The following is a 141,527-nucleotide window of genomic DNA, read 5'->3' as shown; positions in this document are numbered from 1 at the left end:
ATGTTACCTATTTTAAAAAACAGAGTCTCATCCTGTCACCCGGGTTGGAATGCAGTGGTGCGATCACAGCTCATCATAACCTCTAAGTCGTGTGCTCAAGCGATCCTCCCATCTCAACTTCCTGAACAGCTGGGGCCATAGGCATGCACCACCATGCCTGGCAAATTTTTTAGTGTTTTGTACAGATGGGGTCTAACTGTGTTGTCCAGGCTGGTCTCAAACTCCTGGCCTCAAGCAATGCTTCCCCCTCAGCCTCCCAAGGAGCCGCAGGTCAGGCCAGGCCCCACCCATGTGCAGGGCTCGTGGGGGGCCTCAGTTTCCCTCTTGGGCATCCCAGATTTGCAGATCCAGAAGGCCTGGGCTAGGCCACTGCAGGGCAGTGCGGGGGCGGGGATCTCTCCTGGCCTCCTGTCCCAGCTCCCTCTCCTCTCGAAACCCGGTGAAGTCCGTGCTCCTGCTTGTGTCTGTTGTTCACATTTCTCCCATGGATGTATTTGCCCTCATTTGCATAAGAAATGCCACACGCCCATTCTAATGAGCTCGCCCATCTGGCAGTGCAGGCCTCCTCTCCGCCGGGAGCTGTTATAATCGGGCTGGTCCCTTCCAGGATCAGGAAGGACTGTCCTGAGCAGGCTTGTGGCTCACCACCTGGCCCTGGGCTCCATGGCAGGCTGGAGTGGGCTCCCTGAGCTGTGAGTGTCGTGCCTGTGTGTCCATCAGCATGGGGCATCTGAGCCTGCCCTGCCACTCCCAGACTGTCCTTGGCAGGGCCAGGGCTTGGCCACCACCAAGGCAGGTACTTCATTGTATATTTCAAAATCAAATTGGGGCAGCCTCATTGCACCCCGTGGAACTTGTCCCAGGCTTCAAGGATTTGAATCCTGGAATATGGTGACACAGAAGGTGTGCCTGGCTGGGCTGTCAGACAATGTGTCTCAGCCTCTCAGTGTCACTGTGATGACCCCACACCAAGCGCTCTCCCACCTGATGCTTCCATCCATGACATTTACCGCCCCCTCCCCTGGGCCAAGCAGGCTCAATCCTGGCCTCGGGAGACCGGGCTAAAGGGCTCAAGCCTGTGGCATGGGAACCTCAGGACACAGCCGCCCCAATGCAGTGGATGTAGGGGATGGAGGTGTCCGGGGAACCTGGCGGAAGAGGGTCCTGTGCAGTTCAGCATCAGGCTGCATCCTCTACGTCTCCATGCCTGTGTGGGGAGCCCCAGGCAACCTCTGACTGCTCTTCCTGGCAGTTTCCACAAAATGGTGAAGGAGCCCCCAAAGCATGCCAGGAGAGTGGGTACATGCTGGGGGATGTGGAAAAGCCTAAGAGTGGCTTGAAAACATGGCAGCAGGGCAGTAACAGTGGCTCACGTATGTAATCTCAACACTTTAGGAGGCTGAGGCAGCTGGATGACTTGAGGTCAGGAGTTCCACACCAGCCTGGCCAACATGGTGAAACCCTGTCTCTCCTCAAAATACAAAAATTAGCCGGGTGTAGTGGTGCGTGCCTGTAATCCCAGCTACTCAGGAGGCTGAGGCAGGAGAATCGCTTGAAACTGGGAGGCGGAGGTTGCAGTGAGCCAGGATCACGGCACTTCACTCCAGGCTGGGCAACAACGTAAGACTCTGTCACACACAAAGAAAAACAGTGGCAGCCGGCGGCACCTGGGATGCATTTTCCCTCCTTTTTGCTTTGCTACAAGAAAGTGAAGGAGAAACAGAAACTCAGAGGGACAGTCTGTTAAATTCTCAGCTCACAGCTGCATGACTGTAGTTACAGAGACTAAAACTGGCATGGATGTGACCAGTGCCTTGAGGCCACAGGGATGGACCGTGCCTGGAGCTCAGGGTCTGGAGTCTGGGAGGGAGGAGGAGGAGGATGCTGATACCAGAAAGACAGCGCAGCCGGGCGCAGTGGCTCACGCCTGTAATTCCAGCACTTTGGGAGGCTAAGACTTGTGGATCACAAAGTCAGGAGACAGAGACCATCCTGGCTAACACAGTGAAACCCCATCTCTACTAAAAATACAAAAAATTAGCCAGGCGTGGTGGTGGGCGCCTGTAGTCCCAGCTACTAGGGAGACTGAGGCCAGGGAAAGGCGTGAACCCAGGAGGCAGAGCTTGTAGAGAGTCGAGATCGCAGCACTGCACTCCAGCCTGGGCAACAGAGCGAGACTCCATCTCAAAACAAACAAACAAACAACAACAAAAAAAAAAAAACAAGAAAGACAGCGAGGAGCAGAGGGGTGGCTGATGAGTGCTAAGGAGTTCCTCTGTGGCTGGGCACGGTGGCTCACGCCTGTAATCCCAGCACTTTGAGAGGCTGAGGCAGGCAGATCACAAGGTCAGGAGTTTGAAACTAGCCTGGCCAAAATGGTGAAACCCCGTCTCTACTAAAAATACAAAAATTAGCCAGGTGTGGCAGCACGCACCTGTAGTCCCAGCTACTCAGGAGGCTGAGGCAGCAGAATCGCTTGAACCCAGAAGACGGAGGTTGCAATGAGCCAAGATTGTGCCACTGCACTCGAGCCTAAGCAACAGAGCGAGACTCTGTCTCAAACAAACAAACAACAGCAACAAAAAAGAGTTCCTTTGCATTAGTTCTTCAGATTGAATTCTCTATTTGCATTTTTAAAAGAGGAGGTAGACTATGGCAGAGTGCAGAAAGGACACAGATATGTAAAGCATCAGGCCTGGATTAACGCCGCTTTCCGGTTTCTGTGTTCTATGGTGCTTTGGCATCGCAGGAGGCTTTGGTGGCAGGGAAGGGACTGCCTCTCCCAGGGCTGGCTAGTTCTAGAGACAGCACACAGCTCCCTATGCAGACCAGCAGTCGGAAGCGTCTGCCCCCACCACACCCTTTAACTCTCACACACCCAGTGAATATTCTGCCTGCCCCATCTCACTCCGGAGCGTGGTCCTGGATGACTAGGGACCACCCTGTAGCCCTGGGCCTGCCAACATTAGGCAAACGGGCCCACCCGAAGCTTGCTCAAACTCGCCTCCGCTCTCATCCTTTCCTTCCCACAGAGATCCCAGTGAAGGCCTGGCCAGGGCTCTCCCCTTGCTCCTTCTGCCTCAGGACTGACCTGGTGCTTCCCCATGCTGGGAGCTGAAAGTCGTCAACTCTTCATTCAAAGGCAGTGTCTCCCAGGCTGTCATCTGACCAGAGCTGAGGAAAACAAAACCCCAGGTGCAGTTCAGGACAGCCCCTCCTCTGCCTTCCTGGTCTGTTCACTCCTCTGCCTTAGGAGGTAGCCATTGTTCCATTTCCACATAGCAACTTTGCCTACTCTTGTCCTTTATGTAAAAGGAATCATTCAGTGTGTTCCCTTTTGTGTCTGGCCTCTTTTACCCAGCGTGAGAGTCACCACGTTGTTGAGACTGTCATCTGCTGTGTGTGTGTAGTGCTCCTTCATATGCACAGGCCACAGTTCACTGACTCATTTACTGGTAAGTGTTTGGGGTTTTGACTATTATGAAAAAAGTTATTATGAACATTCTTGAGTGTGTTCTTTATTGGAGAGAAGTGAAACCGGCCCAATTATCCCATAGAACTGATGTTTACGGTTTCTTTGAATAAACATAGAAATGATCCTCCCAGTCTTACAAGTTGAGAAAGTTACATTTGTCTTATCTGAGTTCCTTTCCCAAAAAACCACCCACCAGGCCTCCTAGATAGAATCAAAAAAACTCACAAGACCACCGTGCCCTCCCCACCTCCCAGATAGAATCAAGGAAACTTAGGAGACCACCGCACTCTCCCCGTCAAAACTGCCTAACCCACCACCTGCTTCCTGGTGACCGATTCCTCTTCCTCACCCCTCCCTGATTCCTGTTTTCACACATGGTTACATTTCTTCTCTGCTAGATAAACACCTATTTTAGTGGGTCAGGGGATGGCCTGAGACTGATCTCCCATGTCCTGGGCTGCAGCAGGGGATTAAAGCTTCTTCTCTGGCAATGCTGCTTGTCTCAGTGACTGGCTTTTTGTGTGACGAGCAGCAGCACCTAGACAGACCCCTGGTGTTTCTGTAACATACACACTCATTTCTCTTGGGTATAGAACAAGAGAGAAAATGTGGGTCAAAGGATCAGCATATGTTAGGGAAGAGGAGGGATTTCCAGACATTTCTGTGCAGTGTTGATACCCATTTATATGCCCACCAACCGCACACAAGGGTCCTAATTGCCCCACATCTACACCCACACGGGGTACAGCCAGTCATTAATTTTAGCCATTCTGCTGGAGTACTGCGGTATCTCAGCGTGGTTTTCATTTGAATGTCTCTGATGAATAGAGAGGTTGAGCCCCTTTTCATACATGTATCTGCCACTTGCCATCTTCTTTTGGGAAGGCTCCCATAAGGCTTTTAGTTATTTTTGAAAATTGGGTTATCAGTCGATTTCCTATTGTGAGTCTGTCAGTACTGTTTGTGCATGAAGAATTGAGTAGGTAACGTGCTTCCGGGCCGGCCGAGGTGAGCTCTCCTTGGGTGGCTGTGCGTGCGGGAAAGACCCCCGAGGGGGGGTTCTGGAGCCCAAGCACCACATCCCCCCAGAGGGGCCTATCCCGATCTCACACTCAGCTCACCTCTCCCTCCCTGTGCTGATTTCTCATAGCGTTTTACATTTCGTTGTCATTAGACTCTTTTGAAATAAATTGCAAGGGTCTGATGAGTCATGACTGTGTGTGCCTCGTGTTCCTGTGTCTTGAGCCCGGCGGCAGCAGTTCTCCCTCCATCCAAGAGGCACAGTTAGGGAGCACTCAAGGGGCCCAGCGCGGTCCTAGGTGCCAGGTGACCTCCCGCAGGGAGTGGCATTCCAGTGGGGGTGGCACCAGCGGGGACCGAAGATAGAAAATAAGCCGGAACAGAAATCAAGTAATTTCCGGAAATAATACACAGAAGGAAATAAAGCAGGGTGAGGGTGTTCTGTGTGTGTGTGTGTGTGTGTGTGTGTGTAGTTATCATGGGACAGGGAGTTAGGGAAGGGCTCTCTGAGAAGGTGGATTTCAGTAGATGCCTGAATGCAGCAGAGGAGGAAGCCCTTCTGGGGGAAGAACCATCCAGACAAAAGGAGACAGCATATGCCAAGGCCCTGAGGCAGAAGCCTGCTTGCTGTGAGTGCAGCAAGAAACCCAGAGGGACAGAGAGGTGGAAGTGAGGGGAGAGCTGTAGGAAGTGAGGAGAGAGCTGCAGGAAGTGAGGGGAGAGTTGCAGGAAGTGAGGGGAGAGCTGTGGCTTGGCCAGTTATATATGCACCTTAAGTCTCAGTTTCCTCATCTATAAAATAGTGGGTCATAATGGTTCCTACCGCGTGAGATTGCCGAGTGGATTACGTGAACCATGGTGTGTAGATCCCCTGGCACCTGCAAGTTCTTAGGAAAGAGAAGCTGTGATTATCAGACCCTTCTTTCTCTCTGCTCCCAGAGCACCTTGTAGCCCCACATCAGCTCATGTTGCAATGATTTATGTGTCTGGCTCTCCCTGGAGACCAGAGGCTGCACACTGGCACCCACAGCCTGAACCCAGCCTGGGGGTCTTCTGTTTAGCCTCACAGTTTATTTTGTGAAGATAATTAGTTGCCAACTTTCAACATTTTGGAAATTTTATATAAAAATCTGGGTTTTGGCTTTCTTGGAAATTACAACATCTGGCTGCTCTGGGTCCGAATGTCCACATGGCCACAGCTGGCTGGAGGGAGCAGCGGCTGCCCACAAATTCACACCTGTGTCCTCCACTCTGCCCGGGCCCCACCCAGATGCTCCTCCCATCTCTCTGCCTCTTGGTCGCTGAAGTCACCTGTGGTTTTGAACATGCTAAAGAACCTGAAGTCCTTGAAGACAAACAAATATTTTGTTCTCTTGTTGTTTGTATCCCTGGAACATCCTTCCCTGGAGTTCACAGGGCCTGGGGCAAGGGTGCAAACAGAAACCCGAGTGTCCAGTGTGAAAATCAATAGTTCTTCCCTTGTGGTCTGCAGGACCCTAGGGCTCCCATGACTTATTCAGAGGGTCTGTGAAGTAAAACTATTTTCATGTGACTGTTAAGACATTATTTGCCCTTTTCATCATGGTGACATTTGGTGTAAAGGTACAAAATGATACTGAGTAAAACTAATTCAAATCAAGGCAGTTGATCCCAAATGTGCCAGCACCATGTTCCTTACTGCTGTACACTCCCAATGTCAAGAAAAGTCGCCTTTGGGAGGCCGAGGCAGGTGGATCAGCTGAGGTCAGGAGTTCAAGCCAAGCCTAGCCAGTATGGTGAAACTCCATCTCTACTAAAAATACAAAAATTAGCCAGGTGTGGTGGCACATGCCTATCATCCCAGCTACTCAGGAGGCTGAGGCAGGAGAATCACTTGAACCCGGGAGGCGGAAGTTGCAGTGAGTGGAGATCACACCACTGTACTCCAGCCTGGGTGACAGAATGAGACTCTGTCTCAAAAAAAAGTAAATAAAAAATTAATTAATTAATTAATTAATTAATTAATTAAAATGTGTTTTTTTGATGTTGTGCAAATAAATGTGTCAACATTTGGAGGATCTACATAGCTCAGTGAACCAATATTTTCCAGATGATCAGTGCTTCATGTTTCCATTAGGAGAAGACGATCATCCTCTGTGGATCTCTTACACTCCTACAGGTCTTGCTGGGTGTGCCAATAATGCAAAGCTTGGGCATTCTTTTTATCCAAACTATTTCTAAGATTTATATTTGTGGTGAGCAGCCTTGAGGAATGAGCTACTGTCTCCCTCCAGGACAAACAGCAGGCTTGCTTACTGCACGCTACAAAAGCAATGGGTCCCCAGGCTCAGGGTTCCTCAGCTGCAGCGCAAACCCAATGTGTGTGTAGCATCTATCTCAGCTCCTCTGCATCACCTCTGCAGGACCTGGGGGACAGAGGGAACAAGTGCAAAACAGGCTGATGCCCGCTTTGTTTGCTGTGTGAGCAGCGATAATAAAGTCCTTTTTCTCTGACACAGGAATCTCATCTCTTTTGCCAGCATCCATGCAACAGTAACAAGTTAATGGATTAGTTTGTAGTAGAGTAAAATGAAATCTCAGTCCTGATGGTTCCATGCCTGTTGTGAGAAGTCAGGGACCCTGAACAGAGGGATCAACTGAAGCCATGGCAGAATAACATAAACTGTGAAGATTTCATGGACATTTATCACTTCCCCAATCAATATCCTTGTGATTTCCTATGCCTGTCTTTACTTTAATCTCTTAATCCCGTCATCTTCATAAACTGAGGATGTATGTCACCTCAGAACCCTGTGATGATTCTGTTAGCTGCACAAATTGTTTGTAAAACATGTGTGTTTGAACAATATGAAATCTGGGCATCCTAAAAGAATAGGATAACAGTGATTTTCAGGGAACAAGGGAGATAACCATAAGGTCTGACTGCCTGTGGGGCCAGGCAGAGCAGAGTCATATTTCTCTTCTTTCAGAAAGCAAATAGGAGAAATATCGCTGAATTATTTTCTCAGCAAGGAAAAACCCTGGGAAAACGAATTCATTCCCAGGGGAGGTCTCTAAAATGGCCGCTCTGGGAGTGTCTGTCTTATGCAGTTGTAGATAAGGGATGAAATACGCCCTGGTCTCCTGCAGCGCCACCAGGCTTGCTAGAATTAGGAAATTCCAGCCTGGCAAATTCTAGTCAGACCGGTTGTCTGCTGTCAGCCTTGTTTCCTATTAAGATGTTTATCAATGACAATGTGTGCCCAGCAGCACATGGACCTTCATCAGTAATTCTAGTTTTGCCCTGGCCTTGTAATCTCACTCTGCCTCTCTGCCCTCATGATATTTTATTGTCTTTGAAGCAGGTGATCTCTGTGACCCACTCCCTATTTGTACACCCCTCCCCTTTTGAAATCCCTAATAAAAACTTGCTGGTTTTGTGGTTCAAGGGGCATCACGGAACCTGCCAACATGTGATGTCACCCCCAGAGACCCAGCTGTACCATTTATTTCTTTTGTACTCTTTCTCTTTATTTCTCAGACCAGCCAACACTTAGGGAAAATAGAAAAGAACCTACGTTGAAATACTGGGGGCTGGTTCGCCCAATACACACCCACGCAAACATGCATGGGCAAAACATCCATTCAAAGTCCAAGAAACATGAATGAATTTTGATGGAGCAGAGAACAAAAGTTGATCACTCTGGATTCAGACTTCACATTGCATCTAGCAGGGTGGATATTGGGTTGAAGGGAACGAGGTACAGGGTCAGCACCTGTACACCCCTGAGAACCAGCGCCTCCCTGAGTTTGCACCCTGGGCCTCACTCTGCTCCCCCTAGTCGGCCCCGGCAGCTAACCCTTAGGAAACTGCTACTCGTTGAGTTCTGGAGTAGCATCAAGAACACCCACAGCTCTCTGAAAATGCTCTGAAAACACGGCTCCCTTGTCTAGTTTCCTCTCTGCAGGAGTCTGGAATTTCTTCATATGCTTCAACCTGAGAACACATCGCACCACAGACTGAAGGCAGAGCAGAGATGAGAACTCAGCTGTCTGCTCTTCATCCAGGCAGTGAAGAGATTTGCAAAGCTCTCCAACAGTACTACTCTTCTCACTACAGTTTTTAGGTTGTCTTTGTAAATAGTTTTTTTAAAAACAAAACAAAACAAAAAGTGTGTTACTTGTATAACTGTATAATGGGTTTATTGCTATTTTTCTAAAACTTAATGAATAAAAATTTTTAAATGCCTCAGTTTAAAATTACAATATGGTAAACATTGATAGATGTAACCCAAATGAACAAAAATTCTTTGGGGTTCTCAATGATTTTTTAGAATGCAAAGGGATCCTGAGAACAAAACGTTTGAGAACTGCTTGTCTAAATATTTATAAATCAAGTTATGAATTAATGAACAAAGTGGTAAATAAAATATGTTCTAGCTCCACCCTCGAGAAATCTGCTGTTAAAGTGACTTTATTCCTATTGAGAATTCTCGGCCGCCTCCAGGTTCTATGCTGGACTGCGATGGGGAGGGCCCAGCACCCCGACCTCTGGTCAGCCCCAGCTCCAAGCAGCCCTGCAAACAGCTGTTTTATGACCACCTCTCAGGCCTACTAGCTATCTGGTCCACCCTCCAGGAGCGATCCATGCAAGAGGCCTGCGCTAGGCCCTGAAAGGGGCTCGGGACTTTTGGGCGGGGAACCGTGGGGCCTGGGGTAGCCAGAGCATGGACCAGGGGATGTGGGAGTGGGCTCCAGGTAGGCACCTCCCCTTGGCCCTGAAGACACTGGATCCCATGAAGAGGGCCCTGCTGGAAGAAGGCCTGAGAAGAAGACACAGGAGGACTGCTCCTCTGGTGAGGCACCACCCTGTGTGAACAGACAAGAGAAAGACTTGCTGACTGAACAGAGAATTCCAGGACAGCACTGCAGCCACTGCTCCTAACGCCTTCGTGGCCCTGGGCTGGCCGCGCCTCTTCCTGGTCTCCCCATGCTTCAGTGCAGGATGAGGGCTCAGCCTGAGGGCTCCCAGCACTGTCTTAAGGCTCATGTTCCTTCTAGGAGCGTGGGGTTTCTGGGCTGCTTCGGAGACCCTGACACCCTTTTCACTGTGTGGATTTCACTGGCTGGTTCGAGAGAAAGGCAATTTTTCTATTTCTTGGAAAAGTGGACAGAAATATTTATGAAAATTTCTTTGTTAAATGATGTTGCTATTTATTCAGCATAGGACAAAGGAAATAGGCTCATACTGAATAGGAAAAAGAAGGGATTTCTCTCCTGCTTAAATCCCTCTCATATGCCTCAAGTTAAGATATATACATATATATAGGCCGGGTGCAGTGGCTCACGCCTGTAATCCCCGTACCTTGGGAGGCTGAGGCAGGTGGATCATGAGGTCAGGAGTTTGAGACCAGCCTGGCCAACATGGTGAAACCTCATCTCTACTAAAAATTAAAAAAAATTAGCCAGGCATGCTGGCGGGTGCCTGTAATCCCAGCTACTTGAGAGGCTGAGGCAGAGAATTGCTTGAACCTGGGAAGTGGAGGTTGCAGTGAGCTGAGATCTTGCCACTGCACTCCAGCCTGTGTGACAGAGTGAGACTCCATTTCAAAAAAAAAAAGATATATACATATATACATAGACATATATAATACATATATAAATATACACATATTATATATACATATATATTAATCAGTAACATTTCAAAGTACATTTTAAAGGGTACAAACAACAGTACTTTTTTTCTTTTTTTTTTTTTTTTGAGACGGAGTCTCGCTCTGTCGCCCAGGCTGGAGTGCAGTGGCGCGATCTCAGCTCACTGCAAGCTCCGCCTCCCGGGTTCACACCATTCTCCTGCCTCAGCCTCCCTAGTAGCTGGGACTACAGGCGACTGCCACCATGTCTGGCTAATTTTTTTGTATTTTTCTAGTGGAGACAGGATTTCAACATGTTAGCCAGGATGGTCTCGATCTCCTGACCTCATGATCCGCCCGCCTCAGCCTCCCAAAGTGCTGAGATTATAGGCGTGAGCCACCATGCCTGGCCAAACAACAGTACTTTTTATAAAATAATCCCTAAGTGCAGTTTTTTGGGGGAGGGCGACCATCACTGTCACTGATTTTACCAGGTTTTCCTAAGAATCTTACCTGGTCTATGTGGGATCTGAAGGCAATAATCCTGTCAGTGTGAAAAGTCTGTTACAGTTAAGAAATATTTTGCTAAGCCTGTTATGTAGAAATCACTGTAGGTGGCCCGGCATGGTGGCTCATGCCTGCAATCCCAGCACTTTGGGAGGCAGAGGCAGGTGGATCACCTGAGGTCAGTAGTTCAAGACCAGCCTGGCCAACATGGTGAAAGCTCATCCCTACTAAAAATACCAAAACTAGCTGGGCATGGTGGCAGGTGCCTGTAATCTCAGCTACTCAGGGGGCTGAGGCAGGAGAATCACTTGAACCTGGGAGGCGGAGGTTGCAGTGAGCTGAGATTGTGCCATCACACTCCAGCCTGGGGGACAAGAGCGAGACTTCAACTCAAAAAAACAAAAACAACAACAAAAACAAACAAAAACAAGGAAGTGAAATGCACAGTTCCACCTTAAAAGGCTTACTTTCTCCTAAGAGAAATCCATCTACTTTTTTATCCATTTATTGCTCATCCACCTACCTAGCCAGCCCTCCATCTATTTATCAGTCATTTCATCTGTCCAACTGTGTGTCCATCTTTCATTCATCTGTCCATCTAGCCACCCTCTACCCACTCACTACTCAAACATCCATTCAGCCATCCATCCATCCAACCCAACCATCCTACCGCCCATCCCTTCATCCATTCTTCACCCACACATCCATCCATCCATTTCTTAATCCTTTCATCTGTCTACCCACGTGTCCAACTTTCATTCATCTGTCCATCTAGCTACCCACAATCCACTCAGTACTCAAACATCCATCCACCCACCCCAACCATCCTACCACCCATTCGTTCACCCACACATCTATCCATTTTCTGGTCCCATTTGTCCATCCATCTTTATCTATCCTGCAGGTATTTTGATGGTGGCCCTGAGAGGGGCCCAGCCTAGTAGCCTAGTAGTAATTCATGTGGAGACAAAGATGGCAGGATGATTAGAAATTCAGGAGGTTGGCTGGGCACGGTGGCTCACACCTGTAATCCCAGCACTTTGGGAGGCCGAGGCTGGCAGATCACCTGAGGTCAGGAATTCGAGACCAGCCTGGCCAACATGGCAAAACTCCGTCTCTAGTGAAAATAGAAAAATTAGCCGGGTGTGGTGGCGCCTGTAATCCCAGCTACTCGGGAGGCTGAGGCAGGAGAATGGCGTGAACCTGGGAGGTAGAGGTTGCAGTGAGCCAAGATCGTGCCAGTGCACTCCAGCCCTGGTGACAAAAAGAGACTCCATCTCAAAAACAAAATTTTTTAATAAAAAATTTTAAAAAGTGTGCAGAAGCACTTGTCCAGGGCTTCATTTGGTGCTTCATATTCAAACTACTCAAGGATCAAAGCATTAACTAGAGTTCAACTATGTGACTTCAAGTCTTTCTAGCAAATGTTTCTGTGTTTATTTCTTAACGATAATGGGATTTTTACATGGTGATATCTAGATGGAATTAAAAACAATAAGAAGCAATGAAGGGCAAATGCCTGTATAACTATGAATTATATCTTTGCTGAACTCAATATATTTAAAAATACAATTGGATGAATTAATTGGATGAAATTTTGCTTTGGTGTGAGAGTTAAAACTTGTATCCTCTGAAAGAACCACATGAAAATAGACTGTAAAACTACATTACTTGATAAGTAAGTAGGAAAGACTTCCTATGTCAATAGTAAATCATCCGCATTTATTTTGGTGTAGTAAAGAACCCTAAAAGACAAGATAAAGTTCTCATAAAGCTACAATGTTCTTGATAGGAGAAAGAAAGAAAGAACCCAATGTAGACATAAAACTACTATACTCATTGGGAAATATGAAAAAAAAAATAAAGCGATCAGAACAGCAACTTTCACAAAGAGAGTTTTACAACTCCATATTAACATAAATCATTCTTCAAAAACAAGTTGCTCCAATTTCTTGTAGATTTCCAAATGTCCTAATGCATGGTCTCTGGCGTTCTAAATTGCTTATTAAACACTTCAAAATATACTTCTGGAAATAGCTATAATGAAAGGGTAAGTGCAACAGTTATTTCAGTACCTCGAATCTACTTTATCACATGCACACACTCTAGACACACGTGTTTCAGAATATGATCATTGCATTTACTTTTCAGAAGTCCACTAGTATAATTTTCTCTGTAACATTTATTTCTGACACGTAAAAATCTGAGATCCTGGCTGGGCGCGGTGGCTCAAGCCTGTAATCCCAGCACCTTGGGAGGCCGAGATGGGCGGATCACGAGGTCAGGAGATCAAGACCATCCTGGCTAACACGGTGAAACCCCGTCTCTACTAAAAAAATACAAAAAACTAGCCGGGCGAGGTGGCGGGCGCCTGTAGTCCCAGCTACTCGAGAGGCTGAGGCAGGAGAATGGTGTGAACCTGGGAGGCGGAGCTTGCAGTGAGCCGAGATCGGCCACTGCACTCCAGCCTGGGCGACAGAGCGAGACTCCGTCTCAAAAAAAAAGAAAAAAAAAAAAAAAAAAAAAATCTGAGATCCCAAGAGGCAGATTCCCAGAATAAATAAGGCTTAGCCAGTGATGCCCCCCACTGTGACAATGTCAGCCCATTCTGACACAATGTTAGAATTACAAACACAAACGCACGCGATGTGCAGGGCATCACAGTGCTGGGTGGGCTGACATCCAAGTCTCCAGGTATTGCAGTTTAGCAAAGACAATGTTTTTACCTAAGATCCAGGTGTTCAAAATAATTTCTCCAATCTGCTCTACCCTGTTATTATGTATGTATTCTGTTGTAAATGAGAAACAAGACTTACTTTCTCCAGAATAATAGAACCGTAGTGACACTGAAAGTAAGCCCAGATTCTTTCTTCTTTTTTCTTTCTTTCTTTCTTTCTTTTCTTTCTTCCTTTTCTTTTCTTCTCCCCCTCCTTCATCTTCGTCTTCTCCTTCTTCCTCTTCCTCCTCCTCCTTCTTCTTTCTTCCTCTTCCTCTTCTCTCCTCCTTCTTCTTCTCCTGCTCCTTCTTCCTCTTCCTCCTCCTCCTCCTTCTGCTGCTTCTTTCTTCCTCTTCTTCTTCTCTCTTCTTCTTCCTCTTCCCCCTCTCCTCCTCCTCTTTCTTTCTTCCCCTTCCTCTTCTCTCTTCCTCTCTTTCTCCTCCTTCTTCTTCTATTTTTTTGAGACAACCTCCCACTCTGTCACCCAGGCTGAACTGCAGTAGCAGATCAGCGCTCACTGCAGCCTCCACCTCTTGGACTCAAGTGATCCTTCTGCCTCATCCTCCTGAGTAGCTGAGACTATAGGCATGCACCACCATGCCCAGCTAAATTATTTTGTATATTTTGTAGAGATGGGGTTTCCCTATGTTGCCCAAGCTGGTCTTGAACTCTTGGGCTCAAGTAATCCGCCCACCTTGGCCTCCTAAAGTACTGGAACTACAGGCATGAGCCACCATGCCCAGCCTATCATTATTATTAGTGATTATTTAAAAGACTAAGTTTTCCGCCGGACACGGTGGCTCACGCCTGTAATCCCAGCACTTTGGGAGGCCGAGGCGGGCGGATCATGAGGTCAGGAGATGGAGACCATCCTGGCTAACACGGTGAAACCCCGTCTCTACTAAAAATACAAAAAACTAGCTGGGCAAGGTGGCGGGCGCCTGTTGTCCCAGCTACTGGGAGGCTGAGGCAGGAGAATGGCGTGAACCTGGGAGGCGGAGCTTGCAGTGAGCCAAGATCCAGCCACTGCACTCCAGCCTGGGCGACAGAGCGAGACTCCATCTCAAAACAAAAAACAAAAAAAAAAACAAGTTTTCCTTTCAGGGTCCGCTTTTTCTTTGTATTTTAAACTTAGGATAGCATTTCTAGTATCATCTTTTAAACCACCAAAGCTAGTTTTCGGAATCTCCTATATCATTTCTAATCATTTATTCATTATTTCACAGTGTAATTTGCGAGTTTCTTGGGCTGAGAATATGGCTCTAAAGGACTGATGATATCAATAATTCGGGAGTACAGAATGTTACCATTTTCGATTCAGTTATCCTCTTCACACTCTAATTTCCACATGGATATTAATAGCACTATTTGAAGTAGAGGAAAAATGAATTTAGTGAGTAGCATTCCTTCAGAATTCTGTGGCAAGCCTAAAAAAATCACATTTACAAAAACAGAGTTAACCATTACCCTCTTAATTTATGTCAATACCTTCTTGTAATGGTCTGAATTCACATGCTTTGCAAAGTGATCAATTTACCAAAACAGTTATGATTTTCCTGGCCGGGCGCGATGGCCACACCTGTGATCCCAGCACTTTGGGAGGCGGAGGCAGACAGAACACAAGGTCAGGAGGTCGAGACCATCCTAGCTAACATGGTGAAACCCCGTCTCTACCAAAAATACAAAAAATTAGCTGGGCATGGTGGCGGGCACCTGTGGTCCCAGCTACTCGGGAGGCTGAGGCAGGAGAATGGCGTGAACCTGGGAGGCAGAGCTTGCAGTGAGCCGAAATCGGGCCACTGCACTCCAGCCTGGGCCACAGAGCGAGGCTGTGTCTCAAAAATATACATATATACACATATGATTTTCCTGCATTCATATGAAATATTTTAACACACCATTTTATGTGTGTGTGCGCTCATATATGTATATATACACACTAAGCAACAAGCCAGTTTTTTTTTTTTTTTTTTTTTTGAGACGGAGTCTAGCTCTGTCACCCAGGCTGGAGTGCAGTGGCCGGATCTCAGCTCACTGCAAGCTCTGCCTCTCGGGTTCACGCCATTCTCCCGCCTCAGCCTCCCGAGTAGCTGGGACTACAGGCGCCTGCCATCTCGCCCGGCTAGTTTTTTTGTATTTTTTTAGTAGAGACAGGGTTTCACCGGGTTAGCCAGGATGGTCTCGATCTCCTGACCTCGTGATCCGCCCGTCTCGGCCTCCCAAAGTGCTGGGATTACAGGCTTGAGCCACCGCGCCCGGCCTTTATTTTTTTTTTGAGACAGAGTCTCACTCCATCACCCAGTCTGGAGCGCAGTTGCATGAATCTCTGCTCACGGCAAACTCTGTTGCCCAGGTTCAAGCAATTTTCCTGCCTCAGCCTCCTGAGTAGCTGGGATTACAGGCACGTGGCCCCACACCTGGTTAATTTTTTTGCTTTTTTCTGTTGAGATGGAGTCTCACTTTTGTCGCCTAGGCTGGAGTGCAATGGCGTAATCTGAGCTCACTGCAACCTCCACCTTCCAGGTTCATCAGGTTCAAATGCTTTTCCTGCCTCAGCCTCCCAAGAAGCTTGGATTACAGATCCCCACCACCACGCCCAGCTAGTTTTTTTATATTTTTAGTGTAGCAGGAGGAGCCACAGACAAAACTCCTCAGACACCGGATTAAAGAAGGAAGAGGTTTTTTATTCGGCTGGGAGCGTCGGCAGACTCGCATCTTAAGAGCCGAGCTCCCCGAGAAAGAAATATTTGGCCTTTTTAAAGGCTTACAACTTTAAGGGGTCCACGTGAAAGGGTCGTGATAAATCGAGCAAGCGTGGGAAACGTGACTGGGGGCTTACATGCATCAGCTAACAGAACAGAAAGTTTTGCGATGCTTTTTCATACAGTGTCTGGCATTTACAGATAACACAAGTAGTTTAGGTCAGGGTTTGATGTTATTATTATTACTTTGTTTAACTCCTAGGGCTGGGTGGTGGTGCCAAGGTTGTCTGGCTATTTATCTTTTGTTTCTTTCTCTCTTTCCTCCTGTCTTGTGAACTAGGCAAGGTGGGGGGCGGAGGGCAGCATGAGTAGTACTGGTCTCTTTCCTTATTCCCCCCTTTGAGAATTTTTACTAATTAGTGGGAGTTCTCACTTTTATTTTTATTTTTGAGTCTCTTTGCAAGACAGAGCAATAGTGTTTTATGTAATACACTTGTGCTGAAGTTTTCTGAGGAACCCATGGTAGCTACAAAACCTTTTCTCATTTGAAGGAAAAAGTGTAATACACAGGGGAGCAGCAAGCAACTTTCTATTACTAGTAATATACTTATAATGAGGGTTTTAAATTTTTATAGCTGCAAAGTATTTTCTAAATGAAGACCTAGGATCAAACCTGTGTTAAACCTGTACAGTCACGTGTATCATCTTTGTCATGTTCTAAGCAGGTTAGTTTTGTCACTGGGTCTGAAAAGCTTTTTCTTAGCGAGTAACACAGTTATTTTTTAATAACAGAAGTTTTTAAGAGCCAGATGCTTGAACTTGGGGCATCTGTTTGGGGAAAAAGTTAAAATAAAGTTATCTTGAGGCATTAACTCTTTTGCTTTTCAAGGCCATTGGTCTCTTATGTTAGCCTTTTTATAAACATAACATGAAGAAATATCTAGGCTGCCAGCAATGTTTTCAGCCAACTGACTAAATAGGCTTTTTCTGTTTTTGCTAAAGGAAGAGGTTCTGGTAACTTCTGATTTATATGTTTAAAGAATGGCTGTAAGACTCGGAATTGTTGCTGGGCTGGACGGGTCTGGGTTTCCTAAGTAGTATGTGTACAGTGGGGACACCTTATATAGGTGTTTTCTTCTAGCATGGTTATGGGGGTAACAACAACAAAACAACGTACAGCAAGGACAAAAGAGGTCCTTACCTGGGAAAAAGGTTGAATATAGCAGCAGAACAATAGGGAAACAGTTAGTATTGCAGGAAAACTATTAAGATTTTTAACTACATTTACTTGCTTGATGAGTCCTCAAGCTTCAGCCGTGCACAGACTAGTCAGCTGCCGGTGTGTGACTAGAGCAGGACTAGAGCTTCAGCCGTGTGCAGACTGGTCAGCCTCCAGAGTGACCAGAGCAAGGCTGTTGTCCTCAGCAGCAGCTTGGTCTCATCTCAGGATCAGCTGGGTTGGATGATCTGTGTCCTGCTGGCTGGTCCACTTGTCCTGAGCTGCTGGTGTTAGCTGACTGTGGTGGATCCAAGACACAACACCTGCAACTTTAACAGCAGTGGGAGTGGACAAGGTTACAGTATAGAGCCCATCCTATATGGGTCCTAGAAAAATTAGATTTTACTTTAAACAGAGTCACTAGATTTAAAGGGGTGTCAGGCTTATAGGCATTTTTATTTATTTAATTATGAACACTTTGTATGGCTATTTTTAAAACCTGCATTTACTTTTTCAAGGTTAATTTCTTTAGTTTCTGGAGGTCACCTTTAATTTGACCTATGATTTGGGGGTGGCCGACTGAACAAAATCTTACAGGGCAAATACCTAGTTTGTTTGGTGGGGGTACACCTGACTTGGAGGAGGACCATAGGCAAAAACCTGATTTTATCGTAAACGAGCAAACAAGCACTAGCACGTACCGATAGTCTCCAGCACAGGGCACTTCTGTAAAGTCTATAGGCAAGTTTTCACAAGGTATGGCTCTTTTTACTAAGTTTCTTAGGGGAGGAGTTCTTCTCCCCCCGCCCCCCACCCTTTGTAACTCTATTTAGTGGCTTAGCCTTCGGTGAGAAATTGGAATCCAGATATGGCAGAATCTTGCTGCTTTTAACTTCTAATGTGACCATGGGCTCCTGGGAGCCTAATGAGAAGGTGCCGGGTCTGCCCTAGTCTTTACATTCTTCAGCTCCTGTCAGCCTGAACTGATCAGTATTTGGTTCCTCCAAGGTGTGGCAGCCCGTGGCCGATGGCCTCTTTGTCTTGCGGTCTTGGCCATTTCCTTTATTGCCTTTTGAACATTTACCCTTCTAGTGTCCTTTTTTTTTTTTTGCATCTCGCACATTAATTTTTCTCTAGCCTTGTCCGGCTCGTGAATCCTTGCCTAACCTGACTTCTCTTATATTTACATTCACGTCCATGTCCTCTTACATTGCTAATTTTTTTTTTTTACAATTACTTTTAGTCTTTCTTTTTCTTTTGTTCTTTTCCAGTTTTGTTTCTTGGTCACAGTTAACATACACCGTCGTGGCCACTTTTCTAGACTAGGTGGTATTCATGCCTGCAGCTTCTGCTTGATGTTACCCTGGGCTTGCTTTACAAATGAAGTATTCACTATATACTGATTTTCAGCAGTCTCAGGGTTAAATGGGGTGTAAAGCCAGAATGCTTTATAGAGTCTCTTATAAAACTGACTTAGGCTTTTGTCAGCTCCTTGAAGCATTTTTGAAATCTTTTTTTATATTACTTGCTTTTTTTCTACCAACTCTTAGCCTCTGCAGAAGTGCTTCTCAGTACCTCTGCAAACGCTGAAACTGAGTTGCATTCTCTGGGTGGTTTTTTTTCCCTTTTTTCTAGAGTTTAACAGGCTCTTTTCTTTATATAATTCTTTATACACTTGGAGGGTTAAACAGGCATACCGAGAGTCAGTGTAAATGTTTAGTCTTACCTTCACTGAGTTCTAAGTCCCGAATTAAAGCAATAAGCTCAGCTTAACAACAGTGTCCAGGGTTACCACCGCATATTCTGCACATCTCTCCTTGTGGGTTGATGAAGCTGTTCCCATCCACGTATAGCTCCTAGTCTACTGATGCCCAAGGCTGGTCCCGGAGGTCAGGTCTGCTGGAGTAAACTTGAGTCCAGCACCTCTACACAGTCATGCTAGACAGGGCTCTAGCTGCCGGGAGCAAGGCGGTGGGTTCAGGGTATTTCCAGTTTAGCAGATCAATGGTTGAAAAGGGCTGGAAGATGAAAGTCTGTTGCCCCCCACTCCCCGGTTGTGGGCCTGGTCATTCTAACAGACAGGTCCTCGCGTCTCCCTGAGAGGCATTTGCATAGCTCGAGCAAGACCAGATCTGAGACAGCCACTTGACTATCTTGACTTCCTTCCTTGGCCTATCGAGACCTGGGGCGTGTTAGCTCCTGAATCCCGTTTCTGAGGGGGCTGTTGGCCTCGGTAAAGTGGGGTAGGCTGGGACATGTGGAGAAAGAATTTCTATGATCTCTGGTGACTCCCGCAAAACTGACTTCTGCTGTTTCTGGGACTCCCTTTTTAACTCTGTGTCTGCTGGCGAAGCTGCTCTTACTTTTACTTTTGGCTTCTTTACAATAAGCTGTTAAACAGGGCTAAATTTATGCTGGTTTTGTCTATATTATATTTAACCATGAGTCAATATAAAGGAATTTGATCTAGGTACACTGGCTGTCCTCTGACCCCTGTCACCACCTTAAATACATGGCCAATTGTTCCCTGTCTATAGTGCCTTCGGTGGGCCATCCAACACCAACAGAGGGCAATTCTAATTTACACAGAGATCTTAACCTCTAGGGGGTTAACTTAACTCTATAATCTCCTGCAAAACCTTTTTTAAGGTTCTGTAACATGCATTTTAATAGAGTAAGTTTTGATGATTTGATGACTTTTATTTTTTTGAAATGTTTTAACACAGTTCCTAGCAGAGTAGGCTTACTTTGTGTCTGACCTATTTTTTTCTCGAGACAAAACAACATTTACACTACAAGAAGGAAAGGGTAAAAGGTCACTCACTCATCTAAGTTACACTAAATTAAAATCAAAACTAAAACCAAAGTGTTGTTAAAGGCACACCTGTTCGTCAAGCAATTTAAGCCAAGTCAAAATCAGAACCAAAACCAAAGTGCCAATAAAGGCACGCCTGTTTATCAAGCAATTCAAGTCAAGTCAAAATTAAAACCAAAGTATCAAGCAGTTAATTCAAGTCAAGTCAAAAACAAAAACCAAAGTGCCGGTACAGGCACGCCATGGGTGATCAGGCCACGCTTCCACTCAAATGGAGTGGGCGAGTTCCAAAGACCAGTCTTAGAAAATTTCAGATGTCCAGACTTAAAGTGCCAGCTCCTTCCCGGTGTTCAGCCACTGCCTTGAATCTCCACGGGGGCCTGCTGTGCACTGCTCTGAGGAGGCGTTCCACCGGAGCAAATGCCTACCCGGGAGCTCTCTCAGGATCCGCATCGCTCAAGCTGGTCAGAGTCCCCCGCAGGGATGCTCTACAGGGCAGGCATAAGCTGCCTAAGGGGCTGCCTCGACCATCCGTTAATCACCTCGCTTCCCGGTCAGGGAATCAAGAAATGTAGCAGGACGAGCTGCAGACAAAACTCCTCAGACACCGGATTAAAGAAGGAAGAGGTTTTTTATTCGGCTGGGAGCGTCGGCAGACTCGCATCTTAAGAGCCGAGCTCCCCGAGAAAGAAATACTTGGTCTTTTTAAAGGCTTACAACTTTAAGGGGTCCACGTGAAAGGGTCGTGGTAAATCGAGCAAGCGTGGGAAACGTGACTGGGGGCTTACATGCATCAGCTAACAGAACAGAAAGTTTTACAATGCTTTTTCATACAGTGTCTGGAATTTACAGATAACACAAGTAGTTTAGGCCAGGGGTTGATGTTATTATTTTGTTTAACTCCTAGGGCCGGGTGGTGGTGCCAAGGTTGTCTGGCTATTTATCTTTCTTTTGTTTCTTTCTCTCCTTCCTCCTGTCTTGTGAACTAGGCAAGGTGCGGGGGAGGAGAGCAGCAGGAGTAGTAGTGGTCCCCTTCCTTATTAGTAAAGACAGGGTTTCACCATGCTGGCCAGGCGGGTCTCAAACTCCTGACCTCAGGTGATCTGCCCGTCTTGGCCCCCCCAAAGTGTTGTGATTACAGGCATGAGCCACTGCGCCTGGACATTTTTTTGTATTTTTAGTAGAGACAGGGTTTCACCATGTTGGTCAGACTGGTCTCAAACTCCTGACCTCGTGATCTGCTCACCTCAGCCTCCCAAAGTGCTGGGATTACAGGTGTGAGCCATCACGCCTGGCCGAGCTGCTCCCACCTTTTATCTATTGTGAACAACACCGCTATCAACAGGGGTGGGCGAGTGTCTCTTTATTTCCTTGCTTTCAATTTTGGGGGGCTATATACCCAGAAGTGGAATTGCCAGAGCAGTATAATTTCTCGAGGAACTGCCATACTGTTTCCTAGATGGGTGGCACTGTTTTACATTCCACCAGCAGTGCACAACGGTTCCAGTTTCTCCACATCCTCACCGACATTTGCTATTTTCTGGGTTTTCTTTGATACCAGTCAATGTAGCAGGAGTGAAATGGTATCTTGTCATTTCCATCTCCCTAATGATTAGTGATGCTGAGTATGGAGAAATGTCTATTCAAATCCTTTGCTCATTTTTTTTTTTTTTTTAAGACAGTCTTGCTCTGTCACCCAGGATGGAGTGCAATGGCGTGATCTCGGCTCACTGCAACCTCCAGCTCCTAGGTTCAAGTGTTTCTCCTGCTTTAGCCTTCCAAGTAGCTGGGACTACACGCACATGCCACCACACCCGGCTAATTTTTATATTTTTAGTAGAGACGGGGTTTCACCATGTTGGCTGGACTGGTCTCGAACTCCTGACCTTAGGTGATCTGCCTGCCTCAGCCTCCCAAAGTGCTGGGATTACAGGTGTGAGCCACCATGCCTGGCCTTGCTCATTTCTTAATTTCATTGTTAGGTTTTTCTTGTTGACTTTTTTTTTTTTTTTGAGACAGAGTCTCGCTCTGTCGCCCAGGCTGGAGTGCAGTGGCGCGATCTCAGCTCACTGCAAGCTCCGCCTCCCGGGTTTATGCCATTCTCCTGCCTCAGCCTCCTGAGTAGCTGGGACTACAGGCGCCCGCCACCTCACCTGGCTAGTTTTTTGTATTTTTAGTAGAGACGGGGTTTCACCATGTTAGCCAGGATGGTCTCCATCTCCTGACCTCGTGATCCGCCCGCCTCGGCCTCCCAAAGTGCTGGGGACTATTTTTTTTAATTGAAGTATAATATTCATACAGAGAAACCACCAATCCCCAGAGGGCAGCTTGGTAAATTATCGTAGAGTGAATACGTCTGGACACCAGCCCTCAGATCAAGAAATAGAATATTACCTCCCCCAGAGCACTAAGATAATTGCTATCCTGACTTCTCACCAGATGTTTCTTTGGCTTGTTTTAGAGCGTCACAGAAACAGAATCGTGCAGTACGCATTCATTTGTGTCTGGCTGCTTCTGCTCAGCATTATGTTGCTGAGATTCACCAACTGTGCATGGCGGCTGTTAATCCATTTTCAGTGCTGTAAGAATTTTACTCTATAAATATACTGAGAGGTACTTACCCATTCTCCTGTTGGAAGTTGGGGCTACTGTGAATTGCGCTGATATAAACATTCTAGTGCACATCATTTGGTGAACACATGTACAGTGCACAGTTCTTTTGGGTCTATGCATAGGAGTGGAATGTGGGAATCACAGATGTGGTCTCCTTTAGTAGGTATTACCCAAGGGTTTTCCAAAGTAGTTGTGCTATTTTACATTCCCAAAAGCAGTATATGAAGTTTCAGTTACTTCATATTCTTGCCCAAACTTGGTATCAACAGTGTTTTTAATTTTAGCCATTCTGGTAGGTGTAATATTGGTTTCTCACTGTGGTTTAAATTTGATGGCTTATGAGGTTGAGCATGTTTTATATGCTTTTTGGCCATTTGGCTGTTCATTTGTTCTTTCCTCTCCCTTTCTCCCTCCTCCTTCCCTTTTTTGTCCCTCTTCATTTCTTTCACCCATTGTCCTATTGGTCTGCCAGCTTTTTTAATTTTTAAAAAAATTTTACTTTAAGTTCTGGGACACATGTACAGAACGTGCAGGTTTGTTGCACAGGTAAACATGTGCCATGGTGGTTTGCTGCACTTGTCAACCCGTCACCTAGGTGTTAAGCCCTGCATGAATTTTTCTTATTAATGTACAGGAATTCTCTTTATACTCTACCTGTGATTCACCCTCCTCTTTTAAGAGACAGAGTCTCACCCTGTCACCCTGGCTGGAGTGCAGTGGCACAATCATGGCTCACTGCAGCCTCAACCTCCCAGGCTCAAGTGATCCTCCTGCCTCCCAGGTATCTGGGACCACAGGCATGCACCACCACGCCCAGCTAATTTTTCATTTTTTGTAGAGACAAGGTCTTGCTAAGTTGCTCAGGCTGTTCTCTAACTCCTGACCTCAAGTGATCCTCCCACCTTGGCCTCCCAAAGTGCTGGGATTACAGTATGAGCCACCACACCTGGCCCCATCTTTTTACTCTCTTAATGATGAAAAAATTCTTAATTTTACTATCACCCAATGTATCAATCATTTTCTTTTGGGATAGTGTTCTGTTTGTCTTATTGAGGAAATTTTTACCTGCCTCCTAAGAAGCCTTAAAAATCTCCATATGTCTACAAAGTCCCACTGTTCTAATGCCTATTTTGTGCTAGAAAATAAACAAGGCACTGTCCCAGAGGCTACGTCTATCTTGAGGGAAAACTGTCTTTATCATCATTTGCCAAGCCAGATGATCGGGATGAGGACAATTTCCATGGCTCCCGGCATCTGAAACGCTTCCTGCATTAGAGGGAGTGGGCCTGATGCCACTGTGGGCCAGGCGGGTGCCCCATCCCAGCCCCACCTGCACCCCACAGGGACAGGGCATGAGGAATGGAGAAGGTGTGGTGTCCTTGGGCAGAGCCAGGCCAGACACGTGGTTCTGCAAACAGAATGAGGGTACAGATGAGTCTGCCTGCATTGCCATGGGGCTCCAGGCAGGCGCTGCAGGAGGTGGGAGAGAAGCAGGTAGAGGAGGGATCCAGCAGGAAGAAGAGCAGAGCATTCTCCACGGGAAGGGAGAAAGGACGCACCTTCCATTTAACAGCTCAGTGTTCTGCGGACCGGAGGTGAGGTCGCACCTGCTGGTTCCACAGCGCCTGTCTCTGGCATGAGTTTAGATGTCAGAATTGGTGAAAAGTTTGAGATTGTACCAGCTGGTCCAGGAAAGGTAATGGGGGAGCTACAAAGCTTGTAGAAGGGCAGTCAGGGCTGTCCTGTGCACAGGGGCTCCAGGGCACGTGAGCCACACTGTGATTAGGGCCAGGCCTCCCAGGAGTGACCCAGACCAGCCTTTTCTTTCTCATTCTCTCACCCTCTGAATTCAAAAGCTTAAATATGCCATGAAAGGTCCACCCAATAAGAAGAAAGTATTTGCCTCCTGGGCTCAGAAATGGTATTAAGGAAATTGCAAATCTACTGACTGTGACAGAAAGCAAATCAGTGGCTGATAGGATGGGGTGGGGTGGGGTGGGAGGGGCTGTAGGGAGGGATTCCAAAGAAGCACGAGGAAGCTTTGGGAGTCGTGCTGCTCCTGGTCTTCACTATGCTCATGGTTTTGCAGGTGCATACGTATGTCAAAATTGATCCAAAAAAAAATTTTTTTTTGAGACGGAGTTTCACTCCTGTTGCCCAGGCTGGAGTGCAGTGGCACAATCTCGGCAGGCACCCACCACCACGCCTGGCTAATTTTTTGTAGTTTTAGTAGAGACGGGGTTTCACCATGTTGGTCAGGCTGGTCTCAAACTCCTGACCTCAGGTGATCCGCCCACCTCGGCCTCCCAAAGTGCTGGAATTACAGGCGTGAGCCACCGCGCCCAGCCTTGTTCTCTTGTATGTCGGTTACCCCTCCATGAGGCTGCTAAACATCCCCCCAGCACACACACACACCTGCACATCCTCACGTAGTTTGCAAGGCAGTGGTTCAAGTTACCCTCTAATCCCTCAGGCGTGCTCATCTCACTCTCCAAACCTGCCCTCTTGCAGGATCTATGGTTCTTCTAAGTGTCCTGGTCACAAGGCAGCTGGATCAAGACTCAGAGGTACAGAGCAGGGCAGAGTGTGGTCCCTGCATCTGTCTCACCCCCAAGATCTTGACACACAGAGACTTTCCCAGGAGCTGTGACTTGAACTTCACAATCTGCCCACCAGGAGCCGTGTCCTCCTCACAGGCAATGGGATCCCCTTCTCTCTCCACCTGTGTGGGAAGATGGGAAACAAAACATAGAGAACGTGGGAGGAAAAACACTGAAGGGATGGGTGGGCCACACCTGAGGGTCCCCAGGACAGAGGGAAACACTGAGGGGATGGGTGGGCCACACCTGAGCGGCCCCAGGACAGAGGGAAACACTGAAGGGATGGATGGGCCACACCTGAGCGGCCCCAGGACAGAGGGGAAACAATGAGGGGGTGGATGGGCCACACCTGAGGGTCCCCAGGACAGAGGAAAACACTGAGGGGATGGGCCACACCTGAGGGTCCCCCAGGACAGAGGGAAAACACTGAGGGGGTGGATGGGCCACACCTGAGCAGCCCCAGGACAAAGGGAAATGCTGAGGGGGTGGATGGGCCACACCTGAGGGTCCTCAGGACAGAGGGAAACACTGAGGGGATGTATGGGCCACACCTGAGCGGCCCCAGGACAGAGGGAAACACTGAGGGGATAGATGGGCCACACCTGAGCGGCCCCAGGACAGAGGGAAACAGAGGGGATGGGCCACACCTGAGTGGCCCCAGGACAGAGGGAAACAATGAGGGGATGGATGGGCCACACCTGAGCGGCCCCAGGACCGAGGGAAACACTGAGGGGGTGGATGGGCCACACCTGAGCGGCCCCAGGACCGAGGGAAACGCTGAGGGGGTGGATGGGCCACACCTGAGCGTACCAAGGATGGAGGGAAACACTGAAGGGATGGATGGGCCACACCTGAGGGTCCTCAGGACAGAGCGAGAGATGGCTGTTGTTGGGATGATAATTCCACATCTTTGGAGAACAAGAATTCCAGGTAGTTCTCTTCTCTCCAAACAGCGTGGTTATGAACTAGCTCTCACTCCAGGAGGCTTTAAAGCTCCAGATAACATCTGTAGTATAAAGAAAAACAGGCCAGCTGCCATGGCTCACACCTGTAGTCCCAGCACTTTGGGAGGCCAAGGTGGGAGGACCACTGAGGCCAGGAGTCTGAGACCAGCCTGGCAATGTAGCAAGAGCCCATCTCTATAAATAATTTCAAAAATGTAAAAAAAAGAAAAATAGTGGTAACTGTCACAACTAACATATTGTTACAAACAAAAATTTATACCAAGGTGAAAACAATCAACTTTTTTTTTTTTTTTTTTTTTTTTTTTTTTTTTTTTTTTTTTTTTTTTTTTTTACCAAACGATGCCTCAGTCTAGGGAGCGGTGTTTCCTCTCCGGAAGCAGATGAAGCCCTGAGCTGCTGTCCACAGGCGGACGGACTCTCCAGGAGCCCCCAGTGGGCCTCGGCTCCTCCATGTCAGCTCCTCTCTTGTCTCTCTGCTGGTCCACGGGGGCCGCTGTAGCTGGCCAGGTCTCCTGGGAGTCAGAGGCAACCGTGGGTTCCACCCCAGGGCCCACCTCATCAGCACTGTGCTCTCACCATCTGAGCACCAGCCTAGAGGAAAAGGAGAAAGAAAGGAGGCTGATCCCCCAAGCAAAATGGAAACGCCTCCACCTCCCACCCTCAAAAGCACCCAACAATGGACCCTGGGCACCGGGGGCCTCATCGGGAGTTATTTGCATCACAGTAAAATCTACAAAGTTCCCATGGCACGTGAGTGGGTGCTTCCTCAACACAGGAATGTCCGGCTGCCCCAAGGAATCTCCGGTAATGTCGAGATCTTTGAATAGGAGCAAGGGATCAAGGACGATGGCATCTCTGAGGGCCTCAGTTTCCATCCATAATTTAATTTATTAGCACAAAAGCTAGTGTTAAAAATATGTGTTAAAAATTGAGTCCAGGCGGGGCACGGTGGCTCATGCCTGTAATCCCAGCCCTTTGGGAGGCCGAGGCGGGCAGATCACTTGACATCAGGAGTTTGAGACCAGCCTGGCCAACATGGTGAAACCGATTCTACTAAAAATACAAACAATAGCCGGGTGTGGTGGCTCGTGCCTGTAGTCCCAGCTACTCAGGAGGCTGAGACAGGAAAATTGCTTGAACTGGGAGGCAGAGGTTGCAGTGAGCCAAGATGGCGCCACTGCACTCCAGCCTGGGCGACAGAGTGAGACTCTCAGAAAAAAAAAAAAAAAAAAGTCCCATCTGAGAAAATAAACTGAATATTTAAGTAAATTTCAAATCTTTTTTGCCACGTGGTATTTAGGGGTTTCTACTAACTGACTTGGATGTTAAAGGGCTGTTTTTGTGATCTCAAAGCCATTGCCACTTACTTTGAACCAGCTGGACGTCTGGGGTACTTCAGAGCCAACTGTTTTCTCCATGCAGCCTGCTCCTTGCTGCTGGTTCCGAGTCCCTGAATGAAATCTGGGATCTTCATGGCTTACCTACTTACGTTCAGGAAAAAAAAAGAAAAAAGAAAAAAAAATCCTCCAGTTATCTCCAACAATAAGAGGTCTGATTTCAGTCATTAAACTGTGCAGTGTGACATCATAGCCAAATGGCCACATTGCATTGGAGAGCCAAGCATCCTCTTCCAGAACAGCCTGCCTGGGCGCGGGCCACTATGCCTGGCTAATTTTTGTATTTGTAGTAGAGACGGGGTTTCACCATGCTGGCCAGGCTGGTCTCGAACTCCTGACCTCGTGATCCGCCTGCCTCGGCCTCCCAAAGTGCTGGGATTGATTACAGGCATGAGCCATCGTGCCGGGCTGCTTTTCTTCTTCAGAGAAGGTTTTCTTTATTTTTGCGATATCATTACTTGCGCTATTGACAAGTACCAAATGCACAGTGTATAACTACATCAAACCCATCCACCTAACAGCCCAATTCAACGTAGTCGACTGTTCAGAGCCCTGAATGACATCTTGATAAAGCACCAAAAGTTGTTTCCATAAAGATCTTCAAGGTGTTTGAGCGCATCTTGTCAGACGCCCATCAAGGAAGCTGACTCTCACTGGGTTCCAGGAATTACGTGGTTACATCCAGAACAGCCCATCTGACAAGTGGCAAATACCTGTGGAAAACCAATTAACTATGCTCCTCAGTTTACCCTGGAGGATGGTGGGGGATGACGCAAAAGTTTGCTTGGAGCCTGCTTCAAGTTCCAACTTCCTTGGAGTTAGTCTTATTACAATTTAAAACGCGCTAAAATCCACGCTTGTGCATGAAATTGGTGTTTCTTCAGAACACGAGGCTAAGATAACATGGATACGATGGGATGATGGGCTGTTCACAGAGAAATCCCCGTCCAGGGCACACTCAGGCCTGGCGCCTGGCCTGGCCTCCCCTGACAGGAGGAAGGTTTCTCTGGGGGGTCCAAGGCGGCACAGGGGACCCACGGCGAGGAGCCTCTGGGGGGCTCAGCGAACCCAGCGTCCACTCAAGCTCGTCCCGCGCCTGCAATCCACGCGGTGCCGGGTGGGTGCGCGGGAGCCACATCAAACTACCCGGCCCCCCGCCCCGAAGTGCCTGGGGCTCCCCCCGCTGTCAGGTCTACAGAGCGGGTTTCCTGCAAATCGCATCCTTCAGCTGGAGGACCCCAGAAAGGCAGCGCCCCCGTCCAGAGTGTGCTGGTCCCGGACGCAGACCCGCTCCCGAATGCCCTGGGGTCGGGGCTTAAGGCCTGGGGATGGCAGGAGCCTGGTTTCCTCACCGCGGTGCTCACAGCCGCTGCCTCTTCCCCGGGCGCCCGGTCTGAGGCCGCCGGGTCTGTAGACGCGGATCCGAAGCGGAGCTTCCCCAGAGTGGTCTCCGCTCCCAAGTCGCTCCTGAGGAGTCTTCTGCGTCCCGCCCTTTGTCCGCGCTGGTCTCATTTCACCTGCCGCGGCCTTCAGGAGGGACGGCTCTCTCCGGCTGCGGGCTGCCCGGCGCTCGCCCCCCTCGCCCCCCTCGGCCCCGCCTCGCCCCGCCTCGCCTCGCCCCCACCTCGCCCCGCCTCGCCTCGCCCCCACCGCCCCCCTCGGCCCCGAGTCCCCGCTCGCCCCTCTCGCCCCGCCTCGCCCCGCCTCGCCCCGCCTCGCCCCGCCTCGCCCCGCCTCGCCCCCATCGCCCCCATCGCCCCCCTCGGCCCCGAGTCCCAGCTCGCCCCCCTCGGCCCCGCCTCGCCCCGCCTCGCCCCCATCGCCGTCCTCGCCCCTCTCGCCCCCCTCGCCCCGCCTCGCCCCCCCTCGCCGTCCTCGGCCCCCTCGCCCTCCTCCGGCTTCCCGCCCCTCCCTGGGGCTCTGCGCTTGCGTCCGAGGCGCCCTCTCCGGGGACACCGGGCGGGCGCTCCGCAGGCTGCAGTCAGGGCTGACTTCACCGGGCGAGGCCGGGCGAGGCGCTGGGCCCAGAGGTATGTTTGAAACGATTCGCGTATGTGAATCTACTTTTTGAATTGTAAATTGTATGAAACCTAAATACAAATCATGTATTTCTTATGAAAATTTCGTGTCTGGCCGGGCGCGGTGGCTCAAGCCTGTAATCCCAGCACTTTGGGAGGCCGAGGCGGGCGGATCACAAGGTCAGGAGATCGAGACCATCCTGGCTAACACGGTGAAACCCCGTCTCTACTAAAAAATACAAAAAACTAGCTGGGCGAGGTGGCGGGCGCCTGTAGTCCCAGCTACTCGGGAGGCTGAGGCAGGAGAATGACGGGAACCCGGGAGGCGGAGCTTGCAGTGAGCTGAGATCCGGCCACTGCACTCCAGCCTGGGCGACAGAACGAGACTCCGTCTCAAAAAAAAAAAAAAAAAAAAGAAAATTTCGTGTCTGAATTAGGAAGTGCTATCAATACAAAATATCAGATTTCAAAAACGTAGTGCAAAAATAGAAGGTGAAATATTTCATTCATGTTTATGTTGATAACATGTTGAAATGACACTACTTAGGACATATTGAATTAAATATATTATTAAAATTCGTTGCACATATTTCTTTTTTTTAAGTGGCTACTACAAACATTAATCACGTGTGTTCTTGCATTATATTTCTACTGAACCGTGTGCTGTACAAGAAGACAGAAAAAGTATAAAAATTATCCAGTTCAGGCCAGGCGCAGTGGCTCACACCTGTAATCCCAGTATTCTGGGAGGCTGAGGTGGGTGGATCACGAGGTCAGGAGATCCAGACCATCGCCCCCCATCGCCTCCACGCCTTGCTAGTTTTTGTTTTTTGTAGAGACAGGGTTTCACCATGTTGCCCAGGCTGGTCTCTACTCCTGACTCAAAGCAATCTGTCCACCACGACCTCCCAAAGCCCCCGGGCGAGGTGGCGGGCGCCTGTAGTCCCAGCCCGGGTGACAGAGCAAGACTCCGTCTAAAAAAAAAAAAAAAAAAATACAAAAAACTAGCCGGGCGCGGTGGCTCAAGCCTGTAATCCCAGCACTTTGGGAGGCCGAGACTGGCGGATCACGAGGTCAGGAGATCGAGACCATCCTGGCTAACCCGGTTAAACCCCGTCTCTACTAAAAAATACAAAAAACTTGGCCGGGCGCGGTGGCTCAAGCCTGTAATCCCAGCACTTTGGGAGGCCGAGACGGGCGGATCATGAGGTCAGGAGATCGAGACCATCCTGGGTAATACGGTGAAACCCCGTCTCTACTAAAAAACACAAAAAACTAGCCGGGCGAGGTGGCGGGCGCCTGTAGTCCCAGCTACTCGGGAGGCTGAGGCAGGAGAATGGCGTAAACCCGGGAGGCGGAGCTTGCAGTGAGCTGAGATCCGGCCACTGCACTCCAGCCTGGGTGACAGAGCGAGACTCCGTCTCAAAAAAAAAAAAAAAAAAAAAAAAAAAAAAAAAACTAGCCGGGCGAGGTGGCAGGCGCCTGTAGTCCCAGCTACTCGGGAGGCTGAGGCAGGAGAATGGCGTAAACCCGGGAGGCGGAGCTTGTAGTGAGCTGAGATCCGGCCACTGCACTCCAGCCTGGGCGACAGAGCAAGACTCCGTCTCAAAAAAAAAAGAAAAAGGGCATTTTTCTACGTAAGCATAATCCATTATCACATTTAACAGAATTTACAGTAATTCCATAATGTTATCTAGAATATCTAGTCCATATTCAAAGTTCCCCAACTAAAAAAATGTCTTTCCCAGCAGATTGCTCTGATCTCATCAGGGTTGTTCTTGGGGTTTACAACAGGTGCTGTTTTAACTTCCTCCTTTCTCCTCTACATTTTCTGCAAACTAAAAGCTAGATCTCAAGCTGTGCTGGCCAGTACGGTAGTCACTAGCCACATATAAATTTAAATTAACTGAAGTAAAATTCAGCTCCTCAGTCAGGCAAACCACATTTCAAGTGCTCAGTAACTGCTATTTCAAGTGCTCAGTAGCTGCTTGTGGCCACTGGCTATCATATTGGACAGTGCAGAGGGAGAACATTCCCATCACCTCAGAGGGTTCTGTTGGACAGTGCTGCTCCACATACCTGATGTGTTTTTAAGCAAACTTTTTTTTTTTTTTCTCCCTGAGACAGAGTCTCGCTCTGTAACCCAGGCAGGAGTGCAGTGGCATGATCTTGGCTCACTTCAACCTCCACTTCCCGGACTCAAGCAATCCTCTAGCCTCAGCCTCCCAAGTAGCTGGGATCACAGGTGCCAGCCACCACGCCTGGCTAGTTTTTGTTTTTTGTAGAGACAGGATTTCACCATGTTGCCCAGGCTGGTCTCTACTCCTGACTCAAAGCAATCTGTCCACCACGACCTCCCAAAGTCCTGAGACTACAGGTGTGAGCCACCATGCCCAGCCTAGGCAAACATTTTTGGCAAGAAAACGTCATATCGCATCATTCAGAAAATGATTTCACTGGCCGGGCATGGTGGCTGACACCTGCAATCCTAGCACTTTGGGAGGTTGAGGTGGGCGGATCACTTGAGGCTAGGAGTTTGAGACCAGCCTGGTCAACATGGCGAAACCCTGTCTCTACTAAAAATACAAAAATTCCGAGTGTGGCGGTAGATGCCTGTAGTCCCAGCTTACGGGCTGAGGCTGGAGAATCGCTTGAACTGGGAGGCAGAAGTTGCAGTGAGCTGAGATTGTGCCATTCCACAAATTCCCAAAACACTCCTAGATGAAGTGGTATCCCTTCACTGAGAACCGGTCTTTCAGGGAACAGACATACCATGCAACCTAGTGAACTGGGCTGGACCAAGACAGGTCCAGGGAGCAGGTGGGCTTCTAAAGGGGCAGCACAGTTCATTCTCAAATTTGTTGCCATCAGGGAATATACCATGACTTACCAAACCTTCCAGTGATTCCAGAGAAAGCTAAAATCCAGATTCTTATGTGAAATCTTTTGATTTCTACATATCGGCAACAACTTTTAAGATTTTTAAACATTCTGGGAATCAAAACAGTTCTGCTGGTTTGGTGTGGCTCATGTTGCCTCACTTTGCAAAGTGTTAAGTGCTAGTGACATTTTAGTGTTTTTTTTTTTTGACACAGGGTCTCACTTTGTCGCCCAGCCTGGAGTGTAGCGGCCAGGATCTCCACTCACTATGGGCTCGACCTCCTGGGCTCAAGCGATCCTCCCATTCTCAGCCCCCCAAGGAGCTAGGAGTGCAGCTGCCCCGCCACAACGTCCGGCCTTTTTTTTTTTGGTATTTTAGTAGAGATGGGGTTTCCTCCTGTTGGCCAAGCTGGTCAAAATTTTCCTTTGTATTTAGTGAAATCCCCTTCTTTTCCAAGTGAGGAAACAGACTGAGTGTATAGTGACTTAGCCAGGCCACATAGTTGGACACTAGAGATAGTAGTCACAATCGCTAACATCTGCCATGTGGTCCTTACTGCAAATCTTAGTTAATAATGAGGTCAGCTTTTTGTTATCCCACTTAACTAATTAATAGGAGAAGCCAGCTCTGATTTCCGGTCCACTATCGTGCACTCTTTCTTGCCAAGCCGTCATAGCCATTTAAAAAATAAAAATTCCCGCTTTCCTGCCTCGCCTGTGCGTTTCCTTAGTTGCCCTTTCGGGGCTTGTTCTGATGAGTGCTGCAGAAAAATGACGAAGTGGAAAACATAGAACATGAAATGAAAATTTAAAAGAGGAAATGGTGTCACAAAGAAAACGACGGCCACGGGACCCCGCGAAGCGCCGCAGGGGGCACAACGGTCCTGGGAGAAAGTTCAAGAGGAACTTCCCCGCGAACACGTCCTGCCGGCGGCAGGGAATACGCACAGTTTTTATGTTATTGGACCTTCCCGAACCTTTCGAAGCTGAAGGAAGGCGAGGCGGGCGGTGAAGAGTAAGAAAAACCTCGCCTACATAAGGGAAAGGCGGTGCCCGGCCGTGCCCACCCCGCTGGGTCACGTGACACGGTCAAGATGGCCGACGGGGAAGGCGGCTGCACTGCTGGGCGGGAGCTGGAGCCGGGGCTGGGGCTGGGGCCGGGGCCTGGGTCAGAGCTGGAGCCAGGAGAAGAGTTTGAGATCGTGGACCGAAGCCAGCTGCCCGGCCCGGGCGACCTGCGGAGCGCAACGAGGCCGCGGGCGGCGGAGGGCTGGTCGGCGCCCATCCTGACCCTGGCACGCAGGGCCACCGGGAACCTGTCGGCGAGCTGCGGGAGCGCGCTGCGCGCGGCCGCGGGGCTGGGCGGCGGGGACAGCGGGGACGGCACGGCGCGCGCAGGTAGGCTCGGGCCGGGTCTGTCCCGCGGTGGACCCGCGTGTCCCCGCTGGCCGCTGGCGCGGGCGCGGTGGGGGCCGGGCTGGGAGGGCGCCGGCTGGTCGGGGAGGTTACGCGAGCTGTTGGCCGGCGGACGGCGCCTGGCTGCGCTTGGGTCTTTACTCCGGCGGCCCAGCCGAGACCGCCCCCCGCAGCCCCGCGTGCCTGAGCGCGCTCCCGCGCCTCTGTGCTCTCCCAGTAACTAGGTGAAGGACGTGTGCGCGTCCGGGCTTCGAAACTCTGTAGTCAAACTCCACACACGGCACGGAGCCAGCACGGTTCTGCTTTTCAGCCGCACAGTGCGGGAGTGGAGCGCTGGCGGGTGTCGGGAGGGCGTGGGCCCTGCGCGCAGCGGACCAGCAACGCCTCCGCTCTCCTCTGCCTGTGAGATGGGGATTTTAAAGTCACCCAATGATCTCTGAAAGACTTTTCAGCCCTTGTAATGAATAGAGTGCCAGCATATCAGTGATAGTAAGATTTTAACTTAGCCCTCCAACGCCAGACATCCAGAGCTGTGCTATCCAATACAGCAGCACGCGTATGTTTTTGTGTGTATTTTGTTTTTTGTTTTTATTTTTATTTTTTGAGACCGAGTCTTGCTCTGTCGCCCAGGCTGGAGTGCAGTGGTGTGATCTCGGCTCACTGCAACCCCTGCCTCCTGGGTTCAAGCTATCCTCCCGCCTCAGCCTCCCGAGTAGCTGGGACTACAGGCGCCCACCACCATGCTCGGCGTGAGCCACCCCTCGGCCCCGTATTTTTGGTAGAAACAGGGTTTCACCATCTTGGCAAGGCTGGTCTTGAACTCCTGACTTCGTGATACACCTGCCTCGGCCTCCCAAAATGCTGGGACTACAGGCTTGAGCCACCGCCCGCAGCCGAATTCCTCAATTTCTAACTTAATCAAATTGAAATTGAGTACTTTTAAATTGAATTAAAAATTGAGTTCCTCGGCCAGGAGCGGTGGTTCACGCCTGTAATTCCAGCACTTTGGGAGGCCGAGGCGGGCGGATCACGAGGTGAAGAGATGGAGACTATCTTGGCCAACACGGTGAAACCCCATCTCTACTAAAAATACAAAAAATTGGCTGGGCGTGGCGGCATGCACCTGTAGTCCCAGCTAGTCAGGAGGCTGAGGCAGGAGAATCGCTTGAACCCGGGAGGCGGAGGTTGCAGTGAGCCGAGATCGCGCCACTGCACTCCAGCCTGCGTGACAGAGCGAGACTCCATCTCAAAAAAAACAAAAACAAAAGTGAGTTCCTTGATTACAGCGGCCACGTTTTAAGTGCTCAGTAGCCTGTGTGTGGCCAGTGGCTACTGTATGAGATAGCACAGCATAGAACATTGCCAACTTCATAGAAAATGCTGAGACAGAGCTGAGGAAAGGTGGTGGTGCCCTCCAAGGAGCATCATAGCACACCCTTGAGGCCTCCTGATTCCTCCCTATCCACTGGTACCTTTGCTGTAGATGCACTGACCCCAGGTAGTGACTTGTGAGATTTCCAGTGGCCAAGAATGATTAATGAGTAAAGTTGAAAGGCTGACTGGTTTTGAGATCCTGGCAGTGGAAGGTAGTATTAGAGGGTGATGCGAGCCTGTGCAGCCCGGGAATCTACTTCCCTCTAGCTTGACACCTTTTCCGGAGATTTCCACACATCAGTGGATGCTGAATTGCATACTCATTGACAGTCAATACTGAAAGTCAAGGCATGGCATCCCCTGGAGGCCTCTTAGATATTTCGTGGCAGGAGTAAGCAAATAATAAATGTTAGTTCTTCCCTGATAGAATTTCTTTCCTTTTTTTTTTGAGAGGGAGTCTCGCTCTGTGGCCCAGGCTGGAGTGCAGTGGCGCGATCTCGGCTCACTGTAAGCTCCACCTCCCGGGTTCACGCCATTCTCCTGCCTCAGCCTCCCGAGTAGCTGGGACTACAGGCGCCCACCACTGCGCCCAGCTAATTTTTTTTGTATTTTTTAGTAGAGACGGGGTTTCACCGTGTTAGCCAGGATGGTCTCAATCTCCTGACCTCGTGATCCGCCCGTCTCGGCCTCCCAAAGTGCTGGGATTACAGGCATAAGCCACCGCGCCCGGCCAGAATTTCTTTCCTTTAATGCAGAATCAAGGAAACAAAAAGATAAATGTGTCAGTACCTGGTACAGAATAGTAAGTGTTTGCTGAACAAATGCATATTTGAAAAATACCTGTTTTCCATCTATGGAAGTGATATAAACAATAGCCAACACTTACATTGTCCTTCAAAGGTGCCAGGCATTAGTCTTAAATCTGTACAAGTATTCATTTATTCCTCACAACAACCCTGTGTGATAGCAGGACTAGCTTCATGGGTGTACGGTCAATGCAGGCTTTGATCACTCTGGTGGAAAGGGCCAGGCACTCAGAAGTATCCCATGCGTGAAATTCTTAATTTTATCTTTGAATTTGTGTTTTTTAAGTGAAGGCCAATGGGACAGGTTCTCAGCTGCCCTGGCCCCCTAGAGCTGCCCTGGGGCTTCTCCCTAGCCTCCCCGATCCCACTCTTGCCCAGGTAGCGTTGGGATTGCACCCTCTGAATCTCAGGGCAGGGTGGCGGGTACCACAGCATATTAGGCAGGAAGTGGGCAGGGCCTTTCACCCGTCCCATCCCTGCAGGGAAGTTGCAATCCATTAGGGCTGTAGTAAGGGGGAGTCTGACTTCCGCGCTCTGCTCCAGGCCAGAATTTTGCCCTGAGCCTTGTAAATTATGCAGATGGCACAGGGTGATGAGTACCATTATTATCCTTGTTTTATAAAGAGGTAAACTGAATTAAAGAGAAGTAACTTCACCAACTGCAAAATGTCAATATATATACCCCATGTGGATTTTAAAAAACTAGGCCAGGCATGGTGGCACACGCCTGTAATCCTAGCATTTTGGGAGGCCAAGGCAGGTGGATCACCTGAGGTCAGGAGTTTGAGACCAACCTGGCCAACATGGTGAAACCCCATCTCTACTAAAAAAAAAAATACAAAAATTAGCCAGGCGTGGTGGTGCGCACCTGTAATCCCAGTTACTCAGGAGGCTGAGGCAGGAGAATTGCTTGAACCTGGGAGGCGGAGTTTGCAGTGAGCCGAGACCATTCCACTGCAAGACTGTCTCAAAAAATAATAATAATTAACTCAATTTAAGGAAAGTATTAATAACTGCCACTCACTCCAGCAAAAATGGTGACCATGGCTTAAAAAGAGATGAAATCTGGGGAACTGCTGGGTAGAGCCATGTGGCTGGTCCCGAAGGTTACCAGGATTTGAAGCCATCAGGTAGGACAGGAGCAGAGGTAGGGAAAGGAAATGGGCCAAGGGTGGTATGCTCTGCAGCGACACAAGAAAAACAGGTTGGGAGAAAGACAGTGACACCACTTCAGCCAGGCCCAGGCCCAAGGCTGACTCATGGTCTCTTTCCCCACTGATCTGCCTACACAAGCACTGTGGACAGGCAGGACTTTCAGAGGGAGCAGTTTAGGAGCAGAGATCGAATGTGAGCAGCACTGTTGCTGGCTAATATTTTTTCAATGGTAGAAGCTAAAGGAAATGTTGCCGAATGTTTTGAATACTTGTTTTAAAATGTCCCGGTCAGGCACAGTAGCTCACGCCTATAATCCCAGCACTTTGGGAGGCCGAGGTGGGTGGATCACCTGAGGTTGGGAGTTTGAGACCAGCCTGGCCAACATGGAGAAACCCCACGTCTACTAAAAATACAAAATGAGCCAGGTGTGGTGGTGCACGCCTGTAATCCCAGCTACTCAGGAGGCTGAGGCAGGAGAATCTCCTGAACGCGGGAGGTGGAGGTTGCAGTGAGCCAAGATCGCGCCATTGCACTCCAGCCTAAGCAACAAGAGTGAAACTCCGTCTCAAAAGAAAAAAAAAAAAGGTTGTCCCATGTGGGGTCTGGTATGTAATTGCATTGTCCATAGGTGTCCTGTTTGGTTCTGGGGGATTTTTTTTTTAAGGTAATAAGTGAACATAATTTTTAAAAATCAAACCATACAAAAGCACATTCAGACAGGCATGGTAGCTCATGCCTGTAATCCCGGCACTTTGGGAGGCCGAGGCGGGTGGATCACTTGAGGTCAGGAGTTCGAGACCAGCCTGGCTAACATGGTGAAACCCCGTCTCTACTAAAAATACAAAAATTAGATGGGCATGGTGGCACACACCTGTAATCCTAGCTACTCGAGAGACTGAGGCAGGAAAATTGCTTGAAACCCGGAGGCAGAAGTTGCAGTGAGCCAAGATTGCGCCACTGCACTCCAGCCTGGGCAACAAGAGTGAAACTCTGTCTCAAAAAAAAAAAAAAAGGGCAAATACTAAATCCTCCTTCCCAGAAATTTTCCCCAGTACTATTGTATCTTTGAGCTTTTCTGCACATCACACATATGCTTTCCTCTCTCAACACTGGCTGCTTCCACACAAACAATAGGATGTACCCACAAGGAATACATCTTGCTTTTCAGAGAAATGCTTCCTAAAGGATGAGTAACAAACATGCGTGTTTTAAGAATTAACATGCTGGCGGCGTGCAGGTGGCTCACGCCTGTAATCCCAGTACTTTGAAAGGCCAACGAGAGAGGATTGCTTGAGCCCAGGCAAGCAATGGGCTTGTCACTTATTGCCAGTCAAGAGACTGGCCTGGCAATTTATTTAGCAATTCAGTAGGTGTAGAACTTCGTGATATTCTGTGTGTCATGTTGAACTATTATTAATGAAACTTAGAAATGTGAATGGTTTGACCAAGGTCATAAAGCCAGTACAACTGAGAGATGGAACCGCTAAAAGATTGTTCCAGGTTTAATTTTCCATGCCTCTAACTTGAGTACTAATGGGAACAGGTCACCCACAGTAGAGGATGCATGAGATGGCAAAACACTGCCAACAGCACTTCCAGAGACAGCACCACTCAGCGCTGACTGCCTGGAACACTGGTCTTAACATTTTTTGCTCATGTAACCCCCTAAGAAAACTGCCTTTTCTTTTTTTTCTTTTTTTTTTTTTTGTGAGCCAGAGTTTCGCTCTTGTCAGCCAGGCTGGAGTGCAGTGGCGCGATCTCGGTTCACTGCAACCTCTGCCTCCCCGGTTCAAGCGATTCTTCTGCCTCAGCCTCCCAAGTAGGTGGGACTACAAGCATGCACCACCATGCCCAGATAATTTTTTGTATTTTTAGTAGAGACGGGGTTTCACCACATTGGCCAGGCTGGTCTCGAACTCCTGACCTCAAGTGACCTGCCTGCCTCAAGTGATATGCCCGCCTTGGCCTCCCAAAGTGCTGGGATTACAGGCATGAGACACTGCTCTCAGCTGAAAACTCCAACTTTTAAAGTTAACGTATAAGATTCTTCATCATATTTCAAAGTTGCTCAGAATTCATTTTCTGGCATAGTGTAAATATTGACTTTTTAAAATAAAACTGTTACATTGTGTTTTGAAATGTATCAAGTGGTATGTAAATACCTTAATGAATTGATAATTACCACCATCCATCTTTAAAATAGGAAGTTATTTAATATTTGAAAATTTTACATTTTCCTTTTATTCATTGAACTTGAATTTCCATTCCACTTCTGCCATAGAATTAATGTAATAGATTTGTATGTTTTTAAAAGTGTTATTGGTCATCCTATAAGTCTCAGCAAAAAGTATGTAAATAAGTTAAAGTTTAATAAATTTTTATTATGACTAAAGCTCTAAGTGTATAAAAATTTTTTTTCTGGAGTGAATTATCATTAAGTTTATTAGTAATGCTACATTGGTAACAGGAACATAAATATAATTTTTATAAAGAATTATACGTAAATTTTTCTTGAATTGCATTTTTTTTTGAGACAGGGTCTCATTCTGTTGCCCAGCCTGGAGTGCAGTAGTGCAGTCTCGGCTCACTGCAAGCTACGCCTCCTGGGTTCAAGCGATTCTCCCACCTCAGCCTCCCCAGTAGCTGGGACTACAGGTGTGTGCCAGCACGCCCAGCTAATTTTTGTATTTTTAGTAGAGACGGGGTTTTACCGTGTTGGCCAGGCTGATCTCGAACTCCTGACCTTGTGATCCACCTGCCTCAGCCTCCCAAAATGCTAGGATTACAGACGTGAGCCACCACGCCCAGCCAATGAATTGCATCTCTTAATGAGATGAGTGGTGTTGGTTTTTGTTATTAGCATATATCTGTAGACAAATACATATGATTTACTGCTAAAGTGTGATAGAATTCAGCATCAATTTTAGTCCTGTTTTTTGTTTGTTTGTTTTAGTAATGTTGGTCATCTCTGAACTCTTTCCAAGTTATATGCCCCAAATCACACTGATCGAATGCCAGAAATTATTTTTTGTTCCCTTATTTTCATTCAAAGCAAATAACTGAAAATTACCTGACCTGCAGCCTAATAATATTAAGGAAATTTCTCAACTTTTGGGAGTTACCAAAAAAAATTTTTTACCAAGACTTATCAAGTGTGAGTCAGGCATGGTGGCTCACGCCTGTAATCCCAGCACTTTGGGAGGCTGAGGTGGTTGGATCGCCTGAGGTCAGGAGTTCAAGACCACCCTGGCCAACACAGTGAAACCCTGTCTCTACTAAAAATACAAAAAAATTAGCCGGGCATGGTGGCGGGTGCCTGTAATCCTAGCTACTGGGGAGGCTGAGGCAGAAGAATCTCTTGAACCCAGGAGGCGGAGGTTGCAGTGAGCCAAGATCGCACCATTGCACTCCATCCTGGGCAACAAAAGCAAAAGTCCGTCTCAAGAAAAAAAAAAAGACTTATCAAGGGATCATTTCACTTCTTATTCTTTCACTTAGGCACTTTGTTTAACCCAGAATACTCAGAATGGTTGCAGACATCTGAATATTGCTTATTTCATTCACCTTTGCCAATACAATACTTTTTGACAAAAATACTTTTAGTTTATCATGTATTTCAAATCCATTTTCATCAAAAACTTAGCTGCAGTTTGGGCTCGTTTAATTTATGGAAAATGGCCATCAAGCTAATGGCACATCTTAGGGTTGTGGATAGCGACTGGTTGAACATAATTACATAGATTTGTGGGGAGAAAAATTTAACTTTCTAAATTCAGGATACCCAAGCAGAGGGTTAGAGACCACCCCTCTGCCCCAAGCCCAAGCTTAACTAAATACCATAAAGCAGTAAAAGATCAGTCTTCACGTTTTCGGTTACTTAATCATCAAGGGCGACTCCCCCTCCATTCGGTATGTGGAACCTAGTGCACCCCAGGTCACTGTATCAAGAGGAAGACAGGTTATGGAGTGAGTTGGCCTTCTTTAGAGGGAGGAGAAAGAGTGCCTGTGAAACTTGAAAATCTGGAAATTGAGTTCCTTAAAACATCTGGGCATACCTAGCTTTGGCAAGACTGCTGTATATGTATTCCAATTTCAAGGCCACTAGATTATAGAACTGGGCTTGGTGTCTTTAAGGATAGATCTTTACAAATTGCTTTTATGGTTATTGCTCTCTTCAGAGTTTCTCCCTTCTCTTGATGAAGTTTTACAACTTTTATTTCCTTTGCCAATCATCCATTAAAGTTTTAAAATTTATAAATGTAATACATAGGCTTCTCTCGAAGTAAAAAAATAATTATACTGGCCTGACGCGGTGGCTCGCGCCTGTAATCTTAGCACTTTGGAACACCGAGGCGGGCGGATCACCTGAGGTTGGGAGTTCAAGACCAGCCTGACCGACATGAAGAAACCCCGTCTCTACTAAAAATACATAGCCGGGTGTGGTGGCACACACCTGTAATCCCAGCTACTCGGGAGGCTGAAGCAAGAGAATCGCTTGAGTTTAGGAGGCGAAGGTTGCAGTGAGCCGAGATCGCGCCATTGCACTCCGGCTTGGGCAACAAGAGTGAAACTCCATCTCAAAAAAAAAAAAAAAAAATTATACCACGCCCAACCAAATGCTTTACTTAACCCACTTTTAACCCTCTCCATAACCAAGGTGAAATGCTTAGGCTGTTTCTTCTTGCCCGTGAGCTCTCCCCCTACCTTCTTGGGTTTTGCTGAGATAATTTTGAATTTTTAGTCCTAGGATGTCTCAATATTTATTTAAGACCTTTACTACAAGTTCACGGCCATAATATTACCGTTCTTTTAGATTTAACTGCAGTTAACTATAAAAATATAGTACGTATAAATATGCTCTTTAATTGTCCATATTAATCAATGCTGGTGAAATAAAACAGGTAAAGGATTAATATCCAAAATATGCAGGTCAGTAACACAAAGGCAAGCAATTCACAGAAGAAATAGTAGGAGACAATAAAGAGACGTTATTTAACCTCAGTAGTAATTGGACGGCTGCAAACCAAAAACAATACGATCCCCCGCCCCCAATCCAATTGGTAAATATTTCTAACACAATGTAACGGTTTGCACCGGGGGGTTTTCCTGCCAGGACTCTTACTTTGGGATCTAAACTTTTCGTTTCTAGGATACCAGCTTACTGGGTTTAAGAGAACGTTTGGCCAGCACATATAAATATCTGATGATAATTGCAGACAGTCTTTATTATACCCTCAAAACAGTGCGACAAGATAATGGGAGTTGAAATGGAATTCTCTGAATTCATTTGACTCCAACGGAAGTGTGCGTAAAACCTAAAATTGTCCACTAGTAGCGGACGAAAGATTGGCAACAATAATTTGAGCGTGGAACTGGGGGGAAGATGCTTCCCTGCAGGCACCGGGCAGGCACTATCCTGCAAGAGAGAAGGCTGGAAAAGCCTTCCGGGCGGGGTGTGCATCCGCCCCCGTGCGGGCCAGAGGATGCAAAATGGCGCCCACTAGCTCCGTAGGCGTGGCCTTGAGCTGGACTCGCCCAATAGGAATGTCTGGGGGCGGGACGCTTTCCCAGCACGCCCTCTAAGAGCTTGGGGCAGGGCTTCCTGTAGGTAGCGCCCTTCCATTGGTCGAAAACGGAACCGAGGTTGCGAGAGCAGCCAAACGCGGCGAGTCTTGCTAGAGCCGTCGCCGTAGCAACGCCCGGAGCCGCCTGGGAGAGGCCTCTGGAGCAGGAGGCCGAGTGGCTCTTCTGACCCGAGGGCCCGCTGTCCAGCTGGCGGGCTGTGGCCTCTAGGGATCAGGGACTACTTACCTGTGAAGCCCGGTTATCCGCCCGCCAGCACGTCCGTTCCCTAAGCAGACCGCCTGGCTTCTTGCCTGACCCGTCTTCTCACCGTGGCCCTGAGTCCGACTTCCCCACACTCAGTCCACTAACGAAGCTATCCCTGCGCCTGCCCCGCAGCGTCTAAGTGCCAGATGATGGAGGAGCGTGCCAACCTGATGCACATGATGAAACTCAGCATCAAGGTCTTGCTGCAGTCGGCTCTGAGTCTGGGCCGCAGCCTGGATGCGGAGCATGCGCCCTTGCAGCAGTTCTTTGTGGTGATGGAGCACTGCCTCAAACACGGGCTGAAAGGTGAGCCTGAGGGGGCGTTGGGGAGCGTGGAAGTTCGGGCTGGGTGTTTGCTCGGCATTTTTTCATCAGTGCCAGACATCCTTCTAGGTGCTGAAATGCCAGCAGTGGACAGAACAGACGAGGCTCTTGTCCTCAGAAGCGACGTTCTAGAGCAGCGCTGGACAATAGAAATATCATGCAAGCTACATAGGCAATTTTAAATTTTCTAGTAGCCAGGTTTCTTTAATAGTGTTAGATGAGGCCGGGCGCGGTGGCTCACGCCTGTAATCCCAGCACTTTGGGAGGCCGAGGCGGGCGGATCACGAGGTCAGGAGATGGAGACCAGCCTGGCCAACATGGTGAAACCCCGTCTCTACTAAAAATACAAAAATTAGCCTGGTGTTGTGGTGGGCACCTGTAAGGCTGAGGCAGAGAATTGCTTGAACCCGGGAGGCAGAGGCTGTAGTGAGCTGGGATCGCCCACTGCACTCTAGCCTGGGCGATAGAGCGAGACTCCATCTCAAAAAAAAAAAAAAAGGGGATTAAGCAGTGAAGTTTAGCAGCTTTCACTTTCACTTGGCTTTTGGGGGAGAGGCTGTGGGTCCCTGAAGAAATTTTGCAACCCGTTCTTATGAATAACACTTTTGTTTTTCCTTTTAGTTAAGAAGAGTTTTATTGGCCAAAATAAATCTTTCTTTGGTCCTTTGGAGCTGGTGGAGAAACTTTGTCCAGAAGCGTCAGATATAGCGACTAGTGTCAGAAATCTTCCAGAATTAAAGTGAGTGAGAAGTAGTTATGCCGATTTGATGATTTTAAAAACTCCCTCGTATTTACTCATTTCTCAATTCCTTGCTGATGAAGCTCTTTCTAATTGGAAAGAGCTCTGCTGCTCATTATCCACATGATCTCGAGCAGGATTTGACTCTCTCTGAGCCTCAGTTTCCTTTTCTTTAAAATGAGGACAGTGATTCCTGCTTGCCACACAAGCCAAATAGGTTGAAAAGGTGTTGTCAACCAAAGGGCACTCACAGGAGGAAAAGGAACTACTGATACACTCCTGGAATCACTGCTTCAGATACAGGTGGGCCATTCAGTCTTCTGAATAATACATTTTGGGCCAGATTGTAGATTCCAGGCCAAGGGACATTTGTAATTTGTTAGAGTGGGACTAACAAATTACTTGCCGTGTCTGGATTTGTCCTTGCTTAGGCTCAAAATCAAAAACAGGCCAGAACACAAATAAGTCATCTTCATGGAATTTGGCATCTAGAAAGGGTCTTAGGGATCCTTGAGCCAATGCAAAAGAGCCCTCTGCAGTTTCCCAGACGGGACTGGGCTGTTCAGCGTTTATTTGACCCTTCTCCTAGGGAGCCAGCCTATTCCATTTTCAGAGAATAGTAACAGTCACTGCCCTCAGGGCCTGCTCTGTGACAGGCATGTGCTGAGAACATTCCTTTTCATTATCTCATTTAATCCTCCACAGCTGTCCTCTAGGATAGCTGTTAGTGTCCTCATCTACAAGTGTGGGAACTGATTAGAGTGGTTAAGTAACTTGCCCAAGGTGCCTCAGCAGGTGAGTGATGGAGCGGGAAGAAGACAGGGGTCTCTTAGGCCCTGAAACCCTCGAAATCCCATGAAACTCCATTGCTGCCAAGTCCTGTGCATTTTTCTCAAGATTGGATTTAAGCCTTCTATGCAAATTCTGCCTGCCCGGCCTATGTCGCATATATTTAAAGCCTTTTGCAGCTGCCAACCTTTCAAATGTTTATTTGATGACCTTTTTTTTTTTTTTTTTTTTTTTTTTTGAGAAGGAGTCTCACTCTTGCCCCGGCTGGAGTTGCAGTGGCGCAATCTCAGCTCACTGCAACCTCCGCTTCCTAGGTTCAAGCGATTCTCATGCCTCAGCCTCCTGAGTAGCTGGGACTACAGGTGCGTGCCACCACACCCGGCTAATTTTTGTACTTTTTGTAGAGACGGGGTTTCTCCATGTTAGCCAGGCTAGTCTCAAACTCCTGACCACAGGTAATCTACCTACCTTGGTCTCCCAAAGTGCTGGGATTACAGGTGTGAGCTATCACGCTTGGCCTTAATGACCTTTTTCATGAGCCTCTCAAGTCTACTGCCATGCTTCTTCAGTTGTTCTTCATATGGTACAATTTCTCATACCCTTCCTGCCCAGCTCGCTCACTCTCTCAAGAGTAAAGCACCTACACAGACTGTCCTGATGGTTTCTTTTTTTTTTTTTTTTTTTTGAGATAGAGTTTCGCTCTTGTTGCACAGGCTGGAGTGCAGTGGTGCAATCTCAGCTCACTGCTACCTCCGCCCCCTGGGTTCAAGCGATTCTACTACCTCTGCCTCCCAAGTAGCTTAGGTTACAGGTTCCTGCCACCAGGCCGAGCTAATTTTTGTATTTTTAGTAGAGATGGGGTTTCACCATGTTGGCCAGGCTAGTCTCCAGCACCTGACCTCAGGTGATCCATCTGCCTCAGCCTCCCAAAGTGCTGGGATTACAGGCATGAATCACTGTGCCCGGCTTTTTTTTTTTTTTTTTTTTTTTTTTTTAGACAGAGTCTCTCTGTCACACAGGCTGGAGCGCAGTGGTGGTGCAGTCTCTTAGCTCACTGCAACCTTCACCTCCCAGGTGATCCTGCCACCTTGGCCTCCCAAATAGCTGGAACTATAGGCTGAGGCAGGAGAATGGCCTGAACCCAGGAGGTGGAGGTTGCAGTGAGCAGAGATCACGCCACTGCACTCTTGCCTGGATGACAGAGTGAGACTCTATCTCAAAAAAAAAAATCATCTGCACTTTGACCCAGCAATTCCACTTATGTGCATTTTATCCTACGCATGTAACACATGAAAATGACACATGTACAGAATGATCTATTGCAGTCGTTATTTCTAACAGGAGATTAGAACCACCCTAGTTTTTTTTAACCCAGCTAAATAAATTATGGTGCTGTCCAACAATGACACACTAAAGCTGTAAAAAAAAGTGAAGTCCTCTGTGTACTGATATGGAAAGATTTTCAAGATGACAGATAGTCAGCAAAATAAGCAGGTTAAGAACTGCATGTAAAACGTTAAATTTTTTTGTAAAAAGAGAGAATATATTTGGTACTAGTTTTCATGTGTAGAGACATGTTTTGGAAATGAACTTAAACAAAAGACACTATATTAATGTATAAGGAAGGCGGGTGGGGAGGTGGAGGACAAGGAGACAAGTATATGCCTTTTAATACTTTCTAGGTTTCTTTCTTTTTTTTTTTTTTTTTTTTTTGAGACAGAGTCTCACTCTATCTGCCAGGCTGGAGTGCAGTGGCTCAGTCTCGGCCCACTGCAGCCTCTACCTCCCGGGTTCAAGTGATTCTCGTGCCTCAGCTTCCTGAGTAGCTGGGATTACAGGCGTGAGCCACCACACCCAGTTGTGTTTTGCATTTTTCGTTGAGATGGAGTTTTACCATATTGGCCAGGCTAGTCTCAAACTCTTGACCTCAGGTGATCCACCCCCCTCGGCCTCCCAAAGTGCTGGGATTACAGGCATGAGCCACCGCGCCTGGCCTACAATATCATTTTTTAAATGACCAAGTTGTATTCTGTTGTATATCTAATTTTGTTTAACCCCCCTTGTGGCTGTCTTCAAATTCTTGTTACCACAAACCATGATAATGATGTGGTGACTGCCCCGAAACATACATCTTTGTGTCCATCTTCAGTTATTTCTCTAGGATGTATTACTAAATGTAGAATTTTGGTAACCTGTTGTCATCAAATTGCCACTAGAAAGTTGCACAGTTGACCAGGCACAGTGACTCACGCCTGTAATCCCAACACTTTGAGAGGCTGAGGCGGGAAGAATGCTTGAGCCCAGGAGTTTGAAACCAGCCTGGACAACGTGGCAAAACCCCATCTCTACCAAAAAAAAAAAAAAAAACAAACATTAGTTGGGTGTGGTAGCGCGTGTCTCAGCTACTCCAGAGGCTTAACACAGGATTATCACTTGAGCCTGGGAGTTCCAGGCTGCAGGGAGCCATGATCATGCCATTGCTCAGCAGCATGGACGACTGAGCAAGACCCTATCTCAAAAAAAAAAAAGGAAGTTGTAAAGTTTACAGTCTCACCAAGCAGCACTTGAGAAGCCTTTATTCTTTTAATGTTTAATGCAGGCCTGTTCTTTGTTTCTTTTCTTTTTTTTTTCCTCTTCTTTCTTTTCTGCTTCTCTGGAGATAATGCTAGAATACAGAAAAATCACACCTTTAAGACTGGGGCTGGGCGCAGTGCCTCACGCCTGTAATCCCAACACTTTGGGAGGCCAAGGTGGGTGGATCACTTGAGGTCAGGCGTTCAAGACTAGCCTGGCCAACATGGTAGATGGTAGAAACCCCATCTCTACTAAAAATACAAGAATTAGCTGGGTGTGGTGGCAGGTGCCTGTAATCCTAGCTACTCGGGAGGCTAAGGCAGGAGAATTGCGTGATCCCTTGAGGCAGAGGATGCAATGAGCTGAGATCACAATGGTGAGCCAGGATTGTGCCACTGCACTCCAACCTGGGTGACAGAGTGAGACTCCATCTCAAAAAAAAAAAAAAAAAAAATTGGTTCCACAACATTGTGAATGTACTTAACACTACTTAACTGTAAGATTAAAAATGGTTAAGATGGTAAATTTTATGTTCTGTGTATTTTACCACAATAATAAAACATAAAATTGTACCTTTAAGGCCAGGTGCAGTGGCTCATGCCTGTAATCCCAGCACTTTGGGAGGCCAAGGCAGTCTGATCACTTGAGGCCAGGAATTTGAGACCAGCCTGGCTAACATGGCAAAGCCCTGTCTCTACTGAAAACACAAAAATTAGCCAGATGTGGTGACATGTGCCTTAATCCCAGCTGCTCGGGAGGCTGAGCCACGAGAATTGCTTGAACCCAAGAGGTGGAGGTTGCAGTGAGCTGAGATTGCACCACTGCACTCCAGCCTGGGCGACAGAGCAAGACTATCTCGGAAAAAAAAAATTGTACCTTTGAGCTAACCCCTTGGAGATTTTATAAGCTTTAGCACTTTAGCAAACCCTAAGTTCTCTATTAGTCTTTTGAAAGAACGTTTATCTATTACACAAATCTAACCTGATACTTTCCTGTGATATTTTATGACTATAAGCAAAGCATTATCTAACTGTATTTGTAATAGTACTCCAAGGTGTGTGGTGAGCCATTTTCGATGCCTGCCCAGGCCACGTGCCTCCCTCCCCAACCCCAAACAGCCATTCGTAGAGTGTCCTCTGCATTTACAAGGGTGTGTTTCCTGTGTATCTCCCTGGCTAAATCAGGTTTCTTTTCTGTGTGTGTTGTTGTGATGTCACAATAGTTTGATGCTCTGTTTGAATTCTAGGACAGCTGTGGGAAGAGGCCGAGCTTGGCTTTATCTTGCACTCATGCAAAAGAAACTGGCAGATTATCTGAAAGTGCTTATAGACAATAAACATCTCTTAAGGTATTTCATCAACTAGGTTTGCTTATCTTTTGCTTGGTAAATAATTAGAACATAGGCCGGGTGTGGTGGCTCATGCCTGTAATCCCAGCACTTTGGGAGGCCAAGGCAGGTGGATTGCTTGAGTTCCGGAGTTTAAGACCACCATGGCCAACATGGTGAAATCCCGTCTCTACTAAAAATACAAAAATTAGCCAGACATGGTGGTGGGTGCCTGTAATCCCAGCTACTCAGAAGGCTGAGGCAAGAGAATCGCTTGAACCCAGGAGGCGGAGGTTGCAGACAGCCAACATCACGCCACTGCACTCCAGCCTGGATGACAGAGGAAGACTCCATCTAAAAATAAATAGTAATAGGCCGAGCGCAGTGGATCACGCCTGTAAACCCAGCACTTTGGGAAGCCGAGGTGGGCAGATCACAAGGTCAGGAGTTCAAGACCAGCCTGGCCAACATGGTGAAACTGTGTCTCTACTAAAAACACAAAAATTAGCTGGGCGTAGTGATGCAATGCCTATAATCCCAGCTACTCGGGAGGCTGAGGCAGGAGAATCACGTGAACCTGGGAGGCGGAATTTGCAATGAGCCAAGATTGCGCCATTGCACTCCAGCCTGGGTGACAGTGAGATTCCTCCTCAAAAAAATAATAATTAGAACATAGTTCTGTAGATCATTTTGAATTAAAATAAGTGTATCAGCCAAGTGTGGTGGCTCATGCCTGTAATCCCAGCACTTTGGGAGGCCAAGGCAGGCTGATCACTTGAGGTCAGAAGTTCAAAAACAACCTGGATAACATGGTAAAGCCCCATCTCTGCTAAAAATCCAAAATTAGCTGGGCATGGTGGCATATGCCTGTAATCCCAGCTACTCGGGAGGCTGAGGCAGGAGGATTGCTTGAACCCAGGAAGCAGAGGTTGCAGTGAGCCAGTATCACACCACTGTACCTCCAGCCTGGGCAACAGAGCGAGACTCTGTCTCAAAATAAAAAAATAAAATAAGTATATAATATTTATGGAAATTTACGACTGGCTCATTTTTGATATTTATAACTAAGCAAACATCATTATAAAAGGAATTTTCTCTAGACTATGGTGACTTACGAGGGAGGACTCTTTCCAGAGTTAAAGCTCTCTGTAATTGAGAAACATATTTTACAGCATAGCCTAAAACCCAAGCTTTTCAGTGTTTTCAAGGCATGGCTCATTATTGAACTTAGCTTTACACGACAAATACTGATTTACAATATTTCACGTACTCTGAGTACAGTTACACTGAGTAAGTTTGAGTTACAGATTTTGTTCTAATGAACTAATTGTTTTTCAATTAATTTTTTATTTATAATCAATACAAAATTATACGTATTTGTGGGATACTGTGTGCATGTATACACTACATAATGATCAAATCAGGCTGATTACCACATTCCTCACTTTACTAATGAACTAATTCTTAAGACAAAGTTTCCTACGCGCACACACAGTGGCCTGGATGCCACTGGATTTGGCACCTGAGCAAGTCATTGCTGACCAGAGCAGTATCAGGCAGGGGCTGGACCCCCCCTCGCAAATGGTCACGATGACTGGTCAACAAGGAAGTAAAGCAGCAGATGTTCCTCCGTGGGACACAAGAAGGAGGAGTGTTATGCTTGGATGTGGGATCCCATTTCCTGTTTATATGGGCATAAGTGGAGATGTAGTTCATACCAACACAGACAAGGAGCCAGTGGAGACACAGGAGGGGAGAGTGACAGGAGTCAAGAGGAGATGAGGAGAACCGGGGTCCAGGGTCTGCATGGAGGAGTTCACTTTAGACAGGAGGAAGGGCGAGCCCATTCTAAGCCACAGGAAGAGAAGAGAGGACGGGAGAAAAAGCAGCTGTTGAAGCAGTGAAGGGAAATGAAAGGGAGGGAGGAAATCCACAGCAGTATCTTCTGGCTCCAGGGCACAGTTGAAAAGGCAATTCAGGCTGGGGAAGGAGTGGGGATGGTGAAGCTGTTTCTGAGCATCCTGCTGTCCTGTCCATCTCTTGTAGCGAGTTCTATGAGCCTGAGGCTTTAATGATGGAGGAAGAAGGGATGGTGATTGTCGGTCTGCTGGTGGGACTCAATGTTCTCGATGCCAATCTCTGCTTAAAAGGAGAAGACTTGGATTCTCAGGTAAAATGGAATTTTGGCTCTAGACGGAACACTTTCATTAGCCCAGGGACTTTATGTAGGATCTGCAGGCAGGTACTGAACCCAAAGAAGGGCAGATGGCAAAGAGCCCGCTGGTAGAGGACCAGCCAGGGGCAGGTGGGGAAGCAGCGGGGAAGGTCTCAGAAGGGTGAAGAAGTTGCATAGCCAGAAGAACACTTGGAAAGCTTGGCAGGTGTGGCAACAGGCAGACAGCTCTCCGTGGCTGAAGCAGAGGATGCTCCATGGCTGAGGTGAAAGTGGAGGCTAGGCCTGGTTGTGAGGTCATGGGTGCTGTGCTGAAGGGTGTAGCTGGAGTGCAGTGGTGCGATCTCAGCTCACTGCAAGCTCTGCCTCCCGGGTTGGCGCCATTCTCCTGCTTCAGCCTCACAAGTAGCTGGGACTACAGGCACCCGCCACCACGCCTGACTAATTTATTTTGTTTTTTTGTTGTTGTTGTTTTTTGTTTGGTTTGGTTTTTTTTAGTAGAGATGGCATTTCACCGTGTTAGCCAGAATGGTCTCAATCTCCTGACCTTGTGATCCGCCCACCTCGGCCTCCCAAAGTGCTGGGATTACAGGTGTGAGCCACGCGCCCAGCCTGAAGGGTGTAGCTTTTATCCCTCTTTATCCTGAGCTTTGGGAAGCTGTTGGAGGTTTTTAAGAAGTACACTGAAATGATCATGCCTGGCTTTGAGAAAGCTCAATCTAGCAGCCACTCAGGTTATGAGTTAGAAGTGGCCAGGAATAGATACAGCAAAAGACTTGAGGTCGGGCGCGGTGGCTCACACCTGTAATCCCAGCACTTTTGGGAGGCCAAGGCGGTTGGATGACGAGGTCAGGAGATCGAGACTATCCTGGCTAACACGGTGAAACCCCGTCTCTACTAAAAATACAAAAAACTAGCCGGGCGTGGTGGTGGGCACCTGTATTCCTGGCTACTCAGGAGGCTGAGGCAGGAGAATGGCATGAACCCAGGAGGCGGAGCTTGCAGTGAGCCGAGATCACACCACTGCACTCCAGCCTGGGCGACAGAGCGAGACGCTGTCTCAAAACAAAAGCCTTGAGTCTGGTCTAGAAGTCCTGCAAGGCGGATGGGGAGCAGGAAGATAGAGCCAGGAGAGATTTGGGAAGTCAGGTTGATAAAATGGCACTAATGAGAGTAACCAGTGAGGTGTAGAGTGCTCGGTGGGAAGGACAGCCCTCTTGGGATGGGCTTTCTTCCTGCATGGGAGCTGGTAACCAGAGCCAGGGCCTAAACTCCTGGTGGCAGGGACCGTAAATGTGTGAGGGGGAATAGGCACCCTAACCCATTCCTCACTTCCACCCCCTCTTCAGGGCATCTGCAGCTGTGGCTGGGCCACTGCCAATAAAAAAGATTATTTTACACTGTCTGGCAAAATTGCTAGCCTCTTTCCTGTGTTGTGTTTGATGAACCTAAAGATTCCCTGATCCCTCCATGTGCAGGTCAATGTTTTTTTGTAACCTCTCCTCCCTTTAAAAAAAAAAAAAAGTTTGATTGTCTTTGCATGTTGAAAAATATCTTTTTTTGAATTCAGAGAAGTATTTTTGAAAAGACACTAAACATCACACATGTTCTCATTACTCAGACAGGTAATTCAGGGTTACGTTGTGGTGTACATCCTTCCAGCACATGAATAAAGGTGTGTGCATGCGTGTGTGTGTGTATGTTTGTGTATTTTAGAGTGAGATGTTTGGAGGGTTTCTTTTTTTGTGAAACCAAACGATGATTATTTTAAGCACATCATTTTGTAATTTTAAAAAATGTAACAATATATTCTACACAGTTCTCAATAACAAGAGATATAAACCATTTTAGATGACTACGTAGTGTTTCATTTTTTAATGTACCATTATGTAACCAGTACCTTATTAATTTAGATCGTTTCCATATTGTGACAGTATTATTGCTGGGCACATGGCTCACGCCTGTAATTCCAACGCTTCGGGAGGCCAAGGTAGGAGGATCACTGGAGCCCAGGAATTTGAGACAAGCCCAGACAACATAGTGAGACCTTGTCTCTACTAAAAATAAAAAAAATTAGCCAGGAATGGTGGTGTGCTGCCTGTCATCCCAGCTACTCTGGGGACGAGGCAGGAGGATTGCTTGAGCCTGGGAGATCAAGGCTGCAGTGAGCTATAATCGTGCCACTACAATGCACTCCAGTCTGGGCAACAGAGCCAGACTCAGTCTGGAAAAAAAAAAAAAAACCACCGATATTATAGACATCCTTAAAGTTCTCTGTAGTCTTGTCCATATATTTCCTTAGCATAAATTTGGGGTGGTTGTGTCACAGTATACAGCCTACATTTTGCTAGATAATGTAAAACCAGCCTCCAGAAAGGTCTTCATTATATACACCCACCAGCAGCGTGGGAGAACCCATTTCCTCCTGACACTGGATGTGGTGAGCGTTCTTGGTCTTTTTCAGTCTCATGGACAAAACAACTCATCATCTCGAATTTACAAGTATTTTTGTGTTTTATTTGCCATTGGGGGTTTAGCATTTGTGATCATCTTTTCATACTTGGTCCATTTTTGAGTTTTCTTTCTCTGCTTCTTTATTAATGACTAAGCACATTGACCTTTCTTCAGAATTATTTGTTATAATTTTTTTTTTCTGGTTTCTCAGGGATGGTGTGCCCTGTACATTTTTTATTTTTAATTTTTGGCAACCAGATTTAGCAGGTGTTTCCTTTATACCTTCTAAGGTATTGTGCTGTGAAGGTCCTTCCCTATCTAAACATTACCCTAACTTTTAAAATCAAATGTGGGGCGCCGGAACGCGGGCCCACGCGTGTGTTTGTCCGTCTGTCCAGCCTTTACCCCCACAGCTTTCAGTCATGGCCTCCGGTCAGTCGCAGCTCGGAGAGCCAGCCCCTGACTTCAAGGCCACTGCCCTGGTGGATGGCGCCTTCCAGGAGGTGAGCTGTGGGCTATGAAGGGAAGTACGTCGTCCTCTTTTTGTACCCTCTGGACTTCACTTTTCTATGGCCCACAGAGAACATCACTTTCAGTGACCTTGCTGAGGATTTCCGCAAGCTGGGCTGCGAAGTGCTGGGTGTCTCGGTGGACTGAGTTCACCCACCTGAGTTGGATCAACAGCCCCCAGAAGTAGGGAGCCCTGGGCCCCCACGCATCTCCCACCTGCTGACATGATGGGAAGCTTGTCTGAGGATTACGGTGTGCTGAAAACCCATGAGGGTGTTCCTACCCTGCCTCTTCATCATCGATGGCAAGGGTGACCTTTGCCAGATAGCTGCTACTGATTTGCCTGTGGGGTGCTCCATGGATGAGGCTCTGCGGCGGGTCCAGGCCTTCCAATATGTGATCGAACATGGGGAAGTTTGTCCCACTGGCTGGAAGCCTGGTGGCAACAGTTAAGCCCAATGTGGATGACAGGGAATACTTCCTCAGTATTCCTTGAATGCTGGAACTAGGCTGGCCAATGGATAGTGAGCTTGTACTCCTACCTGGGTACCCTGTGCTGACCCAGAAAAGGCCAGACCTGCCCCTCCAGTCTCCACAGTCTGGGACCCTGGAGGGCTAGGCCAAGGCCTTCTGCTTCCACCTGGGTAATTTTTTACACACTTTGTGTGTAAAAAATGTGTAAATTTTACACACTTTTGCCATTTGTTTTGGCATAGTGTGAAGTAGGAATCTAAATTTCTTTTATAAATAGTTAACCAGTTTTCGCAATATCATCATGTAATGTATTTTTTCTACTAATTTGAAATTCCACTTTTATCATATGTGAAATACCCATAATATGCATTCGTTTATTTCTGGACTCTTCTGTTGGAAATCTGAATCTCTGTTCCTATGCCAGTGGCACGTTATTTTAATGACTGGAGCCACATAGTATATTCTAGACTCTGGTAGTTAAGTACCTGCCTACTCTACTGTAGTTTTGTTTCAAATATTTCTGGGCCATCCATTCTGCCAGATGAACTTGAACATTTTGTCAAATTCCAGAATAAAAACTCCATTGAGATTTTAATTAATTAATAGACACGGTGAGCATCCTGGTGTAGTGCTATCTTGAATGACAGTGCCTATAGTGTGTTACCATAACGTATACATGTTTGCTGCCGATGCTGAGGGATGCTATGTCTCACGTTTAGAGAGTGGTATTCCACTCCAGTTTACTTTGTGTTTTGTTGTGTTGTTTTGTTTTGTTTTTTCTTTTCTTTGAGATGGAGTCTCACTATGTTGCCCAGGTTGGAGTGCAATGGCGCAATCTCCACTCACTGCAACCTCTGCCTCCCGCGTTCAAGTGATTCTCCTGCCTCAGCCTCCCCAGTAGCTGGGATTACAGGTGCCTGTCAACACGCCCAGCTAATTTTTCATATTTTTAGTAGAGATGGAGTTTCACTGTGTTGGCCAGGCTGGTTTTGAACTCCTGACCTCATGATCTGCCCACTTCAGCCTCCCAAAGTGCTGGGATTACAGGTATGAGCCACCGTGCCCGGCCTACTTTGTGTTTTTGTTGGAGATGAATGTTGAATGTGGTCAAATACTTTTTTTGGATCTATCAACATGTCATACCTGTTTTTAACCCATAAGTATAATTGAATTAATCCATAGGTTTCTTATTGAATACTATCCCTGAATTTCTAAAATAATCCCTACTTGATCATTGTAAACCCCTGAATTTCATATGTTTACTGTTTTGAATTTTTGTATCTCTGCTTGTAAGTGAAACTTCTGAATTTTCTATACTGCCTTTGCCACCTTTCGGTGTCAGAATTATATTAGTCTCATAAACTAGAAGGCTGGGTGCAGTGGCTCACACCTATAATCCCAGCACTTTGGGAAGCTGAAGTGGGCAGATCACAAGGTCAGGAGGTCGAGACTACCCTGACCAACATGGTGAAACCCCATCTCTACCAAAGATACAAAAATTAGCTGGGCATGGTGGTGTGTGCCTGTAATCCCGGCTACCCAGGAGGCTGAGGCAGAAGAATCGCTGGAACCTGGGAGGCAGAGGCTGCAGTGAGCTGAGATCGCGCCATTGCGTTCCACTCTGGGCAACAGAGCAAAACTCCGTCTCAAAAAAAAAAAAAAAAAAAACCATAAAACTAAAATAAACTTGAAAATAGCCTTCCTTTTCTTGTTTTCTACCACAGTTGATTAGATCAGGAATTATTTTTTCTGTGCAGGCTTGCTAGAATTTACTGGTGTGAGCACTTCACCCTTATGCCTTTTTTGGTCTTTGTTCTTTGATCACTTTAACTTTTAGCATAGTTTTGATCAATTTATGGGTTTCCTAAGTCTTCAATTTTTAAAGTCATTTATAATTTTTTTAGAAACCATTTCATTCAGATCTATTAAGCTAGAGTTGTATGAAAGTATTCTTTTACAGCTTTTGAAAAATCTCACTGTTCTCATTTATAATGTGTATTCTAAATATTGATCACACTTAGTAGAAATTTGTCTACTTGGTTGAACTTTGACAAACCAGCTCTCTTATTTATCAATTCTACTTTGGGAGTAGGGCTTTATTTGCTTTCTAATCTATTAATTTTTGCTTTGGGTATTAATTCTCATCTTTCTGTTGGTTTTTTTCCGGCTGCATTTTTTTATGATTTTTTTAAATTATTATTATAAAAGAAATACTTGCTTGTTGAAAAAAGTTAGGCAATGCCAAAGTACATAATGTGAAAAGAGATGTTGAACCTCCTCATCCAATCCCCCGTCCCAGCCCCAGTTCTTCTCCCTTTCCCACAGGTAATGGTAAAGATTCTGGGGGAAATTTTTCTAGAAGCTTTTATACTTTTCCTATACATTTATGTTCACATAGGTTTTGTTTTACATTAAATCTTTTCTGATCTTCTATTACTGTGTAACAAGTCAGCAACAGCACTTCAGCCGTAACAATCACTGTGTCTTTCACAGCTGGGGGCGAACTGGGTTCAGCTGTTTCGTTCTTGTTCGAGAGCGCATGTGATTACAGTCAGGGGTGGCTGGGGCTGGAATCACCTGAAGGAAGGCTCGCTCGCTCCCGCGTCTGTCTGCTGTGCTGAGACCAAGGAGCTGGGGGCTGGAATGGCAGGGGTTTCTTGGACATCTCTCTGTGTACATGGTCTCCAGCATTGTGGCTTCAGGGAAGTCAAGACTTTTTACATGAAAGCTCAGAACTTCAAACGCGTATGCCTTGAGAAAGAGCTGGGTGGAAGCTGTATTGCCCTTTTTAACCTACCTGCAGAAGTCACACAGCATCATTTCTACTGCATTTTACTCATCAAGACAGGCACTAAGACCTCCCAGAGTTGAAGGTTGGAAATATAGATTCCTTTTGGTAGGTGTGTCAGAGGTTGCAGACATGTGTTAGAACCATTACATATAGCCTTGGTTGCAACATAAGTAGGATTGTTATAATGAGATTGTATATATTATTCTTTGACTTGAAATTGTATCCTGTAGTTTTGTTGGGGTTTTTTCGTTTGTTGGTTGGTTGGTTGGTTTTTTAAGACACTCTCTCTCTCTGTCACCCAGGCTAGAGTGCAGTGGCATGATCTCAGCTCACTGTAGCCTCAACCTCCTGGGCTCAAGCAATCCTCTCACCTCAGCCTCCCAAGTAGCTGGGACTACAGGCATGTACCACTGCACCCGGCTAATTTTTGTATTTTTGTGGACACAGGGTCTCACTGTGTTGCCCAGGCTGGTCTTGAACTGCTTAGTCCAAGCCATCCACCCGCCTTAGACTCCCAAAGTGCTGGGATTACAGGCATGAGCCACTGGGCCCAGCTTTTCTATATTACTGCAAATGTATCGACTACATTCTTTGTTACAGTTGCATAGGTTCTGTGATATGGCTGTAACATGATTGATTTCAACTTTATTGATGAACATTTAGGGTGCACCCAGTTTTCCTGTATTTCACATAAGAATGACCTCACTTATTCATTTTCAAGTGCTTTATTTATTGGCAAAGCCATTGATGTTTAGATGTGTAAGGGGTCTTGGTTCTCCCTTGTACCTAAGGGGTGGAGAATTTTCCTGAAATACTGATTAGACCATTTTACCAAGATCTGGGGGAAGACTCAGAAATGTCAGTTAAGGTCACCAGTTTAGAGATCCACATCTTTTTTAATTATAATTACTTTGTACACAAATAATTTTGTTGATCTTTGTAAACAATGTGATTATTGAATAAACAGAAAACTAAACTAGGTCGTGAAATTTCAGAATAGTCTCTGAAATCTGATACTTAGTCAGTTTTTCTTCTAGAAGGTGGTAGGGTTAGGTTTTTTTGGTTTGTTCAATTGATTGCCACTTCATAGAGCTGGTTGACCTAACTAAATGTTCCTAGGAAAGAGGTAAGAATGCAAATACCCTGAATTTCAAAGGTTGTAAGGTTTATGAAAAATAGGACATTTTATTTAAACTTGTGCATTTTATTTTGTTTAGGTTGGAGTAATAGATTTTTCCCTCTACCTTAAGGATGTGCAGGATCTTGATGGTGGGAAGGAGTAAGTACTGCATTGTACGTCACTTTTTTTTTTTTTTTTTTTTTTTTTTTTTTTTGAGACGGAGTCTGGCCCTGTCTAGAGTCCAGTGGCACAATCTCGGCTCAGCGCAACCTCCGCCTCCGGGGTTCAAGCGATTCTCCTGCCTCAGCCTCCTGAGTAGCTGGGACTACAGGTGCCCACCACCACGCCCGGCTAATTTTTGTATTTTTAGTAGAGACGGGGTTTCACCGTATTGGCCAGGCTGGTCTCGAACTCCTGACCTCGTGATCTGCCCACCTCGGCCTCCCAAAGTGCTGGGATTACAGGTGTGAGCCACCGCGCCCAGCTACATCACATTTTTAATAAAATTCTGGCAAAGGCGGGTCTTCCGGCCTAGGCGAGCGCCAGGTCTCCAGACGGAAATTGCCGAAGACTAGCGGAGGCCCCGAAACCAGGAGTGGTGGGGCAGGAGGGGAGGGTGGGGGTGGGGAACTTCGGCCGAAGAATGTGGGTCAGACTGCGTGGTTGGACCCGGTGGGGGTGGGCTGGGCAGGTTAGGTGTGGCCTCTCTCCACACTGGCAGTGGGGCCGGCCGAGGCGGTAGGAGCGCTGGGGTTGGAGGTGCGCACCCTGGGTGGTGTTCCCCGCCTGCAGAACGGGTAATGAGGCTCTTCTCTGCAGCAAAAAAAAAAAAAAATTGGCAAAGAACACTTTTCTTGTTTTTGCTTTGAGATTTTAGATTTTGTTTAGTTATTTTTAAGTACAGAAGCAATGCATTATTCTCATTGTTTAAGGAATTTGGCTCTGCAGAAGAATAGAGTGTACAGGTGAAATTTCCCCATTCACGTTGTCCCCTTGCCTCCATGTCAATCCCATTCTTCCCCTTAGAGGAAGACTGTTTAATGCCTTGCAGGTATTTGTTTGTTGGTCGTGTATTTTGCTTTACCATTTGTTCAGATATAAATGGGATAGTATTATATAAGTTGCCCTTGGACTTGTTCTTTAATCATAGTGTTTTAGATTTTTGTTCTGTTTTGTTTTGTTTTGTTTTGTTTTGTTTGAAATGGAGTCTCGCTCTGTCACCCAGGCTGGAGTGCAGTGGTGCAATCTCGGCTCACTATAACCTCCGCCTCCCCGGTTCAAGCTATTCTTCTGCCTCGGCCTCCCGAGTAGCTGGGATTATAGGCATTCACCATCACAGCCTGGCTAATTTTTTTTGTATTTTTAGTAGAGACGGGGTTTCACCATGTTGGCCAGGCTGATCTCGAACTCCTGACCTCAGGTGGTCCGCCTGCCTTGGCCTCCCAAAGTGCTGGGATTACAGGTGTGAGCCACCGCGCCGGGCCTAGATGTCTTTTCATGCCATTATGAAGCTCTCCCTCACCCTTGTTAACAAGGGTATTCTTTTAAAATAAGTTACCCAGGAGAAAAAATAATAATAATAACAACTATGCATAACATACTGCCATTTATATATATATATATATATATATATATATTTTTTTTTTTTTTTTTTTGAGACTGAGTTTCGCTCTTGTTGACCAGGCTAGAGTGTGGTGGCACAATCTTGGCTCACCGCGACCTCCACCTCCCGTGTTCAAGCGATTCTCCTGCCTCAACTTTCCTGAGTAGCTGGGATTACAGGCATGTGCCACCATGCAAGGCTAATTTTGTATTTTTAGTAGATATGGGGTTTCTCCATGTTGGTCAGGCTGGTCTCAAACTTCCAACCTCAGATGATCCGCCCGCCTCAGCCTCCCAAAGTGCTGGGATTACAGGCATGAGCCACTGCGCCTGGCCCCATTTACGTTGTATTAAAAAAGGATGTACGTACATATGTTTTACTTCCATATATATTCATGGAACATTTCTAGAGTGGCATATCAACCTTATAGTAGTGGTTGCCTGTGGAGGCAGGCATGGGAGGGGTTTTTCACTGTAAACCCTGCGATTGCGTTTGAATATTTCACCTCGTACGTATGTTACCTGCCCTTCCATGTCTTCCCGAGGACCCTCGCGGTCTCAGTGCCTGGCAGTGCACCTTACCAAAGAATGGACCAGCAGGAACCACACTAAAGCTTCATGCATCCTAAGTACAAGGGCTCACCCACTTGAAATTTAAACAAAATATATTCTTTTATTTCATATTAGGCCAAATACTTCAGAGGAACAAAATATATTCCTTTTTTTTTTTTTTTTTTTTTTTTTTTTTTTGAGACAGAGTTTCGTTCTTGTTGCCCAGGCTGGAGGGCAGTGGTGCGATCTCGGCTCACTGCAACCTCCACCTCCCGGGTTCAAGCAGTTCTCCTGCCTCAGCCTCCCGAGTAGCTGGGACTACAGGCGCTTGCCACCACGCTGGCTAATTTTTTGTATTTTTAGTAGAGATGGGGTTTCACTGTGTTAGCCAGGATGGTCTCGATCTCCTGACTTCATGATCTACCCCCCTCGGCCTCCCAGCCACCGTGCCTGGACAGTTTTTTTGTTTGTAAGTCCCACGGGCTCCTTTCCTTCAGTGTAACAAGGGTTGTGTCAAAGCCATTTGCATGTGGCAGGTTGGTATTTTCACCTTGCTTGCTGATCCTGAAACCTTGGTCGGCAGGGAGCCCACTCCCCTGGCAGCCTGGCCTTGGAGACGCTGGCTACTGTGCCCCAGGCCGGCTTTGCTCTCTGTACTCTGGGACTGGATGTTACTAAGCTTTGGCTGTCTCTTGGTTTCTTGAAGACATTGGTACTTCCACAAGGTGACTGGAAGGTTGGGGAACAGTTACAAAGTATTAATCATTAATAAAAAAAGTTCTCCCTTTTTATGCTCCTTTTAAAAGGCATGAAAGAATTACTGATGTCCTTGATCAAAAAAATTATGTGGAAGAACTTAACCGGCACTTGAGGTAAGACTCCTTTTTTTTCAGTGTGACAGTTACATGCGTGGTAAACTGTCATTGTTTCAGGGAACTTCTTTGAGTTGCCACATACTTATAAATAGCTTGTTTCCAAACCAAGACAAAAGGGTCATCATTCAGGCAACATTTATTTGTACAAACTGGAGAAGTGTGATTTCTTCTTGATAAACTCTTGGGAAATCTTTATTCTCTGCTTTCTGCAGTTATATAATACAGAGAGGTAGCTACATTAAACCTTGACTCTCCACTCCTCGCCCCACAGCCACGTGGCTGGAAATCCCTTCATGGCAAGCACTGTTGCTGCTGGAATCAGCACACAGCACCCAGTGCATTAGGCCGGGAAAGAGAGTTGAAAACCACTGGGCTAGGCCCTCCAGAGCAATGTACTAGTGATCACCAGCATCTTTATCTTGATTTTTTTTTTTTTTTTTTTTTTTTTTGCTGGAGCTCTGTGGATGTGTTTCATGAAACACTAATCCTTGGAGGTATTCGTGGGGAATGTGGAGAGACTTGTTAGAGGGTACATTGCACATTACAGGTCTCCACAGGGGCAGCCTCTCTGGCCCCAAAAGCCAAGTGAAGAAGCTGGCATGTTCCTCCCAGTGTAGTCAGGGACATACCGCTCTGGGGCTTTTTTCACTTTCCTTTTTTTTTTTTTGACAGGGTCTCACTCTGTTGCCCAGGCTGAAGTGTAGCGGCGTGATCTCGGCTCACTGGAGCCTCAAATTCCCAGGCTCGGGCAGTTGATTCTCCCACCTCAGCCTCCTAAGTAGCTGGGACTATAAGCGCATGCCACCCCTCCTGGCTAGTTTCTGTGTTTTTTTATAGAGACAGCGCTTTGCCATGTTGCCCAGACTGGTCTCAACTGGACTCAAGCAATCCTCCCACCTCAGCCACCCAAAGTGCTAGAATTACAGGCGTGAGCCACCACACCCAGCCTGCGGCTCTTCTTAACTGTGATGTTGGCTATTTTTTGAAAGTTTTTTGATCAATTCTTAGTTTATTGAGAGTATTTATAAGAAATAGATATTGAATTTTATCAAATGCCTTTTAGTGTCCATTAAAATAATCATGGTTTTTATCCCTTAGTCTACTGATGTGGTGTATTTTATTCATAGACTTCTTCATACTGGACCATTCCTGTGTCACAGGGATAAACACCACTTGATCATATGTATTTTTTTTGAGGCAGAGTCTCGCTTTGTTGCCCAGGCTGGAGTGTGCTGGCGCGATCTCAGCTCACTGCAAGCTCTGCCTCCCGGGTTCACGCCATTCTCCTGCCTCAGCCTCCCAGTAGCTGGGACTACAGGAGCCGCCACCATGCCCAGCTAATTTTTTGTATTTTTAGTAGAGACGGGGTTTCACCGTGTTAGCCAGGATGGTCTCGATCTCCTGACCTCATAATCCGCCCGCCTCAGCCTCCCAAAATGCTGGGATTGATCATATTTTTATTAGGATTTTTTGAGACAAGATCTTACTCTGTCACCCAGGCTGGAGTGCAGTAGTATAATCATGGCTTGCTGCAGCCTCCACCTCCCGGGCTCAGGTGATCTGCCCACCTCAACCTCCCAAGTAGCAGGAACCATAGGCATGCACCACTGCACCTGGCTGATTTTTTGTGTTTTTTGTAGAGACAGGGTCTCACTTTGTTGCCCAAGGTGGTCTCAAACTCTTGGCCTCAAGCGATCCTCCCTGGTTAGCCTCCCAACTGCTGGGTGATAGGCATGGGCCACCTTGCCCAGCCAGGATATAGTTTTAATAATTCAATTATCCTTTTCATATGTAACCTGGCTGGGTGCGGTGGCTCACACCTGTAATCCCAACACTTTGGGAGGCCAAGACCAACATGGAGAAACCCCATCTCTACTAAAAATACAAAATTAGGCAGGCGTGGTAGCACACGCCTGTAATCCCAGTTACTCAGGAGGCTGAGGCAGGAGAATCACTTGAACCCAGGAGACGGAGGTTGCGGTGAGCTGAGACTGCACCATTGCATTCAGCCTAGGCAACAAGAGCGAAACTCCATCTCAAAAAAAAAAATGTAACCTGACTTGCTGGGAATTTCATAGTTTTCTTTCTCTGCCCTCATGTCAGGGTTATATAGTGTTGCAAAATGAATTAGTGAGCTTTTCCTCATGCCTGTGAACAGCTGGCTTCTAGATCATGGGCATTATTTGTCCCTTGCAAATATGAAGCAGCCAGGCGATTGTAATCCCAGCACTTTGGGAGGCCAAGGCAGGCGAATCACCTGAGGTCAGGAGTTCAAGATCAACCTGGCCAACATGGTGGCCATCTCTACTAAAAATACAAAAATTAGCCAGGCATGGTGGTGGGCACCAGTAGTCCCAGCTACTCGAGGCAGGAGAATCACTTGAACCTGGGAGGCAGAGGTTGTAGTGAGCCAAGATTGCACCACTGCACTCCATCCTGGGTGACAGAGTGAGACTCCATCTCAAAAAAAAAAAATTTATGAAGCTCGAAGTGTTTTTGAGGCAATACGTTGCTAGCTTTTCAGTTTTTACTTAGTTGTTAGTTCATCAAAAAAATATATAAATATATAAAATATATTTTTAAAAAAATTTTATATATATATATATAAAATTTTTTTTTTAGACGGAGTCTCGCTCTGTCACCCAGGCTGGAGTGCAGTGGCACGATCTCGGCTCACTGCAAGCTCCGCCCCCCGGGTTTACACCATTCTCCTGCCTCAGCCTCCTGAGTAGCTGGGACTCAGGCACCTGATACCACACTCAGCTAATTTTTTGTATTTTTAGTAGAGATGGGCTTTCACCATGTTTGCCAGGATGGTCTAGATCTCCTGACCTCGTGATCTGCCCACCTCGGCTTCCCAAAGTGCTGGGATTACAGGCGTGAGCCACCGTGCCCGGCCGGTCATTTATATTTTTAAGAAAAATATAAAATTTGGGGGTATTTTCTGAATTATCAAGTTGGCACAGAATTGACAATTGTATACTCTTAAAACTTTTCACTCCCTCTGTATCTTTTGGTTTTTTTCCCTTTTTCATTTTGTGTCTTTGTATTTTTATATTTGCCCCCTGGTTCCTAAGCCTTGGTTCATCAGCCTTGCCAAGTTTATTTCCTTGTGCCCCACTCACTGGCAACAGGGACTGGTGTTTGGCAGCATGGCCTGTTGCCCAGAAGTGCAGGCTCTAGAGCCAGATTCCCTGGGTTCAGAAGCCAGCACCCCTTTGTAGATATGTGAACTTGAGTGAATTCTTTTCTATAAAATTATGGCTGCCTTGTCTGTAAAATAGGCTGACAATAGGATCTACCTCATTGAATTGTGGGGAAGATTAAATGAGTTGATGCATTTAAAGTGCTCAGAGGCCAGGTGTGGAAGCTCACACCTGTAATCTCTGCAGGTTGGGACGCTGGGGCGGGAGGAGGATCACCTGAGCCCAGGAGTTCAAGATCAGCCTGGGCAACATAGTGAAACCCCACCTCTACAAAAAAAAAAAAAATACAAATATTAGCTGGGCCTGGTGGCAAGGTGAGAGGCCAAGGTGGGAGGATCATGAGCCTTGGAGGTCGAGGCTGCAGTGAGCCACAATCACACCACTGCACTCCAGCCTGGGCAACAGAGCAAGACCCTGTTTCAAAAACAAAAGAACAAAAAAAGTACATATTATTAAAGAGTATTTTTTAAATGGGGAAGCTGTGAAAGGGATTTAAAAACACGTTGGGGCCGGGTGCGGTGGCTCACGCCTGTGATCCCTGCACTTTGGGAGGCAAAGGCGGGTGGATCACGAGGTCAGGAGATCGAGACCATCCTGCCTAACACGGTGAAACCCCGTCTCTAGTGAAAACACAAAAAATTAGCCGGGCGTGGTGGCGGGTGCCTGTAGTCCCAAGTACTCAGGAGGCTGAGGAAGGAGAATGGCATGAACCCGGGAGGCAGAGCTTACAGTGAGCAGAGATCGCGCCACTGCACTCCAGCCTAGGCGACAGAGCGAGACTCTCTCAAAAAAAACAACAAAACAAACAAACAAAAATAGCATCTTGGATCCTTCTACCCAAAAACACCAATACCATGTTAATGAATTTTACTTTAGGTATATGAATGCCAACATATTTTGGTTTCTATCACCTTTTGTGTTGGGAGAAAGAAATTCTCTTTCCAGATGACTAAAAGAAGAAATAGGCTGGTCACAGTGGTTCATGCCTGTAATCCCAGCACTTTCGAAGGCCAAGGTGTGCAGCCTCACCTGAGGTTAGGAGTTCGAGACTAGCCTGGCCAACATGGTGAAACCTCGTTTCTACTAAAAATACAAAAAAATTAGCCGGGTGCCATGGCACACACCTGTAGTCTAGGCTACTCGGGAGGCTGAGGCTGGAGAATTGCTTGAACCCGGGAGGCAGAGGTTGCAGTGAGCCGAGATCATTCCACTGCACCCTATCCTGGGTGACAGAGTGAGACTTCGCCTCAAAAAAAAAAGATTAAATTTTTCTTTTTTCTTTTTTCTTTTTTTTTTTTTTTGAGACAGTCTCGCTCTGTCACCCAGGCTGGGGTGCAGTGGTGCAATCTCAGCTCACTGCAAGCTCCGCCTCCTGGGTTCTTGCCATTCTCCTGCCTCACCCTCCCGAGTAGCTGGGACTACAGGTGCCCACCACCACGCCCGGCTAATTTTTTTGTATTTTTAGTAGAGACGAGGTTTCACCTTGTTAGCCAAGATGGTCTCGATCTCCTGACCTCGTGATCCACCCGTCTTGGCCTCCCAAAGTGCTGGGATTACAGGCGTGAGTCACCGCGCCTGGCCAAGAAAGATTAAATTTTAGGGATAAAACTTATTGAAAAGTATGTCGCAAATGTATATTTAGAATTCTCATCTTCTCTGAGTTAATTGGAGACCCTTTGCTTTTCCATTTCATACAGGAAATCTAGGAATCTCTCTTAACTGTTTCCAGTTTGAGAAAACAGTCAGCTTTTATAAGTTTATGTTTACCTAATATTGTTATTTTCTACAGCTGCACAGTTGGGGATCTTCAAACCAAGATAGATGGCTTGGAAAAGACTAATTCAAAGCTTCAAGAAGAGGTTTGTAAGTTTTACTGAAATTTTTACACAAAACAGAATGACCCAAGGTTAGAGAAATGGTGTAGTCGGTCTGTGGAAGCAGAGCTTCTTGCTGGTAGGAAGGGGGCTTGCTAACCTCCAGTTGCCCCACGTAGGACAGGGGAATGTCTGTGTTCTGCCCTGTCCGAGGCTCCCGGTGAGACACTGCAGCTGATCACAAGCCAGTTCTAAGTGACTTAGATTTTATCACCTCAAAGTCATCCCATAGAAGGAAATTGCTCTTTGGAAAAGCCCAGCTTCTGTGGTGGAAGAGCCGTGTCTTCCTCTTTTTCTTCCCTTCCTATGATGCCGTGTGCCTCCCTGCTGCCCCAGAAAGCACAGACTCTGTCATAAGGAATAAGTGTCCTCGCCCACCCCTTCTGCTTTGGCCTCAGGAGCATGCAACCAGCCTCCCCACAGTGCGGTCTTTCTCTGCTTTCTCACTAGGAAGAGAGAATGAAAGGACAGGACAAAGGAGGGCTGAGCCGAGGAAGAGAGCTTGCTGCCAGCTGCCCGGCAGTCTGCTTGGTGGACACATCTTGTCTCCTGTTAGCAGGAGGGGGGTGCTCAGCCCTTCTGAGGCTCTCCACAGGTAGCAGTCCCCGGCTGCCCAGGCCTCCCAGCTAGAAGGACGAGGGCTCTGAGAGGGGCTTGAGAAGGAACACCTCCACGGCATGGAGGTGGGTTACGGCAGAAAGGAGAGCCTCAGAGCCCACCTCTGTAACGAGGGACCCCGTGTAAGGCTCCCTAAAGCCGACTGCTCCCTCCTGAGTCGCCAGCCCTGAAAGGCTTTCAGGAAAGGAGCTCAGATTGGTGTGAGGAGAAGGAAATTCAAGACAGCGTCTTAGATGGGGGTGTCATGGGGGAAACTTCATGGAACATAGGATTGGAGGCTTCACAGTCACCTTGGTAGGCAGACCTTCGAGCCTCAGGCTAGGTAGGTCGGTTGTTGAGCTCATTTTTCTCATCCCAAGTTAGGTAATAATACGTACTTTACAGTACTGTTGCAAAGATTAAGACTAATATCTTGTAATGTGCTTAGGGCAACACTTGCCACGTGGGAACTCGAGTTGTTTGATTTTAGAACAAGCAGATTCGCTACTTCTCAGTCAAGGCGGCGTGCTTTGGTGAAGGTCCGATTCAGCTTTTGAAACCAAACAGAGTTATATGGGGTTTTCTGCTTTTCAGACAGGGTCTCACCCTGTCACCCAGGCCGGAGTGCAGTGGTGCAGTCATCGCTTACTGTAACCTCAGACTCCTGGGCTCAAGAGACCCTCCTGCCTCAACCTCCCAGTAGCTGGCACTACAGGTACACACCACCAACACCCGGCTCATTTTTTAACTTTTTGTAGAGACAGGATCTCACTTTGTTGCCGAGGCTGGTCTCAAACTCCTAGGCTAAAGTGACCCCCCACCTTGGTCTCCCAAAGTGCTGGGATTACAGACGTGAGTCGCTGAGCCCAGCTTCGGTTATGTTTTCTTTTTTTTCTTTTTTTTTTTTTTCCTTTTTTGAGACAGAGTCTTGCTCTGTTGCCCAGGCTGGAGTACAGTAGTGACGTGATCTCGGCTCACTGCAAGCTCTGCCTCCCGGGTTCACATTATTCTGCCTCAGCCTCCTGAGTAGCTGGGATTACAGACGCCCGCCACCACATTCAGCTAATTTTTTTTTTTTTTTTTTTTTTTTTTTGTATTTTTATTAGAGATGGTGTTTCACCGTGTTAGCCAGGATGGTCTCGATCTCCTGACCTTGTGATCTGCCTGCCTCGGCCTCCCAAAGTGCTGGGATTACAGGCGTGAGCCACTGCGCCCGGCCAGGTTATGTTTTCTTTAAAGGCAAATGATTGTAATAGAAAATGTGCTTCAGCCAGGTGTGTTGGCTCATGCCCGTAAATCCCAGCTCTTTGGGAGGCCAAGGTAGAAGGCTTGCTTGAGCCCAGGAGTTTGGGATCAGCCTGGGCAACGTGGCAACACTCTGTCTCTACAAAAAATTTAAAAATTAGCTGTGGTGACACACACCTGTACTCCCAGCTACTCGGGAGGCTGAGGTGAGAGGATCACTTGAGCCTAGGAGTTAGAGGCTGCAGTGAGACAGAGTAACACCCTGTCTCAATTACCAAACAAAGAAATGTGCTCAGTGAAAAGCACCGCCCTCTTCAGGGTGTGCTCTCTGCATCTCCAGAGAGTAGAATGGGAATTAGCTTATGGTTTTTGCCTGCTTCTTCCCTTTAAGCAACTAACACGCCCTTTGAAGCCTTGATGTTTGTTTTTTTGGGCACAGCAGTTATGTGTAGAAACCCCAGGCCGGGTTCTGAGTCTAAGTGGAGAGTAATTCTCAGGAGTTGTAGACACTGTTGACAGAGAAGGTGAGGAGTTAGTGCTTCGAGTCCCTCCACTAGCGAATGATGCCGAAAGCCAGCCAAGCACCAAGGACGGAGATCTTGCTTCTTTCTCCCCAGCTGCACCTTCCTCTCTGCAAGCTGTGTGATGAGGCTGGAATGAGGAGGGGCTGGTTTCTGTGTTTACTCATCTGCCTTGCCTCTTGAGACTACCTCTCCTTAGGCAGGTCCCTAACAGCATCCTGCTTCTCTATGCTTTTCCCTCAGCCGTGAGAAGTCCTTCCAGGGGAGGAAGAGGTCCTCTCGGGCATATCTCCAATGATTTGTTTTTTATTCCTCCCTGCAAATTCTTTAATCCTCCCTCTAGTGATTGAAATACACTTTTACTGATCATTAGCCTGAAAAACTGGAAAGAAAGAAGAGTCAGGACAAAAGCCCGTAACCCCTTCACTAAGTGACAGCTATTCTTACCATTTTATTATTTGATATGTGTTGTTCCCATCTTTTCTTTTTACTTTTTGAGACAGGCTCTGGCTCTGTCACCCAGGCTGGAGTGCAGTGGCACGATCTCAGCTCACTGCAACCTCTGCCTCCTGGGCTCAAGCCATCCTCCCACCTCAGCCTCCTATGTAGCTGGGACTACAGGCATGAGACATCACGCCTGGCTGATTTTTGTGTCTTTTGTAGAGATGGGGTTTCACCATGTTGCCCAGGCTGGTCTCGAACTCCTGGGTTCAAGCCTCAGCCTCCCAAAGTGCTGGAATTATAGGTGTGAGCTACTGTACCCGGCCACTCCATCTTTTCTTAAGCATTTTTAACCTAGTTGATTTTTTTTTAAATACAGGTGAGAGCATACCATATGACCTTTTTTCCCATTAGTATTATATCTTTTTTTTTTTTTTTTTTTTTTTGAGACGGAGTCTTGCTCTGTAGCCCGGGCTGGACTGCAGTGGCCGGATCTCAGCTCACTGCAAGCTCCGCCTCCCGGGTTTACGCCATTCTCCTGCCTCAGCCTCCGGAGTAGCTGGGACTACAGGCGCCTGCCACCTCGCCCGGCTAGTTTTTTGTATTTTTAGTAGAGACGGGGTTTCACCGTGTTAGCCAGGATGGTCTCGATCTCCTGACCTCGTGATCCGCCCGTCTCGGCCTCCCAAAGTGCTGGGATTACAGGCTTGAGCCACCGCGCCTGGCCAGTATTATATCTTAAGTATGTTCTCAAGTGATTAAAAGTTTTTGTAAACATTTTATTGACTACATATTTGTTTTTTGTTTTTGTTTTTGTTTTTGTTTTTTTTTTGGAGACGGAGTCTCGCTGTGTCACCCAGGTTGGAGTGCAGTGGCGCGATCTCGGCTCACTGCCCAGCCTCCCGAGTAGCTGGGACTACAGGTGCCGCCACCTCGCCCGGCTAGTTTTTTGTATTTTTTAGTAGAGACAGGGTTTCACCGTGTTAGCCAGGATGGTCTCGATCTCCTGACCTTGTGATCCGCCCGTCTCGGCCTCCCAAAGTGCTGGGATTACAGGCTTGCGCCACCGCGCCCGGCCAACTACATATTTGTTTTATGCTTCTGCTATGATTTAACTATTTCCCTAATAGTGAACATTCAGGCTGTTTCTAATTTTTTGTGTCTGTAAATCTTTGTCCACATTAAGCAGTATGCTGTCATTTTTGTAGAGGGAGAAAATCTGGAGAGGGCAGAGAAGGCTAGGGGCAAGGGCGGAGGAGAGATTTTACTACATACGTTTTCATGTCTTTGGAATTTGGAACCATGTATTATTACCTGTTGAAAACAAGGAAATAAAATATCAAACCTGTGAACATTGTCAACTGTGAAGATGCCAAATTAATGTTTTTAATTTGAACAATAAGATGAATTTTGATGTTAAGAACTGTAAAAATTTTCCTTAATCAGCTTTCAGCTGCAACAGACCGAATTTGTTCACTTCAAGAAGAACAGCAGCAGTTAAGAGAACAAAATGAATTAATTCGAGAGAGAAGTGAAAAGAGTGTAGAGGTGAGAAATTGACCTTACAGCTGGGCAGCGTGTTCCTTCCTCAGACACACCCGTTGTCAATCTCAAGCTCATAGCTTAAGAACAAGCCCGTCTTCAGAATGCAAAGGTGCCTTGCTTGATGTCAGAAAGTGCCTCTCACCACCTTCCCTGCCCACATCACTCTAAGACCACCTGGATCACTTGGATGGGGACTCCCTGCCTGGCCTGTGGGCCTTTGCATGCCACAGTTCCTACTCGTTCTTCAGCATCCACTCACCTGCCATGTCCTTCATGATGTCGTCCCGGGGGCCGTGGGCGGGCATGGGCCATTCTCCCTCATTCCCGTTGCTCTTTGTGCCCTTCCGTGGTAGAGTCCATTTGACGTTTTGTAGGATTGTTGGCTTGCAGCTGTGTCACATGATGACTTAAGGGTAGAAACCACACCTGGGCCGGGCGCGGTGGCTCACGCCTGTAATCCCAGCACTTTGGGAGGCCGAGGCGGGCAGATCACGAGGTCAGGAGATCGAGACCATCCTGGCTAACATGGTGAAACCCTGTCTCTACTAAAAATACAAAAAGTAGCCGAGTGGCGGGCGCCTGTAGTCCCAGCTACCCGGGAGGCTGAGGCAGGAGAATGGTGTGAACCCGGGAGGCGGAGCTTGCAGTGAGCCGAGATCGCGCCTCTGCACTCCAGCCCGGGCAACAGAGCAAGACTCCGTCTCAAAAAAAAAAAAAAAAAGACCATATCTGATTCACTTACAGATTCACTCAGTGCTAAAAACATGTTCATAAGTACTGGATGATGGGCTGAATGAGGGCTTTTCCTGCTGATGAAGTCTTGTTCCACTTTTTGTTGTTGTTGCTGCTGTTTTCTTGAGACAGAGTCTTGCTCTGTTGCCCAGGCTGGAGTGAGTGGCGCAATCTCGGCTCACTGCAAGCTCCGCCTCCCGGGTTCATGCCGTTCTCCTGCCTCAGCCTCCCAAGTAGCTGGAACTAAAGGCGCCGCCACCACGCCCAGCTAATTTTTTTGGTATTTTTAGTGGAGACGGGGTTTCACCGTGTTAGCCAGGATAGTCTCAATCTCGTGACCTCATGATCCACCCACTTCGGCCTCCCAAAGTGCTGGGATTACAGGCATGAGCCACTGTACCTGGCCAAGTCTTGTTCTGTTTTAAAGAAAACTGAATTTAAATTGCTTTATGAAAGTCACTTTTTTTTTTTTGGAAACAGAGTCTTGCTCTCTGTCACCCAGGCTGGAATGCAGTGGTGCAATCTCAGCTCACTGCAACCTCCACCTCCCGGATTCAAGCGATTTTCCTGCCTCAGCCTCCCAAGTAGCTGGAATTATAGGTGCATGTCACCATGCCCAGCTAATTTTTATATTTTTAGTAGAGATGGGGTTTCACCATGTTGGCCAGGCTTGTGTCAAACTCCTGACCTCAAATGATCCTCCCGCCTCAGCCTCCCAAAGTGCTGGGATTACAGGCATGAGCCACCACACCCAGCCTATGAACTTTTCAAATATCTATGGACTTAACTCTCATTCTTTTTTTTTTTTTGAGAAGGAGTCTCGCTCTGTCACCCAGTCTGGAATGCAGTGGCACAATCTCAGCTCACTGCAAGCTCTGCCTCCCGGGTTCACGCCATTCTCCTGCCTCAGCCTCCCAAGTAGCTGAGACTGCAGGCACCCACTACCATGCCAGGCTAATTTTTTGTAGTTTTAGTAGAGACGGGGTTTCACTGTGTTAGCCAGGATGGTCTCGATCTCCTGAGCTCGTGACCTGCCCACCTCAGCCTCCCACAGTGCTGGGATTACAGGCGTGAGCCACTGTGCCGGGCCAAATTTTTACCTTGTTCTATCTTGCTTAAAAAATAAAAATTACTTCACATTTTTTACAATTGTGGTATATTTTTAAGTACTTCATAATTAGCTTGCTTTCCACAAGCAAACAATTCCTCTTGGTGTCCTTGTTTGATACAGATAACAAAACAGGATACCAAAGTTGAGCTGGACACTTACAAGCAAACTCGACAAGGTCTGGATGAAATGTATAGTGATGTGTGGAAGCAGCTAAAAGAGGAGAAGAAAGTCCGGTTGGTGAGTGTGCAAGACTGAGTGTCTTTAGAGTTTCCCAGTAGCCCTCTAAGTTAATTCTGTCAACACTTCTCACAGGCATGCTTAACCGTCCTGATGCTCATGGAAAGTCAGAAGCTGTTCATTTAAAAAAAAGTTATTTTAAGTCTATGGTTACAACTCAGTTGTGCATTGTCACTTATATATTTTCCCATTTTATAAATCTTTATTTTTTTTTGTTTATTTGTTTTTTTGTTTTTTTTCAAGACGGAGTCTCACTGTGTCTCCCAGGCTGGAGTGCAGTGGCGCAATCTCGGCCCACTGCAACCTCTGCCTCCTGGGTTCACGCAGTTCTCTGCCTCAGCCTCCCGAGTAGCTGGGATTGCAGGCGCCTACCACCACGCCCAACTAATTTTTTGGTGTTTGGTTTTTTTTTTTGAGACAGAATTTCACTCTTTTCGCCCAGGTTAGAGTGCAGTGGCGCGATCTCGGCTCACTGCAACCTCCGCCTCCCAGGTTCAAGCAGTTCTCCTGCCTCAGCCTCCAGAGTAGCTGGGACTACAGGCACATGCTACCACGCCCGGCTAATATTTGTATTTTTAGTAGAGACGGGGTTTCACCATGTTGGCCAAGATGTTCTCCATCTCCTGGCTTTGTGATCCTCCTGCCTCAGCCTCCCAAAGTGCTGCGATTACGGGCCTGAGCCACCATGCCCGGCCAGTTTTTTGTATTTTTAGTAGAAGCGGGGTTTCACCATCTTGGTCAGGCTGGTCTTGAACTCCTGCCTCGGCCTCCCAAAGTGCTGGAATTACAGGTGTGAGCCACTGTACCCAGCCATTTTATGAATCTTTTACAGGGATTGCTATGAGACCAGATTGATGGTTTATTTGACAATACAATTCTCTCAGTCATAACCTCTGACCTATTTATTTCCACTCAGCCTGTGCATCAGTGACCAGGTTACTTGTAAACACTGTTCTTGTGCCTGCTTTATTTCTTTGCTTTTTTGCATGAATGCAAAGAGACATGTCCTGGGTCAGGACGGAACCATTTCAAAATGGTTGCACTTTCGTTGCTATAAACTAGCAAATCATTCTAGAAATTCTAACACTGCACTATCAGATCCCTTCCAGCACTCAGACGAGACAGATATTCTTTGAGAACATGCATTCTGATCTGTGGGTATGGAAAACATGGTTGCTGGAACCTAGGCTCATCCTGCCACTGATCAGCTTTCTGTTGACTTGATGTGGAGCCAGCTTTAACTGTACAGTGAGGAACAGGGGAAACAGCATCTAATCCTGCTCCAGACAGACTCTTTTCAGTCTCCCTAACCTATTCTCACCTTGTTTGTTTGTTTTGTTTTGGTTTGGTTTTTTTCTTTAAGACAATCTCACCCTGTCACCCAGGCTGGAGTACGATGGTGGTGTGATCTCGGCTCACTGCAATCTCCGCCTCCCGGATTCAAGCAATCCTCCTGCCTCAGCCTCCTGAGTAGCTGGGACTACAGGCGCACACCACCACACCCAGCTAATTTTTGTATTTTTAGTAGAGACGGGGTTTCACCATGCTGGCCAGGCTGCTCTCAAACTCCTGGCCTCAAACGATCCGCCCGCCTCAGCCTCCCAAAGTGCTGAGGATTACAGCCATGAGCTACCACGCCCAGGCTTCAGTTTGTATTTTAAGCACTACTTGAGATTCAACCCCAGTTAAATACATTTCTGTGATCTATTTTAATAACATTTTCCTTGTAAATATCCTTTTAAGGAACTGGAAAAAGAACTGGAGTTACAAATTGGAATGAAAACCGAAATGGAAATTGCAATGAAGTTACTGGAAAAGGACACCCACGAGAAGCAGGACACACTAGTTGCCCTCCGCCAGCAGCTGGAAGAAGTCAAAGCGATTAATTTACAGATGTTTCACAAAGCTCAGGTGGGAGTTGGCTTTGTGTGCATAGTGCGTCCTGGTTTGTGCTGCTCGTCAGTCTTGTGTCATTCTTCTTACAGAATGAGCGAGAAGACACGTAGAGCCCCGCGTATGTGTCAGACCTGCTCCTATTATGATTTCGATCCTCATGGCAGTCCCTGAGAAATGGGGGGAAATGTAAGTGACAAGGCAGAGCCAAGTCACTAAATCACATGCCCCTGGTGACAGCTCATAAGGGGAGACGTGGGTCTTTTTAACCCAAACCCAAACTTTGTCCATCCACCTTCGCTGTCTCTCCACTGTCTGTTTCCTTCTATTTCAACGATTTACTGTTTACACCAAGCATGGAGAAGTGAATTAAAGATGTCATTTAGGGCCGGGCACGGTGGCTCACGCCTGTAATCCCAGCACTTTGGGAGGCCGAGGCGGGCAGATCACGATGTCAGGAGTTCGAGACCAGCCTGGCCAACATGGTGAAACCCTGTCTCTACTAAAAGTACAAAAATTAGCCAGGCATTGTGGCGCGCACCTCTAATCCCAGATACTCAGAACGCTGAGGCAGGAGAATTGCTTGAACCTAGGAGACAGAGGTTGCAGTGAGCCGAAATCATGCCATTGCACTCCAGCCTAGGTGACAGAGCAAGACTCCGACTCAAAAAAAAGTTATTTAGTATTGGCTTTTCTTTTTTTTTTTTTTTTTTTTGAGACGGGAGTCTCGCTCTGTCGCCCAAGCTGGAGTGCAGTGGCGCGATCCTGGCTCACTGAAAGCTCCGCCTCCTGAGTTTACGCCATTCTCCTGCCTCAGCCTCCCGAGTAGCTGAGACTACAGGCGCCTGCCACCGCGCCCAGCTCATTTTTTGTATTTTTAGTAGAGACGGGGTTTCACTGTGGTCTTGATCTCCTGACCTTGTGATCCGCCCGCCTCGGCCTCCCAAAGTGCTGGGATTACAGGCGTGAGCCACCGTGCCCGGCCTAGTATTGGCTTTTCAAACTTTGCCGTTAAGTTAATGTTTCTGAGTGTTCTGGGCCACATAGGTAGCTGGTTGCCTCTCCTGTGTCATTTCAGGGTGGTCCAGGGGAACTGTCCCAGACAGAACCAATCATGCCAGCGTTTGAAAAACAGCATCTAGGCCAGGCACAGTGGCTCACGCCTGTAATCCCAGCGCTTTGGGAGGCCAAGGCAGGCAGATCACGAGATCAGGTGTTCGAGACCAGTCTGGTCAACATAGTGAAATCCCATCTCTACTAAAAATACAAAAAATTAGCTGGGGGTGGTGGCATGTGCCTGTAATCCCAGCTACTTGGGAGGCTGAGGCAGGAGAATCCCTTAAACCTGGGAGACAGAGGTTGCAGTGAGCCGAGGTCACGCCACTGCACTCCAGCCTGGGTGACAGAGCGAGATTCCGTCTCAAAAAAAAAAAAAAAGGAAAAGAAAAACAGTATCTAAAAATTAGAAAGCTTTTATTCCTCAGAAGCTCCTCAGAAGGGGACCATTCTACATCTTCCTCAAAACTTTTGACATTCTGGTTCCTATTTTCTTGCCAAAACAGTCCCATTTCATTTTCCATGGATATAGCTTCACTCTTACTTCCTGTAACATCTGTGTCACAGATAGTATGAGACAGCAATAATAAACTATTATTTTTTCCTGTCTTTTTAAAACTATTAATCAGCCGGGCATGGTGGCTCACGCCTGTAATCCCAGCACTTTGGGAGGCCAGGCGGGCGGATCGCCTGAGGTTGGGAGTTTGAGACCAGCCTGACCAACATGGAAAAACCCCATCTCTACTCAAAATACAAAAATTAGCCAGGCATGGTGGTGCATGCCTGTAATCCCAGCTTCTCAGGAGGCTGAGGCAGGAGAATCCCTTGAACCTGGGAGGTAGAGGTTGCGGCTCGTGCCACTGCACTCCAGCCTGGGGGACAGAGCAAGACTCTGGCTAAAAAAAAAAAAAAAAATTACGATTATAATAGTAACAATAACAATTGAAGTAAAACAAAAGAAGAAAGGAAGAATTTGCATCTCTTCCCCAGTCATTACAAAAAAAAAAAATTGAAGGAAGAAAGGCTGGGCACGGTGGCTCACGCCTGTAATCTCAGCACTTTGGGAGGCCGAGGCAGGCAGATCACAAGGTCAGGAGATCGAGACCATCCTGGCCAGCATGGTGAAACCTCGTCTCTATTAAACATACAAAAAAATTAGCTGGCTGTGGTGGCGTGTGCCAGTAATCCCAGCTACTCAGGAGGCCAAGGTGGGGGAATCGCTTGAACCAGGGAGTCAGAGGTTGCAGTGAGCCGAGACTATGCTACTTACACTCCAGCCTGGTGACAGAGCAAGACTCCATCTCAAAAGAAAAAAAAGGAAGGAAAAAATAGGAAGAAAATCGTTTCAGCCTCCTGATAAATCATCCTTTTTTTTTTTTTTTTCTGAGATGGAGTCTCACTCTGTCACCCAGGCTGGAGTGCAGTGGCGCAGTCTCGGCTCACTGCAACCTCCGCGTCCCAGGTTCAAGCAATTCTCCTGCCGCAGCCTCCTGAGTAGCTAGGACCACAGGCACGCAACACCACGCCCAGCTAATTTTTGTATTTTTTTTTTAAATTTTTTTCCTTGAGACAGAGTCTCACTCTGTCACCCAGGCTGGGGTGCAGTGGCTGGATCTCAGCTCACTGCACACTCCGCCTCCCGGGTTTACGCCATTCTCCTACCTCAGCCTCCCGAGTAGCTGGGACTACAGGTGCCCGCCACCTCGCCCGGCTAGTTTTTTGTATTTTTAATAGAGACGGGGTTTCGCCGTATTAGCCAGGATGGTCTCGATCTCCTGACCTCGTGATCCGCCCGTCTCAGCCTCCCAAAGTGCTGGGATTACAGGCTTGAGCCGCCACGCCCAGCCGAATTTTTGTATTTTTAGTAGAGACGCGGTTTCGCTGCGTTGGCCCGGCTAGTCTCAATCTCCTGACCTCGTGATCTGCCCACCTCGGCCTCCCAAAGTGCCGGGATTTCAGGCACGAGTCGCCACGCCTGGCCATCTATTTTAATTTTTTAATGTTTTCTTCTGATGTTGGTTAGTAAATAGACATAATGTAAATATGTGTTCGTTAGGGGAAACTAATCTGCTGTGAGAATTTAGCAGACCCCAAAATAGAGTGGCTTAAAAATATGGGAATTTGATTCTATTCTTGAAGGCGATGAAAAAAGAAAAACACATACATACATGCACACACACATATATATATATGGGTGTGTTATGTATATGGGAATTTATATGGGAATTTGTATTTCTGTTATGTAATGGTTGCAAGATGGGCATTTCAGGCTAGCAGTTTTGTTCCCTGCAGTCATTCGGGGCCCCAGCTCTCCAGGCCACTCTAGTTGTCACCATTCCTGCCATTGCAAGGTGGTGGAAAAACCAAAGTCCAGAGCTGGGACCTCCTCTCAGGCAGTGAGACAGAAGTTGCACACAGGCTTCCAGTCAGTTCGGTAGGAAGGGGTTGTCACCAGTGGCCCACGTGGGCTGAGGGGGACATGGGAGCTCCTTTTTTCCGGAGCTACAAGCCCACTGAAGGGGAGGAGAGATGTTGGTAGACGGATCTTTGTCTCTGCCAGAGTTGGCCCACGGGAACTGCTGTGACATCCCGGCTGGACCCTGCATCCTCCTCAAGTCTGCAGTCCCTGGCTGATGTATAGCCCTCTCCAGCAGCCCACGGGACCTGTGGCCCAGAAAGCCAGCATCTTCCTCACGTTAGCCTGTCACCCCCAGCATGAAACGGTGGAGGAGAAACAAGACACACATAGTGAAAGTGCCCGTGTGGAAAAGGGAGACACACGGCAGTCGCCGGCCCCATTTCTTAGCATGCCTGGCCACACTGGTTCTGCCTTTGAAGGAATTTCTTGATCAGTTGACCCCACAGCCCCTCAGAGGTCCGCCGTCATCTATGGCCACATCTGAAGGGGGCTCAGAGCATGCCCTCCTCAGAGCCTGCGCAGCTTTTTCGAGCAGCCTCTTCCAGGTATCTCTTGGCCAGCCTGGCGGTTGTAGTGGGGATCGGTCACAGGTGTTTTTCAGATCAGACTTGATGTCTTTGACAAGGCAGTTGCCTTAGTCGCAGTCTCTTTTCAGTTCATTTCTCCTTGGTCTGTGTGTCAGCGACCAGAGTTCCTCCCTGAACTCAACTCAGTTCTTGTTCCTGCCTTACTGCTTTTGCTTTTTTGGGTGTGTGTGTGTCTGTGTGTGTCTGTGTATATATGTCTCTTCCTTTCTCCCCCCTCTGTCACTTTAATGACCAGTCATCTGAAACAACAGATTTAGGTGTGAGAGAAGCACCTTTGATCTGATCTTCGCTGCAGGGCTGTTCTGTAGCGCCTTCGTTGCTATTCTTAGTCTTGTCTATTTTAGGGTCCAAAAGCAGTTGACGTTTCTGGTTCTGTGAAGTCCCTACCTTTGGCCTCTTTATTCCTGTGCGTCTTTCTGCACCAGCCAGCTGACTTCCACCTGCGCACGGCCCTTCCTCACAGCGCCTTGTTCGGACAGCAGGATAGCCAACGTGCACTAGACTGACTCCTGCAGCTCTTTCCATGCGTTCTGGCACTGCTGGCCGGTGCTGTTTGCCAAGCTTAGGCAAGTGACAGCTGTACCCAGCGCTTTGCCATAGCTAACAGGGATCACCAGCTTTCCAGCTGCCAGTATCTACTTTGACAACACCCACCCCTGCCTCCCAAGTCAGTGCCGCATATGGTCAGTTTTGTTTTTTATTTTTTATTTATTTATTTATTTTGAGACAGGGTCTGGCTTTGTCGCCCAGGCTGGAGTACAGTGGTGGGATCTCAACTCACTGTAACCTCTGCCTCCCAGGTTCAGCCTCCCATGTAGCTGGGACCATAGGCACGTGCCACCACGCCCGGCTAATTTTTGTATTTTTGGTGGAGACAGGATTTGGCCATGTTTCCTGGGCTGATATTGAACTCCTGGGCTCAAGCAGTCTGCCTGCCTCAGCCTCCCAAAGTGCTGTGACTGCAGGTGTGAGCTGCCACACCTGGCCCAATGTGGTGGGTTTTCATTTGGGAAGCACCACACACCAAGAGACCTCTGGTACTGCTAGGATCGTATCATCTTGTTTTCACTTCAAACCCTTTTATTTTTTTTTTTTTATTTTTTTTTGAGACGGAGTCTTGCTCTGTCACCCAGACTGGAGTGCAGTGGCCGGATCTCAGCTCACTGCAAGCTCCGCCTCCCAGGTTTATGCCATTCTCCTGCCTCAGCCTCCCAAGTAGCTGGGACTACAGGCGCCCACCACCTCGCCCGGCTAGTTTTTTGTATTTTTTAGTAGAGACGGGGTTTCACCGTGTTAGCCAGGATGGTCTCGATCTCCTGACCTTGTGATTCGCCCGTCTCAGCCTCCCAAAGTGCTGGGATTACAGGCTTGAGCCACCGCGCCCGGCAAAACCCTTTTTCCCTATTGGGCTTCCAATGCAGATGGTTGAGTCAGTCATAATCTCTTTTTTTTTTTTTTGAGACAGAGTTTCACTCTTGTCTCCCAGGCTAGAGTGCAGTGGTGTGATCTGGGCTCACTGCAACCTCCGCCTCCCAGGTTCAAGCGATTCTTGTGCCTCAGCCTCCGGAGTAGCTAGGATTACAAGCATACACCACCATGCCCAGCTAATTTTTGTATTTTTGGTAGAGATGGGGTTTCACTGTGTTAGCCAGGCTGGTCTCTAACTCCTGAGCTCAGGTGATCTGCCCTCCTCGGTCTCCCATAGTGCTGGGATTATAGACATGAGCCACCACTCCCAGCCTTTTTTTTTTTTCCAATAGAGACTGGAGTGTCACTGTGTTGCCCAGGCTGGTCTCGAACTCCTGAGCTTAGGTGATCTGCCCTCCTTGGTCTCCCATAGTGCTGGGATTGCAGACATGAGCCACCGTGCCCAGCCTTTTTTTGAATAGAGACTAGAGTCTCACCATGTTGCCCAGGCTAGTCTCAAACTCCTGAGCTCAAGCGATTCTCCCACCTTGTCCTCTCAAAGTGCTAAGATTACAGGCATGAGCTTCCGAGCCCAGACTGTAATATTCTTTTACAAAATTTTAAAATCTCTTTCAGCATTTTTAGTTGCATTTTCTGCCTTTCTTCCTTATTGAGTCTTACCAAAGGTATGTCTCTTTTAATAATCTTCCCGGCCAGGCGCGGTGGCTCATGCCTGTAATCCCGATACTTTGGGAGGCCAAGGCTGGCAGATCACGAGGTCAGGAGTTCGAGACCAGCCTGGCCAACATGGTGAAATCCCATCTCTACTGAAAATACGAAAATTAGCCAGGCATGGTGGTGCATGTCTGTAATCCCAGCTACTCGGGAGGCTGAGGCAGGAGAACTGCTTGAACCTGGGAGGTGGAGGTTACAGTCAGCCGAGATCGTGCCATTGCACTCCAGCCTAGGCGATAGAGTGAGACTCCATCTCAAAAACCAAACAAACAAAAACTTTCCGAAAAAACAACTTTTTTATCCTAATGTTTTTTTGTTTTTGATTTTGTTTTTGTTTTTTGTTTTTTTGGTTTTTTTTTGAGACAGAGTCTTGCTCTGTCACCCAGGCTAGAGTGCAGTGGCATGATCTCAGCTCACTGGAACCTCCAACCCCCAGGTTCAAGCAATTCTCCTGCCTCAGCCTCCCAAGTAGGTGGGATTACAGGTGTGCACCACCACGCCCAGCTACTTTTTGTATTTTAGTGGAGACGGGGTTTCACCATGTTGGTCAGGCTAGTCTTGAACTCCTGACCTCAGGTGATCCACCCGCCTTGCCCTCCCAAAGTGCTGGGATTACAGGCGTGAGCCACGGCGCCTGGCCTATTCTAATATGCTTTACTGTTGTTCCATACTTAATTGATTTCTACTGTGGCATAACAAGAAATATATGTTTGGTCTCTGCCCCTGGTTCCTGGTACGCAGCTTCCTAAACCCTTGGATGCCCTAGAGTGAAAGACTGTCTTTTGTATGCTGACAGCTGGTAGCTGGGGCTTCTGAGTAACGTTAGGATAGTCATGGTCCCCTGAAAGACAAAGCATGATTACGGACCTAGAACTTTTCGGTACCACCCCAGGAGGGAGGGGAGACGGTCTGGAGATTGAGCTAATCACCAGTGATCAATGATTTCATCAGTCGTGACTCCATAATGAGACCTCCCTGAAAACCCCAAACCACAGGGTTCGGAGAGCTGCTGGCCTGACGAGCCCAGCAAGGTGCTGGAAGGGTGGTACATCCAAAGAGGGTGCGAAAGCTCTGCACCCCTTCCCCCATCCCTTACCCTGTGCGTCTCTTCCATTTGACCGTTCCTTTATAATAAACCAGTAATTGTAAGTCAAGTGCCTTCCTGAGCTCTGTGAGCCGTTCTAGCAAAGCCGAGGAGGGGCTCGTGGGAAGCCCCAGTGTACAGCTGCCTGGTCAGAAATACAGTGGCCATCTGGGGCTCCCAGCTGGCAGCTCAGGGGGGCAGTCTTGTGGGGCTGAGCCCTTCCTAACTGTGGAGTCTACGCTGACCCTGAGTAATTACAGTAGTATCAGAATTGAATTACAGGACGTCCAGTTAGTGTCAGAATTGGTTGGTGTGGAAAACCCACACAGCTGGTGTCAGTAGTGTGACTGGAACAGCTCACCCTCACCTTTGTGTGCTACTTGCTTTATTTGGGTTTGCTCTGTAGCTCATTCTCAGCTTCTGAAATGCACACTTACTGCATTAGTTTTGTCGCCGTTTCCTGAAAAAAATTTCTTTAAAGTTGAAAATTGCCCACAAGAACTAGTTTAGCTGCGTCTCCCAAATTGTGACTGAAGTATTTCATCATTGCAGAAGCCCATTTTCCCCATTTTAGCATCTGGGAAATTGAGATGCAGCTTTTAGTCAAGATGGTACATCCTGTTTCAATCAGCAGCTTTTTCCTTTCTCAGTGGTGTATGAAATTATGGTGTTTCCTAGACTCAGTGGCATGTTCAGTGCAGTGAAGTATCATATGGTGTTTGCATTGTCTTTTAGCTCTAAGTATTTCTTTTTTTTTTTTTTTTCTGAGAGAAAATCTGGCTCTGTCGCCCAGGCTGGAGTGCAGTGGCCGGATCTCAGCTCACTGCAAGCTCCGCCTCCTGGGTTCACGCCATTCTCCTGCTTCAGCCTCCGGAGTAGCTGGGACTACAGGCGCCCGCCACCTCGCCCGGCTAGTTTTTTGTATTTTTTAGTAGAGACGGGGTTTCACCGGCTTAGCCAGGATGGTCTCGATCTCCTGACCTTGTGATCCGCCCGTCTCGGCCTCCTAAAGTGCTGGGATTACAGGCTTGAGCCACCGCGCCCGGCCAGCTCTAAGTATTTCATAATTTCCCTTTTTTTTTTTTGAGATGGACTCTCTGTCACCCAGGCTGGAGTGCAGTGGCGCAATCTTGGCTCACTGAAACCTCTGCCTCCCGGGTTCAGGCGATTCTCCTGCCTCAGCCTCCTGAGTAGCTGGGACTACAGGCGCCCGCCACCACCACACCCGGCTGATTTTTGTATTTTTAGTAGAGATGGAGTTTCATCATGTTGGTCAGGATGGTCTCGATCTCCTGACCTCGTGATCCGCCTGCCTTGGCCTCCCAAAGTGCTGGGATTACAGGCGTGGGCCACTGCGCCCAGCCCATAATTTCCCTTTTTTTAGCTCAATCATTTCTAGTAATATGCTATTTAGTTTCTAGATACAACGTGTTTCTAGCTGTTCTTTTGTTATTAATGTCTGATTTTATTACATTAAGATCAGAGAATACAGTCTTTATGGGTTTTTTTGTTTGTTTGTTTGTTTGTTTGTTTTTCAGACGGAGCCTTGCTCTGTCGCCCAGGCTGGAGTGCAGTGGCGCGATCTCGGCTCACTGCAAGCTCCACCTCCTGGGTTCATGCCATTCTCCTGCCTCAGCCTCCTGAGTAGCTGGGACTACAGGCGCCCGCCACTACGCCTGGCTAATTTTTTTGTATTTTTAGTAGAGACGGAGTTTCACCGTGTTAGCCAGGATGGTCTCGATCTCCTGACCTCATGATCTGCCCGCCTGGCCTCCCAAAGTGCTGAGATTACAGGCGGGAGCCACATGTGCCCAGCCTCTGTATGTTATTTTTCATGAATTTATTAGGACTTTTGTCTTCAGGCTCTTTTTTTGCTTTTTTTTTTTTTTTTTTTTTTTTTTGAGACAAAGTCTCACGCTGTTGGCCAGGCTGGAGTGCAGTGGCACAATCTAGGCTCACTGCAACCTCCATCTCCTGGGCTCAAGCAATTCTCCTGCCTCAGCCTCCGGAGTAGCTGGGATTATAGGCATCTGCCACCTTGCCTAGCTACGTTTTGTATTTTTAGTAGAGATGGGGCTTCACGATGCTGGCCAGGCTGGTCTCAAACTCCTGACCTCAGGTGATCCGCCCACCTTGGCCTCCCAAAGTGCTGGGATTACAGGCGTGAGCCACCGCGTCTGGCCTGTCTTCTGGCTTTTTAAGGGTGTCTCTTGTAAACACACAGGAACACACAGTGCCCGCTCCTGGCCGCTCTGTGTCTGTCATGGCTAAAAGCTGTACTTAGAGAAAATCACACAGATGTGGGTGCGAACCCAGTTCCACCCCTCATTTGCTCTTAACCTTCATCAGTCGCTTTCCTCTGAGTTTCTCGGTGGGAAAAGTGGGGTGAGAGCATCTTCCTTGAGAACCTTCAGGGCTCAGATGAACCAGTGGATGTGCCTGGCACATGGGGACAGCTGGGGAACACTAAGCCTGACCCGACTCTGGAATACGCTCTCAAAAATGAGCAAAGACTCCAGGACCTCCCTCTCTACCTTTCCTTCTGCTGACAAAGCTGAGAGCCTCGAGTCCGTTTGTCTTCCAGGGCTCTGGGGAAGAGCAGCCATTCGCAGAATACTGTTGAAAGTGCCACAAAGGTACAAGGTTAACAAACAAGCCCGTTTGTAATCCCGAGCAGGCGCGAGGATGCGGGACAGGCAGCGTGTGAACCCCTCCTTTGCTTTTGTAGAATGCAGAGAGCAGTTTGCAGCAGAAGAATGAAGCCATCACATCCTTTGAAGGAAAAACCAACCAAGTTATGTCCAGCATGAAACAAATGGAAGAAAGGTAATCACTTCCCCCTGGCAGATATTCTCTGGAAGGTGCCAAGCACTCCCTGGGCCTGGAGACTTATTCAGAGTTCCTCTCCAAAGTGCAGGGCAGGGCTGGGCGCGGTGGCTCACACCTGTAATCCCAACACTTTGGGAGGCCGAGGCCGGTGGATCACCTGAGGTCAGGAGTTCAAGACCAGGCTGGCCAACATGGTGAAACCCTGTCTCTACTAAAAATACAAAAAATTAGCCAGCCGTGGTGGCATACGCTTGTAATCCCAGCTTCTTGGGAGGCTGAGGCAAGAGAATTGCTTGAACCCAGGAGGCAGAGGTTGCAATGAGCTGAGATCGTGCCATTGCACTCCAGCCTGGCCAACAGGAAGAGACTCTGTCTCCAAAAAAAAAAAAAAGCCAGGCACAGTGGCTCATGCCTGTAATCCTAGCACTTTGGGAGGCCGAGGCAGGCAGATTACAAGGTCAGGAGATTGAGACCATCCTGGCTAACACAGTTAAACCCTGTCTCTACTAAAAATACAAAAAATTAGCCAGGTGTGGTGATGGGCACCTGTAGTTCCAGCTACACGGGAGGCTGAGGCAGGAGAATCGCTTGAACCTGGGAGGGGGAGGTTGCAGTGAGCCGAGATCACGCCACTGCACTCCAGCCTGGGCGACAGAGCAAGACTCCGTCTCAAAAAAAAAAACTCTCAAAGCTCAGCAGTAAACAGTTAATCCAATTGAAAAATGGGCACAAGCTTGGCACAGTGGCTCACACCTGTAATCCCAGCACTTTGGGAGGCCGAAGCGGGTGGATCGCCTGAGGCCAGGCGTTCAAGACCAGCCTGGCCAACATGGTGAAACCCCGTCTCCACTAAAAATACAAACATTTGCTGGGTGTAGTGGTGCGTGCCTGTAATCCCAGCTACTCGGGAGGCTGTGGCAGAAGAATCACTTGAACCTGGGAGGCAGAGGTTGCAGTGAGCCAAGATCATGCCATTGCACTCCAGCCAGGGCAACAAGAAAGAAACTTCATCTCAAAACAAACCAAAAAAAATTGGGGGGCAAAAGACTTGAACAGATACTTCATCACAGAGAACATCTGGACAGCAGAAAAGTACACGAGATGATATTCAGACCATGGGCCATCGGAGAGATGAGTGGCGCCATCCCACCACACAACTGTTAGGGCAGCTGTGGTTTCTTGTTTTGTTTTGTTTTGTGTGTGTTTTTAATTTTTTTGAGCCAGAGTTTCGCTCTTGTCACCCAGGCTGGAGTGCAGTGGCACGATCTCAGCTCACCGCAGTCTCTACCTCCCAGGTTCAAGAGATTCTCCTGCCTCAGCCTCCCGAGTAGCTGGGATTACAGGCATGTGCCACCACGCCCAGCTAATTTTGTATTTTTGTAGAGATGGGGTTTCTCCATGTTGGTCAGGCTGGTCTCGAACTCCCGACCTCAGGTGATCTGCCCGCCCTGACCTCCCAAAGTGCTGGGATTACAGGCGTGAGCCACCACGCCTGGCCAGCTACAGTTTCTTTTTTTTTTTTTTTTTTTTTTTTTTTGAGACGGAGTCTCGCTCTGTCGCCCAGACTGGAGTGCAGTGGCCGGATCTCAGCTCACTGCAAGCTCCGCCTCCCAGGTTCACGCCATTCTCCTGCCTCAGCCTCCCGAGTAGCTGGGACCACAGGCGCCTGCCACCTCGCCCGGCTAGTTTTTTGTATTTTTAGTAGAGACGGGGTTTCACCGTGTTAGCCAGGATGGTCTCGATCTCCTGACCTCGTGATCCGCCCGTCTCGGCCTCCCAAAGTGCTGGGATTACAGGCTTGAGCCACCGCGCCCGGCCAGCTACAGTTTCTTTAATGACAACACCAAGTGCTAATGAGGACACAGAGTTAATGGATCTCTCATACATTATTGGTAGGAATGCAAAATGGTGCAACCACTTAGGAAAACAGTTTCTCAAGAAGCTAAACGTCCTCTTACCATGTAATCCAAATAGAAATGAAACTTACATCTACACCAAAACCAGTACATATGTTTATAGCAGCTCTGTTCATAACTGCCAAAAACTAGAAGCAGTCCCAGTGTTCTGCATTGGGTGAATGGATAAAGAAAGTGGTAATCTGTGCAGTGAGATGCAGCTCAGCCGTCATCTGTGCAGTGAGATACAGCTCAGCCATACAAAGGAATGAACCACTGCCCTTTGAGAATGTTCAGAGAGGAAACAAAAGGAATGAACCACTGACGTACACAGAAACTTGGATTGATCTCAGCAACATTATTCTGAGAAAAAGCCAGTCTCAAGGTTATATAATGTATAATCACATTGAGATTACACTCTCAAAAGGCCAAAGCCGCATTGTTGCAGAACAGATGAGTGGTTGCCAGGGGCTGAGGTGGGGAGACCGCGGGGCTCCGGGTGGGGAGACCGCGTGGCTCCGGATGGCAGCACTGGGGAGTTTGGGGAGTGGTGGGACTGTCCTGTATCCTGAGTGTGGTGGAGCTGACTCTCCATGTGTTAAAACTCACAAGAGCTAATTTTACTGTATGTTAATTTTAAGGAAGAATTTCAGCCAGCAAAAGTCATCCTTTCCTTACAAAGATTTGCTTCATTTGTGCTCTTGCTGGTGTCGCATCCAGGTTGCAGCACTCGGAGCGGGCGAGGCAGGGGGCCGAGGAGCGGAGCCACAAGCTGCAGCAGGAGCTGGGCGGGAGGATCAGCGCCCTGCAGCGGCAGCTCTCCCAGCTGCACGAGCAATGGTAGGGGCCCTGCAGGGAGCCTGGGCTGGGTGTGGCTCAGGAGGGACTGGGAAGAACTGGGGGCAAGTAGTGTCCTGCTTCAGCACTCACCCCTGCAGCGTTCGTATGTTACCCCTAGGGAGCTCCCTCCCCACAGGACGACTCATGTGGTCTAGCTCACCCCCAGAAGGTCTGGCCACGCTCAGACCATGGTCCCAGGTCACAGCCTTTAGCCTTTATCACCCTTAACCACCCTTTCTTTTTTTTTTTTTTTTTTTTTTTTTGAGATGGAGTCTCGCTCTGTTGCCCAGGCTGGAGTGCAGTGGCCAGATCTCAGCTCACTGCAAGCTCCACCTTCTGGGTTCACGCCATTCTCCTGCCTCAGCCTCCCGAGTAGCTGGGACTACAGGCACCCGCCACCTCGCCCGGCTAATTTTTTGTATTTTTAGTAGAGACGGGGTTTCACCGTGTTAGCCAGGATGGTCTTGATCTCCTGACCTCATGATCTGCCCGCCTCAGCCTCCCAAAGTGCTGGGATTACAAGCGTGAGCCACCGCGCCCGGCCTAATTTTTATATTTTTACTAGAGACAGGGTTTTGCCATGTTGGCCAGGCTGGTCTCAATCTTCTGGCCTCAAGTGATCCACCCGTCTCAGCCTCCCGACGTGCTGGGATTACAAGTGTGAGCCACCGTGCGTGGCCTGTAGATTTTTTGAGATAGTATATGTGCCAGATTAAAAGCCTGATGTTGAGAGAAGAGAGAGAAGAGACATCTTTATTCCCACAAAGAGGAGCAGACTCCAGGGGTCCAGCAGGGCCCCCAGGGCCACTCAGCTGGCACAGGGAGGAGTCAGGTTCAGGCCGGGGCTCACTCCTGGCCTCTTCTCCCTCCAGGGTTCTCCATGGTGAGTCTGGCCATAGGTTATAGAAAGCAGAATGAGGCCGGGCACGGTGGCTCACACCTGTAATCCCAGCATCTAGGAGGCCGGGGCAGGGAGATCACGAGGTCAGGAGTTCAAGACCAGCCTGGCCAACATGGCGAAATGCCATCTCTAGTAAAAATACAAAAAATTAGCTGGGCATGGTGGCATGTGCCTGTAATCTCAGCTACTCAGGAGGCTGAGGCAGGAGAATCGCTTGAACCTGGGAGGCAGAGGTTGCAGTGAGCCGAGATCACACCACTGTACTCCAGCCTGGGCGACAGAGCACGACTCCGTCTCAAAAAAACAAAAAGAAAGCAGAATGAATTGGCCAGTGCGGTGGCTCATGCCTGTAATCTCTGCACCTCGGGAAGCTGAGGTGGGAGGATCACTCGAGCCCAGGAGGTTGAGGCTGCAGTGAGCTGAGGTTGCGCCACTGCGCTCCAGCTGGGATGACAGAGCCTAGACCCTGTCTCAGAAAAAAAAAAGAAGGAATTTTGAACTTCCTTTCCTCAGGTCTCCGCGTCAGGGGCACGTTCTCTTCTGTGGTCCTCAGTGTTCCAGAGCTCTCTCCCTTCTCTCCTGCGTAAGGGTCGAGTATGGCCCTGCAGGCTTTTCTCTCGCTGGCTCCTGCTCTTTCCTGTGGACGGGCAGGGGACCCTGGGGGAGAGGAAAGCCTTGCCGAAGGGTTTCAGCGCTCAAGTGGCAACTCAGAGACTCCCCGTTTCCTGGGCAGTGAGTAGGGTTGTCGGTCCTCCATGAAGATCTCCCACGAGACTAACTCAAGTTCGTTTTATGGAAACAGCTCAAGCCTAGAGAAAGAACTGAAATCAGAAAAAGAGCACAGACAGGCTCTTCAGCGCGAATTACAGCACGAGAAAGACACTTCCTCTCTACTCAGGACAGAGCTACAACAAGTGGAAGGATTGAAAAAGGTGAGGTGGGCCCTCCTGGGGCGGGAGAGCCTCTGGCAGTCTCCGGAAGCCCCTGGCACGCTCCTGGCAGGCTCCTCTCCCCGCACCCTTTGTGTGGCAGCTCCAGGGCGTGGGGAGGCTGTTAGGGGGCTCCTGTTTTAGGAGCGAAGACAAATAAATCACTAAGCCTGCTGGCCAGCTCAGCTAGAGGCGAGTGCCATGAAGAGAATAAAGCAGAACAGTGTCGTCACCCGTGTGCAAGGGGCCGGGGGAGGAGCAACCGGTGAGCAGAGGCTCCAGTGAGTTCAGCCGGCCCTACAAAGCACCGCTTGGGCAGAGGCTGCAGGAGCAGCCAGGAGTGTGAGGAGCAAAGGGGAGGCCTCGGTGGCAGGCGGCAGGAAGCCCTTCGTGGGCCCTGGGAGCCAGGGGAAGGAACGTGGGTTTTGTTTTGAGCACGGTGGGAAGCTAGTGGAGGGACAGGATCCGTTTCGGTTGTGGACGGTCGTTGGTTCCTGTGTGGAGAGTGGGTGGCAGGCTTGCAGGAGAGGAAGCTGGGAGGAGCCAGTCAACATCTCTCAGCACATGGCAGTCCTTACCTCAGCCACTGCCCAGGGTCGGGTCATCCCTGGGAAGCAAACTGACCCCAGCCCTCCACTGCCCCTCACCTCAGTCCCCTGGAGGACCCTCTCACTTGGAGGCATGGCCTGGATGCAGTGGGCTTCAGAGGGCGAGAGAAGTGGGGTCCGGGAGGCCTTCACTGTCTGGCTGTGGAACTAGACCTCCCAGGAAGCTCCGAGGCTGTGTGGAACATTCGCCCTAATGTAAAATCATCGACTTTTCCCAGAGAGGAGGAGGCTCTGCAGTCCTGGATGGGCTGACTGCAGCCTGGGGCGCTGTGGGGGCCCCTCCCGTGTGGGGATGGTGTGCCCTCTTCTCAGGCCCCTGCATTGCCGAGCACTGCAGCGCAGCGGAGCCCAAAGCAGGCTTCCCTTGGCACCTTCCCAGGAGGGGCCTTCAGGGCTTGGGTGGCTTCTGGACCTGGATTTCGTGGCGTTGAACACAGTAATGGACACCACTGAGCGATTCGAGAGAGTTAGAAAGGGCCCTTTTGATTTCCATCGGAAAGTGCCTGGAGTTGTTGGGGAAGGGAGAGCTTCCTCAAGAGCCAGGTCAGGCTTGGAGAGTGGAAGGGAGGAAGTGCAGGGCAGAAGAGGACTTTTAGAAAGTTCTGCCTCGTCACAGGGCATACCTCCTTTATTCTGCTTCAAAATGCTTTGGTCAAAAGATTCGAATTACACAATTACAGCCCGCCCCAACAATAGGAACAAAACAATGTCTAGTATCCCCAGTTAAGCCACAGCGTGCCTTGCAAGCATGTACACAGAAGCAGAAGCTACGGCACAGGGTGTGCGGGGAGCTACCCTCCCACTCGGGCCTAAGCTCCACTGCTGTCCCCTGTGGTCCCAGAAACCCCAGTTACTCTCTGGGTCTCCATCCTGGCCTTACCAGACTGGCTCAAGGTGCACTGGCCCCAGGTGTCAGTGCCGTTGTCCCCTGGGATTCTGCTCCATGCAGGGCTCCTCATGTGGTCCAGCCAGCCCCCAGGTGGTCTACCCATGAAATGAGGTCCCAAGTCACCGCCTTCATCATCCTCAACCAGTGCTTTCCAAAAAAGCAGCTTTTTCAGAGTTGAACAGGAAACCACCTTTCAAACTAGTCTTTGCTGATGCAAGCTTCATGTGATTTTTGTGCACAGTTCTTCTGTAGATTTTTTGAGATAGCAATCTGTTTTGTAAAAAGTTTATCTTTTAAAAAGAAGCTCAAATAGGCAAAGCCTCATTTGTCCCATGAGGGTAACTTTTTTTTTCTTTGAGACAGAGTCTCACTCTGTCACCCAGGCTGGAGTGCAGTGGCGCGATCTCAGCTCACTGCAACCTCTGCCTCCCCAGTTCAAGCGATTCTCGTGCCTCAGCCTCCCGAGTAGCTGGGATTACAGGCATGTGCCACCACACCCTGCTAATTTTTGTATTTTTACTAAAGGAGGGGTTTCACCATGTTGGCCAGGCTGGTGTTGAATGCCTGACCTCAGGTGATCCGCCCGCCTCAGCCTCCCAGTGCTGGGATTACAGGTGTGAGCCCTGTGCCCGGCCGAGGGTAACTGTTTTTTTGTTTTTTTGTTTTTTTGTTTTTGAGACGGAGTCTCTCTGTCGCCCAGGCTGGAGTGCAGTGGCCGGATCTCAGCTCACTGCAAGCTCCGCCTACTGGGTTCACGCCATTCTCCTGCCTCAGCCTCCCAAGTAGCTGGGACTACAGGCGCCCGCCACCTTGCCCGGCTAGTTTTTTGTATTTTTTAGTAGAGATGGGGTTTCACCGTGTTAGCCAGGATGGTCTCAATCTCCGGACCTCGTGATCCGCCCGTCTCGGCCTCCCATAGTGCTGGGATTACAGGCTTGAGCCACCGCGCCCGGCCTGGGTAACTGTTTTTAATGTAGCCGATGAATGTCACTGTTCTGTCCCATGTCTCTGTCCCAGCTGCAGAGCCCGCGTACAGTGCCTGCCTCCAAGCTGGGCAGAGCCCGCGTACAGTGCCTGCCTCCGAGCTGGGCAGAGCCCGCGTACAGTGCCTGCCTCCGAGCTGGGCAGAGCCCGCGTACAGTGCCTGCCTTCGAGCTGCCTGGTGTTGAGAGGAAGCTAGCAAGAAATAATCTTGAATGACATTAACACAGGACTGCATTTTGCTTTTTTTTTTGAGACGGAGTCCCACTCTGTCGCCCAGGCTGGAGTGCAGTAGCACGATCTCAGCTCACCACAACCTCTGCCTCCCAGGTTCAAGCAATTCTCCTGCCTCAGCCTCCCAGGTAGCTGGGATTACAGGTGCCCACCACACCCAGCTAATTTCTGTATTTTTAGTGGAGACAGGTTTGCACCATGTTGGCCAGGTTGGCCTCAAACTCCTGACCTCAGGTAACCCACCTGCCTCAGCCTCCCAAAGTGCTGGAAGTACAGGCATAAGCCACTGTGCCCAGCCGCCTTTTGCTCTTGAAAAACATTCTGATCTGCTTGTTGCTCTGGTTGCTAAATCTTTTAAAAAATAAAAATAAAAAAGGCCGGTGCAGTGGCTCATGCCTGTAATCCCAGCACTTTGGGAGGCCAAGGCAGGTAGATCACAAGGTCAGGAGTTCAAGGCTATCCTGGCTAACATGGTGAAACCCTATCTCTACTAAAAATACAAAAATTAGCAGGGCATGGTGGCGGCGCCTGTAGTTCCAGCTACTTGGGAGGCTGAGGCAGGAGAATCGCTTGAACCCAGGAGGCAGAGGTTACAGTGAGCCAAGATGGTGCCACTGCACTCCAGCCTGGCGAGAGAGCGAGACTCCGTCTCAAAAAAATAAAAAAATTTTAAAAAAGGCCCGTGAATCCTCTGTCCAGCATCTGGTTGGTTTGTTCATTTTAGGAGTTGCGGGAGCTTCAGGACGAGAAGGCAGAGCTGCAGAAGATCTGCGAGGAGCAGGAGCAAGCCCTCCAGGAAATGGGCCTGCACCTCAGCCAGTAAGAACCCCACTCCCCTCATCTGCCACTGCAGGCACACCAGTCTACCCAGCACACCCCTCAGGCCCCAAACCTACCTCCTTTTGGCGAAAGGAGGGTGGGCCATTTAGGAGCCCAGTCCACTGTTCACGGATGAGCTCTCAGGAAGCCAGGCCTCAGGGGGACCAAGCACTGATTCCTGCTAACCCCCTGGGGGTGTCAGTCAGCTCTTAGTTAATTCATCAAGCGCACTCATTCCTAGTGACCAGGACACTCCTATTCCTTAGCTTCATATCCAGGGCCTTAGGGAACAGATGGGCAATGAGAGGATTGCTTGGTCAGTCTACAGTCAGGCCAGAGGGAGCGTGGCGGGTTTGAGAATGGAAGCCTGGCCCGGTAGAGGTGCACTCACCGGCCTTGGGCAGCACAGCCCCTTCCTTTGGGGAACTGGCCACTGCATCCACCAGAGCCTGTCTGTCTGCTACAGATGCTGATGGGAGCAGACCCTGGTAGTTCTGCTCTCCTCTGACTTGACAGCGCCCCTCCTTGGTGTCCCAGTCTGGACACGTTGCTGTGGACACCTGGGCATTGGGGTGGATCACACTTCGGATTGTGGAGCTTGTCCATTTGTGTGATGATTTTGCATTTTCAACATAGTGGGTAGCCTTTTCTCCTGGAGTCAGGCCTCACGGTTGCAAGTAACAGAAATCCAGCTCAAAGTGGCTTAAGCAAAAGAAGCCATCAGGGATCGGTCTTTGTTTCCTACCTCTGCTATCCTATCTACCTCACAGGTGGGTCTGGACCCTTCAGGGGCAAAACAGCACTCAGCAAGGCCATCTATAAGAGGAACAAAGTCCCTCTTCTTTCTGCATAGCTCCCAAGATCACCCAAGGTTGACTCTGCTCCCAAGTACCCATGCCTGACGTAAGCACCATGACCAAGGAGATGGGGCTCACAGCCTCAGCACAGCCTGGGCTCAGGTCCAGCACTGCATATATTTGACCAGAAAAGGTCCACACATGGAGATCAAAATGAGAATCAGCTTGAAACACACTAGTGTACAGATGCGTGCAGCCTTAGAATTTTTCTTGCAGTCTGAAAAGGTGTAGAGTCTAGTAGTATTAAGAAAATAGGCCGGGTGTGGTGGCTCACGCCTGTAATCCCAGCACTTTGGGAGACCAAAGTAGGCAGATCACCTGAGGTCAGGAGTTCGAGGCCAGCCTGGCCAACATGGTGAAACCCTGTCTCTACTAAAAATACAAAAATTAGCTAGGCATGGTGGTGGGCACCTGTAATCCCAGCTACTTGGGAGGCCGAGACAGTAGAATCGCTTGAACCCGGGGGGCAGAGGTTGCAGTGAGCCACGATTATGCCACTGCACTCCAGTCTGGGCGACAAAAGTGAGAATCCGTCTCAAAACAAACAAAAAAAATAGCTGGTCAAGGAATCTGATGTCTGTGGTGGGAATGTGGTCTGCCCACTCCCAGATGCAGGTGCTGGCCACTCGCCATCTCTCCTGTGCCCCTTACTACATTAGCCCGTGGCCGCTGCTCCCTCCCCTCCCACCCTCCGCCCTGCCTGCCACCCACTCAGCTGAGTGCCCTGTGCTGCTCTCGTCTGGCCTGTCAACTTGCCATGCTCTGGCCCCTGTTCCTCCCCAACCCCCAGGGAGCTCCTTGAGCGACGCAAGGCCCAGTGTCCGTCCCCATGCTCGAGGGCACAGGCCAGCTGTGAGGGCATCCCGGGAGCACTCACCAGAAGCAGACGTGGAACAGGCGGGCGTGGAGCTGGCTTCTGGGGTTTGCAGCCAGTGTTTTCCTCTTTACATTGGATGGATGGCAAGGCAGTGTCACAGGTCCCCTCCTAGTGGACCATAGACCTCGAAACTGTGGATGGTCTCTGATCTTTAAAATGTATCTTTGTGGCCGGGTGTGGTGGCTCATGCCTGTAATCCCAGCATTTTGGGAGGCCGAGGTGGGCAGATCACCTGAGGTCGGGAGTTCAAGACCAGCCTGACCAACGTGGAGAAGCCCCATCTCTACTAAAAATATAAAATTAGCCAGGCGTACTGGAGTGCGCCTGTAATCCCAGCTACTCAGGAGGCTGAGGCAGGGGAATCGCTTGAACCTGGGAGGCAGAGGTTGCAGGGAGCCGAGATCGCACCATTGCCCTCCAGCCTGGGCGACAAGAGTGAAACTCTGTCTCAAAAACAAACACAAAAATGTATTGTTGCACTTTGTGGCTGCCTGGCACTACCGGCTACCCCAGCTTCCGAATTCCAGTGTGAGCTGCCTGGCACCACCGGCTACCCCAGCTTCCGAATTCCCGTGTGAGCTCCCTGGCACCACTCCCTCCCAGCAAGCGCTGTGCGTGTGACAGCATCAGGTGTATGCAGAGCCAGACAGGGCTACCTGAGGAGCTGCTTTTGTGCTCTCTCTCCTCTTCGCTTCTTCCTCTTGCAAGCCTATGCCGGATGACAGAGATGGCAAAGCCTCTTCGCAGACCCTACATTAGCTACAGGAACAGTTTTCCAGTTTCATTATCTTGGGAACATCTGGATTCTTCCTAAATTGTGTTTCCCAGAGTTCTTGTATGTTCAGTTTGCCATCTTGACCTGGCTTCCTAAGGTCTGTCCATCTGGGCAGCCTCTTCTGATCCTGTCAATCTGCTGGCCTATTTCCTGTGTCTGCAGCCGGACCAGGAAGGGAAGGAGCTGCCTCCCAATCTTTAGTAAAAGCCACAGGGATTTTTCTGCATGCCCTGATGTTTTCTAATCCCTCCCTTAGAAGTCTAGCCTGTGTTTCCCAGAGACCTGCCGTTTTCTCACTTTGATTAGTCTAATCTGATGATAGTTCAGACTGATCTCAGTTTTTAAGAAAGGCTCAGACCAGGCTCGGCGTGGGGGCTCACGCCTGTAATCCCAGCACTTTGGGAGGCAGAGGCAGGTGGATCACTTGAGATCAGGAGTTCAAGACCAGCCAGGCCAATATGGTGAAACCCCGTCTGTAGTAAAAGTACAAGAAAATAAGATGGGCATGGTGTCAGGCGCCTGTCATCCCATCTACTTGGGGAGCTGAGGCAAGAGAATCGCTTGAACCCAGGAAGCAGAGGTTGCAGTGAGCCGAGATCACACCACTGCACTGCAGCCTGGGCGACTCAGCAAGACTCCATCTCAAAAAAAAAAAAGAAAGAAAAAGAAACGCTTAGGCCTATAATCCCAGCACTTTGGGAGGCTAAGACAGGCAGATCACTTGAGGTCAGGAGTTCAAGACCAGCCTGGGCAACATGGCAAAACCCCACTTCTACAAAAAAATACAAAAATTAGCCAGGCATGATGGCTCGCACCTGTAGTCCCAGCTACTTGGGAGAATCACTTGAGCCCAGGAGGTCAAGGCTGCAGTGAGCCATGATTGCATCACTGCACTCCAGCCTGGGCAATATAGCAAGACCCTGTCTCAAAAAAAAAAAAAAAAAAAACACACTGTTTCCCCAAATTGCACAAACTGCCTCATTTTATTTGGTTTAGTTCTGCCAATTTAAACCGTGTTCAGTCCTGTCTCTTACGTAAACAAAGGAATTGTTCTGACACTAACAAGAATGGAGCAAGAACAAATGGCTGTGCCTCTGAGCCTGCCCCTTCCAGACAGCAGGCAGCAGATTGGAGGCTGGGGAGAGGCCTGCAGACTCAGGTTCCTGCTGGGGACAGCGGGAGAGACCAGCGCAGAACAGGGCCAGGTCTTGGACTTCTGGCCTCAGGCCATCCTCTCGCCTCAGCCTCCCTCAGAGTCTGTTTGAGCCCCTGCAGGCTAAGCAGTGTGTTCTTGTGCCGGATGCAGTCCCAGGCTCAGCCTCAGCCCCCAGCAGACGGGAGCCAGTGTGATGAGGCGACTCTGGGATTGTACAGAGGCGGAAGGCATTTTAACAACCTATGTTCTGGGTCTCCTCACGAGTCCGGTGTCTTCACAAAGCTAGTCATGAGAGCCAGCTGTGTTAGGGAGTCAGAGCCTCTCTCTCTCTCACTGCTGTCAAATGGCCTTTTCTTCCTTAGGTCCAAGCTGAAGATGGAAGATATAAAAGAAGTGAACCAGGCACTGAAGGTACTGGCTTGCTAAGAACCACTTCTTCGCCGTCAGCTTGTGCTGATGGCCTGTGTGCTCGTGCGTTTCAGTATCCCAACAGTCAGGTGAGGCAGTGGTGGTCGAGGCAGTGGCGGTGACGACATATTTACAGAGAAGCCAGACGCTGCTCAGAAACGTGTCCCTCAGCTGAGGGATGCTGACAGGTGGCAGGGCCAAAGCTGAACCTAGGTCTTCTGACTCCAGTTCTTCTGCCATCAGTTGTGCTTTGAAAATAGGCCTGATGGGTCTTCCTAAAGGGGGAAGCAGGTGGCAGAGAGGAGAGACCCGCGGGTATCTTTAAACAGTGAAAAACAGGCCCTTCTGTTGAAGCGAGGGGCCATAGGCCAGCCAGCCCCACTGCAGTGCCCTGTGCCATTGCTAAGGACCACTCAAGCCAAGCCCTGAGTTGGGCCAGGTTTCCACACCCTTGGGGGGAGGGCAGAATAACACATTCCACTGAAGAGCAGGAGTTTGCAGGTGGCCTGGTGCAGGTGCAGGTGCAGGTGCCAGGCTGAGCTGCAGGGCGGAGAGTGTGGGAGAGGAGGCAGATGTTCAGGGGCACGGCAGCCTGACCTGCAAGATGGCCTTGCCTGCAGGAGCGTCCACCCTTCGGCCTCAGCTGTGCCGTGGCAGCGATGCAAAAGCAGTCCCTTTCCACACTCTCCCACGTGGTGCAGAGCAGGGACCGTAACGTCTCTGGGCATCTAACTTCCAAGTGTCAGGTCAGGGGCAGCAATTAACAGCAGCCTGGACTTCTAGGTAGTATCAGTTTCACAGTATCAGAGGGAGGGTAAAAATCATAGAACAGGACTCTAGAGCCACCAGAGCTCTTTGATGTCAGGATGAACGTCCTGGGCACACACTGGCAGCCCCAAGGGTGTGTGACTAGCTCAGTCTATGAGGATCTGTCTGTCAGCAAGAAGATCACATCCAGTAGATCCTAACAGGCCAGGAAAGTACCTCATGCCTTTGACTCCTGGAACACCCCAGTCCCTAAACCTGAAGAAATCACAGCTGCTGCTTCTACCTGAGAAAGCCCTCCCAAGAGCCACCTTTCAAAGCCTCAGCCGCCTCCCCTGTGGAATGGAGTCCATCTGCTCCCCAGGGCTGTTCAGGAATCAGGGCTTTGGCCTGCAAGGAGAAGCGCTTCCTCAGGCCTGTGGGATGCAGTGCCCGCTGTCCGTCACCTTCTGTCTCTCCACAGGGATCAGCGTCAGCAAGTGTCCCAGTCTCCCTCAGATTTGGCCCTTCTGCCGCACCTGCCAGTTCAGCTAGTCCCTTCGACCAGTGTCTCAGGCAGGGTCTAGGGTTGCAGGCACCAGAAGCTCACTGCTTACTTCAGCCAAAGGGAACTGATGGAAAGTGGGGGTGTGCCTGAGTGAGCGGATGCTGGAGACTGCCTTGAGGCCCCAGGACAGCCTGCAGAGGCCGGGAGGTGGAGCATGGAGCTAGGACACAGGAATCCTGGCTACAGCCAGACCGGGAAAGGGCCCGTTGATAGTCCTGTGAGGCCACATCTGATGGAGGAGAAACAGTGCCTCACTAGGAAACAGGTGCTATGAGGGACAATGGATGCAGCCAGAACACAGCTACGCACTCATCAGGGGCTTAGACAGAAAGTAGATTCTAGAATGTCCTTGCCTCCTCAGGGCCATGCCTGGCTGAAAGATGACGAAGCGACGCACTGTAGGCAGTGTGAGAAGGAGTTCTCCATTTCCCGGAGAAAGGTATGTGGGGCTCCACCCACCCTCCCAGTGCCCTGGGTCATTGCCCGCTGAGATGCCGCTTTCTCTGGTTCCAGAAGCCCACATCAGACCAGGCTCACTGCCCTGTGACTGCTCACTGGCTGGCAGATGGGCAGCCCCGCCTCTCCTGCTTGCCTGTGCAGATGGCTTTCCATCCTGGCACCCTCTTTCTGGGAGGCCTTGGCCAGTCATAGGCCCCTGGTCTCCAGCACATCCTTTCAGGAATTGACAATGATTTTGGGGGAGATAGGGCTCCTTGTGCCGAGCTGCTCTAGGGGATTGTCATTGAAAATTCTCTGTGTGCGGCAGGACCGAAATCTGGCCCAACTTAGGCGAAAACAGAATCTATGGGGAACCTACAGGGCAGCAGGTCACCAAAAAACCACTGGTGATCTAGGCAGGGTGCTTGTCCCTGTCTTAGGTTCTGGAAACAAGGTCTTAGGCTCACCCTTGGGTCTAGGGTTGCCAGGGCCTTATTAATAGTCTCACCAAGACCAGCTGGGTATGGGAAGAGTTGGATATAAGCAAAACTGGGAGCTAAAGGAAACACTGCCACCGCCATGTTCTGTCTGTTCCCATCAACAGCCTAGCTGTGTGGAAAAGAGGAAGCCACAGCCACCCCCACTCCCCACCCCGAGTTTCAGGCAGTGCCTTGCAGTAAGCTCAGAGCTAGAAACCACGGCCTGAGGCTGCCTGAGATCACATATGTCTACAAGGCCTGGCTGTTCCCATCTGTGGAACCACAAAAGCAGAGGCTGCACAGGTGCTCATCTTGGTGTCAGGCACCTAGGGAACCTGTTTAGAAAGGGGAAGACCCACTCCCACCCCCTTGGAATGCAGCAAAGAGAACAAACCAGACTCTTCCCATAGCTGGCTGGCTTAATGATGAAGTACAGCAAAAGTAAACTTTTTGTCTTAAGACCCTTAGGCCGGGCACGGTGGCTCATGCCTGTAATCCCAGCACTTTGGGAGGCCAAGGTGGGCGGATCACAAGGTCAGGAGATCGAGACCATCCTGGCTAACACCGTGAACCCCGTCTCTACTAAAAATACAAAAGATTAGCCGGGCGTGGTGGCGGGCACCTGTAGTCCCAGCTACTCGGGAGGCTGAGGCATGAGAATGGCGTGAACCCGGGAGGTGGGGCTTGCAGTGAGCCCAGATCGTGCCACTGCACTCCAGCCTGGGCGACAGAGCGAGACTGTCTCAAATTTAAAAAAGAAAAAAGAAAAAAAAAAACCCTTTGCACACAGCCCTCACCACTCCACGGAAACATAAGAACCCATTCCAGGCCAGGCGCGGTGGCTCACACCTGTAATCCCAGCACTTTGGGAGGCCGAGACGGGCGGATCACGAGGTCAGGAGATCGACACCATCCTGGCTAACACGGTGAAACCCCGTCTCTACTAAAAATACAAAAATCAGCCGGGCGCGGTGGCGGGCACCTGTAGTCCCAGCTACTCGGGAGGCTGAGGCAGGAGAAGGGCGTGAACCCGGGAGGCGGAGCTTGCAGGGAGTGGAGATCACGCCACTGCACTCCAGCCTGGGCGACAGAGCAAGACTCCGTCTCAAAAAAAAAACAAAAACCATTCCAAACAAATGCGCTTCTGGGTTAGGAAGCAGGGAGGGTCTGTGGATGGCTTTTCCCTGGGTGTCCTGTGACTGCCTTCTTCCCGTCCTCTAGCACCACTGCCGGAACTGTGGCCACATCTTCTGCAACACCTGCTCCAGCAACGAGCTGGCCCTGCCCTCCTACCCCAAGCCGGTTCGAGTGTGCGACGGCTGCCACACCCTGCTCCTGCAGCGCTGCTCCTCTACGGCCTCCTGAGCGTCCGTCCCCGGGAGCACAGCCTTGCGGACAGCGCCAAACCCTGTGGGTCTCCAGGGGCTTGGGAATTGTGTTCTTTCCCAAGAGAACCGAAGGAAAGAATCAAGTTTCTCGCCCAGCCACTGGCACTCCAGAAGACAGCGTGCCGGAACCAGCAGCTCTCGCCGTGCCGTGATTCGTTCGGAATTAACTCCTCTGGATGGAAACTTCCATCTTACGGCTCTGGTTCAGATACAACTTCATGATTTTGCTACTACTATCATTTTTCACTTTTCAAAGAATTTAACCTGTTTTACAGCAGTTCAGTTCTGCTAGTGAGTAGTTTCCCTCTCCCACCTCCCTTCTAAAAACCTGACTCGTGTACAGCGTTTGACACACCTGGGGTCTGTCTGTGCCTTCTCTGCTTCAGTCAAGAAATCTGCCATTTCATGCCCTTGTGACTGCCTATCGTTGGTCCAGCAATAAAATCATTTATTTTTCACTCTGGCGCATGCAGAAGCTCACGTCAACTTCCAAAGAGCCACCGCACCGGAGGAGGCCTCCACACCCCTCGTGCCCGAGCCCAGTGTGAGCAAGAGGCCGCCGGTGCTGCCCCAGAGCCTGCAGGGCTGTGCCTGGTGAGCCAAGGGCAGTTTGCAGGGGCAGCCTGCCACCAAAGGGCAGAGGAAGTGACCCCAAGCCTGTCACCAAAGTGCAAGAGTAGTTCACATACATGATTGGGAGTTGGACAGGTTACAGATGGAGACACCCGTGGAAAGGCACTTGGCAGGCAGTCATTTTTACATTTCAAATGCAGTGCTAGGACTGGCTTCCAGTCCCTCCCTCAGAGGCCCCTACCCCCAAACAGCCAATGGCCTGGGGCTCTCTTCCGGTCAAGTCCAGACAGCCAAGTCAGTCTTCCAGGCCTCATCCTTCACCTTCTATACGTGCACCTTGTCCAGGACCCTACCTTCCCTTCCCGCAGGTTCCCTACCCTCACCAAATCCAGGCCTCAGGATCGCACCCCTCCTCTGGGCTCCCCCACGACCTGGTCAGCCCTGGTAGATGCTTGCATGGCACCCTCGACTGAGTTTCCTCCTCTGCCGCTCGCTCCCTCCCTCCAGCCGCTCTCAAGATGGAAAAGGTGGGAGCTTAGCCAAGGCTCAGGGATTCACCCACCATCCTATACAGCTTAGGACTGTGCGGCCAGACTTCAAGACGAGGTCTGCCCTGCTCCAAAGCCATGTCCTAGCAGGTTTCCAACCCTATTAGGGAAGCCCAGTGGCAGCCCTCCCCTCCCCTCACCTCACCGTAGCAGCTGCCATCTCATACAGGGTCAAACTTTGAGAAAAAACTGCCTCTCACTACCCCTAACTGGCATATACGACATCTGTGCCTTTTCTTTTTTTTTTTTTTTTTGAGACGGAGTCTCGCTCTGTCGCCCAGGCTGGAGTGCAGTGGCCGGATCTCAACTCACTGCAAGCTCCGCCTCCCGGGTTCACGCCATTCTCCTGGCTCAGCCTCCCGAGTAGCTGGGACTACAGGTGCCCACCACCTCGCCCACCTAGTTTTTTCTATTTTTTAGTAGAGACGGGGTTTCACCATGTTAGCCAGGATGGTCTCGATCTCCTGACCTCGTGATCCGCCCGTCTCGGCCTCCCAAAGTGCTGGGATTACAGGCTTGAGCCACCACGCCCGGCAGACATCTGTGCCTTTTCAATACACCCAGTGTGGACCGCTAACTTGCTGGGCAGCCTTAGGCAAATCGGTTCACTTGAGTCTTAGCTTTCATCTGCACACACAAAAGCAGAATAATCCATCCCTCCCCTACTTCAAGTCAGTTCTGGCAGCTCAGTATAAAAACGTGCAGGAGGTTCCCACCTCTGTGCCTGACACTTGTGTTTAAGTGAAATTTATCACACCCATTTTCGAAGTTGGCAATATTTGGTCAAGATAACCTCCCTACTCACAAATTCAAACACATTCTAAGCCCTAACTCTGGCATCTCCAGTCCCTGGTCTGGTACCATACCACCTTTACCCAGCCTGAGAAACGAAGGACAGATGTTCGAAGGCAGCACTTCCCAAGTCAACTGCGATCTCTGCCTCCCGGGTTGAAGTAATTCTCCCCTGCCTCAGTAGCTGGTATTGCAGGTGTGTACCACCACGCCCAGCTAATTTTTGTATTTTAGTAGAGACAGGGTTTCCCCATGTTGGTCAGGCTGGTCTCGAACTCCTGACCTCAGGTGATCTGCCCACCTCAGCCTCCCAAAGTGTTGAAACTACAGGCGTTAGCCACTGCCCCTGGTCTAGACTAGCCATATGGCTCTGGATTTAGTTTAACCTTATTCCAAGTGCCTAGTTCTAGTCCCTTCTCTAACAGGGCAAGCTTTATCCCTAAATGTACCACAGTTAACTCAGGACCCAGAGAAGGAACCCTCAATCCTTCTCAATACTGGGCCTCAGTACCAAACTATTAACACAAGATCTCAAGGGCAGTAACCAGGCTTAGAACACAGCTCAGCAACTCTCAACACTGCCCTCCCCCCCCAACAACTGCTGCTCTCTCTAGACCTGCCAAAGACAAAACCAACAATACATACTCCAGACCCTTCCCTCTGCTGGTGTCCAGCCCTGATGGGGCAACCTGGTAGGGCAAGGAAGGTAGGATCTGCGAAGCCCTCCCTCCACATCTCCTGCATGCACTGCTCCTGTGGGCAGATGGTTAGAAATGACCGATACTAAGCCACTCTGTCCAACCTACCTAGCCCTACCCCAACAACAAACTCAAGAGAAAGCTTATCCACACTTTGCTTTAAAGGGCACAAGCCTATCTGACAGCCTAGCTGAGATGCTACATTTACACTCTCATTTCATTATCAGGGACTTGAATCTAATGGGACGAGAGTAGCTGCCGGGCCCCTCAGCTTCTACTGAAGGAACTCTGGGACCAGACTTTTCAGGACTGCTTTTCTAATACCCAACCTTGTATTATTAATGTGAACAGACTCTCCCTTAGATACCTAACCTTGTTTTAATATGAATAGACTCTCCCTTAGCTGAGAAAGCTGGCCTCCATTTGGCTCCTTCATTTACAAGACATCAGGGGTTCCTCACCCACCCGCTTCCTCAAGGACTTAACTTGTGCAAGCTGACTCTCAGCATATCAGAGTGCAATTAACCAATAAGGTGCTGAGGCAAGCAGTTCCCAGCAATTTACTCGGAGATGGTACCATAAAGCCCCATTTGTCCCATAGGTAACGCCAGAGCCCCCACGCCTATCGCCTTGTGATGAATTTAAAGCCCCTGCACCTGGAACTGTTTGTTTTCCTATAACCATTTGTCTTTTCAACTTTTTTGTCTGTTTTTCTTCTGTAAAATTGCTGCAGCTAGAATCCCCCTCCCCTCTCTAAACAAAGTATTAAAGAAAATCTAGCCCCTTCTTTGGAGAGAATTTCGTGCCTTACCGGTCTCTCGTTCACCGGCTAACAAAGGACTCCTGAATTCATCTCAAAAGTGTGGCGTTTCTAACTCGCTCAGGTACACTTTAAAGCAGCTTGAATACTTCCTAGCATCATGCTGGAGCTCTGAACTACCAAAACGGGGATATATTTAGAGTTCATTTAAACTAGTCACATTAGCTCTCAATCACTACCTATCACTCTACCCAGGAGATTTATATGTAATTCTGCTTCCAAGTAGAATTGATTTTTAGGAATGAGCCAAAAATATGAAAGTTCAAAACCTCAATTTGAAAAACCATCTGTGAAGGCTGGGAACAGTGGCTCAAGCCTATAATCCCAGCACTTTGGGAGGCTGACATGGGCAGATCACATGAGGTCAGGAGTTGGAGATCAGACTGGCCAACATTGTGAAACCCCGTTGTCTACTAAAAATGCAAAAAAATTAGCCTGGAGTGGCGGCGGGCACCTGTAACCCCAGCTACTTGGGAGGCTGAGGCAGGAGAATGGCTTCAGCCTGCAAGGTGGAGGCTGCAGGTGAGCTGAGATCACGCCACTGCAATCCAGCCTGAGATGACTAAGACTCCGCCTCAAAACAAACAAAAAAAAAACCACCACCCCTGAGCTAGAAGAAACCCACGTATTCATCATTACCTCCCTTGCCTCCAGCACCTTCCCAGCCAAGCATGAAGGCCTCGTAGACATGCAGGCCATGCAGTGAGGGCACTGGCACCTCCCCCTTCGCTTTGTGCAAGTGCTTAACAAGTTATAGGCAAGTTCAGATCAGGTCCTGTGCAGCCAAATGACATACAGCCCTTCCACAAGGGCCCCAAAGACGAGTTTACCTTCAGTTGCACTGGAGGGAAGTCTGAAGACATCTACACAACAGCCTCAACTGCCAAGCCCCTCTGCCACAGCCAGAGACGTGGCCCCAGGCCCCAGGTGGGCACAGAGCACCAAGACTCAGTCCACACGACACTGAAGCACAGACAAGACAGAGTGCAGTTTTTAAAAGGAGGATTTATTTGACAAGTTTCACTTAGCGCAATATACCTAAAAGGAAATCACAATACAATGAAAGATTTAAATCAAGGCCTCAGAATTTCATACAAACACCAAGACCAAAATCCTAAAGTACTGGTATTGTGTCTCAAAATTTTCCCATTAACTTAAAAAAAAAAAAAAAAAAGAAAAAAAAGCTTAAACTTACGTGCCTTACAGGTTATTAAATGAAACTAGAATTAACGAACATGCCAAAATGTTTCACTTTTAATTGTAGACATAGCTCCTATATTGAGTTTTACAAAAAAATAAAAGCATGTCTTTCAACATGCATCCAAACAGTGTTCAATGTAACGTGGCAAAGGGCAACATTTAACATAATTCAACTGCTTTTACCTAAATACGCTTACTGCTTAAGTACATCCTATAACTAACTTGAGAAAAGCTGGAACTTAAGTTTAACAGTTATAGTTTACTCAGCTTCACTGTTACATCCTAGATTGAGTATTGTATTCAAAAATACTGGGCCTTAAGTCTTCATAACAATCCTGATTTCCACTTAGAGTAAGCATAAATCACAAGCTTGTATTGCAGAAACTGTTAAACTGAAGTTTTTTTTCTTTAAAAAAAAAAAAAAAAAAAAAGGTTGACCAGGAGTCAGTGATCAGGACAGATCAGTTACATTCCCCATCCACCACTCATACTGGACATGCTAGACATCCCTCCCATTCCGTTCACGCCCAGAGATGCACGGCTTCCACTACTGTAGTAGCTGCTGTTCATTGCTCCTTGGTTACCTGCCAAGAGATCAGTTTGACAAGTTAGGAGTAATGTCAGACTACCAGTCAAATAAAATATAGTATTCCAAGAAAAAGTTTAAAAAGTATACGAGTACAAATGGCTGCTGTCCAAGTGGCGAGACGCATGTTTGGGAAAGGGGAATCCCGACTCCAAACAAGCCTCAATTAACCCCTTTTCTCTGCAGTACCAACTTGCCAGACTCTTGTGCTACCATTTTAACGGATTCTTCAGGATCAACATGAAAAATTAAGTTTAAAGGAAAACTAGTGTTTTTCAAAAATTGCAAAATTACTTCGTATTTTTAAAGCTAAACAAGGCATTTTTTTTTTAAATTTACCATAAACATTCACAATGTGTCCCTCGAGTGGCATTTGAGAAAAGGGAGCACAGGGGAAGTCTCTTGCTTTTCCTATTCACGGTGGGCAGGAAGTGAGACAACCAAGGTGGACTAAAGGCAACTCACTGTGCCCAAATGGCAGCCTCCATGGAGTTAAGTCAGAGCCATTGACTGCTATAGAAAGTATTATTACAACATATCAGTATTTGCTATTGGGAATTTAAATTATATTTTTTGAGAAAATATTTACCTATGCAATGTTTGATTGAAAATCACTGGAGTTTTCCTGTAAAACTTGGTCTGCAAAAGGATTTTGTAGGGTAAGACTATAATACCAAAATCACCATTCTTTAGACCAATTGAAAAAAAATAAATAAAACCAATCCTAGGTTAACTGACTAATAAATACGGTCCTGAACCCAACCACCATTCTATTCCAAATTCTCCCTCCATCTAAAATTGATGTAATGCTAACCAAAAGACAAAAAAGCGAACAACTTTATTTAATGTTTTAATAAATGGAGGCAGATATTTTCTGGCTCGACAGTATTCCAAAGTTGCAATGACTAGTTGTTTATTCACAGAACACTTCCCCCTCCCAATGATTGTTTCTGAAAATTAAACTAGTAAAAAGTTACATTTGGATTGAAAGCATACATTTAACAACCCAATTTCACCAAAAAGGAGCCTGCACCTTCCCAACTAAAGAAACCTGCCTAAAACTTAATTATAAGTATATTAAAAAAACAGGCTTACCGTATCCACTCATGCTGCTCTGGCCACCATAGCCGCCTCCATAACCTCCACTCAGCTGCTGGCTGGCTGGGCCACCGTAACTGGACTGGTTTGCTGTTAAGTTAAGAAAACTTTAGAACCTTGTTCCTTACGTAACGTGGTACCTGGTGGTACCGGGCTTGTAATTCTATATCTATATTTTCCAGTCTTGATCTTATATTACTATAACCCTCTGCCTCCTTCTGCCTACTGTCTATAACCGGGCTACCCTTCTATCCATCATTTGAGCTACTCAAATATTTATAAACCAAAGTGCTAACGGTATATACATCAGCAGGACTAAAATCCACAAGATTCCCTAAGTAGAGGCATTTTGTGAAGATCTTATGAAACTGCCTGACTAGATTTAGTGGGGTTCCCCCTTAGATATATCAAAGGCACGTCAATACACCCAATTATGCCCACATTTATCTTAATCCTATATTTTGCTATTTAAACTTTATACTCAGAAAATTTAAGTAGTTTCACTCCGTAGTCCCCTCCCCCAAGAGTACTTAAGTCTAATTTGAATTATCTATCCTAAGGAACTTCATAACACAAGGATTTAAGTAAGCCAGATACAAAATTCAAATATCAAGAAACTGCTTTCTTTGCCTAAGTTTGTTATGCTAAACTTATTAAATAAATAGATTAACAACTTATAATTGACTTATACAGATATAAACTTTTTGGTTTTTAAAAAAACTAACGATATTTACACAAGCCCATGCCTCCCATCATTTGGCTACCATAAGCACCACCGCTTGCTCCTGCTGTAGAATTCAAGAAGAGTTCTACATATCTGTGTTCTGAAATGAGAGAAAAGGCATACAAGGTTAGCTTAAAAAAAAAGACACTAAAGTGATATTTACACAAACCCATGCCTCCTAGCATTTGGCTACCGTAAGCACCACCGCTTGCTCCTGCTGTAGAATTCAAGAAGAGTTCTACATATCTGTGTTCTGAAATGAGAAAAAAAAAGTTTGAAAATGTTTGTTGGTGAAACACAACAGGATAAGCACTTTTACAAAGTTTTTAAACAAGCAGATCTGTGAACTTCAAATACCTTGGCAAAGAAAATTCTAGCTACTTCTCTTAGGTGATCTACTTTAACTCCAATATCTAGCCTTTACATATTCATCTATGTTGTCAATTAAGGATATATATACACTTCAAGATGTACGTATCACAAATCCGTTATACTAATTTTTAAAACCCAAACCTTCTTCAACCCACTGCCCCCCATCCCCCAAGAATTAATCTATTACTGGAGAGGAAACTTCTCATATATCCTTATTTTTCCATTTCTCTATTATAAATGTTAGTCACACAATCACCTGTTAAGAGCCCACAAACGCTCAATCACACTTACGCATATTTGCTTTGTCTTTTGACATAGCTGCCACGGCATCTTCATGAGTTGCAAACTCAACATCTGCTTCACCAGTTACTCTGCCATCAGGACCAATTTCAATGTGTACTCTCACAGGATTGAGTGGTGAAAAAAACTACAACACAAGGCATTTCAAAGAATTAAATCAACTTTCTAATGTTACAAAATAAAACTACAATTTCTAACACAGTGCTCACATTTATAGAGTAAGGCTCAGACTTTTACTGCCATACTGAAATACTGACTTGTAAGTTCATCCTACACTTACATTATAAATGTCATTCTCAGTAGCTCTGTAAGGTAATCCACGCATGTGTACACAGTGTCCTGTTGTGCTCTGGAAAGTAGAGCCACCATCCCCGTATCTGTGATCAGACATTCCTGAAAAACAGTAATTGAGGTCTAGATGGACAAGAGTGTAAGCATCCTTCAACTGAGAAATTCAATTCTTACCTTACCTCTTCCAAATCTATCTGACCCAAATCCATAGCCATCATTATAGCCATTGTAATCATCATAGCCTCCATAGCCTGAAAGACAAAGTACAATCCATCAAACAAAACACCTAAACAAAGGAACAGACTACTTGCCAAACCCTGGGAATCCTCACGTACCTCCACCGTAAGCACCGCGCCTCATCCTCTCAAAGCCAGCTCCTCTGCCAATGCTGTTATACCCTCTGCCAGCCCCAGGTCTGTCATAGGGACCTGGCCGCTGCATGGCCATAAGCTTTCGTGGTGGATCATAATGAGTTCTAACTTCAGCTCTACTGCTCTTAAAGATCTCAATATACCTAAAGCATCGTTCATAAGGAAGGGGTAGGGAGGGGAGAGAAAACATTAGTTCATTTTATACAGGTATTTAGTTACACAAGAAATACAATCTAGTCATAGCCATGAAACTGACTAATATTTAAAGCCAGATTTCTTATATTTGCATAGGCAATGACCAGAAATTCACTCAATAAATAGTAAGGCAATGTAAACTTTACAGAAAAAAAACACTCACTCCTCCTGAGGCAGAGCCCAACCTTAGGGGTAGAGAGGAGTACTGTAAATAAACGTTCTAGGAGGGAAATAATTCCACTCAACTTTCAACATTTCAAGTCTTAAATCCATTGGCAGTATGTATAGCAAGTGGGCTAAAAAGCCAGCCTCCACCAACAGTCTAGCCCACACTACACATTTCCTTTCGCCAATAAATACCCCAGCCTATGCTTTTAGTAAGAATCAGCATAGGTAAGCGCATGCTTCAATGAAAAATAGTCACAAGCAAAGAGAATAAAACCTTTTGTGACAATTTCTTGAAAGCTATGCTTATTAATACTATGCAGAATATTTATATACAGCAAGAAAAAGTTTGTTGCATTTCAACTTTAAAAACAAGATCAGAAAGTATCACATTTTCTTATGGTAATATTAATTTACTCTAGGTGGGTGTTATTACAGCTAAAGCCAGGTTTGCATTAATTTTTTAAAGCCATAGTCTCTCAACTCTATTGATTGGGGTTAATAAGACTCACAAAATTGTCAAGTAGACCAATTAACTAGGGACAAGTTTTTAAACCTAAAATTTAGTTTGCGTGTGACATGGGACTGACACAAGAAAAGTTTGGAAATCATGGCAAAACATCAATTACCTAGGACTACAAAACATTAATTTCTTCTTTTAAGCAGAGAGAATATGGATTTAACTGTTTACCATAAGAAAAGTGACATATCCAACCAACCATCCATCCCCACCTGTGCCCTATTCTTTCCTTGTGTTTCTTTAGAGCCTTTTCAGCTATTTCCTGTGAAGCAAACTGCACGAAGGCCTCCCCCGTACTCCTCCCCTGGAAGTCCACCGGCAATGTTATCCCATTTGGCACGATTTCCAACCCTTCAACCCAAGGACAAATAACCCCAGTAGGGGGGCAATATTAACATCACAAGCCCAGAAATGATTCTTCTTATAGCTTTAAATAAACCAGAACTTTTAACTTTAGGTGAATGGTATGCTTTCAACAAGTACTCTTTAAATATGCATTGCAATAATATGAAGTTCCATTATTACGAAGTATAACTATTCTTAACACACCCATGGTACAGTATAAATTAAAAAAAAAAACTTGCTGAACGCAGGATGCATTAAGAATTCAACAACTTAAGAACACATATCTATGCAACTTAATGTTGAGAATTATACAAGAATTCAATTAAGTTTTAAGCATTAAATAACAGTTTTACTAAATTCAAAACACCTTTTACCTCATTTTATATTTCAATGCTTTAAGTTATTGGAACTTCGTCTTTAAAAAGGTATACATTAAACATTTCATATAAAAACTAAAACATTAAATTATAATTGACAAACATAACAATCTAAACTTTCAACAAAACTGATCTACACAGCACAATCATGCATGCTTATGCTCTAACAGTAGTTATGATTCACTTCTGGAAATTCCGTCTATGAAAAATCCTTTCCGTGGATACATTCCCAAGCTTACAAAAAGGACTTAAAGCACTTTCCTAGAAGATATGAAATTATGTTCATATTTAACGTTGACAGATAGCATTCAATTCTCACCAATTTAGAGTAAAAACAAAACAAGACTTGATTTTTAAAATTCTGACATTAGGACTTGATACATATATAAATTTTTAACATACTACACTAAACCATGAAAGGATTTCTTGCTTCCAGTGTATCACATCATAAAAGATTAATATTTAAAATATACGGTATCTAACATTGTTAAACATGCAATCTTATCAGCTCTTCAGCATAAAAACATTCAAATACTTTAGGCCCAGGAACAATTTCAAAACACTTTGTTATTTCAGATACTGAGACTACAAGCATTCAAACTACTCTCACTACATCTGATTTTCAGTAAGTTTATGTCACACTGGTTAAACCAAGCCTTTCATAAATCGACTTCTGCATTAAAGAGAATTAGACCATTCTGGTCACATGACCCAAATGTGTCTCTTGCAACAACACAGACACTTGCCATAATTTACAACAACCTAATTCGTCACACTAATCTGATGTTAAGGGATCTTACCTTTAACGTGAAGTACTTAGCTGGACACCAATGTGAGGAAAAGCAGTTAAGCTGTTGAGGGCAATCCTCAATGAAAGATCTACTCTGAACTATAATACTAAATATAGGCAAAGTTAACATTTTGGAAGTACTTCATTTCCACCTTTAAGATGGGCTTAAATTATTTGAAGGTCTCTAGGAAGAAAATATTAATTCATTGGCAATTTACACAACCTATTGAAATACCTAAGCTACTCAACTTTAAGGTCTATTAAATCACCTTGCAGAAGCTAGCCAAAACTCACTGCTCATCAACAAACATGACTACATACCTGAGAAGAACTGAACAATTTCTTCCTTGCTACATCCAAAGGGAAGTCCTCTAAGCCGTACAAAGCCATCATTGGCCGTGTCAGGACTATTTGGACCAGTATGCTTCAACACCCAATCCATTTCAACGTTGTTTGACTTGAATACTGAAAGAGGTGCTTAGAATTAGTCACTTTTGGAAAATTAGGTAACAAAGTTCAGACTTCCTGGGTCTTTAGATAAGCTAGGAAGAGCTGCCACAAACTCCCTTAGATGACCATTTCCATGCAGTCAAATACCTAAAATTCAGAAGGGGTAAGACCTCTATTGTTTAATGCTTTATTTACTGTAACTAGGGCAATGTAAATCAAACCTTCAACATATCTGTGTCCCATAGTTTCTCTGTCTTTTTTCAGGGCCAATTTGACTTCATCTTCTGATTCAAGTTCAACAAAAGCCTCGCCACTTGGTCTGCCTTCTCTGGTGTAGATGAAACGAATACCTTGAGCCCCATTTTGAATTTTGCAGTCTGGAAAGAAAACAACCGTTAATACGGAATTTAAAACTTAAAACCACCTCTGGGTGACACAGACGAAATGTCTATTCCATGTCCCCACTACAAATTACGTAACTTGTGAAGCCTGCATATAATGACGATATTACCAACTCCTGGAACTCCAATATAAAAAAAAAAAAACCTCATTCCCAAGGTGATGTATTTCCAACCCATCAACAACATACAATATTCAAAGCAGTTTCAGAATGAATTTCTCTCAAGTCCCTGCTACTTATGTCCACATCACACATCTTTTATCAATTTCTCAGAACATTATCAAGCCTGGACTTTGTGACTTTATGGCAAACCTACTTCGTTGCGAGTTGTTTTGGTCTGGTCTGGCGCGTTTGTCAGTTTTACCTTACCAGCAGCCACATTACGGTTTCTCATTCAAATCCAAATTACAGGCCCAATACTCACCTGAAAGGGGATCAGTGTTACCAAGCTAAAATGCTCCAAGTTGCACAGCTGAAGCCAAACCCAGCGTTGCCCCCTGCAAGGTGGCTTCCAGTGTACTTGGTTCTTGTTTTACAGGTCGTTTTCCGTTACCAATGCTCAATTCAGATAGTAAGTCAACACTACAAACGTCTTGCCAAAAGCTGTCAATTTCATACAAGTAGAATTTTATCAGTCTAATTTTTCCCAGTCTAATCATGGGAACAAGGACATTCTGATAGAAAATATTCAGGAAACCTAGGGACTGCAAAAACACTTCCCTGGGTTTCAGTGTTTTCAATTGTATAGTCAGCCAAATTAAGAACTAGATGAGCAAACACTCTTCAATTACCAAATCTTGATTAGGAAAACTGAAATTAAGACGTGACATTTTAACTTTCCGAAGAATGCTCCTTTTCAAGGAAACACCAGAACTGGAAACAAGAGATTACACTTCAAGATATTGAAAAACATTACTATTGGTCTAATTACTCGGCAATTTTCTCGAGATTGAGGAGTAAACCCACCTATGCCAATTCATCTTTTCGCAAAAAGACACCCGGGCCAGGCGCGGTGGCTCACGCCTGTAATCCCAGCATTTTGGGAAACCGAGATGGGCTGATCACTTGAGGTCCAGAGGTTCGAGACCAGCCTGGCCAACATGGTGAAACCCCGTCTCTACTAAAAAAAACAAAAATTAGCCGGGCGTGGTGGTGCGCGCCTCTAGTCCCAGCTACTCGGGAGGCTGAGGCAGGAGACTCGCTTGAACCCAGGAGGCGGAGGCTGCAGTGAGCCGAGATCGCGCCACTGCACTCCAGCCTGGGTGACAGAGACTCCCAACACAAAGGAAAAAAAAAAACCACATCCATAAAAGAAAAGCTGGTGTTCAAAGGTAGTAAAGAAATCAAAGCGTCTGCCAGATCTGCCGCACTCCCCCCCAAGGCCAGGACGGGCGGGGCTTCCGAAAATTCCATTGCGTAACCGCGGCCGGCCGGGCGCGAGCCACACGGCGGTGAGTGCAGTCGCCCGCGCCTCGCCAGGGGGCGCCCCGGGTCCCGCCGGCCCGCCCCGCCCCGCCCCAGCCCGGCTGCCCGCCAGCCCGCCCGCCCCGGCCTCGAACTCGAACTCCCGCGTCCTAGTTCTAACTCACCAGAAAAAAACCTCTGCACTTCATCGGCCGAGCAAGACCAGGGCAAGCCCCGGACCTTCACCACGAATCCCTCTCCGCCTTCGGTGCCCAACATCATCGTCTCTTACGCGGTCCGGCGTCGAAACAAACTGCAAGGCGGGGAGGACCAGACCTGAGAGCGCCAATTAACCTGTCCTCCGCCTCCGAGGCGCCCCCGGGCCCGCACCGGCCCCCCCACCAAGCAAAAACCGGGGGGATGCACCCACCCCGGCGGCTCCAATACCCAACACCTCCTCGTCCGGCGGCCGGACCCCCAAAAGCTGTTCTGAGCAGCAACCGTCGGCGCCCCGAACCGTGGGGGCCCGGGCCGAGGGCCAGCGTGGAGGAAAGGAAATGGCGGCGGCCGCTTCCGCTCCGCCTCCTCCGACTTCTCACACAATAGAGTCGGAGCGGCCTGCAGGCCTCAGCTGCGGTGCCGACATTCAGCGAACCACTCGCGGCTCTCGATGGCAGCCCGCACCTCGCCAAGGTCCCCGTGGCCCTCCCAGAGATATGAGGACAAACAATCCTCGCAAAAACGGCGCCCACAGTGGTCGCTGAACTGCAAGCGAGGACCCACCGAGACTCACCGAGAAACCCGACTTCTGCGTGGCTAAGACGAAATGGCCAGCGGGCGCCTGCGCAACCTAAATAAGGCCCTTTGTGCGAGTTCTGCGCACGCGCAGCCAGCTCCCCGCACCGCCCCGTTGCGTCACAAAGAGCTCTGGCGCATGCGTAGTTTCAAGAGCCCGCCCACCGTCCGCCGGCGGATTATTACACGCTTGGGTTTTGGGCGCAGCTCCCCCACCCATAAACCCGCCGGGCTTTTTATTGCGCATGCGCCTTCCCGCGAATATTGAACCTGGGGAGTCTTAGCGGTTTATAATTGTTTCATGCGCATGCGTCTTCCTTGAAACCGTTCTCCAGCCTTACCCGCCACCGTGGGGGAGGGGAATGGCGGCCGCCTGTTGGCTATGGGACCGTCTAGGAGTCCCGAGCTCTGGGTTGAAGAGGTGGGCGTCTTTCTACCCCTTGCCCCCCGGCTCTTACCGGTGCGCTCCTGGCCGACCTGAAAGGAGAGGCGCGGCCTTCAGGCGTTCCCACTCCCCGCGCCGCCTGTCTCCCCTTTATCTCCAAACCGGCCGAAGCTGATCAGCCGCAGATGGTCGAGCGTCCTGGGAGCTGCGGGGCTGCGGACGTCCCGCGCCCAAAGCCACCCGGATGGTGCCTGGGGCACGTCCCAGCCATGTGTGCCTCCACTTCCCCTTACTTGCGGTCGTCGGGCCTAGGGCCCCGGTCGGCGCGAGGTTCCCGTGCCTGTGGCTCGCGCCTGTACCCAGCTTTTGCCTAACGAACTCGCACCCTGTGTACCCCTTGACCCGCCTCACGGTCGGTGGGCCTTCCGTGCCCTGGGGCCCTGGCACGAGGAGGAATCGCGAGCGCGGGCTCCTCCACGGGTGCGCGCTGGCCTCTGCTCGGTAGGTTACCGCTGAATCTCCCAGGACAGAATCGGTAACAGTGCATCCAATCCCCGGGCATAGACGCCGCATTCGAGGAGGCCCCCGGCTCACCCCATGTGCACACATGCTGCCAGATGAGTAATGTTCGTGGTTTCTAACAGCACTGCCCAACACCGAAGATGCCATAGCCTCCCAGGCCTCCCCAGGTCTGATCTGGCTGCCCTCCTCACCCCAGCTCTAGTGGACACAGACAATAAACAAATTAACAATAAGGTAGTGTTGGACCCTGCCGCAGGGCTACCTTGGCTAGTGCAGGCCTAAGTGCCACCCTGGGAAAATGCAGACAAAGCATGTTTCCAACCCCAGGGCCACAGAGTCCGAATCCAGTTTTGACAGGTTTGAGAAAAGTAGAGAGGACATCAAAAGAAAGACAGGAGCCCAGAGCTAAGCAGGGCCTCATCTTCAAAAGCCACCTAGACCTTGGCAAGGATGTTAACTCCGAGAGAAGGCTTTGGCAGGTGATCAGCAGGGAAGCAATAAGCCCTATGTAAAGGAAAACTTGCTGGATGTGAGGGGGATGCAGATGGAGCAGGCAGGGTGAATGACGGTACATGCCATGCCCTCTACTACAAACGGAACTGGAAGCACATATCTGTGGTACCATTTCAGAAAACACTTTGGCTGAGGTAATCAAGAAGAGAGACTCTGGCCAGGTGTGGTGGTTCACGCCTCTAATACCAGCACTTTGGGAGGCCGAGGCAGGCAGATCACTTGAGGTCAGGAGTTTGAGACCAACTTGGCCAACATGGTGAAACACCATCTCTACTAAAGATACAAAAATTAGCTGGGCATGGTGGCGCACACCTGTAATCCCAGCTACTCTGGAGGCTGAAACAGGAGAATCGCCTGAACCTAAGAGGCAGAGGAAGCAGTGAGCTGAGATCACACCACTCCTCCAGCCTGGGCAACAGAGAAAGACTCCCTCTCAAAAAAAAAAAAAAAAAAAAATTAGCCAGACATGATGGCATATACGTGTAATCCCAACCACTTGGCGAGACTGAGGCAGGAGAATTGCTTAAACCCAGTAGGCAGCGGTTGCAGTCAGCTGAGATCATGCCATTGCACTCCAGCCTGGGCAACAAGAGCGAAACTCCATCTCAAAAAAAAAGAATAGTAGTGAGGTAGGATAAATTTCATACATTTATAGCCAATGCTCTTATATATAAATTATCCAACTTATATTAAAACAAGATTTTTAAATATTTATTTATTATTTATTTATTTATTTATTTTTGAGAAACAGCCTGTCACCCAGGCTGGAGTGCAGTGGTGCAAACATGGCTCACTACAGCCTCTACCTCCTGGGCTCAAACAATCCTCCTGCCTCAGCCTCCTGAGTAGGTAGGACCACAGGCATGTGCCACCTTGCTCTGATAACTTTTTTATTTTTCTTTTTGTAGCAATGGCGTCTCATTTTGTTGCCCAAGCTGGTCTTGAATTCCTGGACTCAAAGAATCATCCCACCTCAGCCGCCCAGAGAAAGTGCTGGGATTACAGGTGTGAGCCACCATGTCTGGCAATGAAAGAAGGTTTTTTTGTTTGCTTTTGTTTTTGAGACAGTCTCACTCTGTCACCCAGGCTGGAGTACAGTGGTGCAATCTCGGCTCGCTGCAACCTCTGCCTTCCAGGTTCAAGGAATTCTCGTGCCTCAGCTTCCCAAGTCTAGAGGGATTACAGGTGTGTGCCACCACACCTACTTTTTTTTAATTTTTAGTTGAGATAGGGTTTTGCCACATTGGCCAGGCTGGTCTGGAACTCCTGACCTCAAGTGACCTGCCTGCCTCAGCCTCCCAAAGTACTGAGATTACAAGCATGAGCCACCACACTCAGCCAAAGGTTTTTTAAAATAAAAAGTTCATCATCAGCCCAGGCGAGGTGGCTCATGCCTGTAATCCCACCACTTTGGGAGGCCAAGGCCGGTGGATCACGAGGTCAGGAGTTCGAGACCAGCTTGACCAACATGGTGAAACCCCGTCTCTACTAAAAATACAAAATGTAGCCAGGTGTGGTGGCAGCTGCCTGTAATCCCAGCTACTCAGGAGGCTGACGCAGTAGACTCACTTGAACCTGGGAGGTGGAGGTTGCAGTGAGCAGAGATTGTACCACTGCACTCCAGCCTGGGCCACAGAGCAAGACTCCATCTAAAAAAAAACAAAAAAAATTCACCATCTTGCCTCAGTGGTCTTTTTGTCTTGGTATACTTCTTATAGTTTACAGAGCTCTTTGTTAAGGCTGTTAGCCCTTAGGATAGTTGCCCCAAACATTCTTCTCAGTTTGCCTACCTTTTAATTATTTTCGTGGTTTTGTGGTTGTATTTTTTGTTTGTTTTACAGACAATGTCTTGTTCTGTGCCGTGACACAATCATAGCTCACTGCAGCCTTGAACTCCTGGGCTCAAGCCATCCTCCACACTCAGCCTCCTGAGTAGCTGGGGCTACAGGCACTTTCAACCAGGCCTGACTAATTGTTTGTATTGTTTTGTGGTGATGGGGGTCTCACTATGTTGCCCAGGCTAGTCTTGAATTCCTGGCGTCAAGCAATTCTCCCACCTTGGCCTCTCAAAGCACTGGAATTATTCTACGTGTGAGCCATGATGCTCGGCCCTGATTTATGATTGCTTTTTTTTTTAAAGACAGGATCTCACTTTGTCACTCAGGTTGGAGTGCAGGTATGTGATCTCGGCTCACTGCAACTTCCACCTCCCGGGTTCAAGCAATTTTTTTTTTTTTTTTTTTTAATTCTTTTTTTTGAGACGGAGTCTCGCTCTGTCACCCAGGCTGGAGTGCAGTGGCCGGTTCTCGGCTCACAGCAAGCTCCGCCTCCCGGGTTCACGCCATTCTCCTGCCTTTGCCTCCCGAGTAGCTGGGACTACAGGCGCCCGCCACCTCGCCCGGCTAGTTTTTTGTATTTTATAGTAGAGACGGGGTTTCACCATGTTAGCCAGGATGGTCTCGATCTCCTGACCTCGTGATCCGCCCGTCTCGGCCTCCCAAAGTGCTGGGATTACAGGCTTGAGCCACCGCGCCCGGCCTGGTTCAAACAATTTTTGTGCCTCAACCTCTCAAATTGCTGAGATACGCCAGGCGCAGTGGCTCACACTTGTAATCCCAGCACTTTGGGAGGCCGAGGTGGGTGGATCTCTTGATGTCAGGAGTTTGAGACAGCTTGGCCAACATGGTGAAACCCTGTCTCTACTAAAAATACAAAATTAGCCAGGCATGGTGGCGGGTGCCTGTAATCCCAGCTACTTGGGAGGCTGAGGCAGGAGAATCACTTGAACCCAGGAGGTGGAGGTTGCAGTGAGCAGAGATCCTGCCAGTGTACTCCAGCCTGGGCAACAGAGGGAGACTCCATCTCAAAAAAAGAAGGAAAAAAATACCAAATAGCTGGGATTACAGGCATACACCATCACACCCGGCTAATTTTTGTATTTTTAGTAGAGATGGGGTTTCACCATGTTGGCCAGGCTGGTCTGGAACTCCAGACCTCAAGTGATCCACCCACCTCAGCCTCCCAAAGTGCTGGAATTACAGGTGTGAGCCACTGCACCCGGCCTATGATTGCTGTTTAATATTTGGACATATAGAATGTTTAAATTTCTTGATGTCAAAGCCATGGATATGTTCCTTTGAGGTTTGTCTTTAAGTTTAGAAAGCCTTTTCCCATCCAGAGATTAAACACATATTTGTTATCTTTGGTATCATTTATAAGACACATTTTGTACAGCTTAGCCTTAATGAGATAGGAATGTGTTTTATTTATTTTCTTCTGCTTTTTTTTTTTTTTTTTTTTTTTTGAGATGGAGTCTTGCTCTGTCACCCAGGCTGGAGTGCAATGGTGTAATCTCGGCTCACTGCAACCTCCACCTCCCGGATCCAAGCAATTCTCCTACCTCAGCCTCCAGAGTAGCTGCGATTATAGGCGTCTGCCATCACGCCCAGCTAATTTTTGTGTTTTTTAGTAGAGACGGGATGTTGCCATGTTGACCTCAGGTGATCCACCCACCTCAGCCTCCCAAATTGCTGGGATTATAGGCATGAACCACCTCGCCTGGCCAGGAATGTGTTTTAAAACCAATGATACCAGCTGGGCGTGGTGCCTCACCCTGTAATCCTAGCTCTTTGGGAGGCCATGGTGGGCTGATCACTTGAGGTCAAGCGTTCCAGACCCACCTGGCCAACATGGTGAAACACCATCTCTACTAAATTGTCACATCTCATCCTTTGAGCAAAGATCAAGTGTAGTAAAAAAGATAAATTAACCGGGTGTGGTGGCACATACCTGTAATCCCAGCTATACAAGAGCCTGAGGTGGGAGGATGGCTTGAACCCCGGAGGCAGAGGTTGCAGTGAGCCAAGATCACACCACTGCACTCCAGACTAGGTGACAGAGCAAGACTCTGCCTCAAAGAAAAGAAAAGAAATGCAATCATAAGTAACATGGCTGGGCGTGGTGGCTCACACGTGTAATGCTAGCACTTTGTGGGCCGAGGCAGGCACATTGCTTCAGTTGAGGAGTTTGAAGCAAGCCTGGGCAACATGGTCAAAACCCATCTCTACAAAAATACAAAAATTAGCTGGGCACAGTGACAAAGTGAGACCATCTCAAAAAATAATAATAATACAGCCAGGCGCGGTGGCTCACGCCTGTAATCCCAGCACTTTGGGAGGCCGAGGCGGGTGGATCACGAGGTCAGGAGATAGAGACCATCCTGGCTAACACGGTGAAACCCCGTCTCTACTAAAATACAAAAAAATTAGCTGGGCATGGTGGCGGGCACCTGTAGTCCCAGCTACTTGGGAGGCAGAGGCAGGAAAATGGCGTGAATCTGGGAGACGGAGCTTTCAGTGAGCCGAGATCATGCCACTGCACTCCAGCCTGAGCGACAGAGCGAGACTCCATCTCAAAATAATAATAATAATAATAATAGTAATAATACTATGTCGCCCAGGCTGGAGTGCAGTGGCACGATCTTGGTTCACTGCAACCTCCCCCACCCAGGCTCAGGTGATCCTCCTGCCTCAGCCTCCCAACAAGTAGCTGGGACTCTAGGCACATGCCACCACGCCAGGCTAATTTTTGTATTTTTAGTAGAGACAGGTTGACCAGGCTGGTCTGGAACTCCTGAACTCAGGTGATCTGACTGCCTCGGCCTCCCAAAGCGCTGGGATTACAAGCCACCATGCCAGGCCAGAATTTGTTTGTAGTAGTGCAGAAAATAATGGTGGGACTTAAAATTGATGATATTTTAGATTTGATGGAAACTGTTATACTCCAATTATTTTGTGTGATGACATGTTACAGCCATTAAAATTCTATTTTCATGGATTTCTTAATAATGTAAAGTAGACTGGGCACAGTGGCTCACGCCTGTAATCCCAGCACTTTGGGAGGCCGAGGTGGGCAGATCACCTGAGGTCAGGAGTTCAAAACCAGCCTGGCCAACATAGTGAAACCCTATTTCTACGAAAATTAGTCAGGTGTGCTGGCAAGTACCTGTAATCCCAGCTACTTGGGAGGCTGAGGCAAGACAATCACTTGAACCTGGGAGGCGGAGGTTGCAGTGAGCCAAGATTGCGCCACTGCACTCCAGCCTGGGCAATAGAGCAAGACTCGATCTCAAAAAAAAAAAGAGACCTGGTCAACATGATGAAACCCTGTCTCTACTAAAATACAAAAATTGGCCAGGTGTGGTGGTAGGCGTCTGTAATCCCAGTTACTCAGGAGGCTGAGGCAGGAGAAACACTTGAACCCGGGAGGCAGAGGTTACAGTGAGCCGAGATCGCACCACTGCACTCCAGCCTAGGTGACAGAGCCAGACTCTGTTTCAAAACAAAATAAAATGCTTACTGGTATCTCAGCTAATTCCCAAAACAACCCAATGGGAGATGAGTACTATTATTTACCCCATTTTACAAATTTTACAAAGAGAGGTTAGAGTAATTAATTTGCTCCACGTAGGTGCACAGCTGGTAAACACTGCCATGATTGACCTGCTAGTCGGCTAGGATCCGGAAACCACTGCTCACGATACAGCCCTCAAGAAACAGAACCCCGGGCTGGGCACAGTAGCTCACGCCTGTAATCCCAGCACTTTGAGAGGCCGAGGTGGGCGGATCACGAGGTTAGGAGATCGAGATCATCCTGGCTAACATGGTGATACCCCGTCTCTACTAAAAAGACAAAAAATTAGCTAGGCGTGGTGGGAGGTACCTATAGTCCCAGCTACTCGGGAGGCTGAGGCAGGAGAATGGCGGGAACCCAGAAGGCAGAGCTTGCAGTGAGCCTAGATTTTGCCACTGCACTCCAACCTGGGTGACAGAGCAAGACTCGGTCTCAAAAAAAAAAAAAAAAAAAAAAAAAAGGCCAGGCACGGTGGCTACACCTGTAATCCCAGCACTTTGGGAGGCCAAGGCAGGTGGATCACCTGACATCAAGAGTTGGAGACCAGCCTGGCCAACATGGTGAAACTCCGTCTCTCCTAAAAAAATACAAAAATTAGCCGGGCATGGTGACACGTGCCTGTAATCCCAGCTACTTGGAGGCTGAGGCAGGAGAATCACTTGAACCTGGGAGGCGGAGGTTGCGGTGAGCCTAGATCACGCCACTGCACTCGAGCCTGGGTGACAGAACAAGACTCTGTCTCAAAACAAAACAAGCAGAAAAACAGAACCCTGAGATTTGCAAAAGAAAATATGCAGATGACCAGGCTCACGCCTGTAATCCCAACACTTTGGGAGGCCAAGATCGTAGATTACCTGAGGTCAGGAGTTCAAGACCAGTCTGACCAACATAGAGAAACCCTGCCTCTACTAAAAATACAAAAAATTAACCGGCCGTGGTGGCACATGCCTGTAATCCCAGCTACTCGAGAGGCTGAGGCAGGAGAATCGCTTGAACCTAGGAGGTGGCAGTTGTGGTGAGCTGAGATCATGTCATTGTACTCCAGCCTGGGCAACAAGAGCAAAACTCCTCAAAAAAAAAAAAAAAAAAAAAACAGCTGGGCGCAGTGGTTCACTCCCATAATCCCAGCACTTTAGGAGGCTGAGGTGGGCGGATCACCCGAGGTGGGGGGTTCAAGACCAGCCTGACCAATATGGAGAGACCCCATCTCTACTAAAAATGCAAAATTAGTGGGGCATGGTGGCACATGCCTGTAATCCCAGCTACTCGGGCAGCTGAGGCAAGATAATCGCTTGAACCTGGGAGGCGGAGGTTGCGTTGAACCGAGATCACACCACTGCACTCCAGCCTGGGCAACAAGAGCGAATTTCTGTCTCAAAAAAATAAAGAAAAGAAAATATGCAGATGATCTATAGGCTTGAGAGGTGTCCCTCTGAGTGGTAACCAAAGAAATGCTAATTAAATAAAATAACACAAAGCCTCTGCAACTAATTTTCAAATTAGTGATCCTTTAAACGAGTAATTAAGAGAGCTGGAAAGGATGCAGGGAGATGTCATCGAGGTACATTGTGGTTGGAGTGTAAATTGGTACATCCTCTCGCTTAGGGCTATTTGCAGTATAAACACATACATTTCATTAAAACATTCATTCCATTCCTACTTTTGCACTGATTTAATTACAAGATTGTTCATGGCAGCATGAAATAGGGAAGCTTTAGAAAACAGCTTAATGTCTAATGAAGTATGGAATAAATTGTGGTATGAGTGCATGGGGGTAGTGGGATGGGGAGGCTGTGAGGGGGAAGGAAACAAATCTTAGGTAACACAGTGGTTTGTTGCCTTCCAAAGGGCCACAGGACATAAAAAGACATACGTTACAGTATATCTATGTTATTAAAATGTCATGTGGTGGGGAACTAGGAAAAAAGATCTAGAAAGGATCTTTAAGATGGTGATCATGAAAAAAAGTTGAGAAAAAATGATCTAGGTTCCGTGTGATGGCTCTCGCCTATGATCCCAGTACTTTGGGAGGCCAAGGCAGGCACATCACCTGAGGTCAGGAGTTCCAGACCATCCTGGACAATATATTGAGGCCCCATTTCTACAAACATTTAAAAACATGCTGGGCGCAGTGGCTCACGCCTGTAATCCTAGCACTTTGGGAGGCCGAGGCAGGCAAATTACCTGAGATCAGGAGTTCAAGACCAGCCTGGCCAACATGGTGAAACCCCGCCTCTACTAAAAATACAAAAAATTAGCCGGGTGCAGTGGCGCAGGGCTACAATCCCAGCTACTTGGGAGGCTGAGGCAGGAGAACTGCTTGAAGTCAAAAAGCGGACCTTGCGATGAGCCGAGATCGCGCCACTGCACTCCAGCCTGGGCAACAAGAGCGAGACTTCAGTCTCAAAAAAAAAAAAAAAAAAAAATGTAAATATTAGCCAGGCCTGGTGGCACATGCCTGTAGTTCCAGCTACTCAGGAGACTGAGGTGGGAGGATCGCTTGAGCCCAGGAGGTGGAGAATGCACTGAGCTGAGATCGCGCCCCTGAACTCCAACCTAGGCAAAGTGGGGAGACCCTGTCTCAAAACAAACAAACTTTACATTACTGAGTGATAAACAGCATGGGCCGCCTCCGGGAGCTGCTCGGGTGGGACACTCCAGGCTGCCCTTAAGAAACGGGCATCTCGGTTGGAGCCCGGGTATGGGGTACCCCCCTCCCCCGCCACGGCCAGGCAGCGCGGGCCGCCCTTCCGGCGGGGATCCCCGCGTCTCTCCGCCTTTCCCGGAGCCCCACTGTTGTGTTGAAAGAGACCGCCCTTCCGACGCGGAGTCCGGCTCCACAACCACGTAAACAAATTGTGGATTCAGACACCACGAGCGGCGGAAACAAAGGCGTCCCCACAGAGTCCCGCCGCCCGCGGAGGAGAAGGGTCCGCCCCGCGCAGAGCTGGGGAGGGACCGAGCGCGCCGCGCGCCTTCAGGCAGACAACACACGGTCCGTTTTGAACTTTCTGGGTGCGGATCTCCGAAGGCTTCCGCCGGGTCACTCACTGTCTTCAGCCAAATCAAATCTTCAAAACCTACTGCCGGCTAATTTTTTTATTTTTTTTTTTGAGACAGAGTCTCGCTCTTATTGCCCAGGCTGGAGGGCAGCGGCGCGATCTCGCTCACTGCAGCCTCCGCCTCCGGGTTCCAGTGATTCTCCCACCTCAGCTTCCCGAGTAGGTGGGATTACCGCCCCACCACACCCGGCTAATTGTTTGTTTGTTTGTTTGTTTGTTTGTTTGAGACAGAGTCTCGCTCTGTCTCCAGGCTGCAGTGCAGTGGTGCAATCTCAGCTCACTGCAAGCTCCGCCTCCCGGGTTCAAGCGATTCTCCTGCCTCAGCCTCCCGAGTAGCTGGGACTACAGGCACCTGCCACCACGCCCGGCTAAGTTTTTGTATTTTTAGTAGAGACGGGGTTTCACCATGTTGGCCAGGGTGGTCTTGAACTCCTAACCTGAGGTGATCTGCCCACGTCGGCCTCCCAAAGTGCTGGGATTACAGGCGTGAGCCACCGTGCCCGGTTAAATTTTGTCTTTTTAGTAGAGATGGGGTTTCACCATGTTGGCCAGGCTGGTCTTGAACTCCTGATATCAGGTAATCCGCCCGCCTCAGCCTCTCCAAGTGTTGGGATTACAGGCGTGAGCCACCGCGCCCGGCTTTCTTTTTTTTTCTTTTCTTTTTTTTTTGTTTTTGAGACAGAGTCTTGCTCTGTTGCCCAGGCTGGAGTGCAGTGGCGCAATCCCGGCTCACTGCAGTCTCTGCCTCCAGTGTTCAAGTGATTCTCCTACCTCAGCTTCCCAAGTAACTGGGATTACTGCTCCACCACGCCCAGCTAATTTTTGTATTTTTAGTAGTGACCGGGTTTCACCATGTTGGCCAAGCTGGTTTGGAACTCCTGACCTCGTGATCCGCCCGCATCAGCCTCCCGAAGTGCTGGGATTACAGGTGTGAGCCACCACGCCCAGCCCAAGTCTTCATAATTTCATTCTCCATTTGGAAGGATGCTTGGCCCACTGCTTACCAGCTCCACATTTGTGTCTTCATTTCACGCATTTGTCCATCCAGTGAATGTTCAAGTACATTCAGTTTGCCTTGTCCTGGGATGACCAGAGGAGAAAAGATCCCTTTCCCGTGGAAGCTTCGAATCTAGCACGGAGATGAAGAAAAATGAGTAATTTTACAATACAGTCCACAACTACAAGTTTCAGCAAGTGCTATGCACGACAGTGAGAGCCCCTAACTGGGAGCTATTTGGGAGTTGGGGAGAGTTGCTGAGAAAGTGATGCGTCACCTGGGATTTGGCAGGTGATAGATAGGGCCTGGTCAGGCAGAGGGAAGCAGGCTTTGAGGCTAAGAGGCCAAGGGCCTGGAGCAGTAGCCTCCAGGCTGGACAGGCAGGGAGCAGATTCTACTTGGAGGACAACCACTGAAGGCTCAAGCAGCACAGTGACACAATCTAATTCATGTCTTTTTTTTTTTTTTTTTTTTTTTTAAGGATGGGGGCTAAGGCAGGTGGATCACTTGAGGCCAAGAGTCCGAGACCAGCCTGGGCAACACATCAAACCCCATCTCTACAGAAAATACAAAAATTAGTCAGGCATGGTGGTGTGTGTCTGCGGTCCCAGCTACAGGGAGGTTGAGGTAGAAGGACTGCTTGAGCCTGACAGGAAAAAAAAAAAAAAAAATTAGCCAGTGGCTCATGCCTGAAATCCCGGCATTTTGGGAGGCCGGGGCCAAGGGATCACTTGAGGCCAGGAGTTCGAGACCAGCCTAAGCAGTGGTAGTGAGCGCCTGTAATCCCAGTTACCTGGGAGGCTGAGGCAGGATAATCGCTTGAACCCAGGAGGTGGAGGTTGCAGTGAGCCAAGATCACGCCACTGCACTCCAACTTGGGCGATAAAGTGAGACTCTGTCTCAAACAAACAAACAAAGAAAAAGGCCGGGCACAGTGGCTCACGCCTGTAATCACAACACTTTGGGAGGCCGAGGCGGGCGGATCATGAGGTCAGATCAAGACCATCCTGGCTAACACGGTGAAATGCCATCTCTACTAAAAATAAAAAAACAAAATTAGCCAGGCATGGTGGTGAGCACCTGTAGTCCCAGCTACTCAGGAGGCTAAGGTGGGAGAATTGCTTGAACCCGGGAGGCAGAGGTTGCAGTGAGATGAGATCGTGCCACTGCACTCCAGCCTGGGCAACAGAGCAAGACTCCGTCTCAAAAAAAAAAACAAGAGAAAGGGAGGAAAAGTAATCGAATGTATGAACTCATGCTATCATAATTTTAATGTCTAGCTGTAAAAGCATATGGTTGTAGCAATAGCTATCTAAAATTTTTATGAGCTACAGTAGCTGTTTTCCATTTTCATTACAATTTTTTAAAGTCTTTGCTTGGTTATCTAAAGATGTTGTTCAAATTTCAAAAGATCTACTATTATCGTCCTCCTTGTGCCCCTAAGGAATTGATAAAATGCACATTCATTTCCTTCTTTCTAAATGTTCCAGTTATAAACTAAAAAATAAAAAAATGGGAAACATTTTCTTGGGCCATTTTTGTTTTCACTGTAACAACAAAAAATGTGCAAGATAAACAGAACTCAAGTTTTGTTTTATTTTTCTTTTTGTCTGTTTATTTTTTAACAAGTCTGTCCAGAATACTACAGGTTACATAGCTGTAACCATCTTAAGGAAAATGACATTAAGTTTGCAACAAATACTTGCTGGTGAAAACACATTACTATCATTTCAAAAATTTAACAAAATATCCTAAACAGCTATCTTTAGATTTGTAAATGAGGTATAAACAACTGGCTTAACCAGTTTCCATGGCGCATCAAACAGGTGGCAAAGTGATAGAGATCATCTTTGATTTTTAAAGGAGAATAATGAAAACTAATTTATATCCCACACATTACAATTCTAGGGGATTAGGAACAGGATAACACATAATGTCATCTACTTTAACAGCCTTTTCATTTACTTGTATTGTCTTGATACTTTACAATGATTTTTTTATTCCTATAATAGTATTGTTGCTGTAAAAGCCATACATCTTTTATTTATTTTTTTGTATTCCCTTAAAGAAATAGTGTGATCCATTTCCCATTTTCATAAACACACGTGAAACTTCAGACATAATAGGAGGGTGGTGGTTTTTTTTCAGTTTCTGAGGCCTTCTCTCTGAAACATCAGAGCTGATAATAGTTCGGCCTATACATGCATGCTGCCATAGATAATTGGGTGGTACCTGCACCTACTATTTCAAAAACACAAGCAGAAAGTAGGTCCGGACAAGGGCAAACTGCAACTCAGTTTCTGCTGCAACCCCATCTCAGGTCAGTTATGTTTCTTCCGTCACTTTGCTGATAGTCAGTGAGTCTGTTGAGGCCTTCTTCCTGCTGTTGTAGGGCATCCAGGACAGTGCCCATTGGTGTCCTCTTCAAACCTATTCCTTCCATTTTATTCTCCAGTGTGTTCCTGAGGTTCCACAGTCTCAACGATGCATGGATAAACATCAACAACCAAGGAAAAGTGATGCCAAACACAAAGACCATGACTCCTCCAAACATGGACATAAGGAAATAGCTGGTGAACATGACCACCATAAGGAACGTCATGGGGTGGCGCTTCTTCATCCGGCGAAGGATGTCTTTATTGTGGGCTGCTCACACAAGCACTGTGAACACCAGCACCACCACGATTCCTCCCAGGATCATGGTGAAGGGACTCAGAAACCCCACAACGGAAATCATCATGGCAGCTACCACCAGGTAGTTGGTCTGGCAATAGAGCAGGTTGCCCACCACGTGGTTGTTCCATTTGCAAATGTCCCTGAAGTCTGGCCAGGCAAAGCAATCGGAGCTGGGGAAGAAGTCATCCCAGGTGTGGAGTGCGGTGATATTCTTTCCTTTTCTTTTCTTTTCTTTTCTTTTCTTTTCTTTTCTTTTTTTTTTTTTGAGACAGAGTTTCGCTCTGTTGTCAGGCTGGGGTGCACTGGTGCAATCTCGGCTCATTTCAACCTCCACCTCCCGTGTTCAAGTGATTCTCCTGTCTCAGCCTCCTGAGTAGCTGGGATTACAGGTGCCTGCCACCATGCCTGGCTAATTTTTGTAGTTTTAGCAGAGACGGGGTTTCACCATGTTGGCCAGGCTGGTCTCAAACTCCTGACCTCAGGTGATCCGCCTGCCTCGGCCTCCCAAAGTACTGGCTATTTTTTTATTTCTTAAAATGTTTTTGTGGAGATGGGGGTCTTGCTACATTGCCCAGGCTGGTCAACTCCTGGCCTCAAGTTATCCTCCTGCCTCAGCCTCCCAAAGCACTGGGATTACAGGCATGAGCCACTGCACCTGGCCAAATTTGCATTTCTTTGACACACTATTAACTGCATACTCAATATCCAGTACCTGTTGTATTAATGGAACCTTGATTTTGTTCGTTGGCTTAGCCTAGGTAAGATACCCATGTTTACAACCTCCCTGGCAGCCTGGGGTGCCATGTGGCATAGTTCTAACCAATGAGCTATAACCAAATGTGTTGGTGCTTCTGGGAAGTCTTTTGCTTTCCTCAGTATATGGAAAAATAGAGCTAATGATCCATGTCCTTTTTCTTTTCTTCCTGCTTTGACTGTACATGTGATAGCTGGAGCTAGGGCAGCCTTTCTGCCATCATAAGATGACAAGCATGAGGGAATGGTCAAGGTAAATGACCCTATTTAAGCCACAGTAACTCTCCCACTTGCCGCTGAAAGTGCTCCTGAATGATGAAGCAGGCTGGCTGAGCATCAGTTTGGATGCCCTATGATAGTCCTTCGTTTGTCTCTCCTTTCTATAGGGGGAGCTCCCTGGGACAAGGAACCACCTGGCAATTACTCCCACTTCTGTGTTGCAGAATGGATACAGAGTGAGTGCTCATGACCTGAGTCTGGTTTCTATTGCTTATGAGAGAATACCTGAAACTGAAACTAGATATACCTAATTTATAAAGAAAAGGAATTGATGTATTTCAATTAGGAAGTCCAAGGTTGAGAGGCCACAACTGATGAGGACCTTCTTGCTGGCGGGAACTCTGCAGAGTTCGGAGGGCGATGCAGGGCATCACATGGTGAGGGGCTGAATGTGCTCACATGCTCGCTCAGATCTGACTTCCTCTTCTTACAGAGCCGCCAGTTCTGACCTCTCTTCCTCTTCATATAAAGCTGCCAGTTCTGGCCGGGCTCCGTGGCTCACACCTGTCTTCCCAACACTTTGGGAGGCTGAGGTGGGTGGATCACTTGAAGTCAGGAGTTCGACACCAACCTGGCCAACATGGCGAGGCCCTGTCTCTACTAAAACTACAACAATTAGCTGGGCTTGGTGAATGCCTGTAATCCCAGCCACTTGGGAGGCTGAGGCACGAGAATTGTGGAGGTTGCAGTGAGCCAAGATCGTGCCACCACACTCCAGCCTGGGTAACAGAGCAAGGTTGTTAAAAAAAAAAAAAAAAAAAAAAAAAAAAGCAGTTAGTTTTCCAGGAATCCATTCACCTGTGGGAATAGAGCCCTCATGATCCAATCACCTCTTAATGGCCTCACCTCTCAATACTGTCACCTTGGGGACTGAGTTTCAACATGAACTTTGGTGGGAACCCTATTCAAACCCTATTCAAACCATATGCAAACCATATTCAAACCATCTTCAAACCCAATTCAAACTCTATTCCTACCCTATTCCAACCCTATTCCAACCCTATTCAAACCCTATTCAAACCACATTCAAACCATCTTCAAACCCAATTCCTACCCTATTCCAACCCTATTCCTACCCTATTCCAACCCTATTCAAACCATATGCCAAACATATTCTAAACCATCTTGAAAGCCAATTCAAACCCTATTCCTACCCTATTCCAACCAGATTCCAACCCGATTCAAACCCGATTCAAACCCGATTCCAACCCTATTCCAACCACACACAAACCATCTTCAAACCCAATTCAAACCCTATTCCTACCCTATTCCAACCCTATTCAAACCTTATTCAAACCACATGCAAAATGTATTCAAACCATCTTCAAGCCCTATTCAAACCATATTCAAGCCCTATGCAAACCATATGCAAACCCTATGCAAAGCATCTTCAAATCTTATTCCAACCCTATTCAAACCAAATGCAAACCATCTTAAACCATCGTCAAACCCTATTCAAACCCTATTCCAACCCTATTCAAACCCTATTCAAACCATATTCAAGCCCTATGCAAACCATATTCAAACTATCTTCAAGTGCTATTCCAACCCTATTCTAAACCTTATGCAAACCATCTTCAAACCCTATTCCAGCCCTATTCCAACCATATTCCAACCTTATTCAAACCATACTCAAACCCTATGCAAACCCTGTGCAAACCCTATTCAAACCATATTCAAATCATTGCACTCATTAAGTCTATTTTGAAGGAAAGAGTGATATGATTTAATTCCATATGCAAACTGTTTTTCCACTGGAGAGTCCAGGATGATTCTTCACTTTTCTAGGGTAGGTGGCTCTTCCTAGTCATTTCTTGAATCAATATTCTCAAACTTGATGGTATTTTTACTCCTTTATTAGGACCAGAAATTCTCACTCTCTGAAGCTGTGCCTCTTAATCTTTTTCACATTATGATCCACCTGGCACATGATACTATTTGTTGTACAACACAGCATTGTAAATGGACAGAGTCTGCTTGCTGCAGAGGTAACCCTTGGGAAGTCTGGCTCCCCCGAATTTTACCTGCTCATCTCTGGGCCAAGGGCATAATATCTCTGCACAGCTAAGAGCCCAGTGGCCGCACTAGTCCAGACACTCCACTCTGCTCTGCACAGAGATGAAAGTTCATCGACTTCTCAGTGACGAATATCATGAGTTCTTTAAAATTTATGCCAGTACAGGCCGGGCGAGGTGGCTCATGCCTGTAATCCCAGCACTTTGCGAGGCCAAGGCGGGCAGATCATTTGAGGTCAGGAGTTCAGACCAGCCTAGACAACATGGTGAAACCCCATCTCTACTAAAAATACAAATATTAGCCAGGCACGGTGGCAGGTGCCTGCAATCCCAGATACTCAGGTGGTTGAGGCAGGAGAATTGCTTGAACCCGGGAAGCCACTGCACTCCAGCCTAGGCAACAGAGCAAGACTCTGTCTCAAAAAAAAAAAAAAAAAAAAAAAAAAAAGCCAATATAAAGACAGACACAACTACATAACAGTTCTAAATGTTTGGCTGCCACCTAGTGATCAAAAATGGATTTGGGTTTCTAATTATCTGGAACTTGACAGTATCCATCCATCCATCCATCATCTGCCCTTCCACCCACTTATCCACCCTCCCATCCACCCATCCACCCACCCATCATCCACCTACCCACCCATCACCCACCCAACCATCCACCCACACACCCACCCATCCATCCACCCACACACCCACCCATCCATCCACCCACACACCCACCCATCCATCCACCCACCCACCTTCCCATTCTTCCGTCCATTTATCTTTACCCACTTTTTTTCTTTTTAAACCCTTTGTTTAAGTTCAGGGGTACATGTGCAGGTTTGTTACATAGGTAAATGTGTGTCATGGGGTGGGGGGGTTGTTGTACATATTATTTCATCACCCAGATATTAAGCCTAGTACCCATTAGTTGTTTTTCCTGATCCTCTCCCTCCTCCCACCCACCACCCTTATGTTTATGCATGTTTATTTATTTATTTATTTTTTGAGACGGAGTCTCGCTCTGTCGCCCAGGCTGGAGTGCAGTGGCCGGATCTCAGCTCACTGCAAGCTCCGCCTCCCGGGTTCACGCCATTCTCCTGCCTCAGCCTCCAAGTAGCTGGGACAACAGGCGCCCGCCCCCACGCCTGGCTAATTTTTAGTATTTTTAGTAGAGACGGGGTTTCACCGTGTTAGCCAGGATGGTCTTGTCTCCTGACCTCGTGATCCGCCTGCCTCGGCCTCCCAAAATGCTGGGATTACAGGCGTGAGCCACCGCACCCAGCCTGTTTATGCATCTTTCAATACATCCATCATCCGTATCCATTCTCCCATCTATCCATCCGTTCTGACCTACAAGCCTTAAGTGATCCGGCCCCTGCCAGTCTTTCTGACCCCGTTTTGTATCATTATCTGTGGATTTAAGTCTCCCATGATTTCTTTCTGTTCTTAAATGCACCAACTCTGTTCTTTGCATGTGCAAAGAACTGGACTGGTTTTTCTGGACTGATTTTGTCCTAGTCTTGGCATGTCTGGCTTTTTATCATCATCATTCATATCCAAGCTCAATTAAACTTTTCAGACACACTTTTTCTCGCCGTTCTAAAATATGCATCCCTCCCAACCTCAAGTCCCCGTGCTGCTTCACACAGTTTTCATTTGTTTGCCGTTCTTACCACCTCCCAGTATTTTCCTGTTGGAGTTTTATTTGGTGTTGTCTGCCTCCCCTCCCAGAATGTAGCTAGAAAACTACATTTCCTCTAGAAAGCTTGTCTGTGTTGCTCACAGCTGGATCCCAGTGCTCATAACAAACTACCCTTAATGTTAGTGACTTTAAACAAAAAAAAATCATTTCATGTTGTATTAGTCTGTTTTTATGCTGCTGATAAAGACATACCTGAGACTGGGCAATTTACAAAAGAAGGAGGTCTCTTGGACTTACAGTTCCACGTGGCTGGGGAGGCTTCACAATCATGGCAGAAGGTTAAAGGCGAGTCTCACACGGTGGCAGACCAGAGAGGAGTGTTTGTTCAGGGAAACTCCCCTTTTTAAAACCATCAGATCTTGATAGTGGGATTTATCAACTATGAAGAGAATAGCACAGGAAAGACTTGCCCCCATTATTCAATTACCTCCCACTGGGTCCCTCCCACAACAGGTGGGAGCTCAAGGTGAGAACTGGGTGGGGACACAGCCAAACCATATCACGTGTTCACCCTGCACAGCCGCCGTGGCTTAGCACTGTTGCCCCACATCTCTCATTTAAAGACCTGGCTGGCCAAGCCTCCCCCCTCTGGAACTTCCTTCATGCCCCCTGCAGGGGGAAGGGAACAGGGGATAGTGAAGTGTCCCAAGAGGCACAAAGTGACCTGGGCTACTTTTTGCTCACGTTTCAGTTGTCAGAGTGGACACATGGCCGTACCTAACTTCAAGGGTGTGGGGAACTGTAGTCCCACCATGTACCTAGAAGAGGAACCAGACCCAGAGGTGACCAAGGCTCATGACTTCCACCTTGGTGAGGCAGCCACAGGCAATGAGTGCCCTGAGGGGCTTTGTTGGAAGGGGCAGCTGCGTATAGACTCTCCTGATGCATGAAGGAGCCAGGGTCAGTTCTCCAGTGGTGGTGGGCGGTGTAGGAAAGGATTCACAGAGAAGCTAACACGGCTTGAGCCTGGAAAGAGCAGCGGCTGCTCACCCGCATGGTGGAGCTGGGGCGGGGGCGGGCACTGGGCAGAGGAGCCAGCCAGAGAAAACGCATGGGGCCCTGCAGCTGCACCAGGACCTGCGCCTGTGGGGAAGGGGTGCGTGTGGCTTTGAGTGACGCAGTAGGTGGTGGCGAATCTGGAAAAATGGTCTGAGTGCAGGTCTTGGAGGGTCCCATGTGGACTTTATTCTTCATAGGTAACAGGGACAGTGTAGCTTGCAAAGTAGGGGAGGGATGTGCTCAGAATTGTGCTTCAGAAATGAGAATCTGGAGACAGATGGGGTGATCGAGGGCAGGTGAAATCAAGGGCCTGTAGACGGTTGGGAAACTATCCACAGTCATCCGGGTGAGACATGAGGACTGAACAGAGGCAGAAGCAGCAGGGATTTCACAAAGGAGTCGAAGACCACAGATGCTGGAGAAGGGTGGGGAGGTCGTGGCTGTTGGTTGGACAGGGGCTGGGGGAGGGGAATGAAGTATCCGCTGGGCTTGCTAAGCTGGGCATGGGTGAGTTGGGGGGCAGAGGGCACATCCAATGTGGACGTCCAGGTGGACGCTCAGGCCTGTGAGTACCCTAGGAGCGCAGCTGTGTGTGTCTCCTGCCCCACAGACAACCATGAAGGGGTGCTGGTGTACATGTCAGCCCAAGGTAGGAGGAAGGGCTGGGTGGGGCAGGGAGAGAAGGCCCCAGACCTTTCTACCAAAGCCTCTTTCCCCAGAGGAGCACAGGCTGGGCTCTCGTTCCTGTCCTCCCTGTCGTTCCTGACTCTGGGTAACCTTGGTGGACCCCTGTGACTGTCTGGCTCTAGGATTCCTCTTCTGCACAAGAGTGATGCTGCCTTGTGAGCTTGTGGGGACTCTCACATACTGAGCTTTTCACCTAAAAAAATAGCACATGACTGCATCAGTATATTCTTTTTTTTTTTTTTTAGTTTTTTTTTTTTAATTTTTTGAGTTGGAGTATCGCTGTGCCACCCGGGCTCCAGTGCAGTGGCACAATCTCGGCTCACTGCAAGCTCCGCCTCCGGGCTTCAGGCCATTCTCCTGCCTCAGCTTCCCGAGTAGCTGGGATCACAGGCGCCCGCCACCACGCCCGGCTAACTGTTTTGTATTTTTAGTAGAGACGGACTTTCACCATGTTAGCCAGGATGGTCTCAATCTCCTGACCTCCTGATTCGCCTGCCTCGGCCTCAAAGTGCTGGGATCACAGGCGTGAACCACCGCGCCCAGCAACTACATGAGTATATTCTCATTGCAAAAAATCAAAACGCGGAAAAGGAAAAGTCCAAGTTTCTGTTCTCCAAACCTCCTTACCTGCCCCGTCCCCCACCTGCCCAATTCCTTCCCTTCCCTTTCTGGGTATCCATATAGACAGTTTCCTTCGCATTTACTTACAGACACAGACTTATATGACAAGTAGTTTTGTTTTTGGTGTTTCCCTCTAACATTTTGTCCAGAAAAATGTAGAGAAAAGTTGAAAGAATTACAGAATAAACACCCTTATAACCGCCTAGGCTTTAGAGTAAACACTTTGCTATACCGCGTTATCAAGCCCCTCCTCACTTACCAGTGCTTCCTTTCCTCCATCCAACCTTTCACGCTTTCACTTTAGCATGCAGTGAGTTGCACCAATCTGGAGTCAACATTGTGTAAGGGTTTTTTGTTTTGTTGTTGTTGTTTGAGATAGGGTCTTGCTCTGTCTCCCAGGATGGAGTGCACTGGCACGTATGATCTTGGCTCACTGCAACCCCTGCCTCCTGGGCTCAAGCGATCCTCCCGCCTCAGCCTTCTAGGTAGCTAGGACCACAGGTGCACACCACCACGCTTGGCTAATTTTTTTATTGTTTGTAGCGGTGGGGTTTTGCTGGTCTTGAACTCCGGAGCTCAAGCTATCTGCCCAGCCAGGCCTCCCACAGTGCTGGGATTACAGGTGTGAGCCACTGGACCTGGCCTATTTCTTTACTTCAAAACCTCAGAAGATAACTTATCTCAAATAAAAAATCACTAAAATTAAGGATTTCTAATTGGCTGATTCTTTTTGTTTTTAATTTGTGGTAAGAACATTTAACATGGGATCTACCCTCTTCACAAATTAACTGTACAATGCAGTATTATGAACTGCAGGCACAACGCTGTGCGGCAGATCTCTAGAACACGTTCATCTTGCATAGCTGAAGCTTTCAACCCACTGAACAGCAACTCCCCACCTCCTCCTCCCCTCAGCCCCTGGAAACCACCATTGTACTGTCTGCTTCTGTGAGTTTGACTGTTTTATTTTAATTAATTAATTAATTAATTTTTTTAGACAGAGTCTCGCTTCGTCGCCCAGGCTGGAGGGCAATGGCTTGATCTCGGCTCACTGCAACCTCCGCCTCCCCGGTTCAAGCGATTCTCCTGCCTCAGCCTCCGAGTAGCTGGGATTACAGGCACTTGCCGCCATGCCCAGCTAGTTTTCACAACATTTTTAGTAGAGACGGGGTTTCACTATGTTGGCCAGGCTGGTTTTGAACTTCCGACATCAAGTGATCTGCCCACCTCGGCCTCCCAAAGTGCTGGGGTTACAGGCATGAGCCACCACGCCCAGCTGGTTTCTTTTTTTCTATTTTTTTTTTTTTTTTTAAGAGAGAGTCTCACTCTGTCCCCCAGATTGGAGTGCAGTGGCATGATCTCAGCTCACTACAACCTCTGCCTCCCAGGTTCAAGTGATTCTCCTGCCTCATCTCTTGAATAGCTGAGATTATAGGCATGTGGCACCACGCCCAGCTAATTTTTGTATTTTTAGTAGCGAGAGACTGGGTTTCACTATATTGGCCAGGCTGATCTCGAACTTCTGACCTCCGCCTCTGCCACCCAAAGTGCTGGGATTAGAGTCATGAGCCACTGTGCCCAGGCAGCGGTTTCTTTCTAGGTAGATGGTAATATCATCTTCAAATTATGGCAATTTATTCTCACCTTGCAATCCTTATATCTTTTCTTTCCTTTTCTTTCCCTAGGGCATTGACTAGGACAATGTAGTTCTGTGTTAAACCACAGGAGATTACTGAGTATTTTTGTGCTAATTAATCATGACCTTAAAAGATTAGTTAATTAAGGATCTTTGCAATTTTCTTTACCAAGTAAAATTTTGATGTAAGGTTTTGGTATATGAAATTTACTAGTTGTGAAAGTTTCTTCCAGTCTTAACTGGCTAAGAGGGAAAAAATCATAAGTAGGTTTTGAATCCTATCAAATTTCTTTCTGAATAGACTGAGATAATTATATGATTTTTTTATTTTCAATGTGGTAGCTCACGTTAATATATTTTTTTGATGTTGAAAAATTCTTCCCAGGACTTTGAGAGTCTGAAGCAGGAGGATCACTTGAGTTCAGGAGTTGGAGACCAGCCTGGGTAACATAGTGAGATCTCATTCCTATTAAAATAAAATAAAATATACGTGTGTATATACATATATACGGGCGGGTCACGAGATCAGGAGATTGAGACCATCCTGGCTAACACGGTGAAACCCCGTCTCTACTAAAACTACAAAAAATTAGCTGGGCGTGGTGGCGGCGCCTGTAGTCCCAGCTACTCGGGAGGCTGAGGCAGGAGAATGGCGTGAACCCGGGAGGCGGAGCTTGCAGTGAGCCGAGATCGGGCCACTGCACTCCAGCCTGCGGGACAGAGCGAGACTCCGTCTCAAATAAATAAATAATATGTGAAATGAATTTTAATATATTTAATTCAGTATGTCCAAAGTAGTGTCATTTCAACATGTTATCAACATAAACACGAATGAAATATTTCACTTTCTATTTTTGCACTACGTTTTCTTTTGGTTTTTTTTTTGTTTTGTTTTGTTTTGTTTTTTTGAGACAGAGTCTCGCTCTGTCGCCCAGGCTGGAGTACAGTGGCCAGATCTCAGCTCACTGCAAGCTCCGCCTCCCGGGTTCACGCCATTCTCCTGCCTCAGCCTCCCGAGTAGCTGGGACTACAGGTGCCCCCCAACACGCCCGGCTGACTTTTTGTATTTTTAGTAGAGACGGGGTTTCACCGTGTTATCCAGGATGGTCTCGATCTCCTGACCTCGTGATTCGCCCGTCTCAGCCTCCCAAAGAGCTGGGATGACACAGGCGTGAGCCACCGCGCCCGGCCTGCACTACGTTTTTGAAATCTGATATTTTGTATTGATAGCACTTCCTAATTCAGACACGAAATTTTCATAAGAAATACATGATTTGTATTTAGGTTTCATACAATTTACAATTCAAAAAGTAGATTCACATACGCGAATCGTTTCAAACATACCTCTGGGCCCAGCGCCTCGCCCGGCCTCGCCCGGTGAAGTCAGCCCTGACTGCAGCCTGCGGAGCGCCCGCCCGGTGTCCCCGGAGAGGGCGCCTCGGACGCAAGCGCAGAGCCCCAGGGAGGGGCGGGAAGCCGGAGGAGGGCGAGGGGGCCGAGGACGGCGAGGGGGGGCGAGGCGGGGCGAGGGGGGCGAGAGGGGCGAGGACGGCGATGGGGGCGAGGCGGGGCGAGGCGGGGCGAGGCGGGGCCGAGGGGGGCGAGCTGGGACTCGGGGCCGAGGGGGGCGATGGGGGCGATGGGGGCGAGGCGGGGCGAGGCGGGGCGAGGCGGGGCGAGGCGGGGCGAGAGGGGCGAGCGGGGACTCGGGGCCGAGGGGGGCGGTGGGGGCGAGGCGAGGCGGGGCGAGGCGGGGCCGAGGGGGGCGAGCTGGGACTCGGGGCCGAGGGGGGCGATGGGGGCGATGGGGGCGAGGCGGGGCGAGGCGGGGCGAGAGGGGCGAGCGGGGACTCGGGGCCGAGGGGGGCGGTGGGGGCGAGGCGAGGCGGGGCGAGGCGGGGCCGAGGGGGGCGAGCTGGGACTCGGGGCCGAGGGGGGCGATGGGGGCGAGGCGGGGCGAGGCGGGGCGAGAGGGGCGAGCGGGGACTCGGGGCCGAGGGGGGCGATGGGGGCGAGGCGAGGCGGGGCGAGGCGGGGCGAGGCGGGGCCAGGGGGGCGAGCGGGGACTCGGGGCCGAGGGGGGCGATGGGGGCGAGGCGGGGCCGAGGGGGGCGAGGGGGGCGAGCTGGGACTCGGGGCCGAGGGGGGCGATGGGGGCGAGGCGGGGCGAGAGGGGCGAGCGGGGACTCGGGGCCGAGGGGGGCGATGGGGGCGAGGGGCGCGAGCGGGGACTCGGGGCCGAGGGGGGCGAGGGGGGCGAGGGGGGCGAGCGGGGACTCGGGGCCGAGGGGAAGAGGCAGCGGCTGTGAGCACCGCGGTGAGGAAACCAGGCTCCTGCCATCCCCAGGCCTTAAGCCCCGACCCCAGGGCATTCGGGAGCGGGTCTGCGTCCGGGACCAGCACACTCTGGACGGGGGCGCTGCCTTTCTGGGGTCCTCCAGCTGAAGGATGCGATTTGCAGGAAACCCGCTCTGTAGACCTGACAGCGGGGGGAGCCCCAGGCACTTCGGGGCGGGGGGCCGGGTAGTTTGATGTGGCTCCCGCGCACCCACCCGGCACCGCGTGGATTGCAGGCGCGGGACGAGCTTGAGTGGACGCTGGGTTCGCTGAGCCCCCCAGAGGCTCCTCGCCGTGGGTCCCCTGTGCCGCCTTGGACCCCCCAGAGAAACCTTCCTCCTGTCAGGGGAGGCCAGGCCAGGCGCCAGGCCTGAGTGTGCCCTGGACGGGGATTTCTCTGTGAACAGCCCATCATCCCATCGTATCCATGTTATCTTAGCCTCGTGTTCTGAAGAAACACCAATTTCATGCACAAGCGTGGATTTTAGCGCGTTTTAAATTGTAATAAGACTAACTCCAAGGAAGTTGGAACTTGAAGCAGGCTCCAAGCAAACTTTTGCGTCATCCCCCACCATCCTCCAGGGTAAACTGAGGAGCATAGTTAATTGGTTTTCCACAGGTATTTGCCACTTGTCAGATGGGCTGTTCTGGATGTAACCACATAATTCCTGGAACCCAGTGAGAGTCAGCTTCCTTGATGGGCGTCTGACAAGATGCGCTCAAACACCTTGAAGATCTTTATGGAAACAACTTTTGGTGCTTTATCAAGATGTCATTCAGGGCTCTGAACAGTCGACTACGTTGAATTGGGCTGTTAGGTGGATGGGTTTGATGTAGTTATACACTGTGCATTTGGTACTTGTCAATAGCGCAAGTAATGATATCGCAAAAATAAAGAAAACCTTCTCTGAAGAAGAAAAGCAGCCCGGCACGATGGCTCATGCCTGTAATCAATCCCAGCACTTTGGGAGGCCGAGGCAGGCGGATCACGAGGTCAGGAGTTCGAGACCAGCCTGGCCAGCATGGTGAAACCCCGTCTCTACTACAAATACAAAAATTAGCCAGGCATAGTGGCCCGCGCCCAGGCAGGCTGTTCTGGAAGAGGATGCTTGGCTCTCCAATGCAATGTGGCCATTTGGCTATGATGTCACACTGCACAGTTTAATGACTGAAATCAGACCTCTTATTGTTGGAGATAACTGGAGGATTTTTTTTTCTTTTTTCTTTTTTTTTCCTGAACGTAAGTAGGTAAGCCATGAAGATCCCAGATTTCATTCAGGGACTCGGAACCAGCAGCAAGGAGCAGGCTGCATGGAGAAAACAGTTGGCTCTGAAGTACCCCAGACGTCCAGCTGGTTCAAAGTAAGTGGCAATGGCTTTGAGATCACAAAAACAGCCCTTTAACATCCAAGTCAGTTAGTAGAAACCCCTAAATACCACGTGGCAAAAAAGATTTGAAATTTACTTAAATATTCAGTTTATTTTCTCAGATGGGACTTTTTTTTTTTTTTTTTTTCTGAGAGTCTCACTCTGTCGCCCAGGCTGGAGTGCAGTGGCGCCATCTTGGCTCACTGCAACCTCTGCCTCCCAGTTCAAGCAATTTTCCTGTCTCAGCCTCCTGAGTAGCTGGGACTACAGGCACGAGCCACCACACCCGGCTATTGTTTGTATTTTTAGTAGAAACGGTTTCACCATGTTGGCCAGGCTGGTCTCAAAGTCCTGATCTCAAGTGATCTGCCCGCCTCAGCCTCCCGAAGGGCTGGGATTATAGGCGTGAGCCACCGTGCCCCGCCGGAACTCAATTTTTAACGCATATTTTTAACACTAGCTTTTGTGCTAATAAATTAAATTGATTAATTCTTTAAGAAAACCCCAATTGTGTGTACTTTAACAAGTAAAACTAAGTTGGTTATAATGTGACAAAAATACAAGCAATAATAATAGCAAAATGATCCAATAGGAACCATGCAAAGAGTTTATATGGTAACTCATGTCCCCTTTCCTGCAATGTTATTAACTTCCATCCCCATTTTCCGCATCAAGGAAATTAAGTTTGGAGACACTGAGTGAGTTACCTAAGTCACAGATCTGCTAGGTGGAGAGTTTCTGTCACTTCAGGGACCACAATCTACAGAATAAACTTGCACATTCTACAAAATATTTGTTACCATTGGAAGTAGGTAGGCAAAGTGTTACTAGCATCAAATTATGGCAGGACTAAAAAGGAAGGGTGGTGGGCTGGTCTTGCTTCTACAGTTTAAGGGGGATCCGTGCACCGAGATGTCTGGCTAAGTGGTCATTGTAACAAATAGCAGAGATCGTGAAAACATCAGGGAGCAGGTGGTGGCCGTTCCAGTTTCTGATCTCAGGAGGAGGGAAGAACTGCCAACGTCTTTAC

At 48.2% G+C, this 141,527-nt stretch overlaps 3 protein-coding genes and 2 pseudogenes across 15 annotated transcripts; 2 read left to right on the top strand and 3 right to left on the bottom strand.

Moving 5' to 3' along the window:
- Positions 1–20,681: 20,681 nt before the first annotated feature.
- On the bottom strand, positions 20,682–30,463 carry LOC119618234 (uncharacterized). Its single transcript, XM_073010801.1, has 5 exons — positions 30,451–30,463; positions 28,997–29,662; positions 26,581–26,838; positions 26,134–26,288; positions 20,682–25,404 (listed from the first exon to the last, which is right to left on the bottom strand). The coding sequence occupies exons 1-3, from the start codon at positions 30,461–30,463 to the stop codon at positions 26,597–26,599; spliced, it is 921 nt and encodes a 306-aa protein (XP_072866902.1). The 3' UTR covers positions 20,682–25,404; positions 26,134–26,288; positions 26,581–26,596.
- Positions 29,564–101,189, top strand: RUFY1 (RUN and FYVE domain containing 1). 3 transcript variants are annotated; one of them, XM_037992597.2, is made up of 18 exons: positions 29,564–29,674; positions 43,255–43,428; positions 44,068–44,185; positions 48,795–48,896; positions 50,922–51,045; positions 58,495–58,556; positions 61,358–61,423; positions 66,422–66,491; positions 70,757–70,858; positions 72,819–72,935; positions 74,679–74,846; positions 84,845–84,942; positions 87,561–87,680; positions 89,384–89,513; positions 92,947–93,041; positions 97,069–97,117; positions 98,788–98,865; positions 100,565–101,189. In XM_037992597.2, exons 2-18 carry the CDS (start codon positions 43,269–43,271, stop codon positions 100,706–100,708), a joined length of 1,803 nt encoding a protein of 600 aa, XP_037848525.1. In that variant the 5' UTR covers positions 29,564–29,674; positions 43,255–43,268; the 3' UTR covers positions 100,709–101,189. The 3 variants fall into 3 exon arrangements, with proteins under 3 accessions (XP_037848525.1, XP_037848524.1, XP_072866528.1); XM_073010427.1 differs by lacking the exon at positions 29,564–29,674 and adding an exon at positions 33,620–33,940; XM_037992596.2 differs by lacking the exons at positions 29,564–29,674; positions 48,795–48,896 and adding an exon at positions 33,619–33,940.
- Positions 51,052–56,204, top strand: LOC103245100 (peroxiredoxin-2 pseudogene; annotated as a pseudogene).
- Positions 101,190–105,147: 3,958 nt separating the features above from the next.
- Positions 105,148–114,668, bottom strand: HNRNPH1 (heterogeneous nuclear ribonucleoprotein H1). 11 transcript variants are annotated; one of them, XM_073010432.1, is made up of 14 exons: positions 114,544–114,668; positions 113,936–114,063; positions 112,168–112,323; positions 111,818–111,961; positions 110,197–110,335; positions 109,069–109,247; positions 108,913–108,984; positions 108,723–108,856; positions 108,434–108,569; positions 107,964–108,023; positions 107,781–107,870; positions 107,044–107,136; positions 106,538–106,587; positions 105,148–105,946 (listed from the first exon to the last, which is right to left on the bottom strand). In XM_073010432.1, exons 2-13 carry the CDS (start codon positions 114,030–114,032, stop codon positions 106,538–106,540), a joined length of 1,350 nt encoding a protein of 449 aa, XP_072866533.1. In that variant the 5' UTR covers positions 114,033–114,063; positions 114,544–114,668; the 3' UTR covers positions 105,148–105,946. The 11 variants fall into 11 exon arrangements, with proteins under 11 accessions (XP_072866533.1, XP_072866535.1, XP_072866534.1 ...); XM_073010434.1 differs by having other exon boundaries at positions 107,811–107,870; XM_073010433.1 differs by lacking the exon at positions 114,544–114,668 and adding an exon at positions 114,181–114,447.
- Positions 114,669–127,010: 12,342 nt separating this feature from the next.
- LOC140709944 (PRA1 family protein 3 pseudogene) lies at positions 127,011–138,354 on the bottom strand (annotated as a pseudogene).
- Between the last annotated feature and the right edge of the window lie 3,173 nt (positions 138,355–141,527).

Source organism: Chlorocebus sabaeus, chromosome 23, assembly GCF_047675955.1.
Source record: "Chlorocebus sabaeus isolate Y175 chromosome 23, mChlSab1.0.hap1, whole genome shotgun sequence".
NCBI lineage: Eukaryota > Metazoa > Chordata > Mammalia > Primates > Cercopithecidae > Chlorocebus > Chlorocebus sabaeus.
This window is presented reverse-complemented; position numbering and strand designations above follow the sequence as displayed.

What these genes read in the sequence shown, in the direction of transcription:
- LOC119618234 (XM_073010801.1), bottom strand. An exon ending in CAGCGGCTGTGAGCACCGCG is followed by an intron (nt 26,839 to 28,996) that starts GTGAGGAAACCA and finishes CTTTTCCTCTAG; the next exon opens with GCTGGTGCTCAGATGGTGAG.
- RUFY1 (XM_073010427.1), top strand. Translation starts at nt 33,637, where the DNA reads ATGGCCGACGGGGAAGGCGGCTGCACTGCTGGGCGGGAGCTGGAGCCG. An exon ending in GATCTTGATGGTGGGAAGGA is followed by an intron (nt 58,557 to 61,357) that starts GTAAGTACTGCA and finishes TCCTTTTAAAAG; the next exon opens with GCATGAAAGAATTACTGATG. An exon ending in AGGAGAAGAAAGTCCGGTTG is followed by an intron (nt 72,936 to 74,678) that starts GTGAGTGTGCAA and finishes TATCCTTTTAAG; the next exon opens with GAACTGGAAAAAGAACTGGA.
- HNRNPH1 (XM_073010428.1), bottom strand. Translation starts at nt 114,032, where the DNA reads ATGATGTTGGGCACCGAAGGCGGAGAGGGATTCGTGGTGAAGGTCCGG. An exon ending in AAAAGACAAAGCAAATATGC is followed by an intron (nt 108,024 to 108,433) that starts GTAAGTGTGATT and finishes TTCTCATTTCAG; the next exon opens with AACACAGATATGTAGAACTC. An exon ending in GAGCAGCATGAGTGGATACG is followed by an intron (nt 105,947 to 107,043) that starts GTAAGCCTGTTT and finishes ATCTCTTGGCAG; the next exon opens with GTAACCAAGGAGCAATGAAC.